At 36.4% G+C, this 131570-nt stretch overlaps 9 protein-coding genes across 17 annotated transcripts in view; 6 read left to right on the top strand and 3 right to left on the bottom strand.

The window, feature by feature from the left end:
• Nucleotides 1-9731: 9731 nt before the first annotated feature.
• On the top strand, nt 9732-18018 carry polk (polymerase (DNA directed) kappa). Of its 4 annotated transcripts, XM_060884041.1 has the most exons (15): nt 9733-9828; nt 9919-10093; nt 10435-10554; nt 12294-12446; nt 12898-13029; nt 13141-13291; nt 13456-13614; nt 13721-13845; nt 13938-14104; nt 14691-14723; nt 14891-14987; nt 15160-15331; nt 16188-17282; nt 17410-17449; nt 17597-18018. In XM_060884041.1, the coding sequence occupies exons 2-15, from the start codon at nt 9968-9970 to the stop codon at nt 17691-17693; spliced, it is 2667 nt and encodes an 888-aa protein (XP_060740024.1). In that variant the 5' UTR covers nt 9733-9828; nt 9919-9967; the 3' UTR covers nt 17694-18018. The 4 variants fall into 4 exon arrangements, with proteins under 4 accessions (XP_060740025.1, XP_060740023.1, XP_060740024.1 ...); XM_060884042.1 differs by having other exon boundaries at nt 9732-10093; nt 13721-13836; XM_060884040.1 differs by having other exon boundaries at nt 9732-10093.
• A 367-nt stretch (nt 18019-18385) lies between these two features.
• On the top strand, nt 18386-25527 carry ankdd1b (ankyrin repeat and death domain containing 1B). Of its 2 annotated transcripts, none has more exons than XM_060883812.1 (15): nt 18386-18617; nt 19054-19154; nt 20333-20431; nt 20545-20643; nt 20768-20872; nt 21433-21537; nt 22286-22384; nt 22576-22674; nt 22794-22892; nt 23303-23401; nt 23780-23878; nt 23961-24056; nt 24368-24569; nt 25048-25179; nt 25330-25527. In XM_060883812.1, exons 1-15 carry the CDS (start codon nt 18446-18448, stop codon nt 25383-25385), a joined length of 1662 nt encoding a protein of 553 aa, XP_060739795.1. In that variant the 5' UTR covers nt 18386-18445; the 3' UTR covers nt 25386-25527. The 2 variants fall into 2 exon arrangements, with proteins under 2 accessions (XP_060739795.1, XP_060739794.1); XM_060883811.1 differs by having other exon boundaries at nt 22283-22384.
• Nucleotides 25378-32500, bottom strand: poc5 (POC5 centriolar protein homolog (Chlamydomonas)). The gene is made up of 13 exons (XM_060883809.1): nt 32398-32500; nt 31854-31937; nt 31586-31706; nt 31364-31456; nt 31097-31269; nt 30465-30641; nt 30163-30267; nt 29179-29358; nt 28851-29016; nt 28017-28165; nt 27092-27235; nt 26780-26965; nt 25378-26083 (listed from the first exon to the last, which is right to left on the bottom strand). The coding sequence occupies exons 2-13, from the start codon at nt 31935-31937 to the stop codon at nt 25940-25942; spliced, it is 1722 nt and encodes a 573-aa protein (XP_060739792.1). The 5' UTR covers nt 32398-32500; the 3' UTR covers nt 25378-25939.
• Nucleotides 32501-38472: 5972 nt separating this feature from the next.
• Nucleotides 38473-60475, top strand: sv2ca (synaptic vesicle glycoprotein 2Ca). The gene is made up of 13 exons (XM_060883145.1): nt 38473-38577; nt 43213-43891; nt 48994-49174; nt 50526-50677; nt 54269-54402; nt 54890-54979; nt 55797-55907; nt 56002-56090; nt 56188-56352; nt 57628-57761; nt 58021-58224; nt 59251-59410; nt 59593-60475. The coding sequence occupies exons 2-13, from the start codon at nt 43303-43305 to the stop codon at nt 59774-59776; spliced, it is 2193 nt and encodes a 730-aa protein (XP_060739128.1). The 5' UTR covers nt 38473-38577; nt 43213-43302; the 3' UTR covers nt 59777-60475.
• Nucleotides 60476-64264: 3789 nt separating this feature from the next.
• On the top strand, nt 64265-98785 carry iqgap2 (IQ motif containing GTPase activating protein 2). Its single transcript, XM_060882713.1, has 38 exons — nt 64265-64507; nt 68849-68948; nt 74389-74545; nt 74877-74954; nt 75309-75385; nt 77486-77553; nt 78141-78254; nt 78723-78901; nt 79542-79629; nt 79785-79948; nt 80366-80453; nt 80744-80904; nt 81895-82061; nt 82234-82358; nt 82630-82793; nt 86320-86410; nt 86626-86793; nt 86990-87132; nt 87252-87422; nt 87955-88038; nt 88335-88406; nt 88606-88675; nt 88776-88984; nt 89156-89308; nt 89516-89679; nt 90003-90227; nt 90369-90509; nt 90873-90957; nt 91072-91304; nt 92302-92434; nt 93681-93783; nt 94205-94346; nt 95389-95476; nt 95875-96087; nt 96244-96404; nt 96490-96633; nt 97578-97686; nt 97918-98785. Exons 1-38 carry the CDS (start codon nt 64462-64464, stop codon nt 98029-98031), a joined length of 4992 nt encoding a protein of 1663 aa, XP_060738696.1. The 5' UTR covers nt 64265-64461; the 3' UTR covers nt 98032-98785.
• Nucleotides 82428-85349, bottom strand: f2rl2 (coagulation factor II (thrombin) receptor-like 2). 2 transcript variants are annotated; one of them, XM_060882717.1, is made up of 3 exons: nt 85054-85349; nt 84510-84896; nt 84303-84427 (listed from the first exon to the last, which is right to left on the bottom strand). In XM_060882717.1, exons 1-3 carry the CDS (start codon nt 85148-85150, stop codon nt 84387-84389), a joined length of 525 nt encoding a protein of 174 aa, XP_060738700.1. In that variant the 5' UTR covers nt 85151-85349; the 3' UTR covers nt 84303-84386. The 2 variants fall into 2 exon arrangements, with proteins under 2 accessions (XP_060738698.1, XP_060738700.1); XM_060882715.1 differs by having other exon boundaries at nt 82428-84896; nt 85054-85345.
• A 137-nt stretch (nt 98786-98922) lies between the features above and the next one.
• Nucleotides 98923-101697, top strand: f2r (coagulation factor II (thrombin) receptor). Its single transcript, XM_060882714.1, has 2 exons — nt 98923-99275; nt 99484-101697. The coding sequence occupies exons 1-2, from the start codon at nt 99206-99208 to the stop codon at nt 100650-100652; spliced, it is 1239 nt and encodes a 412-aa protein (XP_060738697.1). The 5' UTR covers nt 98923-99205; the 3' UTR covers nt 100653-101697.
• Nucleotides 101437-120484, bottom strand: ssbp2a (single stranded DNA binding protein 2a). 4 transcript variants are annotated; one of them, XM_060882719.1, is made up of 17 exons: nt 120321-120484; nt 116208-116280; nt 114013-114074; nt 113822-113924; nt 108804-108884; nt 106400-106456; nt 106222-106279; nt 104722-104792; nt 104556-104617; nt 104388-104436; nt 104236-104271; nt 104094-104151; nt 103410-103480; nt 102891-102966; nt 102749-102777; nt 102555-102653; nt 101437-101579 (listed from the first exon to the last, which is right to left on the bottom strand). In XM_060882719.1, exons 1-17 carry the CDS (start codon nt 120368-120370, stop codon nt 101550-101552), a joined length of 1065 nt encoding a protein of 354 aa, XP_060738702.1. In that variant the 5' UTR covers nt 120371-120484; the 3' UTR covers nt 101437-101549. The 4 variants fall into 4 exon arrangements, with proteins under 4 accessions (XP_060738702.1, XP_060738701.1, XP_060738704.1 ...); XM_060882718.1 differs by having other exon boundaries at nt 106400-106459; nt 120321-120483; XM_060882721.1 differs by having other exon boundaries at nt 113840-113924; nt 120321-120478.
• A 6919-nt stretch (nt 120485-127403) lies between these two features.
• LOC132854374 (arrestin domain-containing protein 3-like) overlaps nt 127404-131570 on the top strand; it is a 4503-nt gene continuing 336 nt past the window's right edge. Inside the window, exons 1-7 of the mRNA XM_060882722.1 lie at nt 127404-127723; nt 128541-128585; nt 128694-128754; nt 128845-128992; nt 129105-129201; nt 129980-130236; nt 130338-131570. The exon at nt 130338-131570 is cut by the window's right edge and continues 336 nt beyond it. Coding sequence (XP_060738705.1) covers nt 127462-127723; nt 128541-128585; nt 128694-128754; nt 128845-128992; nt 129105-129201; nt 129980-130236; nt 130338-130415 — 948 coding nt within the window. The 5' untranslated portion in view covers nt 127404-127461 and the 3' untranslated portion in view covers nt 130416-131570. The remainder of the gene's footprint in view (nt 127724-128540; nt 128586-128693; nt 128755-128844; nt 128993-129104; nt 129202-129979; nt 130237-130337) is intronic.

Here is a 131570-nt window from a genome sequence, read left to right as displayed (position 1 = left end):
CCAGCTGAGCTTATCTCAAGGTCTGCTGTCTCCTACATGATATTTACAGCAGGCAATGCAGTACCCAGGGCTGCAAAAATCACAAAGCTTCCACCCAACCCAGTAACTGTCTGTTCAGCCTGTTACAGGCAATACAGGAAGCACTTCCTTAGTCTAATGGTTAAAATTGTGAGGCTCACAAGGGAGTTATTGCCTCAGGCCATCATACTCTTCAACACAGACCACCAGGTCTACCATTCAGATCCCTCGGGACTCCATTAAACTCTCTGTCACTTTGCATTCCACTGGCAACTCAACACACACTTTTGTACTGGGGCTGTTACTACATGTAACATAACTGAACATTTTTGTGCATTCTGAATAAATACATTTTTTTAAATTACTTATTCATTTCTTATTTTTAATTTAGTTATTTACATTCACATTCTAAGGAGGAGTAGGACAGATTTAATTTCACTGCAAGTTATTCTATATATAATTGTGTATGAGACACATACTTATATATAATAAAACTAATCTTGAATCTTGGTTATGTAGTCTGGCTACAGGAGTTAAGTCTTCATGTTGTTACTGAAGTAAGTCACTGATGTATGTAGGTTACAAATGTGCTTAAATAGAGCCAAATTTTGCTTTTGGTTAGGTACACGGGTGAGAATGATGGTGTTATTTCATTTATAATTCATTCAACAAACCATTCTGATGAACTGTAAATTAAATATGTAATATATTCTAATTTAAGAAAATGTTCATTGTCTTGAAAGATCGTTATCCAAATGAATAGAAAATAAAGTAATAAAAACTTATTTTTTTAACCTCTTAAAAATAAGTATTCCTTACATTTGTTTTTAGCTATTATTTTGAGGAGAACAGCCCTCTTGTGATTTATAGTATGCTATTACATGATAATGATCACTCAATATGTCACCTCTATGTTGGATGATATAGACAGAAGCATTTTGTAGTTGAAAAATGCCTCATCAAGTGTGTCCTCACATGTTGTTTTTACCAGATGAAGCATTATGGCTGACGTATGCCAAACATGCATGTTTAAAGAAATGTACTAACCAATTTAACTTGTATGGAAAAATGAGCTATCTATACCTGCATTAACATAAACCTAAATAAAAACCTACATAGTTAAGATTTACCAGTAAACACAAGAAATGATTCTCAACTTAGTGACTGTACTAACTGTAATAACCCACAGTTTGTTGTCCAGTGGGCCCAATGTATATTTTTCCAGTTCATAAAATATTATCAGCATTGATTAAGAAGGCCCATGGGAAGGCATAGCATATGTAGTAAACATGAATGAGGAAGATTACTTTTTTAATTCAATTTCTTAATTGAAGGAGAAGAATCTAGGAGTAAATATACAAAGCCTATATTATGCAAGAAAAGTTCAAGCTGCAGAAAGTGTCCTAAACATCAATGATCAAGCAAAATCTTTGGTAAGAAGCCTTTAAGAAAAAGAAAAATTTAAAGAAAAAAATATTTTTTTAATTTAAAAAAAAATCAATTTTCTCTAATAGTTCAAAATTCTTTCACATCCTGTGCTAATTCTACTGAGGAATTACATCCTGACAGCTACTTAAATTAAACTGGTTGCAAGAGTAATTACAAGGTAAAATACCGGCATGGAATCCATTTCCCAGAAAAAGCTTATGTAACTAAAAGCGTAAATATGGAGCTATGGCTACAGGCCCCTCCCAAAAGCAGAGCTTTCCCATATGAGGGAGATGCCTGTAAATGCGATTGCCTTCAGGGAAAGAACCACAAAATCCACAGGGCAAGCCTGGATTGAATTGCTTGTCTATACACAAATACTTTCTATATGTAATCACGCACAATCTCTGTAAGCCAAGGCTTCTCTTACCACCTGGGAGTGATACTGTAAGAATCAAAGAGCAGCTCTTTGTTCTCACCAGTGTAACAAATAAGCTTGAATAAAAATATTGGTATAATGTTTATACCAGGTTTTCAGCTAGATAATAAAAGACACTTGATCTAAAAATGATGAAATGTGTGATACAGAGAATTGTCTAGAGAGGATACAAAAATGTGAAATGCATGCAGGATAAAACATCCTTTTAAAACCCTTCCTAAAGTGACAAATACCATGATATCTTCAATACATGACATAACAATATCGCAACAGTCATTGTAGCCAAAGTACTCAGTGTAGATTTGGGAGCATATTTTACACTCTGACTTTATTATTACATTTTATTAAACTTTATTATTAATATTGTTAAATCTAATTCAGATTGTTGTGTTTCTCTTTACTACTCAATTCAGTGGAAATAACACTGTTATGCTTACAAAGACACATTGTATGAGTTCACAACCAGTGTGAACACAACGTTGCATGTTTTTTCTGTTATACAAATGCTCTCCTGTGTACAAAACGTATAGTGAAGAGTGGTGAAAAATGGCTCAGAGCAAAGCATACTGTAGATTATACATATCCTATACATCAATATAGTCTTCAGTAGCTGCCTTATCCCGGCCAGGGTTGTTTTTTTATTGCATGTGCACTTTAATCTACTTGAACTGTGGTGAGAAATTCTCATGAATAAAGACAAAGGCTTAGACATCTTAATCCTATAAAGTGTATACTATAATGCACTTTAATTCCAAAACAATCACACTGGTATTTTTGTTAAGAATAACATATGCCAGCAAAGTACAGGATTAATTTTTGGTAATCTTTGTGTGTGATATCTGAATACTGTCATGCCCCATCACCCACCATCAACAGCCCCCTTACAGCCCCTGTACAGTTTATGCTTAGGTTTCAGTCATAAAACTGTCCATAATGTCACGTTGGTACAGCAAATGTAAACTCTAATGCAATCAAAAATGACTCTCACTTAAGATATTTACGTTCCATCCAACACACTTAGCATTGCTTGGAAATGAGAAATTGAGAAATGATCTATAATCACACTATCCAGTGTCACTAGGATGAGGATGGGTTCCCTGTTGAGTCTGGTTCATCTCAATGTATCTTCTACATGTAGTTGCAGGGATTTTTTTGTGGTTTCATCATTAATCTATATCTGAATTTCTGTAAAGCTGTTTTGTGACAATGTCCATTGTTATAAATGCAAGATAAATATCATTGACTGAATAGTATATTTCACAGGACTGTGTTGTTAAGTGGCTGACAAATAATCCATCTACTGTGACAATGTAACTTTGCTGAGCATCAGAGTGATTAGTCTGTTTCAATACATTTTCATTTTCCTTTGTCTCATCATCTCCCAGGGGTTCACTTCCTTCTGTATTAATACTGAATTTAAATTTTCAGATATCATTTTGCTTATTGCAGTCCACTGCATAAAGATAATTTAAAAAATGACGAGTTTTATCAATAATAAGAAAATTCTTCCAATAAATACAATCATTGATAGAAGTTTACCATTCTGATGTCTAATATACAACATAAAGATCTGACCCCCCTTGGCATTTCTACACTGACATAATATCCATTGCTCATTTTCTCCATTAGTTTCTCCATATAGTTGTGCAATCTTCAATTTTAGTTGCTTGATATAGACTTGATTATTACTTGAGAAATAACTCACAAGGATGCAGATCAAACAGGAAATGGGAAATACAGCAGAAGAAAAATTTCAGTATTTGGGAAACTGGTGTAAAGTGGGACGTGAGCTGGACCATCTGTCCCAGACACATGGTTTGATGTGGATGATTGCTTCTGCCATGATGGACAATGAGTCGGGAGTGCTGGGGCTAAGAGACCTGAACAGATGGTCAGTGGCAATAACATGTAGGATGAAATACTGGCACAACAGTCCAAGAGGTTAATGTGTAATCTGTGGCTGATAGCTTGCTGATAGATGTTTAGAAGAAACTTTTAGCAGCATGACAGTTATCAATGTTATGAGGTATCAATGTTATGCGATATTTCCCCAGAACTGTGTGTTTCCTTGAATCTTCAAATCATTATCATCATGTAGTCATTATTATTTATTATGAACCTTTATACAGTTATAAGCCTAACTGACTCTGGTAATCACGGTCACCAGACTTAAATTCACCTGTTCCCAATCGAACATTTAATTTATGGACCATTTATAAATCACTTTCAGTCAGTATGACACAAGGACTTACTCTTATTCTTCATTTGCACCCAGTGTTTTAAACACTGTACACTGAAGATGGTGCAGGGTATTAGAAAGATAATGCACTAATGCACACAGCAAGACTGGTGACAGAGTGGATTGATGAATATGAAAGTAGTAGTAGTCATTCACAAAATGTTTGACCACTACTACAGTTTGACCACTATACTGTAGTTAAAAAAAAGGCAATTCTGTGGCTGTCTTTAGTTTTCCAAACTTAGTACTTTATCCTGCCTGTGCATAGAGTGTACTGTAATGCAATATGCCTTTTATGTCAAACACAATAAGATAATAAGCAAACTGATAGTGACAGTAGATATGAAATGCTTTGACAGAATATGCTATTTTAAGGTATGATAGACAGCAAGATAAATCTAGATGAGCTGGATTTTGTTCTTTGGAAACAAAAACAAATTGTACATCAGGTGACTACAGAAAAATGATCTTAGTCAGTTTTCTATATTAAAGGACCATCATGTGCCCCATTAAGAAAAAGAAGTATTGTAAACATCTATCATGTGCTACTATGTCAGTATTTGCCAACCTGTCTTTCTCAGCACTTCATCATCAATCATTTTTCTTTAGAATTGCAGTATAGCTCTATTACATGTAGTGCTAAAAGTCAACAGCAGGCCAATGTTTCACAATGATCAAATATAGCTCCTTTGTACATTTTCCTATTATGACTATTTCAAACACACCCGATTCAATTCGCTAGTTACCCAAGAAGTTCTCAGCAAGTTTCAAATAAGGAAATACTCTAACATTTGCAATACATCTGAACTCCAGGGAACACAATTTTAAAATACTGTTTGAATATTATTTGAAAAAATCATAACCAGCTAGTTGATTGAGTTTATTTTCTTTTAATACATTTAATATGTTATAGTAATAGACGTTCTTTGAAGTTTATTTAATGATCTTGGTCATCTCACATACATACAAAGCTCTTATTATGTGGGATGTGATAGCCTAGTGGTTAAGGTGTTGTACTACTGATCAGAAAGTCATGAGTTTGAATCCCAGGTCCACCAAGAAGCCACTGCTGAGCCCCTGAGCAAGGCCCTTAATTTAGCAGTTGCATAAATGGAAATGTATATACAAAAGTAAGTCACTCTGGATAAGGGTGTCAGAAATGTAAACATCACTAGCATTAATTTCATCTCACATTTTTGAGTTTGAGGTGGTGTAAAAAATACTTTATTGTTGCAGACTGCCACACTACAGAATCAGGCTCATCAAAATGAAACCGAACCCTTTCAAGTGAGACTATAGGGTTAGAAAAGAAGATGCATACCAGCTTATGGAGTTTAGATGTCATATATTTGATGTTTTATCAAATGCATTTCAAAAAATACATTTGTTCTAGTTATAGTTATCTGTGAACATTTGTCATACAATCAAGAACGGGATGTTTCTGTAAACATTTATAGAAACATTTATTGGAACAAAGTTGACTGCGATGAAACACTTTGCAAACAAGTGAAAGTGACACACAATAGCAGATAAGTGCAAAGACTCAAGTGTCAAAGACAGTGAGGGTTAACACATCGCATGGTGCGTTACTGACTGGTGCCTATTGGGGAAGTTATTATATAACTCTCTCTTCAGTTTACAGGTATTGATAAATATAGATGCTCGTTAACAACACAGTTTAGCATCTCCAATGTACTTATACTATGATCTGTGAAACAAAATAGCCAAATATATAAATCTATATATCAAATTATATAACAGGTAAAGAACTTGTTAAGGAAATATAACTATGGGTAAAGAATTTACCCCTAAGCCCTCATTTACATCCCCTAAACCCTTTACTAAAATGTAGGTGTTATGCTATTTGGGGAAAAAAGCTTATGTTCAGCAAGGAAGAAAGAACAAGTCAAAAAATACATGCCTCAGCAGACACATTACTGTGGATAGGCACACCAGCATAACACTGACTCTCTCACTTCTGAGACAGAATTATGTCAACACACTTACTGATAGCACTTTGCACTCATGTATTTTCAAATAAGCTTGAATAAAAATATTGGTATAATGTTTATACCAGGTTTTCAGCTAGATAATAAAAGACACTTGATCTAAAAATGATGAAATGTGTTATACAGAGAATTGTCTAGAGAGGATACAAAAATGTGAAATGCATGCAGGATAAAACATCCTTTTAAAACCCTTCCTAAAGTGACAAATACCATGATATCTTCAATACATGACATAACAATATCGCAACAGTCATTGTAGCCAAAGCACTCGGTGTAGATTTGGGAGCATATTTTACACTCTGACTTTATTATTACATTTTATTAAACTTTATTATTAATATTGTTAAATCTAATTCAGATTGTTGTGTTTCTCTTTACTACTCAATTCAGTGGAAATAACACTGTTATGCTTACAAAGACACATTGTATGAGTTCACAACCAGTGTGAACACAACGTTGCATGTTTTTTCTGTTATACAAATGCTCTCCTGTGTAGAAAACGTATAGTGAAGAGTGGTGAAAAATGGCTCAGAGAAAAGCATGCTGTAGATTATACATACCCTATACATCAATATAGTCTTCAGTAGCTGCCTTATCCTGGCCAGGGTTGCTTTTTTATTGCATTTGCACTTTAATCTACTGTACTTGAACTGTGGTGAGAAATTCTCATGAATAAAGACAAAGGCTTAGACATCTTATTCCTATAAAGTGTATACTATAATGCACTTTAATTCCAAAACAATCACACTGGTATTTTTGTTAAGAGTAACATATGCCAGCAAAGTACAGGATTAATTTTTGGTAATCTTTGTGTGTGATATCTGAATACTGTCATGCCCCATCACCCACCATCAACAGCCCCCTTACAGCCCCTGTACAGTTTATGCTTAGGTTTCAGTCATAAAACTGTTCATAATGTCACGTTGGTACAGCAAATGTAAACTCTAATGCAATCAAAAATGACTCTCACTTAAGATATTTACGTTCCATCCAACACACTTAGCATTGCTTGGAAATGAGAAATTGAGAAATGATCTATAATCACACTATCCAGTGTCACTAGGATGAGGATGGGTTCCCTGTTGAGTCTGGTTCATCTCAATGTATCTTCTTACATGTAGTCGCAGGGATTTTTTTGTGGTTTCATCATTAACCTATATCTGAATTTCTGTAAAGCTGTTTTGTGACAATGTCCATTGTAATAAATGCAAGATAAATATCATTGACTGAATAGTATATTTCACAGGACTGTGTTGTTAAGACAAATAATCCATCTACTGTGACAATGTAACTTTGCTGAGCATCAGAGTGATTAGTCTGTTTCAATACATTTTCATTTTCCTTTGTCTCATCATCTCCCAGGGGTTCACTTCCTTCTGTATTAATACTGAATTTAAATTTTCAGATATCATTTTGCTTATTGCAGTCCACTGCATAAAGATAATTTAAAAAATGACGAGTTTTATCAATAATAAGAAAATTCTTCCAATAAATACAATCATTGATAGAAGTTTACCATTCTGATGTCTAATATACAACATAAAGATCTGACCCCCTTGGCATTTCTACACTGACATAATACCCATTGCTCATTTTCTCCATTAGTTTCTCCATATAGTTGTAGAAATGAAATAAGGAAGAGCAAATATTTTGGTCAAATTTTACATTTTAGCCTGCAAATAATCTCATCAAAAATGGAACCGAACGCTTTCAAGTGAGACTATAGGGTTAGAAAAGAAGATGCATACCAGCTTATGGAGTTTAGATGTCATATATTTGATGTTTTATCAAATGCATTTCAAAAAATACATTTGCTCTAGTTATAGTTATCTGTGAACATTTGTCATACAATCAAGAACGGGATGTTTCTGTGAACATTTATAGAAACATTTATTGGAACAAAGTTGACTGCGATGAAACACTTTGCAAACGTGAAAGTGACACACAATAGCAGATAAGTGCAAAGACTCAAGTGTCAAAGACAGTGAGGGTTAACACATCGCATGGTGCGTTACTGACTGGTGCCTATTGGGGAAGTTATTATATAACGCTCTATTCAGTTTACAGGTATTGATAAATATAGATGCTCGTTAACAACACAGTTTAGCATCTCCAATGTACTTATACTATGATCTGTGAAACAAAATATCCAAATATATAAATCTATATATCAAATTATATAACAGGTAAATAACTTGTTAAGGAAATATAACTATGGGTAAAGAATTTACCCCTAAGCCCTCATTTACATCCCCTAAACCCTTTACTAAAATGTAGGTGTTATGCTATTTGGGGAAAAAAGCTTATGTTCAGCAAGGAAGAAAGAACAAGTCAAAAAATACATGCCTCAACAGACACATTACTGTGGATAGGCACACCAGCATAACACTGACTCTCTCACTTCTGAGACAGAATTATGTCAACACACTTACTGATAGCACTTTGCACTCATGTATTTTTAAAGAAAATAATTACCTACTAGGATAAGTAAGTCCTAATTTAATACTGCACTAAAGGGTAGTACATTTGGCCTTACATTTGGTTGTTTATCTTAAACACATAGTTGGCTCTTTCAACTTGGCTCCTGCCGTCCTGTGCTAACAGAGTTCTGTTTAAAAGAAGACCATTTGAGAAGATTTATGGCTGAGATCAAAATCAAAGGAGAAAATACGTCTGACCACAAGGAATCAAAGAGATTTTAAAAGCAGGTGAAGTCATGCTTTGCCTGAGCACAAAGCCACAGACGATAAGATGGTTAGAGTATAATCCATATAAACTATTATGTACAAATCCATCATAGAAAAACCAAAACAGGATAGCATTACAATTTATAAACAGTGTATGTATGGATTAATGAACAACTAAAATATATTAAAACGGCTCTTGATAAACTAAATATATCAGAAAATATTCAATACATTCAGTATGCTGCAATTCAATACATTCTGTATGCTGCAATGCAATATAAGCTTACTATTTACATTACAATCATGTACAATCATAAAATGTCAATGTAGCATGATCAACCTTTTTTTTAAATAAACACATAAATATAATAAAAATAAAAGCTCTTCTGAATGCAATGGCGCCACCTATGGATACATTAGAGCATACATTTTGAAAATATTGTAAATTACTCTTGAACAGTCTTAGCATTAGCAAACGGCTAATTAACAGCAAATTAGCTAATGGCAGCATTAGTTATTTTGGGAACCATAACCTAATATTCTGGAAACGTTCTGTTGCTTTTAGGTTTTAAATGTTGTGTACAAACTAATTAGTCAATTTAGGTTACATAGAAATACAATTATAGGCACTGTTTAATAAATTATCTGAATTACATATGTTGTATATTACTAGAAAATAATATTTGAACATTTTTTTTTATAGTTTAATATACCTATAAAAAATTATCAGATATTTAGGGGTTAATATACCTATGAAAAAATGTTTATAAATTCCGTTCTATTTATTTATTTATTTATTTAGTTAGTTAGTTAGTTAGTAACTATTTATATATTTATGTTGTAACTAGTGTTTTGCTCCTGTACTGTAGGTGGAAGCATAGCAACGTTTTGCTTGTTGTCGAGGAGGAAATTTGAAAATGGCGGCGAAGACTGAACTGCAGTGTCAAAATGTTCAGCTGTTTAACGGCTATTTTTGTTTTTAGCTAAACGCTAACAGTTAGCCTCTTGGTATGATTTAAATTCAGTCTCGTGTTAAATGTTTATATCGAGTACATTAGATCTCTAATGTTTATATATGTTTTGGGAATGACATTTTAGTTCATATTATCTCTAAACCGAGTAAAAAGCTCCAGCTGTTGTGCTGAAGATGGAGCCTAGTAGCAGCAGAGGACAGGACAGCATCCTCTCCAGAGTTGCCCTCAATGACAACAAGGCAGGAATGCAAGATCTCGACAAGGACAAAATCAACAAGATTATTCTAGAAACGTCCAAGGTCTGCTGATATTTTGCCTTTTCTATTGATTTAAAGTGGGTTGTATGATGTGTTTAGGATTCATGGTGCACAGACTTTGTTCAAGAATTACACTGGATCACTTTAATACACTACATGTAGTACAACAGCCTTTATTTCATAATAAATCTACGCATTTAAAGTTAGTGTGTGTGTGTGTGTGGTTTTCTGGTATTTTCTTACACTGTCTTACCTTTAGTAACTATATATCTGCAAAGTATACCTAGCTTAACAGATATAAATACACTACGGTTTGTAATATGTAAAACAATAGACTGTGAATTTACAGTGTAGGTGAATGTGACTTTGTATCTGGTTTGCAGGGATCCAGATTCTATGACAATGAACTGAAAAAGGAGCGTCAAGTGAACCAGCGCATTGAGAGGATGATGCGGTATAAAGCTAAGGTTACTGAACAGCAGATACAGAAAGCCCAAGCAGAGGTAATTTGTTTTTATTGTATTCTGCATATGAGACATCAGGGTTTCCCGCAGAAAATTTGTTAGTTAAGGCGGTAGGGTTCGGTGGGTGCCGGTGGGACGGCGCTTCTTTGTGAGATAGACCACAGACTCTGTACTACATTTAACAATTATTTATTTAACACTAAATATAAAATTTAAACAACATATAATAATAAATAAGAAAGTGCAAAACAACATTCAAAATTTTGCAGACACATGTTTTATCAACTGGCTAGTTATCCTCCAGACGGTGACTACGGTGGCCGGGAAGTGCAAAACAAATTAACAAATCCGAAAACACATTAACAAATCCGAAAACACATTAACAAATCCGAAAACACATTAACAAATCCGAAAACAAATTAACAAATCCGAAAACACATTAACAAATCCGAAAACAAATGAAAAAATCCTAAAACAAGTGAAAAAATCCGAAAACACATTAACAAATCCGAAAACACATTAACAAATCCGAAAACACATTAACAAGTCAGACAACCCGGAAGCGGTTGGTATAGTTTGTGAATGGAAACTTACCATCATCGGACGAGACACCTTTCATTCCCCTGTATATCTTTAATGACAGTCGTCTTGTCCAATGATCGGTAAGTTTCCATTCACAAACTATACCTACCGCTTCGGGTTGTCTGAATCGGTGCACGCAACACATTAACAAATCAGAAAACACATTAACAAATCAGAAAACACAACATTTCAGACAACCCAGAAGCGGTTGGTATAGTTTGTGATTGGACAAGACACCTGCCACTCAAAGTATACATGAAGTTCAACAGTCTGCCGCAGGGAAAAGTTGGAATGGATGGATGGAATGGATTACTGTGGATTAATTCTGTTATTTTCTTATATTTAAACGGAGAACTTTACACATTACACATAAGATTCCATACCTGTATATCTTGAGTGACAGGTGTCTTGTCCAATGATTGGTAAGTTTCCATTCAAAAACGATACACTACCGTTTCTGGGTTGTCTGACTTGTTGTGTTTTCGGATTTGTTAATGTGTTTTGGGATTTGTTAATTTGTTTTGGGATTTGTTAATTTGTTTTGGGATTTGTTAATGTGTTTTGGGATTTGTTAATGTGTTTTGGGATTTGTTAATTTGTTTTCGGATTTGTTAATTTGTTTTCGGATTTGTTAATGTGTTTTGCACTTCTCGGTCACCGTAACTGACGGACCACGTCTTTCTGTCATTTCGGCCGTGTGGCGCGCGTGCCCGCTCGCGGTGTGAAGCGCGTCCGCGCTATTCTCCGAGATGCACTTGACGGCTTTTTGTGCAGCGTAATTTTTTTTTTTTTGGATGACCTAGTTAAGGCGGTAGGGTTTCCCAGCTTAGGGGGGCCGCCCGAACTGAAAAGTGCTGCGGGAAACCCTGAGACATGTTGTTTTGAATTCTCTCTTAGACACAATCTGTAAATTTGCCCTATTCATATTTGACCTAATTCATTCATTCATCTGCTGTTACTACTGTGGTGGATCGCAGCTTGTCCCAGGAATGTACCCATACACAAACACACACACACACACACATACATACACACAAAACTAGAGGCAATTTATGTGGAGGAAACCCATGTGGACAAGAACATTAATCAGTAACTTGCTCAATAATATATTTGCTAGTTGGAAGCAAAATTCCTCGCTTTGTGACTGTCATCTCTGCCTGTCCTCATTTAGAGCATTATAATGTTCTGTCTTGTAGGTGGAAAATCTGGCTGCTGATCTGGAAAGAAGTCGTGAGCTGGGCAGGGTGATTGTGCATGTGGATATGGATGCATTCTATGCTGCTGTGGAGATGAGAGACTGTCCAGAACTGAAGGATAAACCCATGGCTGTGGGATCCATGAGCATGTTGGTGAGATTCCTGGTCATATATAATTACATTTTCTTTGACATCACTTAAGTCTAGTGGGAATATCTAATCTTATCCATAAAAATCCAGAGTGATTGCAGATTCTTTTTTCAACTAAGCACAAACGATTAGTTATTGAAACTTGAATGATCAGTCTTGAGACATAATCACCCATTATTCAACCCTGGAGTATACTTATGACCTCAAGTTCATAAGATTGTTATTCTGTTCCACTATAGATGTGTTTATGCGTAGGACGACATAGTTCACTTGACTTAAAATATTAAAACTGCTTATGGTGGACGATGAATATGGATTTGAGAAACTGGTTTGAAATGTTGACATCAGAACTAGGTAATTAGAGGTAATTTAAATAGTAGAGATAATTAATAGAGGTAATTTAAATAATGTGTTGCATAAACATTTAATCAAAAAACATTTTTAACATTTTCAGTCCACTTCAAACTACCATGCCAGGAGATATGGTGTCCGTGCTGCCATGCCAGGCTTCATTGCTAAGAAGCTTTGCCCAGATTTGGTCATTGTTCCACTCAACTTTGACAAATATAGAGCAGTGAGTGAACAGGTAATGGTCATTTATCTCAAGATGTGCACTGTTTTTCACAAGCCCCTCTGCCTAAAGGTTTAGTACATCTTGCCATGAGTTTTTATTGCATTTCTGTACTTTGTCTTGAAGGTGCGTGAGGTATTTGCAGACTATGATGCCCACTTTTTGCCCATGAGTTTAGATGAAGCTTATCTGGATATCACTGAGCATCTGGAACAGAGGCAGCACTGGCCTGAGTCTTTGAGAACGCATCAAATCTGTGAAGAGAAGACCACAGGAGGTAGTGTAACTGATACATATTAATATATACTACATATTAAGTAGCACTATAGACTTTCAGACATGTAAACTATTGAACAAAATTTAGAAAGACTATTCGTTATTAAATTCCTTATACTGTACGAAATCGAATGAGAATTATTTTCTTTTATAATGCAATGAAAGGGATAAACGAACTCAAGAGCCTGTCCCCTGTGCTGTTTGAGGACAGCCCAAGTTCCTCCCCTGATCAGAAAGCGGAGGTATTTGGGACAAGTCCTGAAGAAGCTGTGAGGGAGATGCGATTTCGTATTGAGCAGAAAACAAGACTGACTGCAAGTGCTGGTAATTAAAAAAAATGATTGCATTTTAATTAATTATACATAGCCGATACAGACATAACATGATTTATAAAACAGCCCTAATGGATTCTGTTTCATTATTCTGATAGGTATCGCACCGAATATGATGCTCGCAAAAGTGTGCAGCGATAAAAACAAGCCCAATGGTCAATATCGTATTCTTCCAGATAGAAAGGCTGTGATGGACTTCATCCAAGAGCTGCCTGTTCGGAAGGTTTTTTGCCCTGTGATAATTACAGACACACGAGTTGAGTACTGCCAGGATGGTGACTGAAAATGCTAAATGTAATTCATGTCACTTTTCAGGTCTCTGGGATCGGGAAAGTGACCGAGAAGATGCTAGCTGCATTGGGTATCGTCATTTGTTCCCAGCTTAGACAGCAGATGGCGATGCTCTCATTGCTTTTCTCTGAGACAACCTGGCACCATTTCCTCCAGATTTCACTCGGAATTGGCTCAACTCGCATAGAAAGGTGTCGTACAACTGATTTACTTGGAAAAAAGATTTGATTTTTAAAAAAAAAAAAAAATAAACACTGCCAAGACTTACTCCTTCTCATTGGAATTTGAAATGCGAAATATACTTCTTGACAACTTTCTCTTTATAGCCAGCATGTACAAATTATAATGTATGAATGAATGAGGCTTTTAAATGAATGAGACAAAAAAAAAGTAAATAGCGGATCTGGACTTTCTGCTTATGTCAGCTCGGGTCCTACATGTTGAACTGGATTTTTGTGTCTTTTTCATTTTGAAACACAGATTCACTTTTCTTATTCATTTCCTTACTCAAATTATTGGTATTTATTTACATATGCATGTACTCGCTTATTCATTTCCACACATTTGTGTTCATTGAAAAATGTTTATTAATTATATATTATATATAATTATATATAATTATATATATATATATATATATATATATATATATATATATATATATATATATATATATATATATATATATATATAATGAGAGAGAGAGAGAGACCTTTTTATTCTCCAAGATTTTCTGAGGTTTCTTAACATTTATTATTTTTGTCTTTGTGTCTGCAGAGATTCTGAGAGAAAAAGCATGAGCACAGAAAGGTAACTTGCTCCTTTACAAAACATCTACTTAAATGTCTTCAGCATTATAAAATTGTAGCCATCATCTGAAAACAGAATGGAAATGCACTTCATGGTGCATGAGTTGTGAGGGTAATATCAAGGCCAGCGTTTTGAACTAGAATTAACCACAATGCTTTTAATGGCAGGACATTTGCAGAGATGAGCATTGCACACGAGCAGTATTCATTATGCAGGGAGCTCTGTCACGATTTGGCAAAGGATCTGCAGAGGGAGGGCCTCAAGGTACAGCTTCACATTAATCAGATTTATATTGTGCCTGTCAAAAGCTGTAATGTTAAAGAACACTGTGATTGCTATATATATTTTTTTGGCTCAGCTGCCAGCATTCAATTTAAAAGTGATGCCTTCATTCGCAACACAACAGTACGCTTAACATAACTTTTTTTATACACAGGGTAAAACTGTCACTTTAAAACTGAAGAATGTCAACTTTGAGGTGAAGACCAGAGCATTCACGTTGCAGTGTGCTGTGTGCACTGAAGAGGAGATATTTGCTGCTGCGAAGGACCTATTGAAAGCTGAGATTGATAATATCAACCCTCTACCCCTGAGGCTGAGATTAATGGGTACTCTCTTTTTATTTATTTATTTGTTTGTTTGTTTATTTTTTCTTTCAGTGATGTCTCTTCAGTTATTAATCTTTTGTTAATCTGATGTTTAATGAATCCACGCATGATGGAAACGCCTTTTATTTAGCTTTTGTTAGTTATATGATAAAACGTATTTTTTCTTATGTCTATTAACACATCTTTTTAATCTCATGAAATTACAAGAGTAGGTTGTGTAACTGCTTTGTAGATTCCAGTTTTTCATGTCATTAAATAGAGGAATAATAACGAGTAAATTACTCTCAATGACATGATTACCAGCGTTACAAAAAGTTTCTCCGTCTGTTAACGAACGGATAAAATTTAAGAGCTCGGTTCATGTCTGAACATAATGCTCCCAGAGCAAATTGCAGTTACGGCAGTGAGAAAATGTGAAGTCAGCATATAATTCTCTCTTTAAAAAAAGAAACGAAGCCTTATTCTGTTGATAGATTTACTGAAGAGATCTACCACTTTTTTATGTATGTATTTATTTATTTTTTTATTTTAAACCATGGTTTTGCTTTTCAGCATGTAACATATTTCACCACTAATTTGTCACTAATGAAATATAACACAATCTATGTGTTATATTTCATGTTTTTTTTCTAACTGTGTGTTTGCGTTTCTGTCTTTAAGAGAATATGTGAACAGTGAAATGCAAGCCATGGATTGCTTTTAAACTATTTTATTTAGAAATTTATGCTAATTGTTCTCCATTAAAGAGATCAAGCAAGTTTTAGAGTAATGCGGTGATGGTTTTGGTTTTAGTGTGCTATGTTTTCTTCACATCACAAATGAGCAGTAAATTGTACTTTTGTCCTCTCTTTACCAGGTGTTCGGATCTCAAGCTTCGTCAGTATGGATGATAAACAGCCTCAGCAGAAAAGCATTATGGGGTTTCTGAAGATAGCATCAGACTCAAGCAGTTCAGTTCAGCCGTCGAAATCAGAAATAGTCAGTGAGTTGGGTTCACAGTGTCCTGAGACCAGAAATCCTTCATTTATAGGAGAAACATCCAAGCCATTTAATAAGTGGCAGACAAAATCTAGCTGCACAACTGAACCTCAGCAACATACATTTTTCCAAAAAGCCTATGCAAAGAGACTTCAAAAGCAATATGAAGAAGAAGAAACATCTGGTCCATGCACAGACAAAATATTGAAATGTTTACCCACGGTATCAACAAATAACTCTGCTTTTACAACTGACCAAGCAGCAGACAAAACAGAAGAAACTCAGACATGCACATGGATAAGACATCTGCATACAGATGAAACTTCAGCCAAAGCTGACTCCAGTTTGTCCACAGCAAACACAGGAGCAAAAACACAGTCTTCAAATATCCTCCAGTGTTTTACATGTCCTGTGTGCTTCAATAGTATAGAAACTGAAAACCTCTCATCATTCAACCAACATATAGACAAATGCCTTAGCAGTGAACTGGACAATAAGAGGACATCCATGGATGAATGTCAAGATGTGTGTGAGGAAAATAAGCAGTTGGGCAAGCAGGATGAATCTTGCATTCGTAAAGTGACAGATTTAAGTTCAGGAAGCAGAAATTCACTGCTGGAAAGAAATAATGAAGGGCCTTACACCAGCTCCTCCAGTGCACATTCTGATTGTAGTACACCATTATTTAAACACTTTAAATGCATGAGCGAAAAGCGTTCTCTCGTGCCTCATGAGGACATGAGTGATACTGGATCTGTATCCTTCCACCAGACAGCTAGCTCAGTTGAAGTTATCAGTGAGCCACTGGACAGAAGGGTCTCCACCTTGACATGTCCAGTGTGCAATCAGGCTCAGGATAGTGATGACCTCATTCTCTTCAACCATCATGTGGACATGTGTCTTAACCAGGAAGTGCTTTTGGAGTTTAGAGAAGCTGTTCCTCCAATGGCTCAATTCGATTCCAAAGTCAAAGGTCAGTGCCTCAAATGAATACTTGTTAATGCTGAGTAATATACAGTAAATTCAGTATTGGAATTTATGTGATGGCAAATGACAATAGACATTCTTATTGCTATTTGAATATGTTGGTTATTTTGCAGATCATGAGAAATACCCTACTGCAAGAGGAAAGAGCAAAAGGTCAGGTCCCTTTACTTGTACGGCCATAGTAGCTATGAATATCCTGTAAATACTCCTGTAAATACATCTTCAGGATATTTAAAAACAGTATTTCTTTATTCAGTACTGATATGTGTGTTTGATTCCACATGCATATTTCAATCGCAGACAAGGATCCTCACCACCTCCTCCACCAAAGAAAACCAAAGCCATCAGCACAAGACACACCATTGATCAATTCTTCAAAGGAAACAGCAAACAATAGCGCTTCTTAATAGCGCTTTGAAATAGCGCTTCTTAAATATTGATTTCTGTATCTGCTACTTCATATTGCAGGCATGACTGTCAGATGCATCATGAGAAATGATCATATCACTAGAGAAGATGTGATGCTGAACTTTTTTCCATTCTGGATGGAAAAAAGTTATAATAAGAAGCTATATCAAATCTTGTGTTATATTTTAGAAGTATTTTATTACAGAAAATGCACTTTATTATCCATAACTGCACTTTATTGACCATATACTTTATCTGGAAAAGCAGAAGGATCAAAACCATGAGATAGCAGTTAATTTGTTTGATTTTGTATTTTTAAGGGAAACAAATCCTGAATGTTTTGAAATGTAACTTATTTAATATTTTACAGATTTAAAATGAACAATTAAATTAAACTATTTTTCTCATGTCTGTTTGTATCAATACTTTTCGCAACTAATTTTCACATTTTAAAGAGAAATACTTACACATATTTTCATGTCAGAATATTGCAGAATGTGTATAGCATTTGTATGATTTATTTAATATTAGAGCACAGTATTCTCTCTCACTACCCTGTTTCTCACTTCTGAGCAAAAGTATTTTCTGAGCTTCTCAGTACAATCAACATTTGATGAATATTACCTGTATGTACTTTAAGAGTCAGTTTCCTTGGGTGTAGCCTCCCTTCAGTAAATAAACCGAACCACTTCATAAAAGTTTCTGTTAAAAGCAAAGAGCTTCTACTGCATTCAAAACACCATGGAGGACAAAGTTTTAGCATTGAAAAGCAGAATCATGAAGCATCCCTTGATGAAAAAGGAAAACTTGAATCCTAAAACATGGATTAATTCAGATCATGTTAAAGATTTCACGGATTTCGTCCTCCAGAAAGAGCCAGAGGCAGACAAAGATTTCGATCATGTGGAGATGTGTAAGTAAACTTACTTAGAAGTAGCATGAAACACTTTTAAAGTTGTATTGATTGTCATTTTGATAGGGACGTAGGTTTGTTATATGGCGGAGATAAATTATAATAAACATTCTTTTTTGAATATGTATTCTTAGTGATCTGATTGCTACTGGCATAATAAACCTCCATAATAAGACAATGGTGTGAAATGTGAAGTGAACTTTACATCATGCTTCATTTGCCTGGAATGTTCTACTTATGGATACAAAAATAAAGGAGATTTTATTGTTCACCAATTCCTTGAGTGAATCATTAATGGTCACAAAAGACCGCATTCAAGACATCCATATGTAAACGCCTAAAACAAATACTGTTTTTGTGTACTCTTGTCAATATGTATGAGAGCCCAAACAGCCAAGATGGTTCAGTTTATTGGTCGTTTGCTTCTTTGCTCTAGTGCTAGAGACCGAAAAAGAATACATCGAAGCAGCAAAAAGGAACGACGTGGAAACCATGAAGCTTTTGGGACGAGGCGTAAATGTTAATGCTAAAAATGTGGTATGTCAATAACATTATTTGTTTGTATTCTATGCAGCTCTTGAAAAATCACCAATCACCAAGTTGGCTCGTATCTGCCTCAGGGGCAGAATATCACTCCACTACTTAACAGCTGACTCACTTGTACCTTCAAATTTCCTAACAAAATATACACCAGCTGGTTGTCAGCCAGCTAGTTATCCACATAGCTAGCTAATATTAACTAGACAGAAGGCTACCTAGCTAAGATCCCATAGGATTCTATATGGAATAGCGTACATTTGCAAGCATTTTTAAGAAAGCTGATGCTATTTAGAAGTAAATAATGTTATTTGATAGCTGTAAAAGACTCTCTATAGAAACCTAGAACCAGGGGCGGTTCTAGGATTTTATCTTTTTAATGGCTTTTAGCCCTCAGTGAGAATTTAAAACAAGAAGAGTTTTATATTATATATTATATGACTACATAGTAAGCCAAAAGTTATGGTATTATTTAAAATGGCAAAGTGGACACCAAAATTTTATGCATGATGTAATGATGCCAGTCTTGAATCAAATCAGTTCATGTATGTGTGCATTCTCTACAGTGTGTCCAATGAATGCAGTCATTAATAAAAAAAAAATATATTCACAAGACAAAGACCAAATCAAAAAATTTTATTTTTATTTAGTATTGAATGGATTGTTTGCATTAATATTTTATTTGTGCTATCAACTCTGGTAATAAGAATAGTGAAATTTTACTGCTTTTGGTTGCCATCTTTGCGGCTTTCCGCAATTAACGTTATAGATAAACGCCTCCAGCTCTGACTGCGCGTGCACGCTGCGCGTTCCTGACTGTGCTTCTCCGTTCAAATAAAGCAGACAGCTGATGACGCACTTTTGAAAGACTACAACGCACTCTTGGATCAAACTGATAAATAATTTACTTTCCCATCGACGACATGTCCTGCATTTTAACGTAATTTTTATTGTTTATTTATGAAAGTAAAAATTATACTTTTAGTTTTAGGGTGGCTGAGATCACACACAGGGGGGCTGAAGCCACCCTAAAAAAAGGCCCTAGAACTGCCCCTGCCTAGAACAAAGTGCTTTCAAAAAAAGAGTTTTTTTGCAAACTTATAGCCTGATATTGGGTATTTACTGTATATTAATGTTAATCTAGCATGTTTTTCTAACTCACACTTGTCACCCGTTAGCACAATCGAACTGCCCTTCACTATGCTGTAGCCTGCAAAAACAAAGAAGCTACTGATCTACTGCTTAAAAGAAGAGCAAAACTAGACTTGCAGGACAAGGTATGGCATACAATGTGACACTCAACTGAGACCAAAATACTCAGAGTTACACTGAGTTTAAGGACATACTGTACTGCATCCAATTTTACATTATCCTACATCTCCCCACACAGCATGGAGTCACTGCTATTCACCTCGCTGCATGGTTTGGCAGTTTGGAAATCCTGAAGCTACTTGTGCAGGGTGGTGCTGATCAGAGGTTTGAGAACCTGGTAAGGTTGTGGTCATCATACTAAATTCATTATCAGTATCATGTTTCTCTAGAGAATTATTAGGTTCTAGAGAAATATTATTGACAACAGAATTCTAGTTTAAAGCATGTCATTCTGCCCTTAGGAAGGAATGAACATGATGCACTGTGCAGCTCTAAACAATCACACTGACATCGTCGCATACATCGTCGATGACCTTCAAATGAAAGAACTTGACAAAGAAGACCACGTATGACATCATGGTTTACTCTTTTATTTTGAACTGCTAATGAGAACAATTTCTTATTAAAAAAGGATCAAAATATGAATCAGAGGTTCTCTGGTTTTTAACTACAGTGCCCCATTTCCATGAGCTTTTAAGCCAAATACCCAGCAAACCAGATTCTTAAATAAAAAGGAGAGAATTTAAAGTTTAAAAGAAGTACTCAGTATAACAATTACTCCTACTAAATAATTTAATATATACTGTTTATTGGCAAGACAATTAATGTATTATTTAATAATAAAGACCTTTTAAAGTTTTTTTATTTTATTTAACTGGGCCTGTACTGTCATTTGTCTTAATAATATAAACATACTTTTTATATTTATTTATTGCATAACCTTTTATGCATTTTTATCAATTTTGCATTAATTGCATGTCTCATATTTATGTTCAACCTTTGCCAGAAACATAAAACATTACCTATACAACTAGTTCCAATGCACTTTAATTACTATTTAGTTACTATGAGTAATGCATCCATTAAATTATACCACTAGTGATACTTATTTGTTGATGTGTGTTAGCATGGAAACAGGCCATTCACTCTAGCAGCAGATCATGGTTGTGTGCAGATGCTGCAGATGATGATGGAGGCACCTTACAATATGGCCACTATGGAGGCAAATCAGGTCCATGTCACATTTCTTATTAAATCTTTGACAGTGTGTTCTGCCTTACAGAAAGGCCCTTCATTATAAACGGCGAAGATATATGATTGATTCTGCTATTGTAGTGCCAAATTAATAAATAAATGTGTTAATATTATTATGCTTTTTAATTTGTTATACTGTATGTAATTATTTGTCTAGCAAATCTAACTAATTTGTTGTCTTTGGTTACTATGGTACACATTATATGGCCAAAAATGTTTGTAGAAACCTGACAATCACACTGAAATGTCCTTGTTGAACATCTAATTACAGATTTAGTCCTGATTAGTATCTAGTCTTTTTGGAAGGCTTTTATCTACAAATTTTGGTACATGGATGGGGAGTTGCACATTCAGCTTCAAGATTAGTCGGTGTTCCAAGTGTTTATTATGGTCAAGGTCATGGGTCTGTGCAGGACACTTGAGTTGTTCCACACTAAACCTGACAAACCCTGTCTTGCAGCCCTCACTTCACGGTTAGTGCACAGGGGCATTGTCATGGTGGAACAGGTTTGCACCTCTTAGTTCTAGTGAAGATAAATTATATATAATATGCTACTAAAGACAAGAACATCCTAGAGGGTTGTGTGCTTACAACTTTGTAGCAACAGTGATCTACATACTTTTGGCCATCCATATACTTTTAAATTCTAGGAAATTTGTCCATAATAAGACAAGGCTGTCAATAAAATTACTTCACAGCAATGTTTTTATCCATATCTCAGCAGAAAGGAAACACACCTTTGCATCTTGCTGCTAAGAATGGCCATCTTGGTGCCGTGCAGCTGCTGCTTGATTACTTTGAGGTCCGCAATGAAGTCAATCATGTAAGTATAGAGAAATCTAAAGTTTACAATCTTTTATCATCCAACAATCCTGACTGAAATGTTATTACTGTAGTATGGAAATACCTTAGTGTACTATATAATAAGAAAGCATTCAGATCTCTACAGTATAATACACAGAATGAATTTCTTCTTTACTGTGAAAACTCATATACAGTAGCATTTGTTTATAGGCTGGGGAAACACCACTGTATTTAGCTGCTGATGGAGCTCATGAGGACTGTGTTTTGGCTCTGCTAGAAGCTGATTGTGACCCAAATATTCCCACTACAGTATGTAAGAAATCCTTTTGGAAGCAGCAAAAGCTGAAAGACTTTGTTTTTGTCAGTTTATTAGTTACCTAATTTCACAAATTAACACCATGATCTTTATTCTCGATATTTGCTTTCAGAACAAGACAACCCCTATCCATTGTGTGTGTGAAAAGGGCTACATGCCAGTAGTGAAGCTTCTACTTGATCATGGTGTTCAGATGAATATTCAAAACCAAGTAAGTCGCTTAAACAATTGTTCACTATATCCAGACAAGTTATGATACTTTTCTTTAAGACTGTGCAAATCTAATATGATGTATATAATCAGGGGTAGAGCAAAGTACAGGAAAGTACTACTGTATATACAGTATGTATTATGTCAAAGCTTGAGTGTGAATTCCAATTCATTCCAAAGGTGTTCAGTGGGGTTTAGGTCAAGACTTTGGACCCTTTGAGTTCTTCCACATCACATCTTCCACATACCATGACTTTATAGATCTTGCTTTGGGCACATGGGTATTGCTATTATAAAACAGGTTCAGCAAATAGTATAGATTGTGATGGAAATATGCTTCTTAAAAAATTGCATGGTCATAAAAAAATGTAATCTGATGTTAGTTTTTATAATATTCTATAATGTTTATAGCACTTACAGACACCATTTCACTTAGCAGTGAAGAACTGTCACACTACAGTGATTGAATGTCTGCTGGAATCTTGCTGTGACACCAATATTACAGATCACGTAAGTTACTATTGCCAAACACCTTCTTAAGGACCAATGCATTTTATTTATTCTTCCATCCTTTAATTATTCATTCTCTAAACTTGATTCTCTAAACTAAACCACTCCATCACTGTCCTTACGTACTTAATTACGACTACTTCAACTTCCTTCAAAACTCCCTTTCTTGTAAAATGTCCCTCCCTGTTTCCCTTTAGACCTACTAACTTTATTCCAAACCATTCACTTCCTTTCTAACTTACTATTATTACTCCCTTCATCCATCCATCCATCCCTGCATCCACCCATGCCTTCTTCTCAGTTTCTTCTGTACTTTCTAACTGTAGCCATCTGTTTTTAAAATGACTCCATGTTACTTTCTGTCTTCACCACCTTTAGCTGGGCCAGACAGCACTCCACATAGCAGCAGAATTGGGCAAGGTGGATGTGATTGAGATTATTCTGAAAGCTGGTGTAAATATGGAGATTAAAGACAGGGTAAATGATACATTAATCCTTATTAATACCAACAATTTCCAAATAATGGCATCTTAATGAAGCTATTTGTTTTAAACTACAGCAAGGTAAAACAGCCTTGGGAGTGGCAGCCAGAGCTGATATAGTGATTGTTGTTGACATGATCATAAAAGCTGAAAGATACTTCAGTTGGAGAAAGGTGAGTACTCAAAATGTGCCGCTGAGACCTTTCATAATATTATGAAATGAGATGTGATATTAAATTTGCCTGAGTGATGAATCTAATTTCACGCTACATATGATGTCATATCACAATGTTATTGCAACAGATTTGTCTTGTTTTTTGGCTTCTCAATATATTTTGATAAGCAATTAACTAACTAACATGGACAGTAAGTATCAGAGACTGCCTGGGAATATTATTGGGTCATTTGCCTAGCTGTGTTATTTCAGCACCTGTGTTTTTTTTAAGCATCTGGCCTTTCTCAGAATTGAACCTTATTGTATTAGCCCAATGCAGAAACTAATGAAGACCTTCATGATGAGTTTTCACTAACATTTAAACCGGACCACCATGCTGAGACGAAACAGGTTCGTAATATACTGTGGAATCTGGCCTATACCCTTCTCAGCAAGAACGAGTGGAAGAAGCTGGCAGAGCATTGGGCCTTTACTGAGGAGCAGATTACAGCCATTGAGGAGCAGTGGACGGGTGAGAAAACTTTATTTAGTATGAGGAAATATTAAAAATGTGTGTGGATTTTGGAGAATATTAATCTTTGCCTTATAACTTCGCCTTATAATAATCTCCTTAAGAACTTTCTGTAATAAAAGAATCACTAAGAATCGATGTTGTATAAAAGTATTCTATATATCTTATGCCGATTTTCACCTCCCTAATCCTGCAAGACAGACCTCTATCTTTGCTAGCTATTCAGTTGTTTTGCAAATAAATTTGGCCAAGAACCACATGAGGCAATCTGGTGACACTGCAGTCAACTACCAAAAATCTCAGCATATCACAACAGTGTGTTTTCCTGCACATAAATGCAGACATACTGAAATACAGTGAGAAAATTAGATCCATCTTCAGGGTCCTGAAGGCTGTGAGCAGAAAAGTGTACATCAGATAATTCTCCAAATAGACTGACTACACTATAACACTTAGAGACCTGGTGGTGTGTCTTTAGGTCCTAACAGTTACCAGGAGCATGGAAACAGAATGCTACTCATTTGGCTCCATGGAATGTTAGTTGCTCAAGGAAACCCAGCCAAGGAACTCTACCAGGGACTAATTGCAATTGGCAATATCAAAATAGCAGGTGAGGTTAAGTTTGTTGTTTGATCGTTTGAAAATTGAGCCATTTAATCTATCACATATGATTTAACATTGTTACTTCATGTACTAATTTTGTTTATGATTGGTGTACCTGGCAACCTGTATATAAACCTGCCCCCATCTGTTCTGACAGAAAAACTGAGGATGGAAGGAGAGGACAGCAGTAAACGGAAATGCAAAATTTCATGAAGGCTTGTCAGCCAAACGTAAAAAATACTTTATTTGAACATTGAAATCTTGAGAAGCAACAGCATTTCTCAAGTTCACTTCGTCTACCATGAAATACGTTAATAAACACACCTGTTTCTTTAACTGAAGATTTACATTCATTTTTCCAACACATAAACTCTTTAAAAAATTGTGCACAAATGTGATTAATTAACCTTTACTGCCAAGAAATCGCAACACCCTTCATAGCCAGGGACAGACAAACATACAGACACATAGTGACAAAGGCCATGAATTAAATAAAAAAAGTCATATCTAAAATTCTTTAGTATAAAAATACTTTAAAACATACAGAATGCTTAATAAATGATTATAAACTTTAAAAATGTAATGTTAACCTTAATGGACAATCACAAAAAGACACAAAGCCCTGATTCTCAAATATGAGGTTTTAACTAAGGCACACCAATTTGTCAATTAACAAATGTAATCCATTGTATGTCACTCCTGTGTACATGACACTCATATTTATGTGGGATACCATGACAGGGTGTGTGTGTGTGTGTGCGCGTGTGTTAGTCCACTACTTTAACAGAGTGGATGTGAAATGCGGAGGACGGCTGTCCCCTGGGCTGGCTGGAGCTTTTAGTGCTGGACACCGTGTGACTCTGTAGAGCAGAACGAGGAAATTTGGCTGCTGTTGCCTGACCGATGGTAACCTAGAACAAAACAGAGCTCTCAGAAAAAATGCACATGAAAATGCTGAAGTGGCTTTTATTTTTATGGAACTAGCTTTCTAAAGGAGCTATTAAAAAAAAATATTGGTCAGAAAGACTCTCTGTATTTTAACATAAAAATCAGTTTTATTTTATTTTTTTCGTCAGCCAAAGGTTTGTTCACGACTTTATAAATACTTTAAAGTATTTTGAGACACACACCCCCCAACCCCCTTCTTTTTTTTTTAATGGTTGTGATATAACTGATGATGATGAAGGAATATGACAGGAAATATGATCTCGTCAGCAAGACATTAACAGTCTTTTAATGATTTTAGAACATTGCTTTGAAGCAATTTATACAATGCTGTTCTTACTGGCAAGGTCACTTTAAAAAATTTAGGAAAAGGTGACAAACAAAACATTAATAAAAACTAAAAACTGCTAGGAGGAGTCCAAAAGTTCCTGACTGAATTTCAGTGGCTGATTACAGTCCTACTCATGGCCACGAAAGATCTGTACATGGACACGTACTTAAAATAGCAAAACAAGAATAATTCTTCTCTCTAGGGCATACTAATGAAGTAAATCAAAAACATGTCCTGATAAATAAGGGGAAGGTGTGTAAATTTTCCTTAAGTACTTTGTTTGATTAGATTTATTTATTTGCTGTTTTATTGTAATTACTATATTTGATACCTGAGTGACAGGGTGGTGTCTCTCCACCACGATGGAACTCATTGGTGGAACCACGCCCATGACATGTACGCTGCCAGGGTTACGGCCTGTCTTGACCAGTTCTGAGCGTCCAGTGATACGTGCAGTCACAGTCTTTGAAGCTTTCTGCTGACCAGCTGTTACTGTGCGTACACTCGTCTGTGGGAACTTGCATGGAGAAAAAAGAAAAAAAAGATTTTTTCAGCATGCCATACTTCTTTGATTGATCCTATACAGCTATGCTGAATTAGTATGCATCTGCAATTTGTATATTCAGTGATGCTGCATTTTTACCTGTCGAAGGGAACTTTGTCGAAGTGTCGAACCTGTCGAAGTGATGCCTCCAGGTGCCAAAGCAGGATTAACTACTGCAGTGGCGGGAAGTGCATCTGTCCTACTGACTGCTGTACTACAGCCAGGCTGAGAGCTAAACTGATCCTGCAACATGAGACATTGGCTACTAGACACAGAAATAAATTTCATGCTAGTAAACATGCATGTAAAAAAACTGTATGCATGTAAGAAACTGTACGGGGTTCCTGCACCTTTTGGGAAATATTTTTACTTTATATTCATCTGAATATACATCTTTTCCTTAATATATATCTGACACCTTCTCATTTGTGTCAACAATACAACCTTAATACAACCTAATGACTTTATTAATTAAACCACAACATTCTAGAACCAAATACGATTGGATTGCTTCATATCTTGGCTTTTGGATTCAGGCTCTCTGTTGCAAGTATGGTCGGGATTAAATTTGTTCAAATCTCCATCAGTGATCTTTTCACATGTGACAAAGTAAAATCTACACTCAAATAGGGGACCAAAATTATCTGCATATACATATTAGCATATTTAGCTATAAATAAATAAATAAATAAAATGCATTCTTAGTGGATATTAGCCCCAATTTTTTTCCCTATTACCATATGCTGAGCCCTGATTATAAAACTATTCTCTAAGTAAACTTTCTTTGTGTATCAGAGTGTGTGCAAACCCTAATCTGGCATCTCGATAGTCGATAGCAGATTCAGACTTTACTCACTAAAGAAAACAAGAAATCAGAATTCAATTTTAAAAGAAATCATTTTCCCTTATAACATAAAATATACCACCATATGAACTAAATATTGGTAGTGGAGAAAAAAAGTCAAGGCACAGGATCAAACGCATGACCCATCTAAGTCACGGCTTCATAGAGTGCATGTCTTACTGCTTCTCTGTCGTCTGTATTAGTGCGGGAGTGGACGGGCTGCACTGGAGTCTCCATGCTGATTGGGCTCAAACGTGCAGAAGATGCAGTAAAGAGAGGACGGCTGGCCATTGAGCTAGAACTGGGTTCGTCTCCTGAGGGTGCTGCATCTTAAGGGAAAATAAAAATTTATTCTGTTACGATTCACATCCATCTGCAAAAAAGGTTGAAAACAAATCCACCCCATATTTACCCCAGCACACAGACAGGCGGAAACAAAAACTTTCACAGCCATACAATACAAAATCACTTCTGACTTTTTTAGTTGCAGTCACACAATACCCAATTAATAGAGAGCTATTCATTCAGAGAGCCTCATGTATTAAATCACAGATATGAATCGCACTAGTGGGATAACTACCAATAGCTCACTTCACTGCCATCCTTCTTCAGTGAAATCAGTTCATTAATAACCCTGTAGGCCTATTAGAGACCAAAATAAACCTTGTTGCTATACTGTCATTCAATTGTAGCTTATATTTTTTCCAAAATCCCTTATAGACTTTGAGAGATAAAAGTAAGATCAATTTAAGCACATGGCTACAGCATCAGTATTAATTACAATATAGGATACTTATATATACTGGCATAAATAGTGTTGCATCATAGCGTACCTCACAGAAGCTGAATGAATAAAGCAATAAAAGCAGCTCAGAAGGTCAAACGTCTGAGCATCAAATTCAATGCAGAGCATAATTAATATAATGAGTTGCAATGTCTTGGAAATAGCAAAGCCGTATTTTTGACTTGTATTTGTTATTTTATACCTTTTTTCTTAAAGAGAGAAAGATTAACCTTGCTCGTGTCTGTCTGTATCTGCAGTGTGGAACATGCTCAGTGCCTCAATGTTAAGAGCGCAGACACCACGCATGAACGCCTTCTTCATGGAGTCTTCATAGCGCTCTTTCTCTCTGTGCAGCCTTTGGATTTCAGCTTGGGCTTTCTGAAGGGCCTCTATGTGCTGAATACACAGGCACAGACATGCACACACACAGACACACACATCCAGCTGAAGTCAGATATTCAACTAAACGTTGGATCTTTCATTAAACAACCAACAGTACAAACACCAAGCTAGTATCTGTAAACTTTTATCTGTAAACATGAGTAAATATTCTCATACCTCTCCCAGTTTCGCCTCATAGTCAGCAGAGAGCTGCAGACAGACCTCCTCAGCACGAGCACGGCATGCCCGCTCTGCCCTCTCCCTCCAGCCTCTTTGGATAAGCGAGTGCCAGGCAGCCCACACCTTCTTCTTCAACTGCAGTTGGTAGTGCTGCTCTGCCAATTTACTCGCCTGAGCCTGGTGCACATAGAGGGAAGGAAATATACACATAGGATAATGATAATTAAAGGCAAGGTCATCATTGCTTATTTCACTTTTTTCCCCAAATCTAGTTTTAAATCTGGTTCTCATATTGTCTTAGTTTTTTTCTTACTGCCATTGCCTTGCTATCTGGTGACATATAAAATAATTTTCACCCAGGAATGACGACGAATATCTAGTAAGTAGCAGTACACAAACATTATAGAACTTGGGGTTTAATGCTAAAGATGTTTGTCAATCATGTGCATGGCATCATAGATTCTGTTGAATAAAGGGGAGCTAAAAAGGATAGTAAAAGTGGAAAGAACAGCTTTACATAAGTCACATTAATGTTCATTATCATAATTTGACAACTGCTCTTAGATTTTTGAGTAAACAGCTTTTTGTTTTTTTCCCCTCTCAATACAAGGAAGTGTTGCTCTTTTTGTTCATGCCAATCACACACACAGACACACACTTTATATGGATTGGAAAATCATTGTCCGTCTTATATCGTTTCATTTTTTTTAGGGGAATAGATTCATTATACGCACCCTGAAATTGCATTAGAATTAGAACTTGTTTCACGATTAGAAAAATCTACATTTAGTACATTTTTCCACATTTAGCTCAGAAGAAGTGAAACAAGGTCATAAAGTAAGCGATCATTCAAAGACAAAAAAAAAAGCAAAGCTTGTCAAACTCATGCAGAAATATCTATTTAAAGCTGAAAGAATAAAGGTCTGTGGAGAAAGGTGATGGCCTTTAGTCAGCATGCTACTGGGCTGTCACTCAGTTCACCTCCTCTTTGGCAGCACAGTGCTGGTGTCTCCACTGGGTGAAGCTCCTCATCAGCTCCAGCCGCTCCCGCTGCCTGTCAACTGCTCGTGTCAAATTCGTGATCACCTACAGGGCAAAGAGAGGATGTCACTGAGTCAATCTGAATCTGTATACATTTCTTCAACATACTAATAACTATTGATATCAGTATACTATAAGCACTAAAATTGGATTCTTTTTACTTGTATTTTGACAGTATTTGATACCATCATAATAGTTATTAATTAACTTATACGTCAGTCTAAGTGGTGAGTATTACATGCCTCGTCTTTCCGCTGATTGGAGATCTGGTAGGTATTGAGCAGGTCTTTGAGACTATCCATCTCTGCATTAATGCCTGCTATATGAGCAGCATGTTTTTCCCTCTGCTTTGTCATCTCCAGTCTGTGCTGCTCCACAAAGGCTATTTTCCATTTCCGAAGCTCCGTCATCACGTTGCTCTACACAAAGATGAAAATACGGGAGACTTTACAGTTATGCGCCATATTCACAGTAGTGATAAATGCATCTGGTGAGGAGTTAATAAAATTGCACATGGTTATTCAGATCGCAGAGCTAAATACAGCCTTTGAACTACTCATACAGCTTAGCTGGCAATATAGTGGCATCTCAGTTTTTCTCTCAGAAAGGACCAGAGTCATCAAGGAGACTGGAGGGGATCCAATCTTAATCAGAGACTGATTGAATAACTTGAATGAAAATTATAAACCTGTCTAAACATCACTTTTGATCGTATTGATGGCAACAAATGCTGTTATTTATGGATTCATGTACAGTGCACTAGACTGGTATATCTAATAAACTCACAGCTTACTGTAGGACACAGTACTTTTTATATACAAGTACTGCCAGACAAGCACTTGTAAGACATGACATTTTTTGAAGAAACACAAACCTTCAAGTTGTTGCTCCATGTGTCCAAAATGTCCTCCATCTTGTTCAGGTTCTCCTCTGACACAAACATCTCTGTCGTCACGATCACGTGACATGGACTGCTCTTCCCAGATTTGTCAGAATCAGTATGTCTACCTTCTGGTCCTCCATCAGACCTTGACCCCACCTCTTCCCCTAAAAAAAACATGCAATAGTCACATCCAATAACAGGAAATATACCAAACTCTGACCTTTGTCATGAGGTTTGATGATACATCGTTAGGTTTACCTTCAGAAATGCGACTCTGTGGTCGAGATCCTTCTAACTGTGAAGCACAGGTGGCTGAAATCACCTCACTTACAGGTGATGATTCTCTAAGGTCTAAAAGAGATCATAGCAAATATAGTAAGGTATTTTATAAACTTCTTGTAAACGGCTTCAAAGTGAATCTACACTCATTTAGAAGATATCAATAGTATGCTAAGAATAGTAATGAGGTATAATTCGAACCCTGAACCGCTTCGAGTCTTGCAGGATCCCTTGAAAACGAGCTGCTCATCAGCTGTGATGGGTTACTTGGATTATACTTTGGAGTGACTACAGCAAAGCGAAGCAGTTCTTCATACTCCTCCTAATGTATTAAAAGGTGGACAAAGAAATAATGACAGACTCATAATAGACATCATGGTTGAAAAATTGCTCTAAAATCTATTTTCAACACACAACACACATGAGACCATAAAGTTATCACCCTCTTTTTTGGAGAAAAATAACTCACTTGAAGTTCAGAAGACACTGAGCTGCCCCTGTCTGAATCCTTTGGTAGGTGTGGACTGTCCAGATCCCCTTCATCTGAGGACATCTATATAAAATATAACAAGAGCTTGTGTGAGTGCGAGTGTGAGTGTGTGTGTATATGTGAGTGTGAGTGTGAGAGTTCACTCGAGATTTAAAACTTGAACGAAAATCACTTAAGTCAGTTTTAACTATGACTACATAGTTGAATACATAGTTGCTAGCTAGCTACCTAAACCGGGGTTGATATTTTATCATACAGTATAATTATGCTAAAAAAAAGTATAATTATACTAATTATTCCCCAGTGTCACTTTGTTTAGCTTTATATAAAACAAATTATCAGTTAACAGAGAGTACTGTGTTTATAATATTCACTAAATAATATTCACTAGTGGAAATGAAAACAATATAATGCTAGCAATCCTAGCTAGCTATCTAACAACTCGTTAACTTTAGCGTCCTTTCTAACAACGTTGGAGAAACAAAGCATGACTTTCTGGAGGACACAAAATGACTGTTATTACCTTATCTGGTTGACTTTATTTATTTATTTATCTTTATTCGTTTTCTTGTGAGCGAGTCTTAGAATCTGTGCAACACAAACACAGAGTCTGCAGTTTAAACGGTTGAAAAGCCAAATAAGACAAACTCTGATAGGTCAGAGTGTGTGCGTACCATTCATAGACTATTATGATTGGACAAGACGTTGCCTAGGTAACACAGACGCGGAAGCCACCGTTAGAAAGCAAGCTGCCTATTTAAACAATGTTAAAAACGTAAAGATTAAACGTCATTAAACTCGATGAAGAGGCAGCAAATGTCTACAAAAACACGAATAGTAGCACTATGTAGCACTATGATTTAGGACTTGTTGGTTCACCAAGTAGTTTTTCCTTTAGAGTAAGATTTCAGCAAAGAGGTATCAGTGCAATTCAATATTTACAGATTACTGATAGTAGACATATAGACATTGGTATTTTCTGTAAAATAACACATCTCAAAACCAAGCAGGCGAATGAAATGCTCGTGTTGTACTATATAATGGCTTCTAACTTCCAGGATTGACGAAAATTTTCTTTAGAGTCCTAACAAACATAATGTATAAACATCTGAAGCATTAAAAGTATAGAATTTCTTCAGACTTGTATCAGTGACTGACACCAGAAGCCTTTCCAGAACAATGGTAGCTGTTATAGCAGCAATAGGGGGGACCAACTCCATCATAATGCTCATAGACACATATTGGTGTAATGGTCAGATGTCTACTGTACATACATTTACGGCATTTAGCAGACACTCTTATTCAGAGCGACTTACAATTTATTTCAATTTATACAACTGAGCAATTGAGGGTTTAAGGGCCTTGCTCAGGGGCCCAGCAGTGGCAGCTTGGTGGACCTGGGATTCAAACTCATGACCTTCCCATCAGTAGCCCAACACCTTAACAACTAGGCTACTTACATCTTGCTATAAAGTTTATGATCACATTTTTACATACCGTGCATTTTGACTGGATTCCCAACATTAAAATCTTTCTTTAGTAGCAAATGTCCTGTCAGTTTGGTCTCCTGTCATGAGAAGTCATGGTAATAATAACCTATGCCTCACAGTGCTGGTGTGGAACTAACCCAAAGTAAAATAAAGCCATTTTATTCATGCTTTTAGTTAAATCTGTCTCAGGTCTATTTCCATCAGACCAAGATCCACTTTATTTACTCTTTTGTAAATTAAACATGCAGGTCAGCAGTACCTAGTATTACTGCCATTCTCTCATTCATTAATATTGGATTGTAGCAATGACTCACACAAGATAAACAAGATAATTGAAACAGGCCCTAAAGACCCTCTTTTTTATAACTAAGATGAAGATCAGGCTGAGCAATCACACAGCTGGTTCATGTCAGTAGACCAGCACTTTTTTCATGTTACCACTGTCCCAAAACACAGATCCTTTATCAGGAGTGTCTTCCAATGTCAGCCATTCCACTTAGGGTATTTCAATACAACTGGACACCAATTATCTTTGGCAGAACAGAGTCTTTGTCTTAGGCATAAGGAGCCAAACCACTAGCTTTCTGGAGACTCTGCATTCTTAAGAAAATTATGTGTCTTTCTGGAGAGAGATATTCTCCATGTGGTATATCGGAAGCCTCCCTTATTGTCTGGGGGCAAAGTGGTGACATGAATGGAGGTACAAGTTACAAAAAATCAGCTGAGACTGAGGGTGGTCCATCTTCCTTCAAGTTCTTTTCAGGTCCTTGGTTTGCACAGACACTGTTTTAATGGACAGCTATATATACCACCATATACTCTTTCTTTGTTACTGCCTTACTGAAAAGGGCAAGGCACCATCTAATTCCCTAGGAGTGTGATATGGAATCTCTTTATAAGTAGTCAACAAGCTATCTATACTGTATATATTGTACTATATAAACATCCATATATCTAAATATGTATATCCTGTTCAGCATTTTATATTCTTAACATGTCTAATACTGAACAATGTTTGTACATTACATATATAGACCACATATATCCCTATTTATAACACCTACTGCACCTCATAGACATAAGACATCCATTCCCTTGTACATATCACGCTCATAGCTGTATATCTTTTTTATCCTATTATTGTTAATAAGCCTCTTCTGGTTAGACGCTATCTGGATTTTATTGGCTTTGAAAAAGTACTTTTCTCAATGAAATTTAAGCTGAATCTAAACTAATCCAAACAGTTGATTTATTCTATACAACATCAGGAGAATTCACCCTTTTTGCTGACAGCTCAAGTTCTCATTCCATCCTTTGTCATCATGAAACTGGACTATTGCAACTAGTGCTCTGTGTACTAATACTAATAAAAAGCCAAAATCAGACAAGCCCCAGATAGATAGATAGATAGATAGATAGATAGATAGATAGATAGATAGATAGATAGATAGATAGATAGATAGATAGATAGATAGATAGATAGATAGATAGATAGATAGATAGATAGAGTGAGTCACAGTCTGTGTCCTATTCCTATATACAGACAAGCATTCTTTTCTGGCACAACAATGATGACATTAACTTCTGATGGCTGATCGAAGAGCTGAGTCATGTGCTGCCCTTAAGCAAAGACTAACAACCTCTAACTAAGCACATAAGTAAGTACTAAATCTACCTTTGAAAATAAGATTAAAATATTGCTAGAATATAGGGCATATGCACCAATTTGAGGTAAATAGTCCAAATGCCCTTTAAAATACTGTACATAATTTTTCTACATCAATACAATGGGCTAAAAATCAGAGGCAAAACAACACATTATATCACTGTCCTATGACTTGCATACTGGACTCTATACATACAGTGCTTTTTATATTGATGATAAATCACACAAATCATAATTGATTGTAAATATTTTAAATTGTGTCTTATAAGCAAAAAAATAATCTATGTTGGGGGTTTTGCTGAATGTCTGTATTTTTTTCTGTATGCCTGTAAAATACACACAATATATTAAAGCCACTCAAAATCAGATGTAAAAAAAAAACAAAAAAACAAAAACAGTGGAATAAAATTAGTGCATTACATTAATATTTAATTGTCATGATTGTGACTTAGCATTTCATCTGAGCTTTTCTCTGCATGGTGTCTTATTAGCAGGAACACAGCTGGCTCTTTCAGCTTGCAGACACTGATGAACCTATTGCAGGAGCAATATATTTGACACTGACAGCTCATTAAGCTAAGTGCTTCTTGACTTTATATCATTCTGGCTCGAAGTCAGTTGTGCCAGCAGACCTCAAAACCTCCTTCTTATTCCAGTCATACAGGGGAAGCACAAGAGCCTACAGCTTTTCAATAAGCTCTCTAAGAGAACAAGAATTATTTTAAATGTGTCAATGTGTATGCATTATTGATAGATGAAGGATATACAGTAGTGGAAGGTTACAAATGATTTTCTATATGGCTGCTCCTTTTAGGGAAACAAGTAGCTCATTGGTCCACATATTTGGCACGGATATACAGGCACAAATTCAGGTTTAAAGCCAGATGGTCTTCCTGACAAAACCTTCCCATTTTATTCCGGATTAGATTTGGCTTGTACAACCCTCAGTGGTTGGGTTGGGTCCCTGCCCAGGAATCAAACCTAGGCAATGGAAGCAGAAGTTAGATTTGCCACCGCACTGTTCCAGTCAGTGTGGGTTTCTTTTAGGTCCTTTGATTTCTTTCAGCTTTATAAGACCATGCCAGTAATCGGACTGTCTATTTCAATTTGCCCCAAGAGAAATTGAAGGAAAAACTTAGGGTAAAAATCTTATCCTCATAACCATAGTTTTAACTCAACTTCTTTGCACATACAATGCAAATGTATGTGTTGTATAATTATGTCGGCTTTGTAGAAGCCAACATTCTGTTTTTCTATTTAAGCTTAGACAAAAATTTATCAAGAGTAACTCCTCCTAGGGCTTTCGAGCCACATGCACCAAATTCGGATATGTTGTAGACCCTAGTCTGAACTTTGTTGCTATTACTTTTCTAAGCAATCTGATTTCCGGTACTTCTGGTACTGGGTCTCAAATTGGCCTTTTTTTCCCATAGACTCCCATTATAAACTTTGGAGGTTTATAACTCGGCAAGCTTTCGAACTATCTACACCAAACTCGGCCAGCTCCTTTAGGGTGATACTCTGAACAAAGTTTTAAATTGGTGTACCGACTGGCCTTCCGGTTGTGCCGCAGCCCCGAAAATCATAAATTAGCACAACATGGACATGTAAACACTGCTAAAAGTAACACTGTCCCTTATGTCCACTCGCCTCCATAAAGCACTGGCCTTTGCGAATACTTGCTTCATCAAAGCCAACATCAAAGTTTGTCGTGACGAACTTTACAAATCAAGTTTTATTCTTGTTTCATTACCTATAATTCTTTTTTCCTTTTGGTTAACAGAAAAATGCAGTGAACTGAATTACAGTGAAAAAGAAATTACATACAGTTTTTAAATAAAGTAACCTCTTCCTGAATGCATGCTTAAGTCTTTATTTTATCATGGTGTTCATGGTCTATGGAAGCTTGTCTCTGATGTTATTATGTGTAATAAATAATTGTAAAAGCTTATTGCATTATCATAGGGAAATACATGGCTCCGGTTCCACATAATAATAGGTTGCAAAATAAAATACATTACACACATAAAATAATAATTTCTGCTGCCCAAGACTTCATACAGTATATTAAAGGATTTGAAATTTCACGAGCAATATTCATTTAAATTGAAACAATGGTTAGCAACAGATGATGCACAAGGGGTATTTGAAATAAAAATCCAGACCTGTGGCATTTGGCATTAACATGTTTAGCTAATAGCAGGATAAAATAGGATAAAAAGACCCAAGCAGAAATCTTTCAGCTGCCCCAGCATTCCGTAAATGGCAATGCAGCAAGCCAATTAGAATAATGTAGGTAATAGCGTTGTCTTTAGTAGTCAGGTTCAGTGCAATCTTCAGTGTATTCATGGCCCAAATCAATAGCTCTGACCCAGCAGTAACATCTCACATCAAGGCATCTGCTATTGTGCATGTTTTGGGGTGTCTGATGCAACAAAAACAATATATCCTTACAAAATATATCATAGGATATTAGTAGGCTCAAAGGAATGGTAAAATAGGTTAAGCAGCAAAAGTAAATCTTGGAGATTTCTGTTTTGTCACTGTCAGTGGTTTACACACAAGTGAGGAAGTGTTTGTATGTATTAATATAATACACTGACAGCTCAGAGGTGGAAAAAAAAGCATTGTGCAAATATACATAAAGAGAAATAATGAGAATATGTTTTTCAATCTTAGATTCTCTAATTTAGATTCTTAGATACAGAACTTAGCCATAATAATTTAGTTTTTACTTTAAAATGGGATAAAAATATGAATACTTTAAAAATACCATTAGAAAGCAACAACAAATGCGGAAATCTCTGTTCGGCCAATACATAAAGAACGTTATCAAGGCAGATTAGACTACTATGGCTGTGGTTTTAAAAGAATAGTGAAATTATGTGCAGCCATAAATTGTTCATATGAAAATCTTCAAACGTATGAAGAATATCACTAAGAAACTGTTTTGGAAGTGCAATTAGTGTCATATTTCTAATGTTTATTTTCATAGAAGTCCCATATGTGTCAATAAATTGTGGATGAACTGTAAGCAAGTTCAAAGCAAGGAGAGCTAAGAAGGAACTCCTCAGATCATTCTTGTTTTAAATCGTGCGTCATCACATATATTTTGCCTTTGCTTGCGTCACACCACGGTGTTTCCGTCAGGTTCATCCGCAACGCACCATCGTCCTTTTCTCTCTCTCTCTCTCTCTCTCTCTCTCTCTCCCCTCTCTACCTCCCTATCCCCCCTTCCCCTCTCCTTCTCTCTCTCTCTCTCTCTCTCTCTCTCTCTCTCTCTCTCAATCCCCCCCCCCTCTCTCTCTGTGTGTGTGTGTGTGTGTGTGTGTGTGTGTGTGTGTGTGTGTGTGTGTGTGTGTGTGTGTGTGTAGTACTGCAGATATACAACTGACTGCAGAGGGGAAGAAACATCTCTTTTAGCTCTCTGCTCTCTCCTCAGCATCCTTGTGATACTGAGATTATATTCAACACACGCAGCAATCTCATTTAGAAGAAAAAAATGGAATACCAGTACAAAACGCTTATTTGGTCAGCGTTTTAAGAGGTAAGTTCCTTTTTATCTGTAGCCTACATTCTGTGCCTGAGGAAACAAGATCTTTAGAGTGAATGAATGTAAAGCATGAACACATTACGCACAGTTTCAGTTTAGTGAAGCAGTGAATTTCGGAAAGTTATTTGGAGTTGTGTTAACTGTGTTAACACTCTGTTGTGATGATTTTCACTCAGGTTGGAGTGCAGTGTTGCAGTACTGATCAGTACCATCAGTACTGATGGTCATTAACAGCTCAATAATAACGCGCTTCCATGATTGGTTGATTAAAATTCAGCGCTTTACAGCTCTTGTAGAATAATATAAGACACCTATGAGGACTTCCTTCTTAGTTCTCCCTGCTTGGATGTGATGCTTCATGCACAATTTCACACATTGCATTTTTGATGTAAGTTAAATGGACTTTTCAGCCAGTGGAGTGGAGCACAGAGCGCGCGCGACATAACTGCCCCCGGGCACTCAGAGCGCACGAGGCAACCCTGCTGTATAACAGTAAGTGTCCTTACTTTCCTGCTGAGGACCTTCCAGTAATTAAGCTAATTAATGTCTCCACATAAACCTAAACATAACCTGGTCCCTACCAATATGGATAACACCCACACACAACACACACTCCTATCCTGCACTGTTTGCACCAGGTTGCGTAGATGCACTTTACAGTATGTATCTAGGACTAAATTACTAAGTTCTTATAGCTCTGTCTTTGTTTTATGTAGCACCATGGACCTGGAGAAACGTTGTCTCATTTCAGTGTGTACTGCAACAGCTATATATGGATGACACTTGACTTCAACCAGCTATACATATGGTTGACAACAGCTTCTTGACTCTTGACTTGACTTGACTAAAGATATCTTTATTGAAAAACCATATATTTATGCAGGCGCATGCTCTGACTTATTTATTACAAATTTATTGTAGAGACTTTATGAATAAGGATATGTGCATGTGCCGTCTTGTTAATAAATATTCTGATGTAGAAATCAGTATGGAATGGTATTGGCTTTGTAAAGGTAATACACATTTTTTGTGGTTACAGTATGTGCTTTAAAAATTGAGACCTATGCATAATATGCAGTAGCCATATACTGTATATTAAAGTTTTTTTCTTATCTACACAGAATGTTAATTTCTTTCAGGGACATTTCAGACTTGAACTTGTATGTTTTATGAGTTGATAAGATCCCACATATATTGCACTTGAAACCAGCATCCCACTAAAGAAAATGTGAAGTCCTCTTTTATTTTTATCAGAGTCTATTAAGCCTGCTCTGGACAGAAGAGTATGGATTTGATGCCTTCATAGAACTGGAAAGGTGCTTCTGCATCATTTAGAAACTCTCTCTTTTTTCTCCAGAGCATCTGTCTTGTGTCTTTTACAAGCTCCACAATACAATAAGGCATTACTTTTGAGTTGTTATAGATGTATTACATCTTCAGCGCCACTGCATCTTATTATTAACACTACAGAACATTTATACATTTTGTTCTTTGCTCAGTTTTATGATTCAGCCCCTAAATGCTAACTTTCTGGAAGACTATAAGGCTCTCAAGGTTGTATCCTTGAAATAGGCACTTCATTAGCAATGCCGCATTGCTGAAGCTTTTACATGAATGGTCGGTCACAAAGTTCAAATATATCAACCAGCTGTAGTGACTCACCCACATTAGATTGTATTTTAAGCAAATGGGCAATTTGGAGCTAAATAATTTATAACAAGTCTGATGAGTCCAGTAATTTTCTTACTCAGCCATGGTCTTTTCAGAGGAAGAAAGTAATGTGATTAAGTCCGAAAGTCAATGTAACCTGTATACTGAAAATATTATTCTAATTCAAATCCATTAAACTACACATTCTCACAACACATACAGTTAGTAATAATTTTATATTAATATCCTGTATCTTATTCCTGTGGTTAACAATGCCAGCATTCACAACGCATTTCTATGTACCAAGAAGCAGCTAAGGAATAAATTTTTGACTCTGCTCACATGCAGTGCTACAGTATCTCACTGGGCTAAAGTTGGCTCGTCTGTGTGAACATATGTCTATTGCTTGGCTTAGAAACTGCCACGGAAATCCGCAATCCGCAACACAGCCCTGTAGCTGGGAGCGAGTGGCCACTGAACAGCATCTTTATTGAATCACCTGCAGAGCGGACCAGTCAGCTGTGGACTTATCGAGGGCGTCAGGCTGATAAGATCATCCAAGACTTTTTGTTTTAGTGCTCAGTGGTGTATTTGCATTGCGCCATATGCTGATACATGGACGGATTGAATTAAAGATTGAATAAAGGTATTCATCAGAAAGTTTAAGAATTTATTAGAATTTGATAAAATATTAGGCTTAATACGTTCATGCACTAATCAAAATAGGAAAACAAACAATTAGCCCTGATTTTTTTTATTCAGGCTTCCAAAAAAAGATTGGAGGTAGAAGAAAAAAAAAAACGTATACTTATTCCCTGACAAACAGTGCCTCCAAGAAATATGGGACATCAATGTACGTTTTTCCATTTGCATTTGGTATCCCACACATATCTCATACCCTTCTTCTATTCATCTGTCTGCGTGCCTGTCTGTCTCTCCCTCTCTCTTTGTCCTCCCCCATTCTCTGTAACAGCATCAGTGCCTGATGCAATCTTTTAACACAAGATGTCCTAGGCTTCTCCTTATAGACGAGCTTATTCACTTTCCGTTTTGATGTGATTATATCCGCCTCCAGCCATTAGGAGATTGGACTTGGCTGATTCCTGCTGGCTGACATTAATGAAAGGAACCATTACTTTTTCCACTTACCTTGTTTTTCGATTATTCCTTTGGGTATGTTTATCAAGGTCTAAAATGACAACTATAGCCACACAGGACACATGATCTTTTGTAGGAAAATCCTTCCCTGCTAGAGTAAAGCCGTGCTCTGTTCAGGAAATTTAGCTTTGTGTTCTCATAAGCATTTGTTTGTCCTTGGACTCAGTAATTTTGAATTTATGAACTAATTTGCTATAATGAAAAGTGGAGAAATGTTAAAAAGAAATGGTCTAATAATTTTAACACACTCCTTAATATTATTTGTGTTATCTTAAAATTGAAGAACTGACTTAATGATAATACATAGCCTATTTATGCATTTGGGTCGGGTTTTTATCCTCGCCGTGGCCACTGTCATTTCTGACAATTTAACTAAACCCTACAGCTGGATTACAAACTTTCATATGCTTATTATAGGCATCATGAATTTTCGTAACTTTTATGAGTCATTTCTACCTTACACAAGCTTACAAAGCCTATGATAGGCATCACAACTTTATGATTTGTACATAATGAAGCTGTGTATTGTTTTTCTTAATGCTCATGCATATACATGTCCACCTGGTTTGTTCTTTAAAATCCGGATGAAATCAGCTATAGAATATTTAGACAAATGCTGATCAATGATAGAGCATCTAGACAGATGCTAATAAATATGCAAGACCAAGTTTCAGTTTTATTGTGCCTGAACTAAATTAGGCAGTAACTTGCTTTCAAATGTTTAAAGGTTCTACAACTAGAGCTTACGTTTTATGCAGTTTGTAAAGACATTTCACATAACCAGACTTTCTAAACAGCATTTTCATTTCTTTGTCTTCTTGTAAGAAGAAAAATAGTACCATTGTTTTGATTGAGACTCAAGAGAATGACAAATAAGAACTGGCTAGCTAAACCCTCTACCTCTGAGCATGAGAAGGAAAAACTGTTGTATTGCTCTGCGGGTTTAGTGGCAAGTCTCATCAGTTCTGTCAGTGAAAACGCAGAGCTCTGCCTCACTGCCTCGCTGACAGACAGCCTCTCAATTTCCGTCTAGCACATAATGGAGGGCTTTCCTGCCTAATCACTTTGCATCCCACCAGCATGGAATGAAAAGTCAACCTGTGCTCCTTTTTTCTAATCAGATTCTGTTAGAGCATCATCTGGAGGAAATAGTGCAGATATGAACAGTTAAACCATGCTTCTGTGGCCTTGAATAAATGTTCAGCCGTTTTCAAGAAATGATAGCAAGTAAAAAGATCTTGATTTCTATGACATATCTTATCATCAGATTACTCTAAACCAAATTTTATGCTTTTTAAACGTTTTTTTATAATTCTTTTAGGATTTTTATTTGTAGATAGAAGCAAAATCATCAGTATGAGTATTTAAAGTCTGAAAAAAAAAATCTAAAAACATCCAAAAACAATAATCTCACAATTTTAGAACATTAGAAAAAAAACTTTGCCCATATTCAAGATATTTTCACTTGCTATGATAAGACTTTATGCATTCTGGTAGCTGAGTTTGGGGTAAAACGTTATATTTACAGGCCATTTTTGTTTGTTTTCTAAAACTTTTCTTGTTGGTCAGTGTTCACATACTGTAAGAATGTCAGTCAGACAAAACTGGCACTGGTGAGATTTTTTTCTGTGTAAAAGCATTTAAGATGTCTTCACTGACCCACACTGACTTTAAATGTCACTGAAGAAAAGATTTGTGCTTTGTGTAAAAAAAAGATTTATCATGCCATAGGAACTCATTTGAACCCTGCTTTCTGGCTGTAAGTAAGATTAAGAGTCTGTTCTTTCTGATAGTTAAACCTTCTTCTCATTTTTCTTTTAGGTCCATCCAATGAGAGCCAAGGTGTTGTGGATCCTTCTCTTGTGATAACTACTATCTCCCTCTCACTGGGTTTATCAGTTCAGTTCCACCATGGACGACACAGACACCCGGGACCACCTGTCCCTTAAGAAGGGGGCTAAAAATATGGTGAGGGAGGCCAAACATCATGCTGCCAAAAAGGTCAACTCAGTAGTTGACCGAGCATCAGATGAGTACTCACACAACCGGTCCTATCAGCGCTTCCAAGACGAAGATGACGGTGAATACTATGACCCGCCTCAGGGCCACTACACAGGCCATCAGTCCAATGATGAAGAAGGTTCCAGTGATGCCACCGAAGGCCACGATGATGAAGATGAGATCTATGAGGGTGAATACCAAGGAATTCCCTCTGAATCTGGGCACAGGGACGGACATGTGGCTTTGGGGCAGTCTGTAGCAGATGGCCTCAAGGACCGCAGGGAACTTGAAAGTGAGAGGCAAGCGGATGAGGAGGAGCTGGCGCAACAGTATGAGCTGATCATCCAGGAGTGTGGCCACGGCAGGTTCCAGTGGCAGCTGTACTTCACACTTGGGTTAGCACTCATGTCTGATGGTGTGGAGGTTTTTGTGGTGGGCTTTGTGCTGCCCAGTGCTGAAACAGATATGTGCATGCCTGACTCAAGCGCTGGATGGCTAGGTAAGATATGCATTTGTGCAGATATACGACAAGTTAATACACAATGCTCTGACTCACGACGTTTATGGTATGACACATTGTGAGAGTAGAACAACATGATGTCATGACTACACTACAAAAGTTTGTGTGAAATGGTTTAGGTTGAAGACAGAGGTGAGGTTAGAGGTGGTCTTATGAGTAAATAGATATAAGATTTAGTGAAATTATTTAGAATTCGAATGGATCAATCAAAAAAAACATCTGATCACACCCGTATGCAAATGGTTGTGTAAAGTGATCACACTTAGCTTTAGGAAAAATTGCATTTATTGCTGGATTTGTTAAACTGGCTCCATAATCAATGTGAACTTTGCAGGAAGCCTAGACAAGATTAAAAAGTCAATTAAAAACATTTCCATGTTGTTTTATGATTCGGTGGATAATTGACACTTAAATATATCTGATGTGTTTTCTCAAACAGTCGCAGTCTCCTCCAGTCTGACTGGGGAGAGCCCTGTAAGCATCACTCTGCCTCCCTTCTTTCATGGTTCCTTTCTGACTTTGTCCTTCCTTTGTCACTGGCTTTTAAGACATAATCGTGTGAGGCCATCCGTGACCGGTGCTGCATCCTGCCCTTTAAGATATAAGATCTTCATCACAAGAGGATTTTTTTCAGGAGACAGAAAAGGAAATAACAGCTAAAGACATCACTATCAGTAATGCAATGTTTTGTCACGAGTAACAGGATTTTTTGATAGCTTAACCCCTTATTTTCATGAAGTGCCTAATATGCACATGGTGGTTACTGTAACCTTAATTGCGTTTGATAATGTTATACTGTGATATTTACTGACGATGATCAGTATATGATTCTGCAGTATAACCAATTATGCCCACATGTAGAATATTTCATGAAACATCTTACTGTATAATAATATTTCTGGTGAACATGGAAGAGTAATTTTTGCAATTTAAATGAGTTATAAATCTCACAGAGAGCTACAGTATATTGTCTTCAGAGTCACTGGAGACTTATCAAAAGCTATATATCAGTTTCTCTGTACTTTCAACAGACAAATGTTAGTCCAGGACTCTTGTCATATCTTATCTTCTGCTCATCCCAATCTTTTCTTCTACCCCTGTCCAGACAGTGCCTAGTCTTTTCTCTCTCTCATTCTCCGTCTGAGCGGATAGTCTTATAATAGACAGCAAGAAGAAAGAAATTAATTGAATTAAAGGATATTACTCAGATAAAATGTGTGATTAGAGTACTAGTAAAATAAATAGGGGGAAAGGAATACCTTGAATCGCTTGTGTGATATAAAATACATGTAATAATAATAATAATAATAAGAAGAAGAAGAAGAAGAAGAAGAAGATGAAGAAAAGGAGGTAGAAGAAGAAGAAATATAAAAATAGGTTAAAACGTAGTTTTTTTATTTCAAAAAGCCCAAAGATGTTTGTATACTAATGTAACTGCATGTTTATATGTAATACAGTAAGGGGAACTAGAAATACAAATACTGTACATCCACCAGGCTGCCTCAGTATTTTTCTTAGCATTTCTCTTGGTGCTCATATTGACTGTAATTTTAACAGCCACATTTATCAATGAAATAAGGGAAAGTGGGTGGAAAGGGTTATGAAATATTTCACTACTCCCCTAAACCCTTTTTTTCTTTCCCCAGTGTACTTCCATTGAACTCCTTTATCATGTGTGCACTAAAAAATCATTTCATTGTCCACTGCCTTTATTGCTAAATCAAAATCTAAACATTAACCACACTACAGAAAGCAAATCATGTAAATGAAAAAGAAAGTCGCTACATTATACAATTACAATAATGGTCCGTGCTTTGAGCCGGTCTGTGTAAGTCAATTCCATTAACTCTGTCACAGAGCCAGAAGGCTTTTTTCCGTCTACTCTTTATTTATTATTTCTCTCTCTCTCTCTCTCTCTCTCTCTCTCTCTCTCTCTCTCTCTCTCTCTCTGTCAATATAAAGCAGCTGAGCATGGCTAAACTGCAGTGAAATCACACAATTGCAGAGATTGCTAAATTATACCTGTGCGTGAGTGTGTGTGTGTGTGTGTGTGTGTCTGTGTGTGTGCGCGCGTATAAGTTTGCCTATGAGTGTGGATGATTCATTCAGCAACAGCTATCAGTCACCTGGCATTTTAAGTCACGTTCCTCGTCATGATATTCATTACTGTAAACCTATTCTTATGCCTCTCCTCGCTCTCACTCTCACTCATTTTCTACCGCTTATCCGAACTACCTCGGGTCACGGGGAGCCTGTGCCATCTCAGGCGTCATCAGGCATCAAGACAGGATACACCCTGGACGGACTGCCAACCCATCACAGGGCACACACACTCTCATTCACTCATGCAATCACACACTACGGACAGTTTTCCAGAGATTCCAAATCAACCTACCATGCATGTCTTTGGACCGGGGGAGGAAACCGGAGTACCCTGATTAAACCCCCAAGGCACGGGGAGAACATGCAAACTCCACACACACAAGGCGGAGGCAAGAATCGAACCCCCAACCCTGGAGGTGTGAGACAAACGTGCTAACGACTAAGCCACCATGCCCCCCTTATGCCTCTCCTATTTTTGTAAACTCAAAGACAGAGCTACAGTGTAAAGAAAGTTCAATAAAGTAAGCACATTGATGCTGTATACTCTGTCAACTGACAGACTTCCTTGGATGAGCAATTTTAAGTAAAAAAAAACAGAGATGTGGAAAGCGTTTAAACATTTCCAAGCCAGGATCTGAGGATCTGACAGCATAAAAAAATTCCTCTCTTCTCATTCTTGCTCGTATTGTACTTGTTTCTTCTGTTCTCTTCTTGGGCTCATCTCTTCCTCCGCTTCTCTTGTCCTTTTTGTCATCTTGTCTTTGTGTCTTCTGTTCTCACCTTGTTCTCCTATCCTTTAAGTTCTCTTTTCTGGTCCTTGTTTCCTTTGTTCTCTTTTCTGTTCTTGTCTCCTCTGAGAACTCTTCTTTTCTAGTCGCTTTTGATTGTGTCTGTTCCTTATCTCCTCTTTTATATTCTACTCACTTCTGTTCTCCTCTCATTCTCTCCTTTCCTCTCATAGCCTGTTCAGACTTCTATGGGAAAATGTAGTACTATGTGAATGTTGTCTCTTCCAGCACTTGCACCACCTCAACACTCCCTATCATGAACCCAACTCCCCAGTGCCACTTCCCCAGAAGTACAGACTTGTGATTAATGGCTGTGAAAAATAAACTACATTAATATGCATCTACAAGCAAATGGACGCGAGGTAGTACTAATTTTTGGAATGTTAAATTGCTTCCCATATTGTTTCCACTTGAAACAAGTAACGATGACTCCCCATGTGCATTTAAAAATATAAAAAGGAACTGTGATTTGTGCTCAGATTTAAAAACCATGTACCATGGAGCAAAATGCTGGAACAGGTTTGGTATTTTTAGTTCCAGTGAATAGAAAATTGAAAATTGTGAGCTTCCAACTTTGTCGAACAGTTTGTTATATATTCATTATTTGATGCAATATCCAAGTACCATTTTACACTGACAGGCACAAAAATGTTCTTATTTTGACACATTTTTTAACGCTCTTGTAGTGCCAGCCATTTTACTGACGTCAATACCAAACAGCTAAAGAGATCCCCGGCCCTGAAATAGCTTTTAGCTGTTAATAGACTCTTTGGATCACAGTATCAAAGAAAGAAAAAAATGAATGTAATGTATATCCCCCTGAGACAAGGCATTTCCAAGTCAGTGATTCCCTTCTCATTTTCACATGCTGTGCACTGCTGGCTGCTGTACCAGCAGAACAGTTTGCTGCATTTTAATGGGTCTTGTATTTGTTCAGTAGCAGCAGAACATAGATGCTTGCTCATACAGAAAGCTACAACTCAGATGTAGAGCAGTGCAAGATGTTTCATGGACTTCTTTATTGTGTGTCAGGCAATACACGCTTTATTCAAAGACACCTCTATAACAGAATCATTACAGAGAGCTTTTGTGTCTTGTATTCTCAGAGAAGATGAAACAGTTTCTGTAATTATCGATTACAAACTGACTCTGTGACTATGCAAACTGACTCTGTATACTGACTTCAACAATCTCACTGTGTGTCCCTGAGCAAACAAACCTGATCTGCACATTAATTTAATATCTGTATTTTCTAAGGGAAGCTCAGTAAACCTATTGACTACACAAATTTTTATTTGTTAATGATAATCATGCCCTTGCCTCTAGACCGATACTATGTCAGTTTATGTGTAAATACATATTCCCATTTACTATATACACATTTATTTTAAAATAGGACCTAGACTTCTCACAGACACAATGCTGGAGTAAAAGAATAATGCTGAGAGTCTGGGATATTTAAAGTGAGCAGCATGATTGGAAAAAGGTGAGTGTCTTTAGTAATCAGGTGACTTTGAGCTGGGATTTATGTTTGACTGGAGGTTATGTGATGAGGCAGTGTATTATAGGAGTTGTTCACTGTATGCATGGCCATGACTAAGTGGCAAGCACCATCTATCCATCTATCTATCCATCCTTTTTTTTTTTTTTTTTTTTTTTTTTTTTACAAATGCATCCTCTGCACTCACAGGACACAGATAGAAACTGAGCCTCCAACCCCAGAGATGAATCACTAATCTACTGTGCTGCCAAAGTATCTAAATAACTAATTACTTTATATTGTATTATATTACGAATGATTCAGTTGACATATTCACCCCATGCTGACTATCTGCAAATGCATGCTGTGTCAAAATGTTATATCTAAAGGTGTTGATGTGAATCACTGACTTTTTTTTTTTCAGCCTTCTGACTAATTTTATGGTGTTTGTTTATGGAAACTATACAACTTAGTGCTGTTAGTTCAAAATTCTTTTTTCACCAAGTATGTCTTCCCTTACAAATACCCATTTCAAGCCAAAACATGGACTACAGAATTTAACCCAACCCAGTGTATTTTTGTGTGATTCTGACACTTTTTCAAAGCTTTGCTTCTTCTATATTTGAGTATTATCCTATCTGAAGTTTGTGTACCTCCTGTATCTGCTCATAAACTCTCTTTTCTTTCCCACTCCCTTTTCTGCCTTGTAGGTAGTATTGTATACCTGGGGATGATGGTGGGGGCTTTCTTCTGGGGGGGCATGGCAGATAAAGTGGGTCGGCGACAGTGTCTGCTTATCTGCATGTCCATAAACGGCTTCTTTGCCTTCCTGTCGTCCTTTGTACAAGGCTATGGCCTTTTCCTGCTCTGTCGCATAATAGCGGGCTTTGGGTGAGTCTTCTCTTCCCCCTAATGGACTTTTTATATGTTCTCTGTAAGTGTTAATGAGATACCACTGGAAGATACAACAACATAAGAAATGGCAATGAATTTGGCCTTACCAAAAGTTTATAATCCATCCATCCATTCATGCATCCATCCATCCATCCATCCATCCATCCATCCATCCATCCATCCAATAAATGGTCATTTAAATGGGGCAGAACAGTAATTTGAATATAATTGATCTCTGCATTTTGTCTAACGCTTTCTGGATTCTCATTACAAAAAAAATCCAATGTAATTTATCCAATGCTAAAAAAAAGATACAAACAAGGCACATGCAGGAAATATACAGCTATGCTAAACAATAATGACTGTTTATAGACTAGTTGAAGGTGTCATGAGAAATTATCTATCGGTGATCATTAATCAAATCGGTTCTAAATGAACATAGCTTCACTTGTCTTTAGATAATAGTGTTTCTTTGAACAGATCATACATTTTGTCTGCATCGATCAATAGCCACTGCAGTCCTGCTTTCCTCAATTCACAGTTTATGTCACTGCTAGAAGTAGTCATTTCACTGTAATTTATTAAAAGAAACTATTTACATTCTGTTGCCATACATACTTTCATAATTAAGTTATAAGGAAAGATACAAATGCTAACCTTACACGTAACCCTAAACCTAATCTTTGTAAGTATTTAACTGACTTAAAGGAAAACTAAGACTAATACATGACATAGGTTGATTCTATGATGTGTTTAGTGTTTTTGGTGTTAATTTGTTAGTAGTACTGTATTTATATTATTTCTATGATACATGGATGGCTGTCTATCATGATGACATCACAGAGGGACATTGCTATCAAAGTTACAATGGTGTTTAATACAAGCAAACACAAGTGATAATGTTCAGGTTTTTCTGTTTTCTCCCAAAAGCACAACAAAAAGATATTTTTAGTGATGTTTAGATCATGCAATACAGGCTACGTAGTGATCTAGAAAAATGAGGTGAGGCTTTTAGCTAAACGGTTAAAGACAAAAGAGATTGTCAGTGTGAAGAGATTCATGAGATTCATCTTGGACACCATTGAAAATAACATTAACTTAAAAATATGATGTAATATAATAAATTGTTTACATCTGAGCAATCCTAATATTTCATAGAATGATTGCTTTATTAGCTTGAGTGTAAGTAAGGAATAGAAGAGAAGCAATTTGATGTGGAATGTCAGTCAGATTTTATGTAAAAGTAGCACAATGATTGCCTTAACCAAAGATTATCCATTGGTCAGTGAATATATAGTATTCTGTTTTAAACTTCTAATTCATGATCATGTCTTTTGGTCTTGTTTAGGATTGGTGGAACTGTACCTATTGTGTTTTCTTACTATGCGGAAGTCTTAGCAAGAGAGAAACGTGGCGAGCATCTAAGCTGGCTCTGCATGTTTTGGATGATTGGGGAGATCTATGCTTCTGCCATGGCCTGGGCTATCATACCTCATTATGGTAAGTGAATAGGTTCATAAGCATGTTCAAAGCAAACATTTTGCTTGCTTTGCCTTCATTACATTGTGGAATACAAGGTGAGTCTAACTGATGACATGACACCAGTCCAAAGTTGGACAATAATGAGCGAACATTATAGATGATTTATGGACCCACAGTTAGTTTAATTTGAGACCTCTAGTGTATACAGCTTTGTCAGTGTCAGCCAGGATGCTGAGGGTCAGTAAAATAATGACCAGTTGTGGGTAAGCATGTAGTGATGGTTTTGTCACAGATGATTAAGATGGGTTCAGATACTTTCATTATCATTTCTCATACTTTTGTCTTCCCTCTTTATTATGTTTTACTGTCAATAATACACAAGCGTTCAATTATTCTATCTGCAATGCATGCTACATCTCACCCCACTTGTTCCTGATTTTAACAGAAATGCAGCAGTATTCTGCAGCAATATAAAGGCAGTCTCCCGGAATAGAGCGATATCTTCATAGCACACAGGGGTATGCTGGTGATGGATGTTTATGTGTTAACCACTTACTTTGTCTTAAACAGTCCATTACATGCTTCCGGCTGGTTTCTAACCTCTGCCAAGCTATGCAATGGCGTCTAAATAACACAGACAGCACTTGAAACGGCATAAAATGCATCACAGAATGAGCGCAAATAAAGAACGATCTGTCTTCATTATGCATTAAGTCTGTACTGCATCACACACTTGCCTGCACGCATCAGTGAGTGCACACAAACATCCTTGTTGTCATCATCTGCGCACCCACAAACGTGGGGCCAAACACACATACAGGCACATTTAAAAATGGTGCCTGGAAATGAAAATAATAAAAAAAAAATTCCTACTGAACATCTTTTAATAAATTGTTAGCAGTTTTTTGAGGGAGCAGAAGGAGGTATTTGCTGGGCAAAATATCACAATACTTTTTATGAGGAATTTATTTTTGTTCACAACGTGCCAATTAAATAGTGTATCCAGATTATGGAAAACTAATGTCAAACATAGTAGGGTGACAAATTAAAAGAAGCATAAAGAAGGTGTTTAGACCACAACAAGGTGTCAGAACAGCTTCTATGTACATAAGCTATAAGCCCAAATTCACTAAGTCTCTGAATATGTACTAGATTCTTGTGTCCTGATGATGTTGTTAGAAAGTGCTTCTAAAAGGAAACTACAAAATCTCGAACAGATTATTATGGGTCTCTGTACTGTAACTGTTACAGTCTGTACAGTGACAATGAGGACAATTCCCCAAAGCCACACTCCAAAAGGAAAGCCTTCCTGATGGCAAAGAGGGGGAACCATCTTCAGATTAATTGCAGATGGTATTGGATTAGAATGCACATATGCATGTGATAGTCAGGTGTCTACAGAATTTCAGTCGTTGCAAAATAAAGAGAGAGAGAGAGAGAGAGAGAGAGAGATTATGAATTTCTGCCAATTGTGTTGGCATGAGCTGCACTACCTCTTGATCATGTAATATTACATTTAAAAAAAAGTAGAGCCAAGCCATCTGCTGCCAACTCAGTCATCCATACATTCAGTCAATTATGTACATAATCCATGTAATGGGATTTCCAATATCATAGTGAAACATGAGCTGTCTGGATTTGTCTTCTGCTGCTTCATACAGAAGGCAATTTCAGTGACACATTTACACACACACACACACACACACACACACACACACACACACACACACACACACACACACACACAGAAATGATACATGTGGTCAATTTTTTTCTTTCTGTTTCTCTCAATGCAGAATACACTAATCACAAAATGCCAAGCTTAAATCATCCATCACCCCCTGTGTGTACAACACACACTAATCTATCTATGTATAATTTATCAAACACTTATTTGAATATGTCATTGGATTTAGTCAGAACTCATCATTTCCTCGCTTCCCAACTCTTTCACCTCCAGTGGGTTTCTATTGCAGAAATAAATTTGTTTTCAAAAGTAAATGGAAAAGTATATTTATTTTATTTTTATATATAATATTTCATTTATTATATTATTTGATTTATTTAATAACACAGGTGTAAGTTGTAACCAGTCAAACCCCTGTTTTGCATATGATTTACATTCAGGGAATTCAACTGTACAAATACATTTGAATATGACTGACCTCTGGTTATGAGACAAAGCCAGATGTGTATGATGCTGATAATGAAAGTGATATGTAGAAGTAGGCAGAATATCTGCCAATGGAGTAAAAATGTCTGCCTTTACGCTGTTTGGTAATCATAAACTTTACTATGCAAAAGAGATGCAAAAGTGAAAAGTAGTTTTCAGAACTAATTGTGTTACTACTTCAGCCATTAAAAAGTGCTCAATAATACAGACATAAAAAATACCTTGCTGAAAATGTATACATTTATATATTACCTTTAGAGATTTGTGATTTTTGATTGATTCTGAGCTCTAGGTTGTCCTTATTGGATGCTTATGGTGCCCTCTGTTGGATAAATATAGAGGCAATCAGAATACAGAGATTACATTCATTTATAATTCCTATAAATAGTCTTATCATTTGTCCTGAAAGCATTATTTTTTTGTAAAGCATTTTTATGTTAACAAGAAATATAAAACAGTTACTTATTCAATTCAAGTCAATTTGATTCGATTTGAATTTCTTTGTATTTCACTTTTAACAATGGACATTGCCTCAAAGCAGCTTTACAGAACATAAGAAACATGGTACAGAAAGTTTAATATTATACAAAGATTAGTATTATATAAATGTTCAAGATTAATATAAGACCTATTTAAATTGTTTGTATTTATCCACAATGAGCAAGCCTGTAGTGATCGAGGCATCCAACCAAAAGGGAGCCCATCCTCATTTGGGTGTCACTGGAGGGTGTGATTATACTTATATACATATAAAACACTGACTTTATGTAAGTGATACCCATTTTTTGTTGGAAATGAATTTTACTTGTAAATGCTGTGGCATTTGACTTGAATATGTGCGAATGAAATGGTGTGGAAAATTAACAATGAAGTCCCGGTGGATTGAATTGAACATCCAACAGCAGAAAAAACAAAACCCTCTAATTTAAAAATACCTCATATTAACCTGTCTCTCTTCACCTCATGCTGCCTGCTGATGCATTTTCCCTCCATATGAAGGAACACAATAGCCACTGAGAATGTTAATTAAATTATCATTTTAATGACCCCAACCCATTGCAGACCATTCTGTAGAAGATTCAATTAATTAACCACGGCTGTCTCTGAGGTCACATCGAGACAATAAACATCCAGGTTCCAGAGCTAATAGTAGATAATGACAGCTTTTTGGCTTTCTGCCTTCATTCTGCTTAAAATCAAAGTAGATTTATTTAATCTCTAATGAGTCACAAGCATGATAGTGAGATATGGCAGATGTTGCTCAACTGACAAATTTCCATCTCTTCTAATAGTAATTTAATGTAATTAGGTGATCAATCTTAGCAGTGTTATCCTTCTGCAGTGTTTTTATGTAATATACTGTATAGGTGGAAAAGTCCTATGTTATTTTTTTTTACTATGTTACATTTTCTGTGCATTTTACTATATTCATCAAGGTTGGAGCTTCAGCATGGGTTCGGCATATCAGTTCCACAGCTGGAGGGTATTTGTAGTGGTGTGTGCTCTGCCATGTGTCTGCTCTGTGGTAGCTCTCACATTCATGCCAGAAAGTCCAAGATTCTATCTAGAGGTAGGAAACATTGGGCACTATATGGTGCACACTATGGATCTTATATTTTAGGAATAAAACATGAATAAACATTATTTTTCGTTCCTTGTTTATAATAATTGTCATAGCACTGACACTTGAGACTCCTTCTAGAAATGTCTCCTCACCGAAAACTTTTATTTATTTATTTATTTTTTACTTGTTTGTGTTCACAAGTCTCTGTATAAATCGTTACTACAGAATGCTAACGTATTATTATATGTTAGGTAGATTCACAAGAACAGCACTGTGATATAACTATACATAACTTATCATTTTATGAATGCATATCATGAATCATTCATCAAGTTTCACATCGTGCCTTAATGCTGCAGTTTAATGTACGATATAAAAATTCTAGAAATAAATTTGTAAAGGAAAACATTTATCTTTGAAGTCAAGCTGGGTGGCAGTTAAATTAAACATGCTAGCTGGTTTAGTTTCCCACTAATCCAACTAATCCTCTCAGGTGGGGAAACACGACGAGGCCTGGATGATCCTCAAGCAGATCCATGACACCAACATGAGAGCACGTGGACAACCGGAAAAAGTCTTCACTGTAAGTTGAGATGATAATATAAAGATTTTAGCATGATGACATTGCTTGAAATGTGCTGGTGGTCATCGCCTGCCTTTTTATGTGAGCTTTCAGAGGTTTTGTGTCATTCACGGCTACACACAGAGGAGATGTACAGTAAAGAGTGACGGCAGCTTTTATCAAAGCTTAGCACACATTTACTCGATGTGGGTATTAAGCTACCTGTCATAATAATATTCACAGTTCTTACTTTGCATCGGTACAAAGTGCACTATATATTGTGCTCTTTTTCCTTTAAGTCTGTTTTTGCTGTTAAATTAACAGAAAATTTGTACACCACATAATCATTGGCAATTATTTAGGGAGCAACATTAAAAAACAGAAGAACATATGCAATAACGCAATGCAATATTTTATCTCAAACATACATGATCACAATAATTTGGTATCCTAATAATTTGATCCTGTGCATTTAATATTTTGTGAAATGTGCTCTAGAGAGAATAAAAACAGTGAGTCTCAGATTTTGGAAACTGTTCTGCTTCATGCATCATATTTTACCCTTTCATTGGGTTTATAAATATTGACACTTGTTTTTATTTAAAATTACAGGTTTCAGTAGTGTTCAGTTTTATTACAGAACTCTGATATTGTGTTTCTGTAACCATTTCTGTGCTGTTATATCACTTCTGTTGGGGTAGTTTTGTTAATGAGAACGTGAAAAACTGAAATAAAATAAAGATTCATAATAAAAATATGACTACGTATATTAATAATAAAAAAAACTGGCACAAACAGCTAAACAATTGATTCTCTATTATTACTTTTCTAATTGCAGGTAAATAGAATTAAAACCCCAAAGCAGATTGATGAGTTTGTGGAGATGCATCCAGAAACCAATAACCTTGTGTCCAAAGTTATTTTCCGAGTGAAGACGGAACTTTCTGGGGTGAGAATGATCGACTGGTTTACTTTTACATTTAATTTTTTTTTTTATCGTGTTTGGATCTAATGCACATCTCCATAACAATTTTCTTTCACAGATCTGGTTGAACTTCATGAAGTGTTTCAATTATCCAGTGAAAGATAATACAATAAAGCTGGCCATTGTGTGGTTTACATTGTCATTCGGGTAAGAATTTACTTTCAATGGCGTTAAAGTGCGTTTGAGTGATGGAATGCGTACAGATGATATTTTCTGTGTACACTTTCCTGTCAAATTCTCGCAGGTACTACGGCTTGTCTGTGTGGTTTCCTGACGTGATCAAGCACCTTCAGGCTGATGAGTATGCTTCTAAAGTGCAGCGACACACTAATGAGCAAACCGAGGGCTTTACATTCAACTTCACACTAGAGAACCAGATACACACAAATGGCGCGTTCATCAATGACAGGTACTCTAGCCTTAATAAACGTATTAAATTTAAATGCATTACTGAATATGATGCACAAGTCTGTTTGTTGGTTAATATGAAAGAGCAAGGTACATGGAGGCAAAGTTTTGGTAACATACGATGCTGCTACTGTCAGAATCAAGAAAGCACATATCACACAGTCAGGCAATAAACCAATGACAGGACGAGGGAGACAGGATTAGAACAAGCAAAATAAAACATAGATAAAGATAGTGTGATAGCTTCTAGGTAATGCTTTTTTGATCACGAAAATATTGCTACTTACAGCTACAGTGGTGTGAAAAAGTGTTGGCCCCCTTTCTGATTTTTTATGCATGTTTGTCACACTTTAATGTTTCAGATCAAACAAATTTAAATATTAGTCAAAGATAACACAAGTAAACACAACATGCAGTTTTTAAATGAAGGTTTTTATTTTTAAGGGAAAACAAAATCCAAACCCATGTGGCACTGTGTTTGAAAAAGTGTTGAAATCATACAGAGTGATTTGCAACACAAGAATTGCAATCAAGCATTTATGATAACTTGCAATGAGTCTGTTACAGTGCTGTGGAGGAATATTGGTCCACTTATCTTTGCATAATTGTTGTAATTCAGCCACATTGGAGGGTTTTTGAGCATGAACCGCCTTTTTAAGGTCATGCCACAGCATCTCAATAGGATTCAGGTCAGGATTTTGACTACGCCACTCCAAAGTCTTCATTTTGTTTTTCTTCAGCCATTTAGACTTGCTGGTGTGTTTTGGATCATTGTCCTGCTGCAGAACCCAAGTTTGCTTCAGCTTGAGGTCACAAACAGATGGCCGCACATTGTCCTTCCGGATTTTTTGGTATACAGCTGAATTTATGGTTTGCTGAAGCAGTAAAACAGCCCCAGACCATCACACTATCACCACCATATCATACCGAGACGATCCTTTATGTTCTTTTTGCTCAGCAGCGGTTTTGTTAGAACTGTTTGTTAGGTTCACACAGGGCCGTGATGGTTTGGATTTTGTTTTCCCTTAATAATAAAAACCTTCAATTAAAAACTGCATGTTGCGATTACTTGTTATTTTTGACTAATATTTACATTTGTTTCATGATCTGAAACATTAAAGTGTGACAAACATGCAAAAATTATTATTATTATTATTATTATTATTATTATTATTATTATTATTATTATTATTATTATTATTGTTGTTGTTGTTGTTGTATTTGGTATACACCATGTATCATGTCCAAAGTTTTTATCCTTTTATCAATTGCACAGGTTCACAAATATGAAATTCAAGTCAGTGACTTTCATCAACACCACGTTTCAAAGCTGCCATTTTGAAGATGTGACGTCTGTAGGATCATTCTTCCGAAACTGCACTATTATTGATTCTTTCTTCTATAACACAGGTAGATTTACAGTGAAAACCTTTAAAAATAGTCTTTACTGGACCAAACTAAAACTTTCTAATATAGTTTAAACCATAGTATACATTAATGTCTATTATTTACTACAAAAAGACAAGTTACCCTATAGAATAATATAGGTATATTATTTGCTTGATGTGGTATGTTTCTATTGTTAAATATCTAACAACAATGTAATACCAGATGAAGTATCTGTGTTTTCAGAATTTGAATGGAATTTACTTTAAATTTTCACGCACAGATATTGACGAATCCAAACTGATAAACACAGAAGTCAAAAACAGCACTTTTCTTCACAACAAAACGGGATGTCAGATGACGTTTGATCATGACTACAGTGCCTACTGGGTCTACTTTGTCAACTTCCTGGGGACGCTGGCTGTGCTACCGGGAAACATTGTGTCTGCACTTCTCATGGATAAAACAGGGCGCTTATCTATGCTGGGTAAAACTAATACTTATTTGATTGCATTTTGTTTAGGCATTGACTAGCACGCAGTGGTGAATCATGTGGATAAATCTCTGGGTTTTGAACAGAGGATCAGGGTTTAAGCCCCAGCACTGCCAAGCTGCTACCACTGAGCAAAGCCCTTAACCCTCATTATATTATATTGAAATCAGAGCTCTGAGTATTAGATGATATGCAATCTGATACTTGAATCCTTTACGTAACTGAACATCACTATGAAAGCTTTGATTTGCAAATGTGAAATATCTTACATATGAGATATATCTTATATATATATACACTTTGCTTAAAGACAAGTTGTGTGTTTTGTTCACATTCAAAATTGTATTGTATTGTATTGTATCCATCAGCATTATACACATTCATATAATAAAATATACCAGTGGATTGTATCAGAACCTGTGTTAAGTCTAGTCTGATACTGATCCATCATGTTAGATCATCTTAGAGTCACGATATCAGAACGGTTCATTCCCAATCTTACACTATCAGAAAAAAGGTATTAACTGTACAATTCCTTGTTGCTACGAAACATGGATAAAGTGTAGCATTAAAAAAATGAAATAACATTTAGGATTTTAGAGGAAAGCTTTACAGGTGCATAACATTCACATTACTAAGTAGCTACACACGGGATGTGGTAGCCTTGTGGTTAAGGTGTTGGACTACTGACCAGAAGGTCATGAGTTTGCATCCCAGGTCCACCAAGCTGCTAAGTCGCGTAAATGTACATGTTAAAGCACAGATGGTGTATTTGAGACTCGTCATATCAGTGACAAAAAGTTTAGTATAGCTGATGTATTTGTTACATTTAAGGTAAAAGCTAGTGCCAGTTAAAGCACATGTGTATGATGAAAACTCAAGATGCAAATATATAAGCTGCATTTTCTCTCCATGTCATTACTGTGTAATGTTGTGTATGTAACAAATAAAATAAAATTTGTGTTTGATTTGAATTTAAAAGAAGCAAACATGATTTCGGTGTATTTTCTGTGCTCGCAGGATTCTCCATGATCCTTTCTGGGATCAGCTGCTTCTTTCTGTGGTTTGGCAACAGTGAGGCTATGATGATTGGAATGCTGTGCCTTTACAACGGCCTCAGTATCTCTGCCTGGAACTCACTGGATGTGGTCACGGTAGAGCTATATCCTACTGATAGGAGGTATGAATGGAGCAGGAACACACAAGCTTATAGCACATGTGCCAGTATAAATAGATACCACATACTGTTAACGTAACACCAGTGCAATCTGCATTGCTTCACTGTTGATCTATGACACTTATATGTAGACCAGAATTCTGTTAATGCAAAAGACAATGCTTTGGACTCTTTTTTACTTACAGAGGGACTGGCTTTGGCTTCTGTAACGCCTTGTGTAAGCTGGCAGCAGTGCTGGGGAACCTAATCTTTGGCTCTCTGGTCAGTATTACTAAAGTCATCCCAATCCTCCTGGCATCGTCTGTGCTGGTGTGTGGTGGCCTGGTGGGACTCCGACTGCCGGACACAAGGGCCAATGTCCTGATGTAGGAAGTCAACAGCTTCACTCATGTCTGGCGTTCATGGCGCATGTGTCTCCCATTCATTTTCACATTGTTTAAGGCATTCTTTTTGAAAAGTTGAAAAGCTAAATTCTTTTTTAAATGTTTTGAAAAGCTAAAAATCATGAACTGGAAGAAGTGAAAAAGACTGAGGAATGTGACAAATGTGATTACTGACTGGATTAGTGGAATTTGCAGAAGAAAATGTTTAAGCTTAAGAAAAAGTGAGCGATAATGTGAGTCATATTATATTTCAGGGCATCTCATTTATGATGCAGAGCATTGCAGCACACAGCTGTATCAGGTAACTAGGCAGAAATGTAAAACTACAAGATTATAATGAGTAATACATCTACATCTAGAGAACAGAAGGGTTGTGAATCAATTTCCACTGTGAATTATCTGGGTAAAAACTTACAGATTGCTTTATTGTCCCTGTATTTAAAAGTAGGCTGAAAGTCTAAATACGATATGGTGATGTACGATGCTGAAAGGTGGTCATAATAGAGGTGTAAATGTGATTGACTCGACTAATTAAGATTTCATTTCTGAATAAGATGCATAAAAAACTTAATTTGTATCCTTAAGAGAGTCCATAAGTGAACAGGACTGGGAAAGACTGAGAAAGATACAAAGATATATCACAGCTATCACACATATCATAGGAGCTCAGAGTTATTTTTTTTGTTAGGACTATAGCTGTACAATTCTTTATTTATTAAATTAATAATTAATTATTTATTTTGTTTAATTGCATATTAAAAAAAGATTTAAATACTTTTAAAAATCTAGCTAAAATATCACACTCCTGATCTTTTACACATTTTGTGAAGAAATTTTTAACATTGATTTATTAAGCAAATAACTAATTATTGATTTAACATAGTGTGTGTGTGTGTGTGTGTGTGTGTGTGTGTGTGTGTGTGTGTGTGTGTGTGTGTGTGTGAAAAGGTCAAATGGTCACCACATTCTATATGAAGAAATAAACTCATATCCGTAAATAATATTAGCCTTTTAAAACTTGTGCCTCTCTTTTGCTTAACTAACACTCACTCTCAGATGAAGAATCTTGCCAAATAATCCATCAAAACTCCACTTGCTCATCAGTAAAACAGTAAAAAAAACATAAATAACAGAAACCCTTTAAGAACACAACACTGTGCTAGGCATGATTGACAATGCAGATTTTGGTGATCCTGAGCTTTAAAAATAAAAGAGGATGTGAGGATATTGTAAATATAACCATGGACTATAGATTGGACATCATTATGAAGTCACTTTTAAAATATACCAGATTGGCTTTTATCGTTTTTGATCTGATAATGAATTTAATTTTAATTTCTATTATTCGTATTCATCCAGTATCAGTATTTGTTTCTATCGGATATTGTACCATCACAGGCCATTATTCTCATCACAACGATACTTTCTATGTGCTGCTATATATGGTTGGTGTCCTTCATTACTGCATTATAATCGTTGACACTACTGTTTTAAAATTTGGCAAAGACATATATTTTTTAAAATACAATTTTGCAATGATTCTAAGCCATTCTGCTGTAAAATAATAATAATAATAATAATAATAATAATAATAATAATAATAATAATAATAATAATAATAATAATAATACAAAGTGTCCTGTACTATTTTGGATTAGGCCTCTGTCAAACCAAAGTGACTTACTGCTGTTTGACTCAGCAGAACTATGCAGTCTCTGAAGTAGAGGTTTCTAATTCAAAAGAAAAGTAACTTATTAATTAATTTAGCCAAATTTTAATGAAGCAGTGTTTATCAGTATTAGAATAGATAATAATGTTATAGTAGATTATTGTGTGTCAGCTAATGCGTTTACGCACTGCTTATGAATGTGTGTGCATTTGTTTGGAAAATATCGTATGTACTGTACGATGCAGTGAGTGTGTGTATAAGTATTGGTGGAAACAAATGAAGAAAGATGCAATGTTTCCATGTTTCATCAAACTACAGCAAAAAAAAAAAAATTTTCCCAACCGTCTGACATTGCACACAACTTTGCATGTGCGTATGAAGTAATCTGTGTTCGTGCTTAGTTTTGTGTTCTTACGTCCCCTTGCTGAGGGATAATCAGAAATGGATTATTTGCTCGAATGTAACATGCTCTGTGTTTCCTGAAAGTTGGGTGTACACTTTGTGAACATGAAAATACTGAAAAAAAGCTTAGTTTTGTGAAAGTAATAAAGATGTGTGTTGAAATGATTTTGTGTCTTTGAGAGGGAAACAAACATGATTGTATGTTTCTAAAAAAAAAGCAATACAATGCAAAAGTTTGGATTCCATGTGTTGTGTATTAAAAAAAATCAGTTGAACATGACTAAACTGTGGCTTTAGTCTGCTAGTCTGTTAGTCAAGACAACAATCTAAACCTCAATAGAATTCAACCGAATCATAGTTTTAAAAGAACAAAAATAAAGGAATCGAACATACAGTACACAATTCTTGCACTTCAATAACAAAGGAATATCTGTGAAACCTAATGTAAATGTTTTGATAATATCATTTGATTCTTTATATGGTATGCAAATTATCACACACACTACACAGTTTTGAATATGTATCTGTGTTTTAAATGTATATCGAAAATTTTAACTGCAACTATATTATCATCAAAATCATTTCATCTTATGCATGTGAGCGACAGTACTGTTTTAAAGCTTTAAAATACTGCTTATACTAGCTATAATTTTCAGTGCTGTTATGCTGTGGTCAGATATACATTTCAAAATTGTTGAACCATGTAGTTGCGTAACGTAGGCCACTCTATGGGTTACAGCTGTCATCACTTCATTCATTGTTATCTTCACTAGCACAGTCCCGCTTCCTTCATTGTGTTTCCTCTTTCGATTTGGCTTCATGATAGCTAGTACTATTTATTTGTAGAACATCCAGTGTTCATACATATTTAAACATACTCTCTTTTTTATTTTTTATTTTTTACTAATTTATGCTTTGTTTCCCAGGAAAGTCACATGCTAGTCAGCCTCTGTGGGTAGGATCAGCAATTATAACTGATTCATAAAAGATTACAGAGCAGTAATTCATCCATCACACTATACAGTTTATACAGTGTAAAGACAGCAAGACAAAAATTTACTTAATTTTTCACATGATAAATGGTATTAAATTGTTTTATTTCCTTACTAAGGCACTGGTTAATCTTGTGTACATTTAATAGATATCTTCTATCTGGGTGAATAAGTTAAAGAATACGCTGTATTCCTTTATGGCCAATTATAGACTTTAAATATATTTAGGTACTGTATACAGATAAGTGTGCATTAAATAAGTTTTCTCAGATTAGGCTTCTACCAGTGAAGAGGTGGTGAAGCTGATAAAAGAGTTGAATAAGTTGTTTTCTTTCTTTCTTTCTTTCTTTCTTTCTTTCTTTCTTTCTTTCTTTCTTTCTTTCTTTCTTTCTTTCTTTCTTTCTTTTCTTCTCAGCCCATTCCTTATTTTGAACCCAAAACTATAGTTAGCGTTAGCAAAAAATGCCATAACATCACTTTTAAGATCACTAAATTAAGAATATTATCATGAAAAATACAATATATAATTATTTGAATTTGTATTTTATTCAATTATTTTTATTTTATTCAATGTATTCATTTATTTTTTATAAGAATGATCACAATGATCACAGTGCAGTCTTGTCCTTTTTTCTTCTTGTTTCTTGTGTTAGCATGTTAGCATGGACCAGAATGGAGGGGGGTGAGGGGGTGTATGTAAAATGGCTTAACATGAGGGGCCACATAATGTTCTTGTACTGATCTCACAGCTGAAACCAACTCATTCGCATTATAATTGTATTGTTTGTATTATTAGTAAAGAAAAAAAAATCACCTTTAAATGAAATACACTCAATAGTATACTGTTTTATTTTTTATTGTATTTTTTAAATTAATTTTATTATTTTTTAATTTCTTTTTATTTATTTAAAAAAAATGTATTTGTATTTTTTATAATTTGTACATTTTCTTTTTACATTTTTAAATATATATATATATATATATATATATATATATATATATATATATATATATATATATATATATATATTATTTTTGTTTTAATTTTTTAATTTTTTAAATATTTTTTAAATTATTTTATTTTTATTATTTTTAAAAAAATTGTTACTTTTTTATAGTTTTTATTATTATTGTTTTCATTTGTAATTTTTTTTAATATACATTTTTTTAAAAACAATTATTATTATTATTATTATTATTATTATTATTATTATTATTATTTTTAATTATCATTTTATTTGTATTATTTTTTTACTCCATCGTATATATATCGTATCATATCAATCGTATACTTTCCTCACAGTTAATACGTCACGCGCTGTGCCCTGGTTTTATTTACCGCCTTTCGCCGCCAGGTGACGCAATTCGAGTGACTCTTCGCGACACTCTGCGCTCTTTCCGTGGCGATTTGAACAAACTGTCAGTAAAGGAAACTGTTTAGTGACAGACACTGAGCGCGATGGGAGAAGTCTTTCACACCAGACTACATCACACATGACAGGATACTTCTTTTAAACAGAATCTGACTAAAACACAAGGACATACTTTGTGTATTTCTGTAAAAAATAATAAAAACAAAGTGTCAGAGGAAGTGCAGTCGGTGACAGGATGTACTATGAGGACGGAGCCACTTCACACAGACCCAGATATGGATGTAAGTACACGACTTCATTTAGAACAAAAAAGGCTTTTCATTTCATTTTATATGTATAGAGTGACTTTATTTAACCCTTCAATGACTTAAGTCATGATAAAAAACAAACTACATTCTAAAACTCAGCAGCAGAGATGATTAAGAGCTAATTATTATTATTATTATTATTATTATTATTATTATTATTATTATTATTATTAGTAGTAGTAGTAGTAGTAGTAGTATTATTATTATTATTATTGGTTCATTTATTATTATTATTATTTAATATTATATTATATAATATTATTATTATCATTTTAATTCTTTCATTTAAAAAAAATGGCTTCAAATTTGTTTATCTATTTTCCCACCAGAGTGAGTATGAGGTAAGAGAACCCGAGGCAGTGACTCAAATCAAATCCTGAGGCATTTAGTCATTGCACTTAAAATCTGAATAGGGATTAGTATAAAGGAACACTTTCTCTTGTTAAACATTAGCCTTGGCAGTTGTTAAAGCACATGACAATAATTAAATAGTGTAAATGACTCCCAATAAGTTTACATGAGAGTGGATGTGAGATGGGCAGCCTGAAGCTTATAAATGAAGTACATTATACACAATGCATTGCATTATTTTAAAAATGCATGATTTAGAATATGCAGTTTGTGTCATGTTTTGGATTCACGTCTGATTTGGATAATAACCTGTTTCGCAATCATTTTTTTCAGTGTGTAACAGTTTTGCTGGTTTAATATTAACCCAAAACTTCTCCACTAGGTCAGAGTTTTTTAGGAGTTTTGTTCTCTAATCTTATCCTGTTCACTCCATCCATGTTTGCTTTACACAAAACATACCATCTCGGTTGAACAGTCCATCATGTTTCTCTTAACCCCATAATGTCCTGGGATTATTATTCCATTCTGAAATTTAGTACTGTGAATCTAATATGAACTGTATTCAGTTGTTAGGGAGAAGAATGGAGGTATTGAGTAATGTCTTGGGTTTTAAAATGGGGTTAAAATACCGGCGATGTTTAAATTACATTAGAAATTATGTGTTTAGTTACAATGGTAGACAAATCAATAGTTCCTAGGACAAGGTTATTAGTATTAAGTTATCGTTGCTTGGTGGATGCATAGGTTCAGTAAATAAATGTAGCAACACTATATGGCCAAAGGTTTGTGTACAACTGTCCATGACACTTATATGTGTTTGTTGGACATCCCATTCCAAAGGCATAGCATCTATATGTACTTTTCTGGGTAGGCTTTTCACTAGATATTGAAATGTTACTTGAGGATTTGTGATCATTCAGCCACAAGAGCATTACTGAAGTCAGGCAAAGACACCTGCTAGTCCAGTTTATCCCAATGATATTCAGTGGGGATGAGGTCAGGTTTCTTAACTGTGTAGTAACACTTCTGGTGTAAGAAGCTGCCACCTTACAGCATTACAGTGTAAGTTGCAAACACAGTGACACGTTAAAATCATTGTTAGAAAAGGATAGTAAGCATATAGATGTTCGGTTAGTTTAATTAAATAGGTTTAAGACTTTAATAGGTTTAAGCCAAAAGACTTAATCGAGAGTATCTTCTGTATGTCTTCATTCATATTCGATATATACTTACTGTTCTACATCTTTTGCCCCAAGTAAACACATCAATGCAGCTCCTTACAGAGTGAAACAGAATTAACTGAGTAGTAGTAGTAATAGCAAACCATTGATTGAGTCACATCCTGTGAAAGGCATCTCTGGGTAGGGGGGTTTTTGGGGTTGTGTGTGTGTGTGTGTGTGTGTGTGTGTGTGTGTGTGTGTGTGTGTGTGTGTGTGTGTGTGTGTGTATGATTTATCAGATTTTTTATTTCATTGCATTTCAGGTTCCAGAAGTGAGCAAAAAAGAAAATGGACAATTTGTTTTGGGGTCATAGTCATTATTTTTGGGTCTCACCTGTCTTCTGAAATGTGCTCAATACCATCAATTATGTGAGGAGTTAATAACTAGTCAAACCTGAAGATGGGTATTGAGCACCAGAGATAAAGTTTGAATATGAACTAATCATTAATTATGAATGAAAAGTAAGACAAACTAATAATCATCACGTCTTGTGTTGCTCGGCTTTCAGTGTAACAAGCACAGAGTGAAACATCCTTATTGGGGTGGTATAATAAAACAAATTACTAAAACTAATATTTAATGCTAATTTTAATCATTCATTCGTTTTCATTTTCCAGTTTTGGTGGTTCTGGATACAATCTGGATGGTACACCAGTCTACTCTAGTATTTAGCTTTCAGATTTCACAATAAAAGCCTTTCCTTTATTCACAGCTTATGGTATTATAACTGTATTGTATTAAATATTGACTTTAGAGAGATATTTTTCTTCAAGCAGTAAGTTTTTATGATTCTTACAGTGGGTTTATTTGCACACTGTATATAATAAGTATATATTAACTAACCAGCCCATAACCAGTTTACTGAATCAATTAGATAAGAAAACGTATGATTTCGAATCGAATACAGTGTGCAGTCCTTCTTTCTTGTTGATCATTTACTACTCCCACATGTGGTGTGATGTAATGTTCTTAGTTATCCTTTTTCTTAGCAGTGAGGTGGCCATGGATAGATAGAGGCTCTAAGGTTGAAAGAAATTGATGCGCGATGAGGCCCACTGGAGATCATTTGGCAAGCCACAGCATGTATGTCTGAGCTTAAAGTTTGCCAGGCTGTTAATCACAATGAGGCACTCATTTGCAAAAACAAAGCCAAGCACGTGATTGTGTCATTAGAATTCGTTTTTATTAGGTGAGTGGAGATTGGGAAAACAGTTGGTGCTGTGCTGGCTGCATTCTCTGTGCTCATCTTCTGGCACAAAGGGATAATGATGAATCAGTCAGCCCATGATGTAAGTCACATGGTAATGCATGATGCACAATAAACTGTTTTCATGCACAACATTTACTACATCTTATGTTGATGATAGTGATGTATGTTCCAAAGATATTTTCATTAGTATCACTGGTACTCAATACTGATTCTATACATTGACTTGACCACACTAAAGTTTCTGTACTGTGTAAACGTAGATCAGTAGATAGATGACGACATGCTTTAAGGTCGTTTTATTAAGGTCATGTGGTTTCATTGTCATTGTCATATGGATCAACATCACATGCATTGAATTCACCATATTAAATCGAAACACATGACATTAGACCTGAGAAAACACAATTGTATTGCTGTTGTCTCTCAGCATCAGAGTCTGAGGACCATGTTAATTATATTATAACATAATGTATATGTTAATAACCACATCAGGATCTTCTCAACCATGTTATGACATCATTCCCTTGCTGATATCCTTAATCCCGTTTAAGGAAAAGCATATTTTGGTCAAATAATTAACACCAGGGATGTGTGATACCACCCTGAAGATTACTTTTTCAACAACAGCACATGATAACTTATATCATTGAATAGTTTAAATAATTAGTTTAAATAATTAAACTAAAGTTGTCATTTTCTTTTTTATTAGCACCCTTTCTGTAAATTTTCCTTTAAAGTGGTGGCATTAAATCAACAATTAAAAAACACTTTTTAAAGCTGTTTATGTGAAGTGTCTGCCATGCAAATCCCTTTACACCTTTAAAGTTATTACTAAAGAATTAGAAATGTATTAAAACTGGTGCTAATAGCCCATCTGTCTGAGCTGCTTTAACAGAACGGGAATCAACACCTTCTGGCCAGGCTGTGGTCTTCAGTTATAAATACTTAAGTCACATGTACAGTATAGACAAAGGAAGCTAAAAGTTAAACTGTAGCTCCACTTTGTCATCTATTATTACAGACACCAGTGAGCTCTTTGGCAGCAGGTGTAGTTTTGAAGAGAGAATGTTCTCTGTAATCATAGGCTTTGAGAATCAAAGGTGGTGTCTACATTTGTGGCACTGATACAGCTGATCTTAATAAGTCCATCCGTAAGTGTCAGGCAGAAACTCCACCGAGGTTCCATAAGATTGCACACAGTTTTAAACAAAGGCTAAGATTTCAGGAAAACGCTCTATAGCTTTCATGTTAACCCAAAATGGCTTTAGATAGTTGCTTACAGCACTCATGCATTTAGCAACAGAAGACAGAAGGAACGCATTGATCAAGAATCGTTTTGATCAACCAGTAAGAACATGATTTCCATGTTTTTTCTAGTTGTCTTAATTGTCAAATTGTTATCCTTGTTGCTGGTAAAGATTGCTACGGTGGCATTGTATGGTTTGTGTAAATGTAACATGGGTCTCCAAGGTTTCTTTTGGGTTGACTTTTGTTCTGCACTTTCTAATTTTTAATTTGTTTTTTTTTTGCAGCCATTGTGGATGATGAGAGGCTCTCGGCAGAGCAAATGGATGAAAGGAGACGGCAAAATATCGCCTATGAATATCTCTGTCACCTAGAGGAGGCCAAGCAGTAAGTTTATACTTAGACTTTAGAACTGACAGAAAATTTGATGTTGGCCTCTTTAACTGATTGATCTGCTTGCGTTTGTGTGGTTTATGGGCACATAAACTTGGTTTATGTTTTATATTCACTCTGATGTGTGATAGGGCTGGGTTGTGTTTTTGAGATTTTCAATACAGATATGCAAAACTAGAAAGCTACATTTTTCTTACCTTTTTGTAATGAATAAATGAACAAATAAACTACATGGTATTTAAATTATTTAGCAGACACTCTTATGTAGAGCGACTTAGATTTATCTCATTTATACAGCTGAACTGTATGGGTTAAGGAGTGACAGTTTAGTGGCCCTGGGATTTGAACTCACAACCTTCTGATCAGTAGTCCAACACCTTAACCACTGAGCTAACATGTCCCCACATGTAAATACTGCTCATCACATAACCTATACTGTTGTATATATATAGTTACAGATTAGATATAACACACATATAACACAGTTTATATATACACACAGCAATAGGTACGTATGCAGTTCAATGTGCTAACCAACTAGGTATTTTCAGTGCTAACAGCTGAATCCAATCCCTTACAAAACTAAAATTACCCAACATTCTCTTGCAAAAGTCAGAACGCTGAACAGTAAACTGTTTGTGTGTTTGCCAGTCGTGTGTTTCACCCAGATTCTCCAATCTCTGGCAGCAACAAAGCAGTGCTGCTAATCCCAAGTTGTAATCAAATGTTTCATCAGGTTTGACATATCACCTGACTTTAAAACTACTAGACATTTTTGCATTGGGAACTGAAAAACAACAAGACTTCAGACATCCACTCCTTTTCCACTTTTTTTCCTAATATAGTTTGTATTTGTTTTTTCTATTTTTAATATATTCAAATTATATTATTAATATTGCCACGTATAAACTTCACATGCTGCTTTTCTGCACAGATGACCTGACTCTTGCCCATAGCATTGTCCATAACCCCTGTTCCAGGAAACCTGTCAAATTGCATTAGGATTACCGTGCTGGTCTCTAATCGGCCTGTAAATGGCATTATGTCCTACTGTTCCACTTTGGCAGTTATGAGTCACAGTCACAGAAACCTTGCCATTGTCACAAAAAGCTTGACTCCTGTAATCCAGGTTATCCATCAGATTAATACTATATAAGAGTGAGTTCAATGCAGAAGCATTATAGATTTTTTTTAATCTAACTGAATCTATCTGTCTCTGTAGGTATTGAACCTCCATTTGTGTTCGGTTCAATTAGTAATGACATAGAGTATACTATGAAAAGTAAATTTATTTTTATATAATATTTTTCAAATCTAAATGCTGTAAAACCTTAACTTTTCTGCTCGTTGTAGGACAGTAACATTATCCTTTGCAAAGTCATAAGCATTATAAAATTTTGTTCTGTTTTAGCTCATTAATCCACACTCCTGATTGTTTCCTTCACTTAATTTTAGGGCCATGTATGGCAGTGAGTAGCTTGTCAGCTGATAGGCACACACTCTTTCCCACACCCTTTTTCTCTCTTGCAAACTGATGTTTTACTGAGGAGACTTTGTACCTGCTGACTTAAAGTAAATAATACATGTTTACCCATGTGTGCTTTGTAGATAAGAGTCCTTTGGGAGAAACATTTTCCCATTAACTGTCAGTGCTGTATGACGTTAAAGATCTGGGATGTGTGGTAGCCTAGAGGTTAAGGTGTTGGGCTACTGATCAGAAGGTTGTGGGTTTGATTCCAGGTCCACCAAACTGCCACTGTTGGGCCCCTGAGAAAGGCCCTTAATGCTCAGTTGTATTAAAAAAAAAAGGCTCTGGATAAGGGTGTCTGCCAAATGCTGGAAGTATAAATCTATGAGTTTAGTCTATTATGCTGTAGGTTGTGATGTTAAGTGACAAAGAAGATCACATCTAATCCCCAAGGCGCTTGTCGTTGACTCACAGCTTTTATTTTTCTCCACCAATCAGATCTTTCACTTTCTGCTTTTCAATCCATGACATTTGGGATGTAGTAATGCTGGCAATCTCAATCACAGTCCTAAACCATAAAAGTACTTAGTAAAAGTAACTTTAATAATGTCACTTTATTCAAATGTCTCTAACTGCAATTTAGGAGGATGCATGTTAGAATGTTTACAATAAGATGCATGTTAGAATGACAACTCTCAATGTTCACATGTTTAGAAGTAAGAAAACACAACACTATCAGCATATGGAGAGATGATCTTTCTCTGCCCTTCTTTCCTCTGGTACAGTTTCTTTTTCAAGTCATATTTACGCTGATGATCTCATACAGTATGCATACTGATGTAACCTGAACAGTACTATATTGAATATGAGACCCTTCTCGGACTTTTCTCAGAATTTAATTTCAGGTATTTGTAACACTCTGTAATAAAACGACAGTTATGTGTGCACTTCCGGTTTGAAGTTTCAAGTCTCAGAAGTTCTCTCCAGAAGTAGCAACAAATTTTAGGAAGTAAGAATGAGATAAAAAAAAAAATTAGATATATATTTATATATATAAATAATTCAAAATCTGTAAAATCAAGTACAATGAGATCAATTCAAAATCAATTCAAAATCTGTAAAATCAAGTACAATTTACTTTGCATAAGTAAAGTAAAATAAAATATATAGTAAGGATATTCATTCATTCATTCATTCATCTTCTACCGCTTATCCAGACTACCTCGGGTTATAGTAAGGATATCTATTTAAAATTTCACAGCCAGGGCAGGTTCATCCAGTTTTATCTGAAACATTACATTTGATATGCAATGCTCCATTCCACTCAACTGCAGTTTTCTACAATTCACATGAGCAAGAACGGTAACGAATACATTTAGATTTGTCTAGGGTAGATTAGGTCAAAATTAATTTTGTCCCCTAACTGAATGTTAAAGTTCTCTCATTTATAGACAGGCTGTGCAAGCTGTATAAGCTATATATCTTTGTGAGTCCTTGGTATTGGAATATACTGTTCATCTTGAAACTGGTGACCTAGTTAAGAAGTAACACCGTGTTCTCTAAAACACGTTAACACTTTAAAATAATAAAAAAAAATAATAATATTAATTACTGGAATTATCTTTCAGATTTGTAGTTGAAATCCCTAGTTAACCTCATCAGACTCTCGTACTAGATAAGAGACAGTAGCCTGGCATAACTAGAGACTCCCGATCACTCTTCAGTATCCAACTGATCAGTTTGTGTTGACAGAAAGTAAAGCTTGTGGGAGGAGGTAGCAGAACTGCTGATGTGTGATGGGGCAGCATGTTGTCTCAGCCATTGTTGAGCCATCTGTGTTGTTTTTAATTAAACTGCCCTGAAAGTCAGATAACACCCATAGTAAGACGTCGAGTAATACAAACACGAGTGTGCATACATACAGTACACTACAGTATTACATAACAGTGTGCATGTTCAGTGTAAACTGCAAACAAACGAAGCACAAAATGCTAAGAATCGAAATTATAGTTAACATGTTAATATGTAGTCATGGTAAGGAAATATATATTTATATTTATATATAGGATAATTAATAGGATGTTAATGCAGACCCTAAAACGTTCCCACAAATCACGAACACAAGTTCTGCAAACAGCACGTCAGTACTCGCATTTCAGCAGTTCATGCCCCTATACCAGCTCCATTCATATGCAGCTTTGTGCTTTGTAATGCAATATAACCATTTGGAGAGACACCAAGCACATTGCACATTCCATTAGCTCTTTTCCACGTGAATTAATTGTGCATCGGATTGTCTCTTCATTTCAAGCAGGTATCTTCCTCCTCTTTAAATAATGGCTAACCAGAGATGTCAAGAAAGAAAAATGAGAGCACCGAGTTAGATTAGAAAGACAGCTCACCAGCACCTGGGATATTGCCATTACCCCTACACAGGCACGGCAAAAACTGTGGCAGTGTAGGTGCCATGACAATGGAGCCTTGTTTTAGTGGGTCAGGGGTCATTTGTTCAGTGGGTCATGGACCAGTGGTTGCCACATTGAAAGGAAATTGCACTGGTCTGCATCATTTAACCAGCATTTTCAGGAGTCAGTGATCTGTGTGATATACAATCTTGGGATGTTTTTATGATTGTATGATCGTCCTTGTTTTAACATTTTGATGGAGCTCACTAATATCAATCATTATATTATATATTATTCACAATAAACAGATGTTTTCTCAATCATTTCTAAATAGACCTATATAGATTTTACGCAAAAGCTTTTCAGAAAGTTTCACGCGGCATATGATTGCACGTGATATGCAGTTTTTTATTTTCATGCCTGCAAATGGTCTAATATGAAGGAACAAAGAAAGACCATGTTCATTAATGTGAACATAAAAGATGCATTTACAGTGATGATTAGAAACTAATTTATTCATGTGTATGCTGCCTAGTTTATGTTTTGGGAAACAGACCCAATTAAATCCATAAGATGGCAGGTGCAAACAAAAATACTTTTGAACAAGCCAGGTAGCTCTACAGATATCAAAACAAACAATCTTTCCTGATAGTCCACACCCACATCAGGTTTAATCCGAATATAGATACAGATGCAAATATTCGGAGGACAAAACAGATCAAGATGATAGTTGCATTGTGTTACACCACTAGTGTACATGTGTATTTGTTTTACGCTTATAGTAAACACAAGACTACTGTATATTTTTTTCTTATAGTCCTTACGTCATTGCCAAACTCATGTGTTAGAAAGGAACTGTAATTACTCTGATCTTAACAGAAAGCTCATTTAAAGCAGACATCTACTAATTAGATCATCAACTACTGGAGCCTTCCTTGACCAGTATTTGGACACCGATAAGCTACTATAAGCTGATATCCTCATTTTGTAGATCACATATGACTTCACAGCCTAAGCACATGGACCAAGGATTTATTTGTTTACTGTAGGTCCAGTATTAAAAGATAATGCTATTTGTGCAAGGAAGTGAGACATCATCTCAAAAACTGCCTGCATTTGGTTGCACTACGGAACTGAAAACCTATTGTGTGCATTAAGGGGAGTATTGTGCAGATATATAGCTCTTTTTAAGTAAGGTTATGTCACATATATTCCAGTACAGTAATATATCTGAAAGCCAGAGATAACTGTTGGCCTTATACCACCACCGTGTAGGATCATCAGCCTAATATTAGTTCACAATGAATATTTTATAAGAATACCTCTCTTGTAAGTCTGGATAAGCAGCTTGTTCTCTAAAAGCTTAAAGTTTAATTTGTACTAAAAGCCTAAGAGACAATTTATAATGCTTTTCCTAAAGGAATGTACAGAAGATTGCTTGCAAAATAATTCTTCGGACACATGATGCCAGCACGTATAAGAGGATGACGACAGTCAGGTGTTTGGTTTAAGGTTTGTGATTTAGAGCCTTGATCTGAGATCATTTAAATTTTCTTTTCAGGTGGATGGAAGCCTGCCTGGAGGAGGAACTTCCTTCCACCACAGAGCTGGAGGAGGGCTTGAGGAATGGCGTCTACCTCGGCAAACTCGCAAAATTTTTTGCGCCCAAATTGGTCTCTGACAAGAAGATCTACGACAGAGACCAGAGCCGTTACAAGGTATGTAAAATGAATTAAAATTTAACGTGAAAGTTTAATTGGATAGATGTCAGTAAGTGAATATTCTGTCTACAAAGCTTAATTTAAGAAGCTCTAGACCCAAATGTATCATTCCCACTTCCTACAGGAAGCTCTGTATCCTTTACACACCGCAGACATTCTAACTTCTTCCGTATTCCCACGAGTGGAGATAAACCACTGATGTGTATTTAACGCAGCAGTTTGACATCTTTGACATTATTGTTTTGAAGAAATCAGTAATAACACAGTATCGTGTTGACTAATAGTGTATTTTATCTGTTTCATGTCATTTTCTTTTTTTGTTGTCCAGCACACAGGGCTACTTTTTAGACACACAGATAACACAGTTCAGTGGCTCAGAGCTATGGAGTCCATTGGTTTGCCAAAGGTGAGGTTTTTTGTGAAGTATTTACACACTCAAACTCACATGGTGTGTACTGTAGTATCAACCCTCTGCATAACTAAGGAATAAAACAAACATTGTGTTCCTTTTTATTCTTTAAGTATTAATTGAGAATATTTGGTATAACTGAGAAATTTCAAAATCAGACCTTTCATACAATTAGGCCATAATCTGACTACATAACATAACTGATAGTCTGACAGTGGCTTTTTTGAGCTAAAAATGTGGTTACTCCACAGTTCTGCTGAAATCTGTTGTTGCACAATATTCCCCCATAATATATTATATATATATATATATAAAATGGCCACAAAGACTAATACTGCTTTCTCCCTTCAGATATTCTACCCTGAGACAACTGACGTGTATGATCGTAAAAACATGCCCAAAGTGATCTACTGCATTCATGCACTCAGGTACCGGCGAAGGATCTTTCAGTAACATATGCTGCCTAGTATACATACATAGCAGTAGAATACAAACCTGAAATAATGCAGTGTGCAAAAGCTAGCTCATGTGGTTTGTGGTGCCTAAACGCTTGCCATGACAACCTCGCCCAACATACCAAGCTCACGTCCTTGATGGTTTCACTGACAAGTGTCCTGCGGTACATCATCTCCAGAGCCCCTACGGTTTACTTCCTGCCTGCTTATAGTCATTTCCTGTCACTGTTTCCTGTCAATTCCTGCCTTTTTGACACAGCAGCAGATCTTATTGTTAAAAGGTGGCCTATTTCTTTCTCTAAATCAGATTTCTTTTTCAAAATCTACATTTATTTTCTTAGTATTCTGTCGATAAGATTACCAATAAACATTCATTCATAATTGGTAGCTGTGATAAAGTAGCATATCTTGGAAAAGGTTTTGCTCCATGAAACAATGCATGTTAGTTGATACGGCAGCACATGCTGTTTAATCAGGTACCGAGCCTAACAGGAAACCTGTCTAAAGAGATGTTTTCTGTTTCCTTTCTGCTTACATGTTACTTATATACCACACGTCTAACTCCAAAGTCAACAGCGCCCCCCTGTAGCATTTCAGCTTCAGTTCTGATCATCACAAACATGTGACCCCTTTAGTTCAGTTGGTTATTAGGTATATATTTGTCCTTGTTTTGCACTAAAGTTTATAATCTGTTAAATACATTATTAATAAAACATTCAACTATGCACATTATTAATATTCCATTGTCTGAATAAACCAATAGCAAGACATAACAGTGTATGCTACTCTTCATCAGCCTCCTTTGCTAAGCAGACGCTTGAGTGTAATTAGCAAATACATGTCCATATGTTTACTGACTGACAACAGGAAGGCTGTAGTCATTTTTAGTTTAGTTTAGTATTTTCTTGCTCTCGCACTTTCTTTCTCTCTCCTTGTTGCTGTCTTTCTCCCCACCTGAGCCTGTCTGGCTTCCTTCCTCTTCCTCACAGAAGGACTTCCTTCCTGACCCTGTTGTAAACTCAGCTTCTCAGCTGGACTAAGCAGTCTTGAGGCCAAATGGATCCAGGGAAACCCCCTCCTAAGCAGAGGAAATAGCCACAGGCATCAAATAACCCAAATCCTCTTCATTGTGTTTAGCCTGTGTTTAATTATACACTGCATATACACATTTTTTTCCATTGGATGCTGCATCCATTGATGCCTGAAAAAAAAAATCTGTAGCTATGCTTGTGGAAAAAAAAACAGTTCCCCTCCCCTCTGCAACGTAGTGCAAAGGCTGTAAACAATTTAATTAGTGTGAGCCTCCCAGTCTTGGTTAGTCATTGTAAGCTGTTTCTCTTGTGCCAGGGGTTAAACATTTCACCCTTTGCTCCTTGTGATGAATAAAGCAAAGAAAGAAACCTCCATTTCTGTCCCTATTGTCTTTAGAGGTCAAAGGTACAGGAAACATGCAATCTTATCTTACATACATACCCAAGCACACAGTACACTAAATGTTTTAATGATTCATCGTCTACTTGCCCTTTATCAGCAGGTAGATGAAAGTTTAATGGAGTTTCCAGGCACCTGAAACAGGCAGACTGAAGGATTACTTCTAACATTGTCAAGACTTGACCCTACTGCATACTGACCTCTTGTGTTAGAAACCATGCCGTTACACCTGCACATTTCCTATTGTCCAGATAATGCTAAATTATTCCTTATTTCAAGTAGGGATGTGGGATGTAGGTAGCCTAGTGGTTAAGGTGTTGGGCTACTGATCGGAAGGTCATGAGTTCATATCCCAGGTCCACCAAACTGCCACTGCTGGGACCCTGAGCAAGGCCATTAACCCTCAATTGCTCAGTTGTATAAATTGAAATAAATTGTAAGTCCCTCTGGATAAGAGCGTCTGCTAGATACTGTAAATGTAGTATACCTTGCATGGCTATTACGTTTAAAGCATAAACGGGGAACCGTGTACAAATGCTATTCAACATAAATCCTTGTTGTTTTGTGGTATAAATATCTGGTCTTAGATTTCCTTTTACTTATGTTTGTAATTGCATAACATTTTTTGTTTTTTTTCTTCAGCTTATATCTCTATAAATTGGGAATTGCCCCACAGATCCAAGACTTGCTGGGCAAAGTGGACTTCACAGGTATACAGATCCAAGTCTTACCATCTCACCAATCACATGAACAGTACATTTATACTGTACTATACAATCATCTCACATTATTGTTCTCAGTACATTTATATGGAAAATCTTGTAATTATGCTCAATTTGATTCGTCATATTCAACAAGCTGTCCTTCATTAGTCATAAGCACTCAGGTGTCTAGCATAAATGTAAAAAACATAAATGCACAGAAGGTAATTACTTGCCAAGACCGTGGGCAATAGTGCCAGGTAATTACAAGCTATGCTTAGCTTAAATGTAATATTATTTTTATCACAGCTAGTAATGTGGAGTTATCACCTATTGTTGTTTTATTTAATGACCTCATGGTTTATCTCAAATAATAATGATTAGCAGAAGACTAAAAGGAATTGAAAAATATTGCTCTCAGGAAGGAGACAAAAACATAAAGAAAGGATGCAATTTCTTGGCTCATGACTGGAAATGAGTGCAGTTCAACACCAGTCTTGTGTTTTATCACCGTTGTAGCACCGTCGATATACAGGACTGAAAAAAACATTGTACACGTTTTTAAGTGAATTGAAATAAGTGTTCTATTTCTTCAGAGGAGGAGATCAGTAACATGAGGAAAGAGTTGGAGAAGTATGGTATACAGATGCCAGCCTTCAGCAAGATCGGTGGCATCTTAGCAAATGAGCTCTCAGTGGATGAAGCTGCTTGTGAGTAAATACACCGATTTGATGGAAATACTACACTGTAATTATATTAGATTGTTGTAACAAATCAGACAATTATCATAAGACAACATTTACATAGAGATAGAGAAGTAGCTCTAATAGAGATTGTTTTAATAGAGTTACTCTGTATACTGTTGAGGATTTTCTTGGCTAACCAAATAAAAGTTGAATAATCAGCTATTGATTTACTGAACTGGAATACAGAAAATTTTAAAAACTCTATTTAATGAAATATCATAAGCCATACATATTGGTTAATAAAGAACGATACATGGCTGACTACAATTTAAAATTATACTTTTATCAGATAACTGAATTTCTAAGTACTCTTAATTATAAATTATATTTAAAGTCATTCCTTTTTTTCTAATTCAAACCTGAAACTAAAAATATGTTGTTTTTGTTCCTCCTTATTAATCTGCGTTGTCTTGTACTATATTCTACCTACAGTACATGCTGCAGTTATTGCCATTAATGAGGCCATAGATAAAGGTCAGGCTGAAGACACCATGTCAGCTTTGCACAACCCAAATGCAATGCTGAGGAACATCGACATGGAACTAGCTCAAGATTACCAAGATACACTGAGACAGGCCAAGAGGAGGAAAGAGACACTTGCCTCAGGACGTGTAAGACAAATTTTTCTTTTAGGTTTAAAACAGTGCTGTGGCAAAAGACCACACATCTAATCAATGCTACAAATTACACAAACAATGTTAGAATGTTTGAAGCACACCGAGTGTCACATGTTACACACTGACATGGCAAGTGTTGGTGTCTTAGTTCCCACAGACCGGATGGTACTTTCAGTTCAAAGCTATTAAGATATACAAGGCAGTGATATGTAGGCAGTGAAATTTCTGCTTATTGTGAGTTCTTAACATACTGGTGTTTGAACTTGAATGACCCCTATCTGCTTTTGAGTGATGTATCTCATCTAAAAAAAAGAAAAAAAAGAAAAAAAAAACATTTGAACAGTGTTTTAGACTCATTGTATCTTAAGTATGTAACCTAGTGAACCAGTTAATGTATCTAATGATAGAGACTTAAGCACTTTTGTACGTTGCTCTGGATAAGGGCAACATTTAGGTACAAAATGAACGCAACTCACTCATTTTATTCACTCAAGAGTCATTTTATTGACTCTTCGAATGCAGTTTTACCGGGTCAGAGGTTACTTTATAGAGCACACGAATTATTATATCGAATTATGCCAACTGTCTGCTGACTGACGGTCCACTAAATTTGTTTGTCTTTGTGTCTGTCCAGCGTTCTTCCATTGCAGCTGAAGAGAGAGATGTATATGAGGAGTTACTCACACAGCAAGAGATCCAAAACAGTGTGGATTTGGTCAACAGTGAGTGCACAAATTTTCTCTACTCTTATTTTCACTTTCCATGAATTTCATTTAATTCAAATTGCCAGTGTAAAATGTTTTCTACACGAAACGTGAATTATTGAGAAAAGCTTTGCTCAGCTTTCAACCTTGACATATGTATTCTCTTTTTGTAGTGCTTACAGCTTTGCAGAAGGTGAATCAAGCCATTGATTCCCAAGATAAAGAGGCTCTCCTTGCTGCCCTCAGGCTACCTGCGCTAGGCATTCTCAGTATATCTGAAGCGAACTCTCACTGGTACCTGGAACACTTCACTTCATATAGAGATCACAAAACTAAGGTGGGAATGGCTATATAAAATATTATAGTAACTAAAGTCTTGTTAGCTAAGGTGAGCTAAAGGTTAGCTAAGGTGAGCAAATAATTATTTTCTTTCTAGGAAATTTTTTAATTTAGACCTAATTTTTGTTAGGTCTGGATTTTTCTAACATAAGCTAAATCCATGTGGTTGTCTTTCAAATTAAACAAAGGAGGATCGAAAGCAGAGGTGATAGACTATCCACCCTATGATGTTATGTGATTTGTATCCAAAAATGTTAACAAAGACCTTTGCTCTTTTACTATTATCACATTCTTAAAAGCATCATTAGTCGCAGGCTCATAGCTGTTTTGTATCTATAGCAAGATACAAAATTACTTTGCACTGTTGGTTAAAGATATGACAAAGAAAGTAACTTAGGAACATCTTTTTCTGTAGGATATAGGTACTGCAGCTCAGCTGGAGAGAGATGAGATACAGAGGGCTGTGAGCACCTGCAATGACTTTGCTGAAGCAGAGAGACTAAGTATGCATGAACTTTAACTTTACTTTATACGTCGTGGAAACAAACCTTATGTCTTTTTGACTAAATATTACTCAAGCAGAAATGGTTCCTTATTTTTTTTAATTAAATAGCCAAAAAATGTCAAAAGGAAGGAGTGTTTTCGGCAAAGAGGCATAAAACAAGATCACACCAGGACGTAGTTCTGTTAAATAATAATGTAGTATTTGACATAAAATGTCATAATAAGTAGAAAGTAAATGTAAATATATATAAGTTAGCCTTGATGTATGTCATTGTTTTGATGGCTGTAGAGCAGAAATCTGTTGCTGCCATCAACGCTGCCATTCGTCAGGGTATTGCAGAGAACACAGTAGAGGAGCTGATGAACTCAGAAGCCCAGCTGCCCCTGGTGTATTCCACTGCTGCCAGTTTGTACCAGTCTGAACTCTTCAGCCTACAGAACAGCTCAAAGGTCAGCTTTTTGTATTTATTGGTTACATAATGATGTAATTGATTGCTATGGCCACAATGTTCTGTGGTCAATCCATTGCAGTTTTTATATATGCTGATATATTAAAATAAGACAAAACTGTAATTTGTACTACAAGAGACTGACTTGATATAGTAATTGATATGCATTTAGTGCACCAGGGAGGATCTGTATTTGCATAGTATATAGTGAATAGAAGGCCAATTTGGTACCGTGATTATTTATTGTTAGAGCTTAAATAAAACAATATATAGAGGAAATTATTGTCATGAGTAAATAAATCAGAGTATCGTACATTGTATTAATATTATTATGTTGGCTTTGTAGAATTTTCTGTTTTCCTATTTAAGCTTAGACAAAAATGTATAAATAGTAACTCCTCCTCAGGCTTTCGAGCCACATGTACCAAATTCGGATATGTTGTAGACACTGGTCTCAAGTTTGTTGCTTTTACTTTTCTAAGCGATCCGAGTACCGGTACTTCCGGTACCAGGTCTCAAAATGGCCTTTTTTCCCCATAGACTCCCATTCTAAACTTTGGAGGTTTAGAAAATTAGCACAACATGGACTTGTGACATATCAAATCACTCAGCCCAATGTGGGGAACTTCCTCAAGAGTATTCGGATGATGTCACATGCTCGTCTCCACTTACAATGTTTTGGCACCCTAGCTTTCTGTCTACTCGCTTCCAAAAGTAACACTGACCCTTATGTCCACTCGCCTCCAAAAAGCACCGGCCTTTGCAAATACTTGCATCGTCAAAGCCAACATCAAAGTTTGTCGCAACGAATTTTACAAATCTAGTTAATATTGTTATTATAAAAAGAGCAGACCCACCAGAGCACAATTAGCAAGTAATTGAGTACAACTGAATTGTAGTAGTGTTAACTCAGAATTAACATTACTTCAGGTTTGTTTAGTACTGATGGCTTTTCTTTTTACTGCTTATATTGGATTGTTCTGTGCCACAGAATAAGGCAGGTCTGAACCATGAGGAGTTGTGTGTTGCCGTCGAGATGCTGTCAGCGGTAGCTGTCTTAAATGAGTTGCTGGACACTAAGGATGCTGTGGCTGTCAGCGAGCAACTTTCTGACTCTCCACTTGGTTTCAGCAACATCGACCATGACAATATGCAGCGGTAATAAATCACTGTTTATTGCTAAGGATTAAGAATCTGTAGTGATGGACTTGGATGCTGCTGTTCCAGTTACTTTTCCCTGTAATTGTACTCATCTTGGATGAGCAGTTTTATTGTAAACAGTTTAGTAAATTTGGGTGATGATATATTATTTTGTTTTTCCTTCCAACAGGTATGCAGACATGCTGATAAAACTTAGAGCAGAATCTCTCACACAGAGCCAGGAGTTTCTCACTTGGAACGATGTACAGAAGTGCATTGACACCGTCAACTTTCAGGTTCACGAGGAAAATGAACGTAAGTGTTTATTGCAGACATACATTCAGCTGCCAAATACATAAAATAGAGACTCTTGTGGCTGATAAGAACCATGTAAATGATGACATTTATTTGGTTGCACTATTAATACACAATACATTTGACATGACTATATCATACTTAATTTTTTTTAAAAGTATACATGTATGTATTTTAAATTCACTGCACACTTTAACAGCCCAGAAAGTCCAAAAAGTTGTGTGTATTGCTGTATTTGTGGACACTAACCGTTTGACGCCTGTGTCTTCAGGAGTCATTGCCATTGCTGAAATCAACGAGGCCTTGAATTTTGGAGATGCAGAGAAGACGTTTGCTGCTCTAATTCTCCCAACAGCCAAACTACAAGGAGTTAATCCAGCCACAGCCAAACACTACCACGATCTGCTGCTGCATACCAAAGACCTCATCTGCAAGGTATTGACTTATTGACATCTTATTGTATTGTGTGATGTTGTTAAAGAATGTATTTTTTTTAATTTGCAATCTCTGATGACATTTGACACAGGACATCAACTCAGTGGCAATAGACTGAATGTATATACTTTATACTATACTTTCTTTATTTAACCAGGTAAGTCAATTGAGAACCAGTTCTCATTTACAATGACGATCTGACCAAGAGGCAGCATAAAAACTAATACAATACACATACAATACAGCTATAAACAATGACATGTAAAAAAACAAACAAATAACTAAAAACAAGTACGGTGATGTTCCTCGCAGTCCTTTAAAAGAAAACAAAATAAAATAAAAAAATGTAGACCTGAGGAAATGTTGATGGAAAGATTAAGTGTGTGTGTGTTTTTTTTTGTAAGACAGTTTAGCACACAAAGAAATACATCATCCAACATAGGATGAAACCTAAAAAAAAACTTTACAAACAGCAGGATGTTTTGTGAAAAGCAACAGCAGAGAAAAAGTCTTTTTTGTTTTGCTTTGTTTTTTTGTTTTTTTTTCCCCCAAAGAATTACATATCCTTAATAAAATGCCATTGTTTTTATATAGGGGGGCACGGTGGCTTAGTGGTTAGCACGTTTGCCTCGCACCTCCAGGGTGGTAGGCATGGTACAACCTACCAAATTGGCATCTCTGGAAAATTGTCCGTAGTGTGTGATTGAGTGAGTAAATGAGAGTGTGTGTGTGCCCTGCGATGGGTTGGCACTCCGTCCAGGGTGTATCCTGCCTTGATGCCCGATGACGCCTGAGATAGGCACAGGCTCCCCATGACCCGAGGTAGTTCGGATAAGTGGTAGAGAGTGAGTGAGTGAGTGTTTTTATATTGGGTAAATAAAATAAAACTGTTTTAATCAGTATAACACAAAGTAAATAGAAGCTAAGATTACTAAAGTCACTTTTGTTTTGCTATAGAACAGATACATGTGGCCCAGGCACAAATTGTTATACACACCTATGCCCAAAATAGACTTATAGATGATAGGTGAATTAAACATAATGTTTGTAACTTAGGCAATAATACAACAGTTCAAAGTTAGTGTGTGGTCACTGAACTCCTCAGAGATGCTCTTTTAAGGGAGATAAACCTCTCTCTGGAGTTTGTACTCTTTGTTATAAAGTAAGAAAGGAAGGGGTCCAGGCAGCTGTGAAAACAGCAGATACACACAGCTACACTGAAGTAATTATAGAAGTCGTCTTGGTTGCTTGTATACAGTCTCACATAATGTATCAAGTGGATTATGTTACTTGGTGTGAAACAGACCAAGAAGATCACAAATACAAGTGTGCTTGCCTTAATGTAATGTGTAAAATCACAGCTGGACTGACGTAGCTGATGCACAATTGATCCATAGGCTAATATGATGACAGCGAAAGGAAATATGAAGCCTAGAAAAATGAGGCATAATCTATAAGGTATCAGGAAACTATAGAGTTTCTCGTCATAAGGTAGAATGTCATGACACGTGACGATCCCAACCTGGGTGAGGTAGTAGCTTTGATGAGTGAGGAATTCAGGAGCCATGGCCAGAGCAAAAACAATCCACACAGTCAGACTTGCCCAGGTTGTGCAAGATCTTTTGGCGAGTCCTCTGTAAAGAAATGGATGTACAACAGCTAAATACCGCAACATGCTAACACACATGTGGGTGTACATACAGCAGTACATGTTACCATAAAAGCAGGCTGTCACAAGTTTGCATGCCAGCTCTCCATACACCCAGTTGTTGCCATTCAGATGATAGTGGACTTTAAGTGTGAGAGAGACCAGGAGGAGAAGGTCTGAAGCTGCTAGGCTCAAGTAGAGGATAGCACTAGACAAATTTCCTGTTTTCCGACAGAGAAAAGCCAGGACCAGGGTGTTTGAAGGAAGTCCAATAACAATAGCAATGACATAAGCTACTGGAATGATCCTGGTGCTGACGAATCCAGCTGTGTGTTTCACATGATTGTCGGAGATGTTTAGCTCTGGTAGATCGAGGGTAAAATTTGCGCTTATAGCTTTTTTCCCATAAAAGGTTCTTGGACCAATGCTATCTTTTGGTACTCTGCTACAGTTTTCTGAAATATAAAATAAATAATTAAATAAATAAATATTCCCATTCCAGCCCCATTTATGGATATCTTGAAGAACTTATAACTAAAAAAAATTGTAAATGATTGTAAGTTTTTAAGCTAGATTAGAAGTTTACTACATATTATTTTTAATATTACTTACGTCTGTGATGAAGATGGCTTGAGCTCACCAGCACAAAAGTGCACAAGAGTATCAAAAGCAGTCTCCACATGTTTGTTTCCACTAGAAGTCCTGGCATTCAATCAACATTCTGCCTATCATTCTTTTTCTTCTGGTGGTCACAATCAATACAATTAGTAAAGCACATCTTTAAATAAAAACAAATCCAAAGGCTTCTGAAAAACAGAACGTCCGGCTGAAGTTGAAGTTATGAAGCTGAGGCTGTTCGGCGGTTTCCTGTACAGACATGTAGGACACTGGCAGCAGAACAATCCCCTGATGCATGTGTCAGGATACTGCTGTGACGTCATGGGAGGAGATTACTGATTACTGGTTTTGGTTTTCATTTTTAACATAATGAAATCTTTATATTTATATCATTAACAGGTTTCTTTGTACTTATGGTTTATTTGTTCTTTGTTTCTAATTTCTGCTTCTGGTTAGTCACAGGATTATTCATTCATCTATTTAGAGTTAGAAAAATAAATAAATAAACATTTGAACATGACGCATTGTACGATATAGTGGACTAGACTGTTTCTGCTGGTACATGCAGAAACACTCACCATGTAATCATTCATATGAGCGGCTATGGAAAGACAGAAATCATAAAAAACTACTCTTTCATTTTCAGAGAATTGTACAGTTTTCTCTATGTGTACTGATCTTCTAGTTTTATTTATTTGTTTGTTTGTTTGTTAGTTAGTTTGTTTGTTTGTTTAAATCTAGGGGCTTCTGCATATGGCAAGCGATTCTATTCATATTATTATTTATCTGTTCTCGTTGTATCCTGCTGCTCTCTCCTCCTTCATATCAGTGAATTACAACAGTCTCCATACCCATCTCTATCTCTCTAAAATCCCCAAACCTACAAGCATCAAGTCTAGCAAATCCTCCCAATATAACTAGCATGACTGTTCAAAGGAAAGGAATTGTAAACAGCAGCAGTTAATCTGTGTCTCTATCTGCGTTGTGTGATTTCCTTTAGTCTTCCTCCAGAGATTGTTCTTTTTATTTCAGTAGCTTATTTTGTTTATTGTAAAGCTCTTTACAGCAAAATCTGTAGGAGATAAGGCCACACAATCTTTCTGGAATGTGAGCGAATGTGAGCGTTTTTTTTTTTTTTGATGGATAATGTTGCAGTTGTTACTATTATGTTATTTAAGTAATCAGTAGAAGAAAAATGTTGTTTTTACTTGTGCATGTTAGTGCTTGTATTGACTCGGTGATGTGTGTTTTGTAATGCAGCGATCAGGGGATGAATCTGCAGTTTTGTGGTTGGATCAGATTCAGGAGGCGATACACACTGCCAATCAAGACCATGAGGATGCTTTGAAATGTACGACCAAATGTGCTTTTTAACTAAACATTACATTCATACTCCACACTGCTTCTGAACATGTCGCACTACAGTTTTTACTGATAAAACCATTTCAGATAAAAAATTTCAGACCAAACTCTTGCATACAGTAAATCCTCCTGAATCTACATTAAATCTGCATTAATCCTTGACAACTTGTAACTACCCGTCGACTTTACCGTTTCTTATTCCAGTGGCTGAGGCTGTGGCAGACATTAACCGAGCGATAGCTGCAGGACTTGAAGAGGATACTCTGAATGCTCTGCAAAGACCATGTGTAGGACTGAGGGGAGTGCTGCCTGAATGTGCACACCTTTACCAGACTGACCTCCAACAGCTGCAGTCTCATCACACACAGCAAGGTAATGTTATTTTTTGTAAAAAAGAATATAATCCAACAGTTAGGGTATATCTAAATATAGAGATTATAAATAGATGTTTATGCTTGTCTCGGTTTACATATTGTTTGGGTTTTTTGTAATCTCATTTTAACTGTTGTTCCTCTGTGTTCATGTCTAGCCATGTTTCATGTTCTAATATGCCATTTTTTCTTGTTAGGGCATAGTGGTAGCTTGTGGGTGAAGCACAGAATTAAGGACAAATATGATTATTTCTACAACCTGGAAAGCCAAACAGGGACCTGGGTGGAACCAGATGACTTTGTTCATGATAGCACGCAGCTCACCAAAGAGGATATTCAGGTAGGTTATGAACAAACAGAGTCGTTTATCAGCAGTGAGGAGCATTTCAATTAATCAGCACTATTTCCCCGTTTGCTGTCCATTTCTAACAGCTCTTTTCAATCATGTTTCTAACTTAGATGGCTGTAAGCAGGGTGACAGCAGAATACAACCGAGATCAACTCTGGTTGGCCAATGAGCCGCTCATTATTCAGCTGCAGGCTTGGACTCGTGGATATCTGGTGAGGCGAACCTACAACGACAGACTGAATTATTTTAAGAAACAGGAGCCAAGTGTAGTTAAATTACAGGTAAGACTAAACCTTTTATTCAAAATTATTACATGGAATTAAAACTAATGCTATGCTATAATGCATACCGATGTCAGTTATGTTTTCATCTCATTTACCTTGGAAGGTTAAAGTTTCTTAAACAAACTAGATCACAAATTTAGTATTCTAATTTTTTCAAAATCCATCTTTATTTTTTTACCCCGAGTAATGTTTCCTTGCTGATATGTAGCTGGTTGCATTTCTTAATCCATAAATATCTTGTAATTACAAAAAAAAAATAATCCATAAATATTATTATTATATTATATTATTATATATTATATTATTGATTATTATTATAATTACTATTCTATAAATATAATTATGTATACGAAACACACTGCTAAAGGTGATGTTTTGTACTACATTCCCAGCAGTGCACCATTTAAAATTCAACAAATTGTGGTTTTGCTTTTTAGAAAACTAAAACTATTACATGGCTTTCTGTAAATCTGCCACTTTAGACTTATTTGTGTACACTGTCTTTTGATGTTTTATCCTGTGTGTGCAGGCATCCTGGAAGGGATATAAACAGAGGAAAGCTTACAAAAAAAGGCTACAGACATTACAAAGCAATGTACAGACTGTGGTCAAGGTAAACAATCTCTATCACTATTAAAATAATATGTATACATATATTATTAATACTGAAATACACACAGGCCTGTGATTAGAAAATGAAATGAATGAAAAGAAAAATGGTGGCTTATTCCGTTAGATAGTTTGATGGATTTGATATATATATATGTATATATGTATGTATAAGTCAACACTGATGAAGTTTAACACTGATGATTGATGATTGAAGAAAGTGAGAGAGAAATAGAAATGACCTATTTCTTTCTCATAATTGTTATATTTTTTTTAAATATTTTTATCTTTTCTGTTTAGTTACAGTCTTTTGTGAAAATGTGGCGGGCCAGACAAGCATACAGAAAGAGACTACAGTATTTCAGAGACCATGTAAGTTATTTATACTGATGGGATAAATGACACATTTGTTTTTTTAGACTGAAATTACAACCTTTACCTTAAAGCAATATTTTACATACATAGTTTAAAAGAATAGAATTGATTATAATGTAGCTCCACATTTACGGTGGTTCCATTAATGGAATATTTAGGAAGTATGATTATTAAACTTTATCTTTTGTGTGTACAGGAAAAAGAGATCGTGACGATTCAGGCTTTTCTAAAAGCTAACAAAGCCAGAGATGACTACAAAACTCTCAGTGAGTAAAATAAATATTTGCTACATATTTATGTGGATAGGTTTTGTTAGCATAGTAAAAATATTTATTTCTTTTTGCCATATCTTTTCATGTGTGTTAGCTGGTGCTCAGGATCCCCCTCTCTCCGTGGTCCGTAAGTTCGCTCATCTCCTGGAACAGAGTAACCTCGACCTGCAAGAGGAACAGGATGTGATACGTCTCCGTGAAGAAGTGGTAACTAAAATTCGTGCCAATCAGCAAATGGAGAAAGACTTGAACTTGATGGACATTAAGATCGGCCTGCTGGTAAAAAATAGAATCACTCTTCAGGTATGAACAAAATACAAAGGGAACGTGATTTTCCCCCTAAATGTACATGTTTGTTAGCAAAACAACACTTTGGGATTCTTATCTGTTGATACATGAGAACACTGCTTGAGTTTCGGGAATATAGAAACTCAGCCATTACTTTCTATTTCTCTATATCCTGTATTTAAACAGGATGTGGTGTCACTCAGTAAGAAGATGAAGAGCAAAAAGAGCAAAATAACCAAAGAAGATCTGGCCACAGGAGACAAGCAGGGAATCAAAGGCCTGAGCAAAGAGAAAAGGAAGAGACTGGAAGCTTACCAGCATTTGTTTTACCTCCTACAAGTGAGGCTTTATTTGATTCTGTCATTATAGGTTCAGTGTAGCTCTAATCCTTATATTACCACTCGGTAGCATATTTAATGTTATTAATCTTGAAAAAAAAAACACATTAGGATATGTAGTGTTGTAATTGGATACAAATCCAGTAATGGAGTTTTATTCAATAATCCAGTTTTCTTCATTGTTATTTATTTTCTGTTGTCGACACAGACACAGCCTTCATACCTGGCCAAGCTCATCTTCCAGATGCCTCAGAACAAGTCCACTAAATTCATGGACACAGTGATTTTCACCCTATATAACTATGCCTCAAACCAGCGTGAAGAGTACCTGCTGCTCAAGCTGTTTGAGACTGCTCTCAAAGAGGAGATCAAGTGAGAAAATACCCTTTTTTTTTATTAATCATTTCATTTTGTATGAGGGTTTAACTAATATAAATGTTAAATCAGTGCAATAGTGAATGATTCCACGACAGAAATTCTCAGTTTATCATTTTTATTACCTTTGAAGGCACTTTACAGTACATGTAGCATAGACTCATGTACTGAGTCTCATGTACTCATGACCCATTTGGTAATTATTTCACTGATTAAATAATTAAATTATGCTTAATTTGTCCTGAACTGATGCTAAATGTAAAATAGCACTGTGCTTGCATAACAGATCTACTTTTGAAACTATGTAATCACATGGGCAGGTCAAAAGTGGACCAAATCCAGGACATTGTCACTGGGAACCCAACAGTCATTAAGATGGTAGTAAGCTTTAATCGAGGCGCTCGGGGTCAGAACGCCCTCCGGCAGCTTCTCTCCCCAGTGGTGAAAGACATCATTGAGAACAAGGCGCTGGGCATAAACACTAACCCCATAGACATCTACAAGGCCTGGGTCAACCAGATAGAGTCTGCTACAGGAGAGGCGAGGTCAGTGATCACATATATACATATTTTATACTGTATATATATATTCATATAAACAAATATTCAATAGATATTTCATATACATAGAAATATAACCAGGTACAGAATAATGAAGAATTTTCTTCCTTTGATTGTGACTCTCAGTAAACTACCCTATGAGGTGACAGTGGAACAGGCTTTGTCACATGAGGAAGTGAGGAACAGGCTGGAGGTGTCTAATCACACACTGCGCGTTGTCACAGACAAAGTGCTCAGCTCTATCATGTCTTCGGTGGATGCCATACCGTAAGATCTAGATGTAACTTTGTGACATTGTGATGTGTTACATGTAAAACTTTGGATGGAAGATGGAAAATTTGGAGTTCATTGTACACTAGGGGGCAGTATGACTGTTTTTATCTAAAAACTGCAGTCTGACCCTCCCATTTCTATCTATTTCAGAGCTAAAATTGGTAAAGTATTTGTGCAGGCTGAATAAAGTGAATTTAATTTTTAATTTTTAATTAAAAAATGAAATAAAAAAATTTAAAAATCCCATTGCATACATAATGAGACTTCCTGGGACTACTGTATTCTTAATTCTTCAGTGAATTGTGGGGAATTCTATTTCTGTTTATTCTCTTTTTCCCATTTGATGTTTTCATACAGCTATGGCATGAGATACATTGCTAAAGTTCTGAAGGATACACTTCATGAGAAATTCCCGGATTCCTCTGAAGATGATCTTCTGAAGGTTAGATGTGAAACATTTCAATAGAACTTCACATTGTTTATACTGTAGCTAGGGTATGAGAACCATTAAACATGGCTGATAATGAAGCTGTTATTTTTCGTAATTTCCTAACAGATTGTTGGGAACCTTCTCTATTACCGCTACATGAACCCAGCTATAGTGGCGCCAGATGGATTTGACATCATAGACATGACGGCAGGAGGGCAGTTGCATTCAGAGCAGAGAAGGAACCTGGGTTCTGTGGCCAAGATGCTACAGCATGCTGCTGCTAACAAACTGTTTGAGGGCGAGGGTGATCACCTCACACCCATGAACAGTTATATCTCATCCACTTACCAAAAATTCAGGTTAGATATGAACCAAAAAAAGTGGTCTATTATCATTTGTGCTCACGAGTATGTTTATTATGAACATCATACTAATACGGCTCCAAAAACAATCACAATTTTTATTGCATCAAGGTGTTCGACACATTCCTTTGACTTTCTAGTCGAAGTTGTCATGGTTGCACTGCATGTTTGTCAGATGCAGATCTTTTCTACAACATTGTAAAGATGCTGCACTGGATTCAGACCAGTGACTGGGGAGGCCACTGCAGTATATATCCATGGTCACCCTGAATACCCCAGTTCATTATCATGACTGATTTATCACAGTCCAGAAGCTGATACATTCAATTCAATTCAATTCAATTCAATTCAAGTTTATTTGTACAGTATAGCACTTTTTACAATAGACATTGTCTCAAAGCAGCTTTACAGAACATAAACATAGAACAGAAGGTAAACATAAGGAACAATATAAAGAATTAATATAATAAAAAATTCAAGATTATTATATATCTATAGTTCACAATGTGTATGTATTTATCCCCAATGAGCAAGTCTGAGGTCACTCAGGCAGCAGTGGCAAGGAAAAACTCCCTTAAATTGGTAAAGGAAGAAACCTTGAGAGAACCTACAACAGCAGGTTCATATTTCATATTCCTCCCCGACCTTTTCTAGCCTTCTAACTTTATTAGTTGCTCTGTTTTAAAACTGTAATTATAGTAAGGAAGTGTGGCACTAAAATAAAAATAAACAGGGAGGAATTGCCTTTGTGCTAATGTGTGGCATCAGCAAAGAGGAGGGAGGTGTGTCATGACTTTAAAGTGTGTGTGTGTGTGTGTGTGTGTGTGTGTGTGTGTGTGTGTGTGTGCACGTACCCCTACTCATGAGTCATACTTACTGGAAATCCACAGCTTTGTGAATGCCCTTTTTTGTCTGTCTTTCATTATTTTCACAGGAAACAATCACGTACTGAAGTAACTTAAATAATATACTGCATGTGTGCTGTACTTTACAGAGTATTCTTCCAGGCTGCATGTGATGTCCCAGCTCCTGAAGAGAAGTTTAACGTAGACGAGTACTCTGACATGGTGACACTTAGCAAACCTGTCATCTACATCTCCATAGAGGAGATCATCAACACTCATTCAGTAAGCTTATGAGCTCATTTATGTAGAAGTAACATCTTATTTTGTGTTCTGTCTAGAGAGAGCGAATGAGAAATGCTGCCAAGGCCTCTCTTTATCTATAATCCCTCTTTGCAGTTACTATATGTGTTCCTATAACCATATAACTGATAACTGTATTGTCCGGTAAACATCTTATGAAACAGTAGTCAGAATCATTGATAGCCCCTGCTCATGGAATAAACACATTCTAAACAAACTCCTAAACATTATGGAATCAAAAGTGAATTTTATGTTTTCTCCCAAGAGGTTTAGGGTGGTTCATATGCATCATAATAACTTAAAAATACTTAAACCACACTGCATTCCAGACATATCAGCAGCTAAACACAACCTAAACTCAAGGACATGAAACTCAAGGACATCTACAATAAATGACAGCTCACAGAGAGCAAAATTTAATATGTAGAGCAGCAAATGTTCAAACTACATAAGGACTGCAAAATACCATCAGCAGTTTAGACAAAGACATTCTTTGCAACCACTATCTTATAACCTTGTTCTTGATAATACAATTCTGGGCAGATTTCTGAAAGCTTTGACTGCATCTTCATTTCTTGGTTTTGTGGTCTTCTTGGGAGAGGCCTAAGAAAGTGTTTAAGTAAGACGTAAGAGATCTAATAACTTAGCTATGTTACTGAGACTCCTTTTGACATGTAGGCAGTAAAAAGGAACAGTGATTTAAGGGAGAGGTGCTCGCTGTTTTGGCTGAGATGCTTTGAAGCTGTGGGGAATATCGGGAAAATCAGCCTGCTTTCTTATCATGCCACCAGTGTGAAGTGCTGAAGCTTTGTTTTTATATTGGCTGACTCCCATGCAACAGACTTCCCTACTGCTGACAGAGATAACAGACTTTCAGTACATATTATCAAACACTGTCCAATGGTGAATCTGTTTTGAATTAGCTTTGAAAAACAGTAGAACAAAAGAACACACTGTACACCCGAACTAAAGCTCGGTTGGAGATACGACATTGACACGTTGCATTAAATCATACGAGGTATTCGTTGCTACACAAGCTGTTTTGTCTTTTAGTATTTATAGTTTGACACTTGAGTATACTGTACATGATGTATATTGCAGATCTGTAATACGTTTATTAAAAAGGTGCATTAAAATTTGGAACTTTTTTTGGGAGAATTTATCTCCTGCTCTGTTTTACCAACAACTTTATAAGGTGTTTTGCTCATGTTCTCGTTCTATTCAACAGATTGTGCTGGAGCACAAGGAGGCCATCGCTCCAGAACCCAGCGATCTTCTACATGAGCTCTTGGATGACTTGGGAGATGTTCCAGACATGGAGTCACTGATTGGTAAAATAATGAACCATAATCTGATCTTATCCAGCTGCTATCAAAGCACAAAGTGGGAATGATCTTACCCTGCATGCACCCATATCAGAAGGGCTTATATATGTTCATATAGGTCAGGTACTGTATATGCGAGGGCTTATACAGTATACTATAAATACAGTGTATGTCATGTTTGTATACAGTCTTTCAGTTTAAATATGCAAAATGATATGATAGAAATTCAAAATGTTTTCTAAAAATCAGCATGATTGTTTAGGATGAAAGTTGCTCTGAAGAAAGAGTACATAAATGCAGGAACCTAAAAAAACTATGCATCAATTGTTTTTATTTTTTCATTTTAGGTTATACTTTTGACACTATTTTGATCCACAGTATTTGTGTAAATAGGTAACAAATGTATGAAGCTTTCTCCTATACACAGGTGAAGGTGCTGTGGATCCCAATGATCCTAACAAAGAAAACACACTGAGTCAGCTGGCTAAAACTGAGATCTCTCTTACTCTCACAAACAAATTTGAGCTAATGGATGGTGATGACAAAGACATGAAGGGACTGATGATGAAGTAAGTATCAAAAATATCACACAAGTTCTGGTGAAAAAGAGAGGTTACACATCAGTCCCCTGTGTTTTCTTAGTGGATGTGTTTAACCTGACTGTAGATTATAGAATCGTCATGTTCTTTGTTATTTTTAAAGTCCGCCCTTCATTTCCTATTCTATTATCTCACATGCCATGCTGGGAAGTGATGCGCAAGCCACTACTATCTCTTCCTTTGTTTAAATAATTCTTCTGGTGTTTTTTTAGCCACAATATATGTGACATTCCAAGAAATGAGGAGAAAAGCTGTAAGGCCATTAAGACCATAATCATGTCTTTCAGGATATAAGCCCTTACTGATTCCCAAAGTGCTTTTTTTCATGATCCCTTCTATATAAGCGTGTCTGCTAAATGACAAAATGTAAAAGTTATTGTGCAGTTAAAAACACATTTTTTCACGATTTGATTAGGATTCCATCTGGACCCAATTTTTTGTTATCTCTTTATCATAGTAACCTTTTTCATAGTGTAAGGGGTCTCTGGGGAGGAAGCAGAACATGTGAGTCAGACTGTTCTCCACTGGTGCAGATAGAACAGGGGCTTGATGTCAGGGCTTGATGTCTGAATGCTAACACAAAGTTTCCTGTCATGGTTACTCCCCCCTGCCATTACATGCATGTATTAGAATATTCTAGTTATTCTTTATCTGTTTCTAGAAAGAAACTCTTACATGTGTATATATGTATATATATATACATACATATATATATATATAGTGACAAAGTTAGACAAATCTTTATGAAAACAAAAATCTACACAAAAATAAAAGTAAAAGGTTTAGACAATTAATTGTATAACAAATTAAAAATATGATACACTTGCAGATGACAGTTAGTCGCAACCATCAGAACAGAAGTCTAATACAGTCAAACAGTTAATAGCAGATCTTAAATGATCATAAGCATGATTATGAAAACATCATATGATCATATGAAAATCATATTATGGCCCTAATCCTAACAGTTTAATCTGTTTTTTTTTTTGTTTTTTTTTTTATCATTTCAAAGAACAAAAAAGCTGATATTGGATGTGGTGAGAATCCAGCCTGGAGAAACAATGACAAATATCCTGGAGACTCCAGCTACTTCTCAACAGGTAAAGCTTTAAACTTCTAACTATTTGTCCTTATAATGTGATCCCTTACCAGGGAGACTTAAATACAAAATAGGAAAGCTGAACCAGTGATTAGTTTACTGGCACAAGTGAGAACAGTGCTGTGTTTATGTAAAATGTTATGTAACACCTTGAATTCGGTTGTACCTTAAAATTGACTTCGTTTAATTTAAATTGAGTGACTTATCTGCCATTTGTACAGGTTTTTGATTATTCTCTGAAATTAGCTTTCCAAATAAAGCTCTTATCATGTTTTACATAGCCTCAGATTAACATTCATGCAAACTAAACTAATCATCTTACTAAATACGCATGCAAAGTTCTGACCTCAGTCTTTAAACACGCATCACACAGACTCAGTCATTTACTGTATCACACAGGAAATGGAGCACATTAGGATGGTGGAACGTCGGGCGGCACAGGATGCTACTGCACCAGAGGGGCTGAAGAGCAGTCAGGGTGTACTGGAGGACACACAGCTGCCACTAGAGCAGAAGAAACGGAAGATCCTCAGGAATCTGCGCACTCTGGAACAGGCTGGCTTTGTCAGCTCTACTAACAAGTACCAGGAGCTCATTAATGACATCTCCAAGGTTGAGCACTGCTATAAACTTCTTGATGTTCCAGTATTAAATGGTGTTTCTGGTTTCTTAAGTAAAATTCTACCACTAGTAGACTCACTATAAACAAATATGCACACAGCATTTTTAAAGGCAGTAGAGTAATTATTTTGTACCCTGAAATAATAGGACATTCGATACCAGAGGCGCTACAGGCAGAGGAGAAAAGGGGAACTGGTGAAGCTCCAGCAGACTCTTAGTGCCCTTAACTCCAAGGCAGCTTTCTACCAAGACCAGATCAACTACTATGACACCTACATCAAGACCTGCCTTGATAACCTCAACAGAAAGTGAGTGGCAAAGTCTGTATTCATTTCTCCTTGGAAATGCACAGTATCATTCAGCACAATGCATCTTAATGCTGTGCTTTTACAGGAACTCTCGCAGATCCATCAAAATGGACAGAAAGGATGAAGAAAAAGGAAATAAGAAGTCGAAGCAGCAGTCTTTGAAGTATACAGGTGCCAGGTTGCACGAGAAAGGAGTCATACTAGAGGTTGAAGGCCTCCAGACTAACCAGTGAGTCTGTATTCAAGTTACAGTTTGTGGGCTGTGAAGGCAGCATTTGGGATTTGACAATGGTGGAAATAATAGCTCTGTAAAGATAACCTAACAATATCATTTACGTATAATAGCCTAACAATATCATGATAAAGGAAATGGTTTCTTATGCACATCCATGCTTATATAACAAGAACCAACGGGACAAAAAGACCAAATATTTTAATTATTCTTTATCTATTTCTAGAAAGAAACTCTTACATTGTCAGTATTTTTTAGGATGTCTGTACAAGCTGAAAAAATAGGGAGTGGCTTAAAACTAATGTAACTAGTGAGACAGTGCCACAGGTAGCAATATAATGTGCTTACAACAGCAGAGGATTACGCATCTAGTGCCGTTCCAGTGCAGTCCACATCCCCCCCTCACAGAGAAGCGGAGGTCGCAGTAGTACGATTTCCAGTATGTCTGAGTCCAGAGGGAGGGGGAGATGTTCACCTGGACACAACAGAGATGAGAACAACAACAAGAATGAGATTAGAGTAGATTGAAATGCATTTTATCCTTATTTTGAAAAACAACAGTGAGGTAACAGTGAGCCTTCCGATCATACACTATGACTAACTGTACAGCTATGACACCTTATCACCTTCACAAAAAGGATGAGCAGCCTATACTTTTATACTCTAAATAAACATTTGAATGATATTTAGAGAGCGTTTGTTCACACATCTTTCTTTTTTTTTATTGCTAATAATAACAAAAGCAAATAAGGTCTATCTTCCCACTTAACATGAACAGTCTTCTAAACTGTATGTATATATATATCCAGCAATTGTTTTGTAAAAACACACACACACACACACACACACACACACACATATATATATATATATATATATATATATATGTTCTTACAAAACAATTGCTGAATATTACTTTTTCCTTTTTTTCTTGTCTCTAGGTTGAAAAATGTAATGTTTGACATCTCACCCTGTGAGGAAGTTGGGGATTTTGAGATAAAGGCCAAGTTTATGGGAGTCGAGATGGAAAAAGTCCAGCTGCATTTCCAGGTAAATCCCTGTGAAACATTAGGATATGTGTGCTGTCAGCATATCATTGTGTTTCTCATTAATTTAATCCGTAAAGGACAAATAGCTGCTCTGAAATAACCTGACTTACAGTAATTGTTTGACAACAGAATTTATTTTTATGTTTCTATTACCAAATTATTAATACATGTATCTATACTAAATGTAATATTTATATATTGTTGTTTTTCTTTTCTATTTTTTTACTTGCAGGACCTGCTGCAGCTGCAGTATGAGGGAGTTGCAGTCATGAAAATGTTTGACAAAGCCAAAGTCAATGTTAACCTGTTAATTTTTCTACTAAACAAAAAGTTTTATGGAAAGTGACTTTAACATATGAAGATTCAGTGAACAGTTGTATGCAACGCTTAGCAAGAACGGAGTGCCTTCAATTTACGTTGGTTTTATAAAATCCAGGGGCAGCTAGAGCAGGAAATTCTTGATTCTTGGATTGGGTATTTACTGTAATTGTGAGATATCTAAACATATCAAGAGTTTAAATATCAAATCTGTAGATGAACAATTAGCGCTCGTGCTAAAATACTGAGGTATCCTTTCCCAAAGGCATATCACCTAAAGATACAGTTGAGGAAAGTACGTTGTACACTCTACTGTACCTACTGATTAAGGTGATCTGAACTGAACAATGCATTTGGAAACTAATGGAAGCCCAAAGCTGGAATCAAACTGAAACCATGAAGACCAGCTCATCATTCCATTGACTCACCTGTCTGACATCTTTTATTTTTATGTACCCCCTTAACCCTATAATTGTACATGAATTATATTTTAAATTGTATTAAATTTGAAGTATATATTTTATATTGTATGGAAACACGGTTTTATATTGCTGTAAAAAAAAAAAGGGAAATTAGTTTTTCTATGTATTTCACTATGCACTACTGCCTCCTAAAAGGAAATGAAATAGAAATAGCCAAAATGATTCAATGGCATAAGATAAAAAAAGGGAAAAGCCTAGCATGTGATTACGCTGTTTGTCTCTTCTCAGTAGTCTTCAAGCTCTTACCGTGATACACTGAAATGTTGACTATTACTTAATAAATAAATACATCACAAATTATCCTGCTTGTAAACGTATGGGTCTGAACATTTAGCTTTTTGTGTATCTGTATAGCCACAAGAAGTTTTAGCAAATGATTATAAACCTTCTAAAGACATAGGAGGGGAATAGTTTAGCCAAAACAAAACAAAAAAAAAGAAAAGAAAAAAAAAAAAACGTGCATGCAGGATGTGAAAAAAACTACTGACAGCCAGGGAATATCTTTATGGTGACTGTGCACCCTGGGGAATGATAATAAGAACAAATAGCCTTCAGCCTTCAGACAGTTTGGGGGCGTTTACAAAAAGCAGTAACAAAAGCCCTGATCTCTGAAGGCTCCAGAAACAGTGGGCTTACAAACAGGACTTACTCTTTCCTATCCAGCTGTTTATTCCAGCTGTGGATTTTTATAACTCTGTAAAAGTTGTTCATTTGGACATTATGATGCGGTACTTTATTCTATCAGCTCTTCTGCCTCTATTGGCTTCAGCAGCTCTGGTACCAAATAGTGGTGAGTTATTATTATTATTATTATTATTATTATTATTATTATTATTATTATTATTATCATTAAACCTTATAATCTAATATAAACTAATGAATGGTTTTAATGTGCTTTGTGACTGCTGTGAGAAATACTTATATTCCAGCTATGTGTATTATAATGAGTGCCTTTGTAACGCTTTATGTTTCTTCTCACTGGTCTGTTGATTCCTCAGATGACCAAAGCATCGTACGGACGTTTTCTGGATATTTCAGGACGGTCACAGACGAACCGTTTGAGTATCTGGATGTGCAGGAAGGCAGCGGTTCAGGCTTCAGCCCAGAGCACGATAGAGATCAGCGCCACTCTGCTGGCAGAAGAAAGTTTTTCATCTCCAAACAAGCCTCTGAGTTCCTGACCAGCCGTTTAGCGACCGTCTTCATCCCAACCATCTACACGCTCATCTTCATCATCAGTGTTCCTCTAAACGTGCTCGCCGTGGTCATGTTTATCCGCCGTATACACCCGAAGAAGCCGGCTGCGATCTATATGCTGAACTTAGCCTGTGCGGACCTGCTGTTCGTTGTGCTGTTGCCTTTCCGCATCGCTTATCATTACAATGGAAACCACTGGATCTACGGCTCAGCCATGTGCCGCGTGGTCACTGCAGCTTTCTACTGCAACATGTACTGCTCAGTGCTGCTGATCACGTGCATCGCCGTTGACCGCTTCTTAGCCGTGGTTTATCCGATGGACTCGCTGATGTGGCGCAGCCCGAAAACCGCTTCAGTCGCGTGCGCCGCCATGTGGCTCCTTTCCATCGGTGGTGTCACGCCTCTGCTCGCGTCCGAACACACCGTGCATGTGGCCGAACTGGACATCACCACGTGTCATGACGTGATGGACATCGAACAACTCCGCGGCTACTACCTTTACTTCTTTCCGATCTTCAGCTCTCTGTTCTTCTTCCTCCCGTTTATTTTCACCACAGTGTGTTACATCGGCATAATTCAAACGCTGCGCGCACTCAGCGGGGAAAACCGATCACGGAGGTCGCGCGCCGTTGCCATGGCAGCTACGGTGTTAGCCTTGTTCGCCGCGTGCTTCGCTCCAACCAACATCATCCTGCTGACGCACTACGTGCGATTCGCCGGAACGCAGGACGACGCTTCATATGCTGCTTACCTCGTAGCCACGTGTGTGGGAAGCCTGAGCTGCTGCATAGATCCGCTTATTTATTATTTCGGCTCGTCGCAGTGTCAGAAGCAGGTGCTGGCTTACTTCAAGTGTCGCTCTGCACTAGAACGCTCGCAGATCAGCAGCACCAGCGGCAGCACCACATCCAGCAAGCTGGAGACTTTCAAAAGCAACTTAAGCAGCCAGTATAGAAAGCTGATTGCGTGAACAAACCGCACGACTCAGCAACAAGAGTAACTGTATCATGATGTGCCTTACACTAGCCATAATGACTGTGTTCTTAAATACACTGTTAATCCACAGTCTCTACTGCATAGATTTGCTTGTAAAAAATAAGCTCATCTACATCTATTTAGATACCCTGCCATACAGGCCAGGAAACTGTGTATAACATTGTTTTTACATTCCACAAAGAAGCATCTAAGCTCCTAAGGGCATCTAAGAGTTGTCTTGATTTAAAAAAGAAATATTTGAGGAAATACTGGGAATGGGGTACCGTAAAGATGTCATTTTAATATATTTAAAATGACAAACTCTACTATTGCTTATGTATTATGTAAACAAAATTTATTGTTACAGGAAATGTGCAAAAAAAAAAAAAGTGAACAGAAATGGAAACTGGAACAATATACAGAATAATTGGGAAAGAACTCAGAAACATAAGCTTTTTATCAACATTCCTTTCCAACATGGACTCACCAGGGTCAATTAAAAAAATACATCACATTTGTAGACAGCTGAATAATAAGTGATGTTTCCTAAAAAAAAAGCAGCAATCACCAGAGTTTTACTTTCATATCAGAAGAAAGTTCTCACAAACCTTAAAGTGACTCATGAGGACATTACGTAATAACAAGACATGCATCAAGACAGAGCAACAAATTGCACGAGAGATGAAGCGGAAATCCTGCAGAAATGTTTGTTCTTTTCCACACTTGAGCTACCGAGTGACATTAAAACAAGCTAAACAAGCCTGCTTGTGTTTTGTTCACATTGGCTGTGCTGGACCAGGGAAATGTTTGAATGTTACACTTCGGCACTCCCATGTGGAACATCGACGATGAGAATCCAAGTGCATTTGTTTCTTCAAGGCTCTATTCAGTCTCACACACTCATCGTCATATTAGGAGAGTACTGCAGAGAAACAGAAACCTTTCTTATGTACTGTACAGTATAAAATAAATGCCATGAAATGTATTAAATAAGCACCTATAACCTATAGTACAGCTTTAATAAAAGCCATATGTACCTATGCCCTTGTGCACTCTAATATTATTTTTAAAATAGTAATATCATTTAACATTAAATAAATGTATCAAAAACATTTTGCCACAAGTGAAATTAACCTCCAGCGAATATTCCTCCGTGAAGAACTTGTATAATAATCTCTTCATTAAGATGTAAATTTCAATTTGTAATGAAATTCTGAATTTATTTTTTAGATGAAACGTCTTTCATTGACACAATGGTACACTTTGGTTAATGGATAACTGTTAAATTGTTTTCCTGTATCATCCACGATGCCATTTGACTACTATCTGATACCTAAATGGAGATTTAGGTATTAGGTTCCAAAACTTTAACTTTCATGCTAACATTTGCTAACTTCTCTTAGGAATAATGAAAATACAGCAACCAACAAATTAGCATTAGTATCACTAAACATATCAGATATTACAATGTACATTTATTTCATGTGTTTCAAAGTGGAGTTTAAATGTTCCTCCAGTCATAATCGGAGGCTGACGTAGCTAGCAGGTTTGTAATTATTGTCTTTTTTGTCTTTTTTTGCCAATTATCTTAATTTTGTCTTTATCATAAGTCAAAGAAAAGACATGTACTGTATATGCAAAGAAATATCTTTGCAGACCTAGGGCATGTATATGCGGTTTAAAAGTGAATTAGCAAAGGTCTAGCAATGTCTTTTTAGCTCTAGTCCACATGAATTAAATTACAATGCTAATTTGCATATATAGTCTTTCAAAAAAGGTAAGCAACACATTCTGCTCGAAACCTTTTTTAGCTACCACATAAATGATCTCTCTTCATTTTTCTCTTTTAATGTTCAGACCACTTTAAAAGATAAATATCAGAAACATGGTGACATACGCTCTCGTTCTGAAAGGGGTTGAGGAAGGTGCTTGCCATTTCTCCATCACCTCTTGGTGTACTGGGCTGGGTGTTCATACTCAGGTTCCCAGGGGAGCTCTGGGAAATATACAAATATAGAAAAATTTTCATTCTCATGCCTTTAAATGGACTTGAATCAGAGTCTTTTAGAAAAGCAAAGAAACCTCCCTTACCTTTGGGAGGCTGTCAATGTCACCTGACACTGATGAGACAAAAAAGAAAGGTTGAAGTCTACTTATGAATGAAATGGAAAGCAGAAAAATACTGTGACATTTTTCTTAGCAGGGTTTTGACATATGTTATTCATGCTCTTACCTAATGAGCCATTCAGAGGATGAGCATCTATTCCTCCAACTGCTCCCATTGCACCATCACAAGGACCAATAGAAAACTAAAGCAGCATCACGAAAAAGGACAATAACACAAATAAAAAATGAGTTCACTATAGTCTTGATTTGCATATTTACATACTGTAATTTAACAGTAGGCCAACTAGTCCCATTACACAATTTTAGTCATTACACATTGTTAAAAATATTTTAAAAAAAACGTTACTAACATTAAGCCTGGTTAGCTTGCAGGTACAATGTCATCTTTTAACAAACTGCACACTGAATGTGATCATATCAGTTTATAGCTGGTGCGATTAATGTAGAGATGACAAATGGAGCTCCCTGGTCTTTTTTGTTCAGAAAAATCTTTTAATATAGCAGTATGTTAACTGATTTAATCCAAGTACCAGTTTCTGTAATTAAAGTCTGAATATAAAAATCATGTTCTTAAGACCAAATGACATGATTGAAGGTTGATAAGAGGGTGCTGGATGGCTCTTACATTTGGCCTGTTTCCATTTGGCGGGATCGAATTCATCACACTGTACATGTTGTCCCCTGAACTGGTTGACTCTAAAGTAACAATTAATAAGTTATTTCACAGTCATTAGTTGGAGACAGACCATAAAAGCATTATAAGTTAAAGTACAATCTAATACACTAAAAGGTTTGTGCACACCTTATCATCACCCCATATGTGCTTGTTGAACATCCCATTCCATATTTAATTCCCACTTGGACAGTATAAAAACCTCCATTCTTTTGGAAAGGTTCAGAATGTTGCTGGAAGTGAGGAGGCCTGACATGTAGTCAGTTGCAGTTAATCTCATAGAGTTCAGTAGTGTTGAGGTCAGGGCTCTGTGCATCTGGACTGCTTCAAAACCAAACCTGGCAAACTGTGTCTTAATGGAACTTGCTTTGTGGACGGGACAGTGTCATGCTGGAATGTGTTCGGGCCTCTTAATACCAGTGTAGGAAAATTGTTATGCTTCATTCATACAAAAACATTCAAGACAATCATGTGCCTCGAACAGGGTGGCAAAATTTTAGAGCAGGCCCACATGTGGAGGTCATGGTCAGGTGAGCACACAGTTTAGGACATGTAGTGTATGTTATCAGTCTGCCTGTATGATGTCCACGTCCACGTGATACACGTGATACACGTGATACAGGATCAGCGTTTTACCTGCAGGACTGGGCATGACCGGTGTCCCTGGAGCTCCTCCTCCACTTCCTGTTGGACCCTATGAATACACTCAGTGAGCTTGGTCGAACTGTCAAAATAGATTTTCTTTGGATTAGCTTTACTTTGTCATGAAAATACCTACTGTGTAACTTCCTGGAGATGAGGATGAGTATGGAATCTGCAGTGAAAAGCAAAGGCAAACAAAAGCAGTGAAAAGACTGTGTTTTTCTATATTTAATAGTTTATTGTAATCGTTTGCTGGCAGTAGTTTTGATTGGGTTCTAATACACTCACTGAGTTGGTATTTGGAGGATTTATCCAAGACCTTCCTCCTCCTGGAGCCCTACACATAACATAACAGAGAAGAAACAGTAGTTCCAGCCTCCCATATGCAATGGACAGATAATTGGTGATGCGTTTAAAAATATGAGGGTCATTAAAACTAAAAGGTGGAAGACTTACATGCCAGGCATTGCTGGTCCCATTAATGAATGTACAGGAGGCCTCATTCCACCTGCCAAGTTCTGCAAAGAAGCCAAGATCAATGAACCGCCAGTTTAATCATAAAAGAATAGTTATACACAGCCATAACTGGGCATGAGATGCTGACAGGATGTGAGAAGCAGACCTGTGGTCCAATAGGAACCATTCCTCTTGGAGGCATCATTCTCTGCATTGGACCATTCATGTGAAGATGACCTGAGAAAGAGTAAAAACCGTTAAACATATAGAAGGAAAGGATGATAATGAGGAAATCTCATGGGTTAAGATTCTGAGCTAGATGTAATAATTTGAAAGTTCAAATCCTGGAGAATTTTCACAGAACAACTGCTGAGCCTTTAATCCTCAGCTTCTCATTTATACGCATGGACTGTACTGTGTCTGAATTATAATTCTCTTTGGTTAACGGTGTCTGCCAAATACAACCCGAATTCCGGTAATGTTAGGACATTTTTTAAATTTGAATAAAATGAAACTAAAAGACTTTCAAATCACATGAGCCAACAGATGTTTAAACTGAGGAATTTATCACTTTTATCCACATTATTTAAATGAGCTCATATCAAATTTGATGCCTGCTAAAGGTCTCAAAATAGTAGGGACAGGGGCATGTTTACCATGGTGTAGCTTCTCTTCTTTTCAAGTTTAAAGTTTAAATACCTCTGTGCATGAAGGTTATGAGTTTTTGGACTTTTAGTGTTGGAATTTGGTCCCATTCTTGCCTGATATAGGTTTCCAGCTGTTTGTGGGATTGTGGTCATTTTTGACGTATTTTTCGTTTAAGGATGCACTGAATGATCTCTATAGGTGAAAGACCTGGACCTGAAAGGCCTGCATGCAGCCAATTCAGCACCCAAACTCTTCTGCGATGAAGCCATGCTGTTGTAATAGTTGCAGTATGTGATTTTGCATTGTCCTGCTGAAATACACAAGGTCTTCCCTGAAATAAACGTTGTCTGTAGGGGGGTCAACATACTGTAGAGCTTTAGTTTGCATCTGCAGATGGCACGGCAGATTGTGTTTACTGACAGTGGTTTCTGGAAGTGTTCCTAGGCCCATTTTGTAATGTCATTGACTCCGATGAGTGATGCATTGTCGTCTGAGGGCCCGAAGACCACGGGCATCCAATAAAGGTCTTTGGCCTTGTCCCTTACGCACAGAGATTTCTCCGGGTTCTCTGAACTTTTGATGATGTTATGCACTGTTTATAATATGAATTGCAAAGCCTTTGCCATATGATGTTGAGGAACATTGTTTTTAAAGTATTCCACAATATTTTTATGCCCATCTTTACTTCTAAGAGTCTCTGCCTCTCTAAGACATCCCTTTTATAGCTAATCATGTTACAGAATGTTCTCCCAGCTGAATCCTTTCACAATTTCTTGTTTTTTCAACCATTTATTGCCCTGCGCCAACTTTTTTGAGACCTGTAGCAGGTATCAAATAGAAATGAGGTCATTTAGTAGATAAAAGTGGAAAATGTCTTTGTTTAAACATCTGTTATGTTATCTGTGTTCTCTTGTGAATAAAATATTGGCTCATGTGATTGGAGTCTTAATTTTCATTTTATTCAAATGAACGTGTTAAAATATAATTCCTATACTGATGATAGTGGAAAACAACTTACCTGGCTGTCTCAAAGGATCCATCCCACCTAAGAGTGGCTGGTTGCCTGGACCCATTGCCTGGTTAAAACTTTTAATACTTAGTGTGCTGCAATATCTTTATAAAGGTTATATATATTAATTTAAAGACATATATTGCATACATGAAATAGAACGTGCACTAGGGATGACAGGCTGTACCTGACTGGGCATTCTGAGAGGAGCTCTTGGGCCTCCAGGGCAACGAGGGGACATGAACTGCTGTGAAAATGCAAGACTGATATAATACCTGCAGCTGAGACTGAGTGGATATACTGGAAAAAATTAGCAAGGTGTTATTGGAATTAGCTAAATTTACTATACATATCTGTTAGCTCTTTTAAAGAAGCATAATGACTAATGGCCAGATGTAAACAGCACCACCAGAGGGCAATGTGAGACCTACTTTCATCAACGAACACACCACCTAACATCATGGCAAACATTTAAAATGCACTTTGTAAACCTGTTTAACCCTGAGCAGATTTATGATCTTATGGTGTACCAAAAATATTATCCAGCATCTAAAAAAAATAATAAATAAAATCACCAGCGGCAAAGAATGGTCAGTAAGTGCTGCTTTTGTGCTGATCTTAGACACAGACTGTACTAGGGCAAATAAATCAGTAGCCTCAGTTTTCTGTTCTTGGCTGGCAGATGTGGTACCTCCTGTAGGAGTCTGCTGCAGTTGCTCAGCTGCACAAGGTTTGACACAGTGTTGTGCATTCTGAGGTGCTTTTCTGCTCACTGTGATTATAAAGCATGTTTATTTGCATTATAAGAACCTTCTAGTTAGTTCAAAAAGGTCTGGCCATTCTCATGACCTCTCTCATCAACAAGGTGTCGCCACCTGAAGAGCCGTTTGATTTATTGATTTATTTATTTTTGCACTATCGTGTTCTAACCTATAGAGACTGTAATGCGTGAATATCAGGAGATCATTTGTTTTAAAAAGATTCAAACCGGTCTGGCATTAACAAATATGCCACCGTCAAAGTCACATTTTTGCCCATTGGTTTAAATTGAAGCACTTGACCTGTATCTGTATGATTTTATGCACTGTGCAGATGGTACATGATTGTCTGATTGGATAATTACATGAATGTGAGGGTGCACACAAGGCCGGTCAGTGTATATTTCCCTGTCAGTGAAATCATCCGTGGAAAATCTAGTCGTGGTTGTACATACATACGCCGACATCTAGCCAGTTTCTTTTGATGCATAAACTGATTACAGGATGAATAGGCTTTTATTGGGGATAGAAGTAAGACTGGAGTGATGGTTAAAGCTTTTCTGGAAGCTGAGTTCAAGAATGCGAATAAAGAATGTCAGTTGTCATTAGTGGGGCAAAAGAGTGGCTCAGAGTTCAGCTGCTGACATTAAATCAATCTGTTTATTCTCTGCTCTCTGAGTGGATCTCCATAAATTCCTCAGTGATGTACTCCAGAGTATTAGTATTGGCAAGTGTACAGCAGTGCAGGCTTTTACAAAAGAAAAAAAAAAAAAAGCTAAACAAGTACAAACACAGACTTCCTTTGTACCTAATGAATTCCCGATATCACACAATAACACTACAATACCAGTTTCTGGGAACAAAACTATAAAATAAGATTCAGTTTCACTTCAGTGACATGTTACTATGCTAAGATAGGTTTAGGGTAAATCAGGGATTAATACTCTAACATATGGTAACATTTGGAAGGTGGAGAAACCGAGCCAGTAACCAAGAAACACAATCCAAAAATAAACACACCACAATTTTTTGTGACTTGGTGTGCAGTGTACAGGTGAATCTGACAACACTCCAGTGCTGACATCATTTAGCATATACAGAGCATTTAGTATATACAGTATCATGCAGGGACAACTAAACATAGCCCATTTCCAAGTCTACTGAACCACTAAAGGACTTAGCTGACAGAGGTAGCGTTCACAGGTGGTGTCACTTAAAAATGAAACGGCATCAATATTTCCTTAGAGGAAAATTCCACCCTTACGTTGCACAATATTCTTTAAAGCTTCTTCTGATAGAGGCTCTATCGTGATTTAGATCTCAAATCATGTCAACCTATAGACAGCAATGCAGCAACGCTTTAGCCAAGCCAGAAGATCCCATCTGCAGTTGTACACTCTGCTCTGACATATTAACTTCCAAAGCTTCATTTTTAAGATCATGCTGCAGTTAACACCATAGTACTTGTCAGCTCTTAGATCACCAACTTGTTTTGAGTCTCTGCTGTAATTCAGCTCAACTGGGTCAATTGCATTCTGAAACGTTTCCACTACTGGGAAATGGTGAGTAAGCAAAAAAAAAAAAAAAAAAGTGAGCTGCTCTTTTGTTTTAAGTGGTAACAGTGAAGCCTGAAAACAATTCCTTCAGTTTGGGATTAAATGCCTTTGTAACTGTTCTAAAAATGACCCCCTGTTACATCAGCTACACCAAGAAACTACACCAAGAAATATTCCTTTAGTGTGGAAGTTTCTTGAGATGTGTTGTTCTTCAATATTCACTTTTCAGTGAAGGCTGATGTATTCATGCATGCTACAGTATCTTGTGCTTTTGTACCTGAAAGAATCCGGGGGGTAATGGCATTCCCTCTACTGGAGGGAGATTCCCACTTGCAGGACTGGACACGGCTGCTGCGCTCTAGGATTAAGGTGGAAAAGCACACACACACACACACACACACACACACACACACACACACACACACACACACACACAAACACACACACACACACCAAATATATATCACAAGGAACACTAAAAGTCTGTAGTTTAAAGAGTGAGGAATTTGGACTCACTGATAGGGTTAAACACCCATATTCAGTAAACACCTACACACAGTACATATGCTTTACAGGTCTGAAAACACAGAGAGGAAATCTGAAACAATAGCAGGTTGAGAAAGCCTTGCACCTCTGGCAAACTCATTTGATCCTCTGAATAATTAACAGCCCTACTGTTGAGTAACTAGTGTTTCATGTGAAGGTTTTAGCTTTCTGTTTGCTCTATGTGGACAAGACACTACTGTAGCTCTTTCCAGTTCTTCACTGTTGCACGTCAATATTTATTGTAAATATGTCTTATTACTTACTTTTATAGTACTTTGAAAAAGTAACTGGTTAAAGAAAGACAGAAGGTTAGATAAGATAGATAGCCAGGTCTAAACAATCAACCAGATAAATTATGGATTAGAAATTACAATAACTTCACCAGTGACTGTTCATCTACTCAGAGTAAATAACACTGATGTCGTAGATAGCTGCCATCTTATGAAACCATATTTTAATTTAAAGTATTTACAGAAAAGAGGTAGGACAATAGGTGTTTGGTATATATATATATTCATATAGCCATAGTTGTGTGTAATTAAAAGCATTTTAGCAAATCTGCCTATAAATTTCAAAATTTTTACCTGCCAACTGGTAATTTCAAGCATGATAAAAATGTTTTTTTTTTTTTTTTTTTACATTTTTTAGAAATTTGTAATTTTGAGAAAATCATAAATACCATCATTTCAACATGAAATAAACACTTCCTTATTTTTACTCATGTCTGTATTATTTCTTTTATGTTAAAGTGCAGTTAAATTGAACACTTTACCTTTAACTGATCTGTTTTCTTCTAAAAAGCAAGCTTTCACTATCTCTAAAATCAGAAACCATGTCTCAACAAATTCTCCTGATAAGTTTGTATGTCAGTTCGTCAACTGAAGAATGGTAGACTCACTGTCTATTTCACCCCTTGTAGCATGGACTAGAGGACAATGGGCTGTGAGACAGTTTCGGTAATGAGTCGGTATTCAGAAGCATGGAGACAACAACAATTTATCACCACAGACTCACAGCTGCAACACCCGACCGCAGGTGAAGGACGGTAAAGAAAGTCAAAGCATGTGATTCAGGTTTGCATATGGAAATTGCACCATTTCAAGAAGCTCGTGAGCACTGTAGCAGTATCGAGTCTATGTTCAATAATCCAAAGGATATGGTTCACACAAGAATACGCTACAAGTATACACTCTACATCGAGGTTTTAATTTGACTTTATAAAACAGTCTTTGTACACACATTCTCCAGGGATCATGATCAGATTATTTCGAAGTGAGCTTTGTCTGCTTATCAATCTATATTGATTAGATGTGGTGTTTCAGTGCGTCTGTGTGTTAAATTCAGAAGAGAGAGGGATTCCATCTCTCTCATTATTAAACAAACGTGGTGAGAATGACAAGTGGCCTTGTCTAGACAACCCCCACCGTGGAATAAGTATATGTCAAAGTCACAGAAAAATTGTGTGTGCTGCTGAACAGAAACATTAACAGGTTCGGTTTATGTAAGGCATGGTTCCTGATCTTCTGTTTCATAATAACGTTGTTTACACAGTCTCTAGACAGCTGGTTGATTCCAATCATCCTGTCTGGAAATCTCAGACAGTGGTGAAATGATACTGGGACTGGTCTTATTCACAAAGCAGGGAAAACAGCTGAAGTGCGTCAACGTCATGACAGACTGTTGGAATTAGAACAACTTTTATAATAATATTCTGATCACACACAAAAAAAAAACCAAACAGTTCTTAAACACTTTAACCTATTAAAGACAGTTATTGTTCACAGTAAGTCACAGGTACAGACTGACCATCGGGAAGTTACCCGGTAGAATGGCTTTTCTTTCTTTTTCTCCTTTTTTTTTGCATTCTCTTCTCTCTCATGCACCATGTCACAGGGCACCACTAGGACACTACCAATCAGAGACTCATTACTAGTTCAGTCAACAATGTCTTGTGTGTCTGTACATGTGCAAAGCAAACAATGGTGGCGAGAAAGCAAAAACGTAGAGAAAGCATGTGAGCTCAGCAGGATACAGCAGAGTATAAACTGTGTTGAAGTTGCGCCCTACGTTGTAATAGTAGTTGATTATTATGGATAGTCTAACCTAATATATTCTGCAGGGAATCCTGAAAGCAAATTCAATGACTAACTTAGCTCCGATACAGTCAGGTAAGGCTTGTTATACATGATTCGTTTATTATCTTAAAGCCAATGCAGTAACATTAACCAGGTGAGAAATGCCAGTGTGGGCAAGCAGGTCCTGAGACATGCAAAACAACAAATGTCACTTTACTGTAATGTTTGTGTGACAAATACAGCGTTTATGTGACTTACAACTAGAAATAAACAGCTCTAAGAGAACATGACAGGAAATATACAGATGCCAACACCCATTTTTCCTCTCTCGTCCTTCCTCACTACTTCCATCCATCCATCCTCGGCTATGCCATTAGCCAACTTCCTGTGTGAGCACTGGGGAAAGATGTCACTTAAAAATAAAGAGGAAGGGGAAAAGAGATAAACTATTGCTCTTTCATTGCCAGTGAACTTGGAAGCTTGGATGAATATGAGAGGAAGGACAGAAATGCAAGATAAAGAACATCAGGAAAAGTGAAAAGGGACACCAGTTTTCACAGGCAATGTTATGACTGCCTGTGTAGAGTTTACTGTATGGCATCAAACATGTTCATAATTTTCCCTAAAGTCATAAAAACAGGTTTAAATACACTTTTGTATTGTAGTGCATAAAGTGTTGTGGACAAAAACTGAGCACGATGGATCCAGACATGTGTACTCAAAAGAATTTTAGCGTCATGAAAATGTCCTAGCTGCTAACATTAGTTTCCACTCACCATTAAGAGCGCTAGTTTGATCTTTCTCTTTAAAATGCAAATGAGCCCCCAAAACAGCCTTGCTGTCTTTCCTCCTCTGCAGATTGGGTTGAAAACCTTCATTAACATGCTTAAATGCCAACAAAATATTACAAGCTATTTCATGCTGCCATGCTTCTCATCTCTCTCTATTATCTTCTGTTTATGTTCAAGAGTGTGTAAACACAATAAAAATGAGTGTGTGGGCTCTCGAGCCAGAACAACATTATGTCAGCAGGAAATTTTAAGTGCTACACAGGCTAGTGAATAAGGGAGATGAGATGTCTGAAAGGAGCGGGTTATAATGTCAGTGGAGTGTAAAGTACATGTAATATGAAGCGAACCTGATTGTTTTAGATAAGCCTTCATGCCTAGTAATGATTATTACAGTGACTTTACAGGAACGTAAATCTCAGGTGACTCAGACATTTGCTGCATGAAGTATAGACCTACTGCCGCTTAATATCTTCAAAAGATGACAGTAAGATGCCTCTTTTAGACAGAACATCCATATACAGCAAAAAAAAAAGCAATTAGGTTGTCTAGTAGAGCTTTTTTGAAACACACTAATGGACTGTGGATAAAAATAGTTTGTACTTATGAAGCTGCTACTTGTTCTTTTAGAGAGAGAGAACATTATGTTAATACTGTTTGCAGAAGTGTAAATACTATGTGACTGCTACAAAAGGTAAATGTCTGAAATCAAGATTAGAAAATTGTAAAGAAATCACAACAAATGCACTTCTAAGATTATATTAGAGGAGAGCTGGTGCGATTGTAAAATGCCTATTTTCTCTAAATGTACACCTACAATGGTGCAGACAGAGGGTCATCACTTTTCTGTGTCTGTCTGAAAAAGCCAGTGGTTTATCTTTTGTTAAAAATATGTGACCTCGTTTTATGCCATATAGATACAAACAATGCCGGAAGTATTTCTCTAATATTTGTTCTGTGCAGTTGTGTACACTTATTTCTACATTACTACATCTATTTCTCCATCTGTTAGCGTAGTGGTAACAGTTTGTGCATGCTTTGTCTGTTTGTTTGTGCATTGTGAGAAATCATGGTTACAGCCTGTGGTACAATTCTAACACCATTTATAATTGTACAGCAACTTGCTTCAAGAGTCTCAGAATGTTAATTATATTGAAATATGTCTGTGCTGAGACAGAACACACACGCACTCACACATACGCTCACACACACTCACACATGCTCACACACGCTCACACACACGCACACACACGCACGCACACATGCACACACAAACGCTCACACACACTACACTAATTCCTGCTTGCATAATTAATTGCATTTGCAAAGTGAATAAAGATGTGAACCCAATTTTAGGAAAATAAAGGACAAGACAGTCTTAAAGTACATTAAAAAATAACATACCATTTTTTTTTCCATACCAACACTTTTGAATGATAGCTAATAGATTTGGTTTGTCTGTGATATTCTGCAAAAGTATTATAATTGCTAGTTGTAGCAATACTACTGGGTTGTAACTGTGGTATAAAGTTGCATTTTGCTAAGGCAAAGAATCTAACATTATTCTACATTGAACTCCCATTTATTATTTTTGCCTTCAATCTCTCTCTCTCTCTCTCTCTCTCTCTCTCTCTCTCACACACACACACACTCTCTCTCCTCTTTCTAATGTAGTTGACCACAAGGGTATGACTTCATCTTGTGTCCCTACACAACCCATTTGTCATCCCTCTTATGGTTGTCCTCTTTCTCTGTCTTACAGCTGCAGCTGCTCTAATTCCGAGTAACAACATTCCAGCTTGTTAAAAAATCTGACGGACAAAAATAACACATGTCCTTATTTGTCTCACAGCAAATTTTAATCAAGGGTTACTGCAACAGCTCACCATTAGCAAGTCACTCACATAGTCATGGAAAGCTTTGGCCTCACTTGAATGTTCACATGTTTCTCTCCTTTCTGGAGCTGCACAGTAGAGATCCCAGAAAACACTGCAAATCAAAGCGACCCCTTCATTAATTAACCCAGGCTTCGTCAGGCAAGTATGAAGATTCCTTATGCTGTATGTGAGCATCTTACCACCACCAGGAGTGAAGGAACCCAGGTGGCTCTCCCAGCGTGATGTTCTTCTCCCATCGGATCTGTCGGGGTGACACACAGAACACCAGAATGAGTGATTACCGGCTTGCTGATGAACTACTGCTGAGTCTCTTGCGCATAGATAATAGCAGTTTCTGAAGTCATGGCTATAAACGACAAGATATAGTCTGTAGTCTATAAGCCCATCAAAGTTGTATTCAATATGTGATATTCACTGTCTATAATATTCTAATAATTTCATGGGTTTTGCTCTCGGCATGCATTGAGAATTAGTTCACTGACTACTTATAAAATTAATCTTAACTTGTAACCATTGTTTACATCGAGGGAGTTATTTTTAGAGCCATCTGCTGCCTGTGAAGTGAATCATGCAATAAAAACACTGAGCTTCCCTCTTTCTTCAGCCTGACCACATCCCTTCTGATAAAACCACATGTATGTATGGTTTGTGGGTTGAAAGAAAACAAAAAACAGTAATTGCATTCCATCTGGGGCGCAGTTTACATTTTAAATGAAATGCAAACAAAAGCCTGAAATTAGGAAACTAACTAGAACCACTGCACTACAAGTCTGCACAGTGGTATTAAAGGTAGCACAGTCACCTCAGAGCTCCAGAATCCTTTATCTTTTTTTTTTTTTTTTTTTTTACAGTAACAGCTAATTAACAGGAACTTGGATGGCAGATTTTTCACATAATCGAAGCTTCTACGGATTCTCAGAGGACTGAGGAGTCACAGACAGTGAGGAGCCTGATGAGGATTTCACACTTTGCAGTTTCTCAGTAACATGAATATACGGCTTGACTGTGAAAAAAGAAAAACTGGTGAGGGACTACCGGTTATAGTTGCTGTACTGTAAGTGATAACAGGCGCATTCATGGATGACCTACAACATAATATGTAACTATAATTGAATAAAAAAGTATGATGTTTCAACTCTTCAAATATGGAAACGTTCTGGCTGTGACGTTGTTGAGGGAAAATTCATCAGCACCTACCATGGCACTTTTTTTTTAATAACAGCATCATGCCATGTTTATTCCTTACTTCAAAACTAATTTAGAATACCAAAGCTTGATTATATCTTGTCCAGAGGCATTGTTTTCTATTTAACATTTACATTTAGGTTAGACCTCTGATTTTCAGAGCTGCTTGGAGGAGCTGGCCATGATTTCTGTCCACGCAATAATCCAGCGGCTGCTGTAAACAGCGTGGGTGTGCTGAGTGCTCATGTTATCCATTGTGCTTGTTTGTGTAAGTCTGTGTCACTGCTAGGGAGATACAGAAGGGTTATTTTGGGGGCTGCGTGGGCTGCATGGCCAGGGTGGCAAAAGATGGGAGTCGCAAAGGAAGCAGTATACAATAGGAGGGAATGTCTTAAGACTTGTCTTGTTCGTGTCGGAGTCACAATATGCTTTGGATATCTCGGAAGTGCCTGTGTTTGTGGAGTGATCTTGTTTTCCTGCTGCTTTTTGCCAGGACCTTTTTGATTGTCGACATTTTTTTTCTTCTATACTTCTATGCTACGTGTCTGTTAAAGTGTAGAATCTAGACATCACATTTGCATCTTAATTTGCTATTTGTATTCACTATGATTCCTTTATACTGTTTGATTAATAAGGCGATGTCTAAATATAATATCAGATTTCTGGACTGAGCCTTTAGAATAAAGGGTTTCTATTGCCGCTAATGTTTTGTGAGAAATTAAAGCTTGTTGATGTTCAAAAGGATGATGCCAATAATATTCCAAGATGAAATATTAATATATATAAATAGAAATATAAATATATAATACCCAAAAATGAAAAAAATATCTGTCTCTGATGAAACTTTTACATAGTAGATCTGCCCTAGCTGGGATCTGTCTGTATAATGTATAGTCAGTGCATGACACAAAGAAGCAGGGTGGATGCTGATGCTTGTCCTTGACAAAGTGTGAACATGCATACGAGCAACTGACTGTATCTCTGTGAGCTCATCTGTGTGCAGAGTTACTCAATTAGCCTGGAGCAAGGACAAAACCAGTGTATACTACAGCTTATACACAGGGAACTGTGTAAGCTTAGTCTATAGATCCTTGATGCTTAAAGTAACCATCTTTTAGAACTTACCAAATTCTACATTGAGTTGACATTAATTATGTGGGTGTGATGTACTGCATTTCAGGCTACGTACCTCTGAAAGGAAGGTCTGTGCTGATTTCTGAGCTCCAACATGTAGCAGATATTCATAAACATACAGAGCTAGCCTGTAAGGAGGAGATGGAAGGAAAGTGATAAATATAACCAAAAGTTCATGTTCAAAAATTCAACCCACCCCCACCCCTATTTTCATTATGATAGCGCCACAGGAGCGTTGTTTGTAACACCAATATCTGATACCGACATCCACTTTGTACCAAGCTGACTCCCTGCAAGCTTCTGTTGTGTTGTCAACTTACAGTATGTGAAACTACACAGGGAGGATAACACCGTGGTTTAAAACAATCAGTGTCAGTTAACACCACATGTCTTCACAGTGTGAAAGATATCAGCATATCTGATGAGAAAGCATCAAATCTAACATGGTACGATCCAATTTTAGGACAATGTAAGCTCCAACAATGATATCTGATATCAAATAATTGCATCTCTTATTTACACTAAAGACCATAAAGGCAACAGTTTGAGGAAGGTCCACATATGGGTGTGATGGTCGGGTGTCCACATACATTTGATGATATACTGCATGTGTTTGGAAAGAACTTAAATAACTTGAATTGGCAATACAGTTCACTGGGGAAAGTCAAAACAGGTGTACTAGTAATTGTGATGTGCCTGTGTTTATTTGCAAATTATTCAGGACATCCGTGCAGTCCCAAACTGCTTAGGCTGTGGATCCACTACGTGTGTGTAATTCAAATCGGCTCTTACAGAGTAAATGCAGAGGCATCATAAAATAAATTGAAAGCATACACTGTTGAGAGCTTGGGAGTATGCAGTCTGTAATAAAGCTTTGTGTTTACATTCTAGGAAAATGACTAAGAGAAAGAAGGAACAACTCTGCATCATACAGAACTACTAACATTCTATTGCCTGTTTTCCCCAAGTCCTGGTGTATTACATACAGAGCAAAGGAAGTTCAGAATTTCTGCAAACCTCACCAACACCCACAGACACAGAATGCAAAGACATATTGACAGGACTGAAATGCTACAAAGCTCTTTCATTCGCTTTTATGTCTCATCTACATCCAGACATGCACATTGCTGCTTGAAGTTTATATGCATGTTGTGTGTTGACCTGATCTGCGCAAATAAGCAATGTCTTGTGAAAGGCACATATTCCATCTTTCTCTTTAAGCATCAACGGGTACCCTGAGGAAAAATATATAGGACAAAAATAAATGTAGCAGAACCAGAGGGAAGAGGGCTCACAGAAGGAGGCATTTCATGTTTGAGAGGGTGGTGTAGAGGTTGGAATAATGATAGCAGATTTCTTGGAAACTAAGATGAAAGAGAAGCAGGGTTGAGGGAGGAGACCCGGATGCTGGAAATAAGTTTAAAATGAATACTCCTGAGATTCTGTCAGATTCAGTGGAGCATCGGAAAGGGGATGGAAAGTAGGAGAGAGGGAGAGAGACTCCCCTGAAGAACAAAAGCAAAAGCTATAGAGCGGAACAGAGACTGCCTTCAATGTGAGACTGGTTTACTAGATAAACATTTCCGAATCTCTGGACCATAAACCATAAAAGAAGGGATGGGCACATATTTTAATTCAAACATTTAAAGAAGAAAGGCACAGTTTAAATGGGACAATTGTCATTAATGTTTTAGAAAAAGAGTCATTATGAGACCATCATGACATTTGCAATATGTTAATTGCATTTGCAGAAACATTAATAGATTAATAGATTCATTTATATATGTATATATATATATATATATATATATATATATATATATATATATATATATATTTCTCCCACACTGTGAATCTGCTTGTCACTTCCCACTTGGCTCTGAAGAACATCTACATAATCAAAACAGAGAGGGAAGAAATGCTGCACTACTGAAGAGTAAGACCATGTGACCGCTTGCACGCAATAAGAGGAATAGAGAGTACAGACCTGCATGCCAATAAAACACATTCTGTAAACGAGTCACTGAAATGTCATTCAAAAAGATGGCTGTACTGGAGGAAATGTGTTTTCCAATGGCTCACTGATTCACAGATGGACAAGTTCAAAACAAAGTCTTGAAAATGCAGATTGGCCATGGAAATGCACCACATGGATAAATTATTGTCATTATGCTGCTATATATTGCAGATGTAGTATGCTTTGCAATATATGGGATCTAAGTATTCATTTGAGGTATTTAATAGCGAGACATTTGTATAGCGTATTTGAAGGAGTCTTCGTTGTCAGTGCTTTTAACAGTCACAGGTAAAGCAGCAACTGGAGAAAGGTCTTGAGGATGGAAAGCTTTTAGGTTTCATGACAAGGGCTATTTTAGTCTTATTAACTTCAAGAGTGAGAAAAATAAAGGCTGCTGAGGGAACTACTGTTTAGAGATGTATAAAAAGTATGGGTTGTTAATCAATAAATAAATAAACAAACACAATGATTGGCAGATTGATGTGGTATTAACTGTTTACAGTTGGACCGCATCACACCACACAATTTCCTAGGTTTTTTCTAACACAAGGCAAGACACATTTCAAACCTACATAAAAAGTGATAACGCATTAAGCCTATTAGCTTCCCTTCTATTGATATATTGCCAAATAAGTTTTCAGTGTCTGTTTCCCTCTACAGAAGAGGTGAACATATATTTGTAAACATTTGTGTCACAAATTGTATAGCAAAGACACAAATAAGATATTTCATATCCAGAGAGATAACAGTGAGAGAAAGAAACTGGGGGAAAAAAACACAGAACAAGACAGCATTTACAGACACCAAAACAAATGTGCTCAATTCAGTCATCACTCAAGAGCAGAAATAACACATGGACCCAGCTGTTGAAATGTTTATACACATACTGCAACAACAGATATCCCTTATGACTTTGAAATTAAAGTGAGTTTTAAGTAGACAAACCTTTTGGCCAGTATACTGAATGGCTTTATTCGTTAAAGAAACCATGCAATAACATGTTTGCAAGTAAGACCAACAGCTTGTTACAATCACTCTGAACTGGAGGTTCAAGAAAACATTTTAGGTGCTCCATAAAAAGATGTACAGACTATTTGTAAGCTGTCTTAGTTTTTAATTTCACAACAAAGTTTACATTTTTACTTTGAGACATCAATGACAGATTAAATACTATGATTTATGCTGTGCTGCTATGATTATTAGCTCCAGCTCTATAATCCTATCACAATAAGGTTATATAACAATTACTAGAAGAAATGGGATGACTAACATACATACAAAACTTAAGTATGGGAATGCTATCGAATCTATATACTGTACATGAAAAGGTATGTAAGGCCAACTAATAATAATAATAATAATAATAATAATAATAATAATAATAATAATAATAATAATAATAATGTTATTGTTAACATACTAAACATGGAACTCTCATGATGCCTAAGCTGACAGCTCATTGCTCTCTGATAATATGGTGATCATGTGTCTCTGATCAGATGGATTACGGTGAAAAATCCACAATTTACCAGTGACACAATAGGGGTGAAGCAACTAAACTGACCCACTGTTACAGCTCAACATTTATGTCCTGGTGGGACATGAATGATGGGACTAAAATCTGACACTGTTGCACTCAGATTTTTCCAGATCAAGGCAAATCTTAGATACTAAAGCAGCCAAGATATTAGAACTCTGTGTATACATCTTTGGTTTGTTTTAACATCTGCAGCTGGACCTAGATTAAGAAAGTTAATACTGAGGCTGTAGGTCTTAAACATTGGATGTATTGTTGTGTACACAGATCTAATCATAATCAATGTTTAGTATTTCTCTGCACAATAAAGTGTCTTGTAACCAAATACGTGTCAGGAACCTCAATGTGACCACATGTCCAAAACTACATATCAAGACATTAAAATTTCAGCTTCACAGCTTCAGCTTGCTTTCCAGCTGGAGAAACAAATTCAACTGCGCATGCGTAATAATACATCCGCGCGCATAACTATGACCCTTACTCATTGACGCTCTTAATGCTTCTCCAGCCGTTACACTCACACTACCGCTGATATTCGTTAATAAGCAGCTTATCGATGTAACGGAAAAGCAAAATCTCTTATAAATCTCTCAGAAATATAGAGATAAACTTACTTTTCTCTGGCTTGACTATCCGACGGTACCCGAACACTCTTGGAGTACATGCTCGCGCAGAGCACTCTCTAGAAGCCGCGCGCGCAACCTCTCAACCCATCACGCAGTCAAGCCGAGCGCCGTCACCATAGCGACTCGCGCAGTGTTTCCAACCATTGGGTGGACCACACTGACAAGCCACGCCCTCCTGCTGGACATCCAATGAGGCGTTGCTGTGTGGCCACGCCCTTCAAGACGGACAGGTTTCTGAATCGCACGTGGTTCCCAGCGTAGCACGGCTGTCTCGAGCAGTGGGCTAGAAGAGCTGCATAAACAGCGACTTAGAGCTACAGTGAAATGGAACAGATCATTGTAGATATAACACGAATGTTTGCAAGAAGACAAAAAAAAAAAAAATCAATGAGTGTGGGTTTGTTATCGCTGTAGCACAGGAAGGGTTACTGTAGATGTAATATATAGTCTAGGAGTAGTGTGTATCGTGAAGGGCTGTGCTTAGGATAATTATTGTATTATTCACTGCCATATGTGTACATGTAAATGTCAATTATTAGAAGGAACACGTTTTTGGCAAAGTGCAAAGACAGTCCTCCCCCCCCCCAACACACACACGCACACACACACACACACACAACCCACAATGGTTTTAGATTTATACAGTTCAATCAAATATACTGACAGTTTCTTAAAATAACTCTTAGATTAGAGCACAATAGGTGTTCTGTTCTGGCATGTTAGTTGATAGGACAATGACAATGAAAATTACACATATTACAGGTTTCACAGAAAATTAGACATACAGTTATTGTCTCTTTACCTCCTGAAGAGTTTTACATTTTGTATTGGAGTAACTTACATGATGTTAATTACAAACTGCCTGTAAGCAATCATCATTAAGCTTATTCATAATAATGGGGAGTGCCTCAGGCCGTGCAAAAGATAATCTTGAACACGAGAAGTACTTTTGGGAATTAATTAGGTGGATAAGAGACAAAGTAATTATAGTTTTTTTTATTTATTTATTTATTTTTTTAAATGTCCCAAAGGCTTTCACTTTAAAAAAGAAAGAAAAAAAGACACATTGCACATTCTTTAGTTAAACAATATGTGCAAATAATGTATTATGACAAAATGCTTGAAAGAACAGCTAAGTAACAGCTGCCTTTGGAATTTATGGCACTCAATCATTTTATAATAATAAAAGATTAAAAGAAAACTTGGGACTGTATTACATGAATAAGAACATTGACCTTAAGGTAAAATAAGCTGTCCTTAATATGTTCAACACAAGAATGTAATGTGTTTAACATATATTGCAGCATAATATATTCAGATTCTACAGTATTCTGTATGATATATAAACATTGAATATGAATCTACACTTATTAAAAAATAAAAATACAGAATAAATGTGCTGATGTTAGGGATAGAGATCGATATATAGTATTTTAAATTTGAAGTTAGTCTTTCTTAAATTAATTTTAAACTTTTATTGCATATATTCATTTATTTATTTTTAACCTTATTTTTCTTCTTCTTCTTATATTTATTTCTTTTTCTGTCTCTTCTGTTTCCATACTTTTGTAAAGCTGCTTTGAGACAATCTGAATTGTTTAAAGTGCTATACAAATGAATTGAATTTGAATGTATGAATGTATCCCTAATGAACAAGCCAGAGTCAAGATATACAAGTCAAATTATAAGAAATAAACCATTCAAAAAAGTGTTCAGTAGTATTTCTATTATTCTCATTTTAGTAAAATGCATATTATACATCTTTTATATATCTTAAATACATGCTCAATGTCATTCAGCAAACACTGCCACCGTGTGGTAGAATCACGTTTCCCAAATAATTCCCGAACCTTCCAAATACATCAACCGAATATGCATTGTTTCTGCTATAAATCAAGATAAGATTAAACCACTTATTAGCACTTGTGTGTAGGTACAAAATATAAACAAGGTAGTGTTTTTACTGAGTCCCTTTATCACATATTCTCACTACTATTGATTCCTTTTGTCTACATTATTGCTATAGTCTACTTTCTTAATAACTCTATTCCATTCCTCAGAAAACATCTTCAGAAATGGTTTATATAGCAAGTTCTGATGGACATAAGGATGCATTAATAAAAAAAAATCCAAATTAGAGTCTTCAGCACATTTTGCGTGAGCGTGCCATAAAATTGCCAGCACTTCTCTTTCTCACACCCAACTTCACCCCCTTCATTTGCCTAGAGAGAGAGAACAACAGGGCGCTAACAAATAGCTCCCTATTGAACACTACCAGAAGTGCAACAGCCATTCGTTTATTCCCTTAAAAGGGCGCTTGTACACCAAGTAGGCAGCTGTTTGGGACACGGTTCGAGTCTGAAGTCATTCTAAAACGTCACTGTACTTTAAACAACCTGCAAAGGGTTTAAAAGTGCGATAAATTAAGCCAAAATCCTCTTTTATGGGGTAAAGAACTATGGCATGTAAAGTGAGAAATATATCAGTGGCATTTGATCCTTTACGAGAAAGCAACACATTTACTAATGGAGACTACATCTCTGGACGAATAACATTAGAGGTAGTGAAGGAAATTCACATAGAGAGTCTGTTGGTCAAAGCCAAAGGAGAAGCATCTGTGATGTGGTCTGAAAATCGTGGCAGATACAACGTAGTTGTTTACCATGATAAAGTAACATGCTTTAGGTCAATTCTTCACTTCATTCAAGAACAGAAAAAAGGTAGCAATATCTATCTATCTATCTATCTATCTATCTATCTATCTATCTATCTATCTATCTATCTATCTATCTATCTATCTATCTATCTATCTATCTATCTATCTATCTACTAACTAACTAACTAACTAACTAACTAACTAACCTTGGAAAAATGACTTTTTAAAGATTCTTCCATTCCATCTCTAAAGTAGTGGAGTTCAGGGATCCCCACAGGGGCCCCAGAATGTATTGCTTTATAAAATCAGAAGTCATTAGTTAAATAGATGCCTAGATAAATAAATTTATATACAAAATGATAAATATATAAGTCGATATATCTATTTTTTTAAGATTAAACTGTTCTGTTGCCCATGGGTAATGTTCTGTGGTAAACTGTTCTGTTGACCATGGGTTCTATGGGCACAAGGAAAACAGTGAGCCAGGAAAAAGAGGTGTTGTTTCATTATTGCCACCTGAATGTTGCTGTTGTTCTTCTGGGTGATCCCTGTTCCAGGTCGCTAAAGCGAATCATCTGGTTCACATATTTGATTTGGCACAGATGTAAGGCTGAATGCCCTTCATTACCCAACTCTCCCATTTTATCTGGGCTTGGGACCATAACTGATACATAACTAATACACCCTACAGCATACTTCCACAATATGGTATGCCACACACTGCACTTTAACTCCAACAGTTCAACACTGGACTATACACACACTGCATCTATACATACTGGACTATACATACATTCTGCATTTAATTTAATAATATATTCTTTTATCTGATAATAATCTATCTGTTACCACTAGACATTTCTGTATCTGTACAATCTGTTGCCCCTTAACTATATATACTATTAGACATACTATTAGACATGCTTACAATGCACTACACATTCATATACTATATATATATGTATATATATATATATATATACATTTTGCACATTTTCACCCAAATGTAAGCTGTTTCTTAACTTCACATGTATGTAAATTTCCAGTGCTGTATAAAGTACTAGAAAGCAATACTTGAGTAAAAGTACAAATATCATACTAGAAAAAGACTTTGGTAGAAGTGAAAGTTACCTTTTAGAATATTACTCAAGTAAAAGTCTTAAAGTATCTGATATATACTGTATTTAAGTATCAAAAGTAATTTACTGATATTTAATGTACTTAAGTATTTGAAGTAAAAGTAAAAAGTACAATTTCAGTGATTTTCGGTAGGCATAATAGGCACTTCATCCGGTAGGAAGAATCTTTCATTGCAATGTACAGAAACATTTCTTGCAAATACGGCCACGGGTGTATAACGTTATCTTCTTCACCCTGTTCACCGAGTTCACCACTATCGTCGGAGTGGTTGTCTATGATAACGGGAGGTCCTCCAGTAGGTGCTTCCATGGCGGTTTCAGTTGTGCTTCCTCCTCCTTTGCAGTGGCAGAACTAGAGTTTTATACATGGGGTGGCCAGGGGATGGCCAAGGCAACTTTAGGGGGTCCACAGACTATACCACAAATTACCCTAACAAGGAGCATGGATGAATCCCATAATTGCTCATTAGAGGTAGAATATATCTCTCATAATCTATTTTATAATTTATAATATATTATGTTATAATTTTATCTTGTGTATGTCACACATAAATCAACACCTAATTACATTTTTTATGTAAAGCCTAAACTGATGAAACATCTATAACAAGCTAAACTTAAATTCTGAACTGGACATGTGACTGACTAACTGACTGACTGCCTGGTGGGTCTCAAACCTGTTGGGGGTTCTTGTGAACACTGACTACTAGCATCAGGCAGGAAGCTGCTCTGGGGTACTGTGGTGATGCAGGGGCTGGGGGCTGGGCTGGGGTCTGTTTGCACCTGATCTGTATGTGTTTGCTTCTTTAAAAAGAAGTCTGATATCTCTGCCTTTCTTTTCATTTTTTTATTGACCCTATGTAAAAATATGACACATGGATATAATACATTTAAGCATCAAATACAGATTTTTTTTTTTATTCAAACTACAAATCCCACTATAATAATTGCACTTTAAAATCAACTGTCAGCATAAATGACTACTTTAATCACCTTTATGATAGCTAACAGGCTGTCTGCAATTGCAGTAATCTTTTGAGTAACATTACCAGATACATAGTTTAATACAGTAACATTAAACACTGACAGATGTAAAACTAGTTACCTTATATTAGCTAAACAGTTAAAGACTTACACACAGACACTGCACTGTATACGTGTATAACTAGCACAAATGTCAACCTAATGTATATCATGGCTAAACTGGGGAATGAACCGATCTCTCTTGTCTAATTAATCTGTTAATAGCGTCTAACGTCAATTTATATAGCGACGCAACTTTCGAAATATTTTTCTGGAAAACTAAATCCAGATGTTTAATCTTAAAACTTACCGAAATTTGATGTTACAGTATTCTTCTCTACCTCTCAACTCTTTGTTGTCATTGATTGATGGATTTGAAATGTGAGCGGCGCCGCGACCAAACGTCAAACGAAGACTTTTTTTGATAGGCGAAATGAGATGTCAATCAGCACCAAACTTCCAATGTTATCAAATAAAAAATCGGGTGGCACCTGGGGTGGCCAATCAGATGTCAGAGGTGTTCAGTGCCACCCCGGACACCCCTCTGGCTCCGCCACTGCTCCTTTGGCAACATTACGCTGAAATAGAGCGTGCGGAGCTGCGTAATGCAATCTAGGAGCAGTGATTCGCCAAACCTCCCTTATTGCAGTCGCACACTTTTCTTCTGATTTTATTTTGTAGTAACGAGTAACGAAGATGCTTAGTGGATATATATCGGAGTAAAAGTATACATTTTATCTAGGAAATGTAGTGGAGTAAAAGTGAAAGTTTACATAAATTTAAATAGCGAAGTAAAGTACAGATACGTGAAGTTTCACGTATACATGTGCTGTGGTGATGTGACAATAAAAGTGACTTGACTTGATTTAACGCTTTAGTGTATTGCCACCTGAATAAACAACTAAATAAAGACTACCCTGTCCTATATAATCAGAATCAGAATCAGAATGAAGTCATTCTAAAACGTCACTGTACTTTACACAACCTGCAAAGGGTTTAAAAGTGCGATAAATGAAGTCTATTTAATGGGGTAAAGAACTATGGCATGTAAAGTGAGAAATATATCAGTGGCATTTGATCCTTTACGAGAAAGCAACATATTTACTAATGGAGACTACATCTCTGGACGAATAACTTTAGAGGTAGTGAAGGAAATTCACATAGAGAGTCTGTTGGTCAAAGCCAAAGGAGAAGCATCTGTGATGTGGTCTGAAAATCGTGGCAGACACAACGTAGTTTACCATGATAAAGTAACATGCTTTAGGTCAATTCTTCACTTCATTCAAGAACAGAAAAAAGGTAGCAACATCTATCTATCTATCTATCTATCTATCTATCTATCTATCTATCTATCTATCTATCTATCTATCTATCTATCTATCTATCTATCTATCTAACCTTGGAAAAATGACTTTTTAAAGATTCTTCCATTCCATCTCTAAAGTAGTGGAGTTCAGGGATCCCCACAGGGGCCCTAGAATGTATTGCTTTATAAAATCAGAAGTCATTAGTTAAATAGATGCCTAGATAAATAAATTTATAGACAAAATGATACATATATAAGTAGATAGATCTAATTTTTTAAGATTAAACTGTTCTGTTGCCTGTTTATCTTGCATTCAATATTCAGAGTAAAGAAATACTGTTGACGTTTTATAGGCCTATTTGTTGTGCCATTATCTATTTCCATAATTTTGGTTGCTCCATGTTAAAAATATTTATATTTTAGTGTCAGGTCAGTTCTATGGGCTTCCCATAGAACTGACCTGACACTAAAATATAAATATTTTTTAACAGATTGGAATTATGGATTTGTGTTTCTGATCAATGATGTAGCGAATGACTTGGCACAAGGAAAACAGTGAGCCAGGAAAAAGAGGTGTTGTTTCATTATTGCCACCTGAATGTTGCTGTTGTTCTTCTGGGTGATCCCTGTTCCAGGTCGCTAAAGCGAATCATCTGGTTCACATATTTGATTTGGCACAGATGTAAGGCTGAATGCCCTTCATTACCCAACTCTCCCATTTTATCTGGGCTTGGGACCATAACTGATACATAACTAATACACCCTTTCAACTCTCCATTCATAATTATTCTAGGTATATATATACATATACAAAACAACAAATATACAATTTTACGCATTTTTTTTTTTTTTGTGATACAACTTTAATATTGCACTTTTATTTTATTTGTTTTACCTGTTGTACTTTGTTCTTGGGTTATTGCATCACATTTCAGTTATGTACAGTATGTGGTCACCTGTCCATACAGTATGTATGTTATGCAAAAATGTACTTCTCTGTGAACTATGTCGTGTAGCATAAAGAATATCTCGGTAGTATTTGAGCCTTTAAATGAAAGCAACACGTTTACAAACGGAGACCACATTTCCGGACGAGTAACTTTGGAGGTTGCAAAGGAAACACAAATCGAGAGTCTACTTATTAAAGCCAAAGGGAAAGCGTCTGTAATGTGGTCGGAAACTTACGGAAAAGCCACCGTGGTTTATCACGATAAAGAAACGTGCTTTGACTTAATTCTGTTCTTTATTCAGAAACAAAAGACAGAAGGTAGTGTATCACCTTCTTTAGTATTGGACATAATGTACAAATCGCACTATTTCTTTTTATTCTAACATTTCCTGTTGCTTCTTCCTCTGCTAATGCTTCAGGAAGTGAGCCATGAACAACATGACGTCATTACTAGTTATATAAAAGAAACATTCGAGAAAATGTATTTAACTTATAGTTCAATATTAAATTATATGACCAATTACTATATTTGTTTAACTTCATATAAAGTAACACCCCATTAGCAGATATCCCAGCTTGCATTTTTTTGTATTAAGTTGTATTGTATTGAGTTAAGATTAAAATTTCATACCCAAAATAAATACTTTTGAATACTTTTGGACCTCCACTGAGAGGCTGTGAGGCATCTAGAGATTTACTAGCTTCAGTTAGAATCTGCTATATTAAAGAGGAGATGTCAACTCCATGTGGTCTTTGAGCACAACAACCTTCTCATCAATACAACATTTATCAGACTGTATATTTATAATCACACCCTCTGGTGTCACCTATATGAGGATGAGGTTCCCTTTTAAGTCTGGTTCCTCTTAAGGTTTCTTCCTTTACCATTCAAGGGAGTTTTTCCTTGCCACAGTAACCTGTGTCACCTCAGACTTGCTCATTGTGGATAAATACAAACACATTTAAATCTCTCTAATATTAATCTTGAATTTTTGTATTATATTAATCTTTATATTATTCTTTATAATAAACTTTTGTTGTATGTTTATGTTCTTTAAAGTTGCTTTGAGACAATGTCAATTGTAAAAAGCGCTATACATATAAATTTGAATTGAACTGAATTTGAACTTTGCAGGTCAAGACGGATACTCACTGTTAACAAATGAGTGTGGGCAGTGCTGTAAGTTTAAATGCTATTTTTGATTTACAGTACTTTTATAATACTCTATATAATATAGCATTATTATAGCAATATATAATTGCATGAGATATCATTTTTCTATTACAGACTCAAGCATTGTTGGACCTGGAACCCATGTTTACCCATTCACCTTTCAGATTCCCCAGAGGTGAGTATTAGTCTGATGCATTTTGTATGGTTTATAATCATTTACTCAGACCTTTTTTTAAACAGTTCTGCTTGTGTGGCTTTTTTACAGAGACATGCCTGCATCCTTCAAAGGCTACCATGGAAAGGTGGTTTACTTTTTAGAAGCCAAATTGTGCAGGTCAATGTCAATACCAAAAAAAGCGAAAGTACATTTCAACTATGTTCCTCAGGGTGATACATTTGTATCAGACTTAATGGTAGGTACATATATATCTGTGAAAGTTTTTTTTAAGAGCTTTTAGGAGTTTCAGATCAGCAGAAATGCTAGGTGTGTTGATTGAAAAGCTTATTTAAAATTCTTATTTATAGATGTCTCAGCATGGGTCAAAAGAGAAAAAGATGAAATTCCTCACATCCGGGAGTGTGGCCATGGATGTTCATATAGAGAAGAAGGGTTACCATTTAGGTAAGACTTCATCAATGTAGTTATAACTTTACAAAAATTATAACAACTGTAAAGTGCCATAAGAAAACTACATGTTATTAATGCTTATGTGGTGCAAGGAGAATTCAACCTTTATTTAGGAGCAATATCTCATCTTACAGCATCTTCTCTAATGTTAGGGAATCCTAAAATAGAAGATCCTATATAATTCAAGCAGGAAAATTGACACTTAATGCAAGCCAAGGACCTGTTAATGACACTGAAGTCAGACTCAAAACTAAAACCTATGCCATTACCGTCAGAGTTTCTTCTCAGCTCTCAGTTGTTCAGTCTCTTTTGTTCATACTGAAAAGAACCTGATAGAATGGTCATGCTGCTTCTGCAGTTAACCAATTGAGAGTTATCTAGGTACTCGCATACAGAGGGACAGCTATGTTATTAGACTGTTAATACAGCAGATACAGTGCTACTAGAGCTACATTCAAGATCCATATTTTAAATCCAAGATCAAGACTAGTCAAGATCATGTCCAACAGAAATTGAGACAATAATTATATATATCGTCAGACAAAAACATTTTGAATGTGGCCAAAGCCAAGACCACGGCAACATTCATTCATTCATTCATTCATCTTCTACCGCTTATCCGAACTACCTCGGGTCACGGGGAGCCTGTGCCTATCTCAGGCGTCATCGGGCATCAAGGCAGGATACGACAACATTTGTGTTAGTATTTACATTTGAATGTATCTCATCAACATTATTATTTCTAACTAGCACAAACATTGTTCATTTAAAGGTGAGCAAATGACTGTGAAGATAGAGGTTGTAAACAATTCCTCTCGTACAGTCAAGCCTAAGTTAACCTTGTACCAGAAGCAGAGCTTCTTCGCCTCCAACAAGAGAAGTGTGAAAACAAAAGAGCTCTTGAAAGAAAAAGGCGACCCCATTGGACCATCGACCAAGCAGAGTGTGACCAAAGTGTTGACCATTCCAGCAGATGCCAGTATTTCCATCCTCAACTGCCAGGTTCTCAAAGTGGAGTACAGACTGAAGGTAAGATTTCTGGAAAATCATATGTCTAGACATATATCTTGGACTGTTTACTAATACAAGTTTATGTTTCACTAATACAAGTGGAATGTTTCCTCTTTCAGGTTTTTCTGGATATAAAATTAGCTTTGGATCCAGAAATTAAACTGCCTGTGGTGTTTCTTCCTGTCTGTTTGACATAGGAAGACAAAGATCTAGTGAATACAGATATGGACATTGGCTTTGAATCATGGACCAGCAAGCTGACTTGATTAACTTAGCTTCTGCTGAGTAACAAAAAAGCACAGTTTATAAATACTCACTATTTAAATTGCACTATGCACAACTCAAAGAGGTGCTTGTGGTCTGGGGTTACATAAATTTTCCCTTTGCCCAACAGCCATGGGCCAGTAAGAAGTGAAGTTCCTGATGTTTTTCTTTTAATACTTGCTTAAAATTTAACTGGATTCTTATCAGTGAGATGACCGCTATGCATTTTTGTTTCTTTGTTTTGTTTGTTTTTGTTATTTTTATTTAAAATCAGCGATCACTGTCTTAATGATCACTGTCTTAATATCTTGTGAAATGGTAGGTAACTCAGGTTGTGATCGTGGAATATCATGGATATATGTGAGTACGAGTACTTAGTTAACACCTGCTCTCTCACTATTTTATATCCTAACACATTGCTTCTCATTCCTGACACTTACATTGCATGCTTTTATTCACCAATTGTAAAGTAACACTAACATTTGTTTATTTAGGGCTTCATCTTTACACATTTACACTTTTAAACTTACCTCAGTGCTTGTAATCTTCAAAATGTCTTACAAAAACATGATCATATTATTTCTTATATATTTTAGGGCAAATGTAAAAAATAAATGGGTTCTTTAAGGTTCTTTTTTGAGATTATACATAAGCATGACCATACTCAGAGCTCAGTCAGATCAAATTTTAAATCCGAATTAGCTATGAAGCTAATTACTAAGGGATTATTTGTTGCATGTAAACATACCTAATGACTAAGTTACATAAACAAGACAGACAATATCTCACTAATGTGAGCCAGTGTTATTATTACTTGATATTAATGAGCATAGGAAATAGAATATAGAAAAGCTTGTTGATCTCAAGTGGCAACTTGTTTTGCTATCGTGAGATGGTTATAATTAGCTATGGTTGCTAATGCAAAGTTAGACTAGCGTCGATTCCACTATTTAGTAATTACATAGTAAATACAATATGCTGGAGTATTAGGTGTCTCATCTGCCTTCCTTGAAGACACAAAACCCATCTAATTTAAAATGTATATTACGGTAAGTTTAGCTCATGTGCTAAATTTACAATGCCATGTT

The sequence above is a fragment of the Tachysurus vachellii genome, chromosome 12, assembly GCF_030014155.1.
Source record: "Tachysurus vachellii isolate PV-2020 chromosome 12, HZAU_Pvac_v1, whole genome shotgun sequence".
Taxonomy (NCBI): Eukaryota; Metazoa; Chordata; class Actinopteri; order Siluriformes; family Bagridae; genus Tachysurus; species Tachysurus vachellii.
The sequence above is the reverse complement of the archived record's forward strand: the minus strand, read 5'-3'. Positions and strand labels throughout refer to the sequence as shown.

Excerpts from the sequence above, each read along its gene's own strand:
- polk (XM_060884040.1), top strand. The coding sequence starts at position 9,968 with ATGGAGCCTAGTAGCAGCAGAGGACAGGACAGCATCCTCTCCAGAGTT. Across the intron at positions 13,846-13,937 it reads AAGAGCTGCCTGTTCGGAAG|GTCTCTGGGATCGGGAAAGT; the intron begins GTTTTTTGCCCT and ends GTCACTTTTCAG. Across the intron at positions 15,332-16,187 it reads CCTGAGGCTGAGATTAATGG|GTGTTCGGATCTCAAGCTTC; the intron begins GTACTCTCTTTT and ends TCTCTTTACCAG.
- ankdd1b (XM_060883811.1), top strand. The coding sequence starts at position 18,446 with ATGGAGGACAAAGTTTTAGCATTGAAAAGCAGAATCATGAAGCATCCC. Across the intron at positions 20,644-20,767 it reads ATCAGAGGTTTGAGAACCTG|GAAGGAATGAACATGATGCA; the intron begins GTAAGGTTGTGG and ends TTCTGCCCTTAG. Across the intron at positions 24,057-24,367 it reads GATACTTCAGTTGGAGAAAG|CCCAATGCAGAAACTAATGA; the intron begins GTGAGTACTCAA and ends TTATTGTATTAG.
- poc5 (XM_060883809.1), bottom strand. The coding sequence starts at position 31,937 with ATGTCCTCAGATGAAGGGGATCTGGACAGTCCACACCTACCAAAGGAT. Across the intron at positions 31,707-31,853 it reads CAGTGTCTTCTGAACTTCAA|GAGGAGTATGAAGAACTGCT; the intron begins GTGAGTTATTTT and ends TTAATACATTAG. Across the intron at positions 27,236-28,016 it reads ATACAGACGACAGAGAAGCA|GATCAGTTTAGCTCTCAGCC; the intron begins GTAAGACATGCA and ends CTCATGTTGCAG.
- sv2ca (XM_060883145.1), top strand. The coding sequence starts at position 43,303 with ATGGACGACACAGACACCCGGGACCACCTGTCCCTTAAGAAGGGGGCT. Across the intron at positions 50,678-54,268 it reads GGCTATCATACCTCATTATG|GTTGGAGCTTCAGCATGGGT; the intron begins GTAAGTGAATAG and ends ATATTCATCAAG. Across the intron at positions 58,225-59,250 it reads AGGGCGCTTATCTATGCTGG|GATTCTCCATGATCCTTTCT; the intron begins GTAAAACTAATA and ends CTGTGCTCGCAG.
- iqgap2 (XM_060882713.1), top strand. The coding sequence starts at position 64,462 with ATGTACTATGAGGACGGAGCCACTTCACACAGACCCAGATATGGAT. Across the intron at positions 75,386-77,485 it reads TACTGCATTCATGCACTCAG|CTTATATCTCTATAAATTGG; the intron begins GTACCGGCGAAG and ends TTTTTTCTTCAG. Across the intron at positions 89,680-90,002 it reads GCTCTCAAAGAGGAGATCAA|GTCAAAAGTGGACCAAATCC; the intron begins GTGAGAAAATAC and ends TCACATGGGCAG.
- f2rl2 (XM_060882715.1), bottom strand. The coding sequence starts at position 85,150 with ATGCCAGGACTTCTAGTGGAAACAAACATGTGGAGACTGCTTTTGATA. Across the intron at positions 84,897-85,053 it reads AAGCCATCTTCATCACAGAC|AAAACTGTAGCAGAGTACCA; the intron begins GTAAGTAATATT and ends TTTATATTTCAG.
- f2r (XM_060882714.1), top strand. The coding sequence starts at position 99,206 with ATGATGCGGTACTTTATTCTATCAGCTCTTCTGCCTCTATTGGCTTCA. Across the intron at positions 99,276-99,483 it reads AGCTCTGGTACCAAATAGTG|ATGACCAAAGCATCGTACGG; the intron begins GTGAGTTATTAT and ends TTGATTCCTCAG.
- ssbp2a (XM_060882718.1), bottom strand. The coding sequence starts at position 120,370 with ATGTACTCCAAGAGTGTTCGGGTACCGTCGGATAGTCAAGCCAGAGAA. Across the intron at positions 104,272-104,387 it reads ATCCTCCAAATACCAACTCA|ATTCCATACTCATCCTCATC; the intron begins GTGAGTGTATTA and ends TTTTCACTGCAG. Across the intron at positions 104,152-104,235 it reads CATCTCCAGGAAGTTACACA|GGTCCAACAGGAAGTGGAGG; the intron begins GTAGGTATTTTC and ends GTGTATTCATAG.